Source organism: Puma concolor, chromosome A1 (assembly GCF_028749965.1).
Source record: "Puma concolor isolate L17-30 chromosome A1, mPumCon1.1.hap2, whole genome shotgun sequence".
NCBI classification, from domain to species: domain Eukaryota; kingdom Metazoa; phylum Chordata; class Mammalia; order Carnivora; family Felidae; genus Puma; species Puma concolor.
In genome coordinates this window covers 183,615,583-183,759,761 of record NC_141667.1, presented here as the reverse complement: position 1 = coordinate 183,759,761, position 144,179 = coordinate 183,615,583, and the positions used below count along the sequence as shown (strand labels likewise).

The 144,179-nt window shown below is 33.0% G+C and overlaps 1 long non-coding RNA gene across 1 annotated transcript; it reads left to right on the top strand.

Annotated features, from left to right (window-relative positions):
- Positions 1 to 56,217: 56,217 nt before the first annotated feature.
- On the top strand, positions 56,218 to 137,305 carry LOC147584673 (uncharacterized). Its single transcript, XR_015255747.1, has 3 exons — positions 56,218 to 56,292; positions 59,159 to 59,353; positions 137,261 to 137,305. It is a non-coding gene; the product is annotated as an uncharacterized LOC147584673 (long non-coding RNA).
- The last annotated feature ends 6,874 nt before the right edge of the window (positions 137,306 to 144,179 follow it).

Below are 144,179 nucleotides of genomic sequence, written 5' to 3'. Positions count from 1 at the left end.
GTCTGCACTGTGTCTTGCATTCAAAAGAATCGTTGAATAATAAAACAAATCTCTTGAGAACTTTTGCTATGAGGGAAAGAATTGGGGTGATAATATTTGAGGGCAGGGGAAGTTTCCGTTTTTCTCTCTCTCTCTTTATTAAATTTGGCTGGGACTGTAGGATATTTGGATGTTGATGAGAATAATTTAATAAAGAAGGAAGCATTGTTGAATCAGAGAAAAGCTGAGACCATTTCAGGACCAGAGATTTTTTAAATGGGCTATCCATACTGGTTGATAGATGTGATGGTGATAGCAAGGAAAATTCACAATTAAATTGTTAATTCTAAAGTAGAAACAAACAAAAATAGGATTATTTGGTGATGGTAATATTAAGCTTATGCTACAATATCAATGCATACTGGCTCCCAAGAGAATACATTTCAACAGAACACAGTTAAAACTTCAAAACACTAATGTGTTGTGCTATGGATCAAGGAGTTTCCTCTAGGGTATGAAAACTTGGCTTCTTTTCATTACATTAAAAAAAAATCATGCTGCAAGAACTGCTGAGTTCTGCATTTCTCCATGGAAATTAACCAATTTAAACAAAAAGCAGTGACATGTGATTCACTCACTTACAATTAAGATTAGCTCAGTATATTCAACATCAAGGTACAATTTTTCTTTGGACTACCATTGTCTCCAGAGTATTCAGCAGCAGTATAAAGGGTCAGGCTTAATAAATTATTAAATATCGTACTGGGAACCCGCTGCCTAACCTATAACTTTTCTGAGTAGTACTGCAACAATGAGAAATGTGTGGGTGTTTGACTTTATGCATATGTTTGCAGCTTATCGAATTTTAAAGAACTTGGGTTAAAAAACTGTGCCTGATATTTATTCATAGTAAATTTTTCTTTAGTTCAGTAAAGTACAGATTTGGATTTTGCATATTTTCCATGACTTTAATAATTTCTTTTGGTGTGAAGCCTATAAACATGTTTTTGAATTCTTTCTAACCAAACACATTTTATTTTCTTGTTAGGTAATTTCTTTTTTTTTTTTTTAAATATTTTTTTTTTAATTTTTTTTTTAACGTTTATTTATTTTTGAGACAGAGAGAGACAGAGCATGAACGGGGGAGGGGCAGAGAGAGAGGGAGACACAGAATCGGAAACAGGCTCCAGGCTCTGAGCCATCAGCCCAGAGCCCGACGCGGGGCTCGAACTCACGGACCGCGAGATCGTGACCTGGCTGAAGTCGGACGCTTAACCGACTGAGCCACCCAGGCGCCCCTTGTTAGGTAATTTCAATACAAAAGTATTCTATAATGATTCTCTCTGATGAATATAGCTGACAGAGATTTGCAATAGAGTTCTGACATACAAAATTATCATTTTGTTTTAGTTTATTAAAAGATGTTTTTGAATGACACAAACAGAAGCAAACATAAGAAGCAAACATGAAATATTTTGTGGATTTCAAATATTTTGATATATTTTTTTATGTTTATTTATTTTTGACAGAGAGAGGGAGAAGAGAGCATGAGTGGGGAGGGGCAAAGAGAAGAGACATAGAATCTGAAGCAGGCTCCAGGCTCTGAGCTGTTAGCACAGAGCCTGATGCGGGGCTTGAACTCATAGACTGTGAGATCATGACCCGAGCTAAAGTCGGACCCTCAACCGACTGAGCCAGCCAGGCACCCCAAATATTTTGATATTTTAATTTTACTTTTATTATTATTTGTATTTTTAAAATATCATATAGTTCTTGGTAAAATGAATAATTATTCCGTCTTTCCAAGTGTGTGTTATAAGCAAAATTAAACAGAAACATCAGAATTCCTGAAAAATGAGTTTATTTGAAGTATTTTGTTGATAAAAATATATCCAGGAAATGGTGAAAAATGATGTTAATTGACCGAGTTAAAATACCTTATATTCTGGTAATGTCAGTGACTTGATTATAATAACAAATAGAAAATAAAGTATAATTTTGGAAAACCTTGTTTGTGATAATGGTTTCCATTTTAGGTATTACTGCAATGATGATTTTCCCTATAAAGACTACAACATTCACTAAATAATATATGTTAATGTAGCTTTTTATAGAAGAGTTGAAATCCATATAAACAGAATTTTACATATTTCTCTTTTAGAATATAAACTTCAAAGATCTCAAACTTTCAATATAGACATTTATTGTAGAGTCTGGGAAATGAGAAATTAAAAAAAATAAAGTATTTCATCAATTGGAACAATTCTATTTGTTTTTCAGTTTTATATGAAGAGAGACTTTTAATTTAATGCTTACTTCCTAAAATATCTAAATAATCTGTAGAATAAATCATAACAAACATATCAAGAATGATTTCTGAGGTAAAGATCTTTAGTTTAAAAAAAAAGAATGAAGTGTTGCATTGCAAAAGCTTTTTTTTAAACTATCTCTTAAGAGTTTAGATTAGATTAAATAATCATGTTGGAAGGGGGCTAACAAGTCATTTATATGAGGTATGTGTTAAGATTGTTAAATACTACTAATTATTTTCTTTAAAACAATTCAGTTCCATTAATAGAACACTGAGGATGCTATTGTGTTTAAGTTGCAATCAGTTGAATGACAGATTACCATAAACTTTGTGAAAAAATGATGACCACAGAAGACTATTTTTTAAATGTTATTTATTTGTTTTGAGGAGAGAAGAGGGTGCAGAGAGAGAGGGAGAGAGAATCCCAAGCAGGCTCCACATTCCTGAGACAAAACCAAGAGTCAGTCACTTAGCCAACTGAGCCACCCGGGCACCCCCAGAAGACTGTTTAAATATAAGATTCAAATTGACTTTTGCCAATGAGAACCGAAAATTTTGTCCACTACAGTGGAACAAGCTACATGTTATAGACTCTAATTATTTGCCCTAAGAGCACTTAGCATAAAGGAGCATATGCTTTCTTAAATGTACTTTCCTTAATAAAAGATTTCTTTACTAGTAAACCAGGTATACTCAACAATGACATTGACAGTGAGAATTTAGAATAATATAGCACAGGATATTTTTATGGTTTCCTTTATTTTTTAGGAGGGAAGGGAGATACTGAATTTATGTATATTATCCAAGTGGTTCTTATAATAATTTTTATCCTTTTTTATGTAGAGGATACATGGCCTTAGTAGCAATGTTACTGTAATTTTAACCCATCTGACCAATCCCAAAGTTGCCTTCCTGACATAGTGTGTTGTTCAGGATACTTATTAGGTGTAAATTTATTTGGATGTAACTTGCTGAGTTCCCCAAATTCTAAAGTCTTATTTAGAAATTTGGAGTAAGCATATGAAATTCTCACTTAATATCTCTTATGAAAAGCAGCCTTAATAATATAAAAGTATAAATAACTTGATATATACTTTGGAAAAAATAACTAAACGAATGAACTGAGGAGTTTGCTTTCATTATTTCCTGTTTATCAGAGTTCAAAATACATTTAACCTTGTGTCACAGATATTTCCTATGTGCTTATTTCATTTCTCTTTTTTGTTATATTAGTCATTGTGTTGATCCCATGTCATATTACTAATAAGATGACACTCCTTAACTCTATTGTTTCTGTATGTCTATTCCTAAAAGATACAGAAGACAACAGAAAACAAATTGGTAAAAATTTGCACAGAGAAATACTACTTAAATTGATAAAAAAAAATAACTTTAATTCTATGGATGAATGATAAATTTTCAAGAAAATAACTTTGTATGATAGAGTATAATCAATTTATAGCAAGTATAATCAATTATATCACAAACCTGTTGTTTTGTGCATGAATAGGGAGAGTGTGGTTGAAATTATCTTTGAGCCATATGAAAACCTTATTTTGAAAACATACACCTATTAGTGGAATATCGTCTGAGATTTGGCTTATGAACATCAAGATTTTTAAAATGCCAAACTCTTACATACAAAATTGATAAATGCATATGCCAATGGTTCAGGATTTTCTGCCTAAGTTCATGAAGACAGGACCAGAAAAAGCCCCGAAGTTCAGCTCCATTGTTACATTATTCTAATTTATGTTTCTTTGGCATATTTGTTATTATTGATTTATCAGTTTCCACTTTTCTCTAACCAGATTAAAATGCATTCTGCTTTACAATCTAATTAATGAACACAGCAAGGTGTAGAGATAGAAAAGAGATCAGATTTATATTTTCTCCAGGTGGCTGCTGAAAATTATTCCTCCTGAAAATGCTTTTGATATCCTAATTCCTGACATATAACTTTGATTAATTATTTGAGTGTAACGCTACTTTTTTTCTCCCAGTGTTCCTATAAAAACATGGTTGTATCCAATGCAGTAATAATTCACAAAGTTTCAAATCAAAGAGTCATCATGCCAAGGAATAAATGGGAATAAGAGAAAGCTTTCCAGGCAAATGCCATAGATTATTGAGGGGAAGGTTTGTTTCCAGGAAGAGATGACAGGTCTTCTCAACTGTAAGCTTTGGGTCAGGCTCTACAGTGATTTAGTTCTAGAGCAGTGAGCTAAAGCAGAAAAGGTCAAGCAAGTCCTATAAATCTTGACAGGCAGAATGACAAATGTTATAGCAGTCAGGTAATGCACATTTCAGGACATGTAAACTAAGTTTGAAGTAGTAGGTAGCAGTATCCCTAAGAAGAAATCCTGATTCTGAACTGTGATCACAGAAAGGAAATTTTTGTTTCATATTGCTTGCTGGGAGTGAAGAGCTGAGATAGGTCAGATCACAAAGAGGAGGGTGGAATAAAAATTCAATGAGAATGACGACTCTGTTTAAGGTTTTGCAAACAAGCAATCCAATGACTATCTATGAGGATTTAAACATGGAACACAAGAAGACAGATGTAGATCTGAATTCCTTGCACTGGACCACATAAAGGTGCACCAGAAATTTAATGTTTCAGTCCAACCCACGGGAAATGAGAAATTTATACAATTGTTAGAGCTTTGTGCTGAGTGCTGAGCTTAGACCATTAATTTTGATATGTGGTTGTGCTGGGGCACTTCGGCATCAGCAGTGTAACCATTCCAATGAAGAACTTCCTTGCTTTGCTATACTTATACATTATGTCATATTCTCATTATATATGCATACATATCTATCTATCTATCTATCTATCTATCTATCTATCTATCATCTATCTATCTACCTATCTATCTATCTCTGGGCTTATAGCATGCATGGTGTTTGCTTGCCTTGTGACTTTGATTCCAACCATGCTAAAAGGAACTGATTCAGAAGTCTAGAACCACTAAGAAGTCCGTAAAAATAAGAATTCCCACTTTAAAATACTAAAGCTCAAAAAATTCAAAATTATACAGATTTATATGTATATGTACTTACGTATAGACCAGTATAATCTATGGAAAACATTTTTTAATCTGTTGCTTTCCCATTAAACTTGATGGCAAAATTTTAAGAACATTGACTTTGGATCTAGATTAGGCATGTGTCCCAGCTCCACTACTCACTAACCTTATAATTCTATACAAGTTACTAAAACTTTGTGCTTTTTCTCCCATGTAAAATGGAAATGAAAATTGTTCCTATTACATTGGATCACTATGAAGATTAAATAAATAGATGTAAAACATAATATATGATTACATGACGTTATGGATATCTATACATACATACACAAATACATGCATACATATGTATATCTTAATTAATATGTGTAACATATACAAATGTATATGATGTGATTTAAGTATAAGAAAGCACAGTTCAGAATAGTATGCATGGTTGCCAACTATTGTGTTAGAAATGTGGAGAACATAAATGACTTCTCCTGTTTTCAAAAAATCGAACAAAGTGGGTGCCTGTAATTAGAAGAAATGAGCATGGAAAAAGGATAGGGACAGAATTTAAAGTTCTATAACAAATTGTATTTTATCATTTTAACTACTAAATATGTACTTTTCACATAGTTTAAAAACTAGATTTCATTTAAACACTTTACTAGTTTATAGGGACATACTAAGGGTTGATTATGCTGCCCTGATGACAATGGTACCAAAGTTGACTACATATGCTAAATATTTTAATAAGCCTGAGAATGTCATTAAGAAAAAAACCAAATGTTTCCACTCTCAAAAAGCGCGAGACACTGAGAATAGAGATGATACAAATGTCAAAAATCTGGGACTGGGATAGTATTATTTTAATTGTGATGATACCTTCATATGACTTCTGGTCAAACTTAGCATTTTAAACATAAGCATTTAGTACACTCCTCCCTTAGGATAAAAGACTATATATATATATATATATATATATATATATATATATATACACACACTACTATAAATATATATATATATACACACACATACATATATACATTAGTATATAACTATTAGTATAAATGGAAAGGGACAGAAGACAGCAGCATTAGAGAGTTTTTAATATTTTTAGGAAACACAGATATTTATGGAAGTGTTTTAAATGATATAACAGGGTAATAAGCTGAGTCTTATGTGCATACAGTAAGAAGTGCTTATTTCTGTCATAACATCACCATAAAGACTAAGATATTTGAGACAATAAAAAAGGAGGAAAAGTAATGAAAAATGCTATAAACAGGGTGCAAGTTTTCACTGCAATGTTTTAAGGATTTACTAAAAAAAGGTATAGAGGAGAGAATATAATAGATCATATACAAAAGACCAAGAATAAAATGGGACTGTAATTCTTTTTAGAAAAATTAGAAGATAACAATGCAAAACAATCCTTATTCTTAGACAAAATGTTTTTCAACCTGTGTTTTAATCTGGAGAAACACGTATTCAATGGTGAAAATACATTTTCCTATGTGTAAAATCTCCAAAATGTATCTGTGGTCCTCCCTTTTTCAGAAAGTTATTAGAAGATGCATTCCAGGGGTGCCTGGGTGGCTCAGTTGGTTAAGCGTCACCTTCAGCTCAGGTCATGATCTCATAGTTCATGGGTTCAAGCCCTACATCTGGCTCTGTGTTGACAGCTCAGAGCCTAGAACCTGTTTCAGATTCTGTATCTCCGTCACTCTCTGCCCCTTCCCTGGTCATACTCTGTCTCTCTCTGTCTCTCTCTTAAAAATAAATAAAAACATTAAAAAAATTAAAAAATAAAAAAGATGCATTCCAATAGAACATGAGAGTCAAAAATACTGAGATCACAAGAGGGAGCAAACATGAGTCAGAACACCGATGCAGTCGAATGAAGTTTCCAGGATGGTTGGGGAAAGGCCATTGAAAGTCATTTGTGTCTTTACAGGGAGAGTAAAGTGAACCTGGGGTGAACCCAGTCCAAATAATAACAAATTAGAGAAAAATTATTGAGAGATCATTGAATAGTTTTGAAAAAAATGGATAAATGGAATGTAGGTCTAAGTAAAAATAAGTCAATTAGTGTTTTTTTAAAAGAAAACAAGAAGATGAACAAGAAAAAAATATAATTTGGTTTATAGCTTCATTCACTAGTGATTCATATTTACATAATTGCATGCTGATGTATTTAACACAAAATAGATGATGATTTAACCTAAAAAGTATTTTTACTTCATTTGAGAAAGAAATGCTAAAGAATTTATGTGTGTGGAAGAGAATATTCTCTGCAAGGTTAATACTCATTCCATTTATTAGAAAACCTTAAGTCATATCTGGAATTGTGAATCAAGAGATAGCAGTATAAATATAGTATTTGTAAAATATAAAGGTAAATGAAAGAAAAAATGTCAGAAATTGTTGACTCTAGGACAAGGAAATGAAATTTTGAGTTCTTAATCTTTTATTCTGAGTCAGTTCAAGTGAGATAAGATTTAAATCTCCTCCCCCAACCCCCACACCATATAGTTGTATTATTTTGGTGAAAAATATATAAACTTGATTAAAAATGATTGAAGTTAAGTGAAAGTTAAAAGGTAAACATTTTTAACACTTTCTAAATTTTTCTAAAATACAAATATAAGACAACTTGAAGTACCACGTATATATTGTAACAAATAAAAAATATACAAATGTAAAATAAAAAAAATCAACATGAAGCAGTTATTCTGTGGATTGCATCCCAGAGAGCCATTTTTATAAGTCATGTATCTTACTCAGGTTGCAGAAAATTGAAGAAAAGAGAAAACATTTTAACTGGTTAAAGCAACAAACGAATTTTAAGAAGGTTTAAAAAAATAAAACTGGGCTTCTAAAAGGGATTTCTAAAATCACAACACAGATGATGGCCACTAATTTTGCCTCTGAGAATAGCCATCTGGAAGCTCCAGTCTCAGGAAGCTGCTACCACAGCTGCCGATTCCAGAACCAGCAACATACACCCTGATCAGGAAAGGAGAAGCCTGATCCTCAAACCACATCTGGAGCAGATAGTTGCAGAATTGCGCTGCCTCTTCCACAAACAGTGCCATCAAAATGGTCACCTTGGACCATGTCAGCTCGTCATATTACCACAATCCAGTCCTGAATCAAACTGACACCAGAGTATATTTGATTGGAAGAATCTTAATTACCCCCAGAAGCCTAACTGTAAAGGAGTTTGAGAAAATAGTTTTTGGTTTCCAGCCAGTACAATAGAGCAAGAATAGAAGAAGGTTAAAATGGGTATTAAGCTAGTCAATGTCACAAGTACAAATGCCCCATTTGGTGAGAACGAGCATATACTAGTTTTCAACTGGACTTCTTCACTCCAAATAAAAAGTCCCACCATTGTAGTCTATGATATATCTCATATATATAAATTTAAAAGTTTATGAAGTGATTGTTGTATATAGAAACAATTATTTTTATGTTTTTTTTGTTGTTATTTCAGATGATACTGCAGTCAACACCCTGTATTTGTCATATACAATCACACACTTATATTCTTCTAGGGTACCTCCTCAGAATAGCATTGCTGTTTAGAAATTCACATCTTTACCTCAAATCAATAAAGTCAATTTTACTCTCAAAAGAGTTGTACAAAATAAACTTAACTCCAAAAAACTTGGGTGTTTTGAGATCATCCAAAAATAAAGTATCAGTCTCACATATGTGACTTTAATTTACCTAGCTATGATTATATGTAATGATTGAACATCTTTTAATATGTTTATCGGTAAAGTGGCCAATATTATTATTTCCCAGAAATAACTGGGAAATAACTGTTGTGTTATCCTAATTATTAGCATACTCATTTCAACATATGTATACCTGGTCTATTTTCCCAGTGAACACCCTACCTAATTCTTATTTTTAGGTATGCTTTTATTTAGAGTCCATCAAGCGATTGCTTCTTGCATGTATTACAAATATTTTCCCCCAAACTGTAATTTTTACATTAAACCTTGATATAAAGTATTTCTGTGTAGCTCCTATTCAAGCTTTTATTTTGTGTTTAACCCATGCTGTAGTTTTTTTTTTTTTCTTTTAGAGTTTTTAGGATATGTATTATGTTTTTAAAGTCTTTGCTTATATCTTAAAGCTAAGATTTGGATGCATACATAACAGGTAAATCTAACTATGTGTCTTAACATATACATCTCTCTCAGGAAACACATTCTCTTATAAGACAGTATATCTTACAATCATTTGAAAGTACAAACACTAGCTGGAGAGTCTTAGCATGTTTTTGGATTAAGAAGAAGAGAGGGAGATGGCCTAGGAGGAGGAGAATGAGGAAGAGCTATTGTCAAAGTGAGGAGGGGGAGAAAGAGAAGAGAAAAAGGAGGAAGAGAGGAAGAAGAAAGAGAAAAGAAGAAGAAAAATGAGAAGAAAAAGAAGAAAACAAACTGGAAAAAAAGAGTTTCATTTCCTGGTGGATTACAAATTCCTTATCCTTTCAAAGGTCCTGCCAGGTATAGGAGTCTGCCTGAAACCTAGTGTTCTGGGGTGTCCTGGATGCTATGAGTATTAAAATTCAAATATTTTAGAGTACACTGAATTTCTTTTGGACTGGTGATTATTGTATGTACTCTCCCTAAGGACAGAGGAACAGTGATGGGCTTTCTAAATTTCTAACTTCCAACTATATAAGTTCTTTCTTTCTCCAACACATGGAGTCTCATCCTAGACCTGATCATTATCTCTATCTCAGCATTGGACCAACATCAAGGATGGGGAATGCTCTGACTGAAGAAAGAAGAAAGATAATTAGAGAGACATACAGTAGCCTCTCCTCTGGTGTCTTTAAGGGAGAGACTGTTAAAAACACATGTGAATTCAAGAATGGTAAGGCCTCACTGTTCCTCTCTGAAGATATTTTTCTGCTTTTATTCCAACTATCCTTGCCAAAATGCTACATAATTTACACCTTATTTTGAGTGTTTTCACTCTCTCTCCACAGGCTTTCCCTCTTAAACATAATTATGTTCATTTTTTTTTTGCATCTTAAATTATATAGCTATCATTCAGACTTTGATTTCTATCACACTGTTTTCTATACATTTGAGCTAAACAAGAGGTTGAATTTAAATAGCCATAATGTAAAGATACATGTAAATATATCTTCTTAAAGTATTAAAGATCTGACAAGACAGAACGGACACAGTGGGCCAAATATGTGTGCAGATATAAAGCAGCGAAGAAGTAAAAGTTACTTACCCTGACAGCAATCCTGTTACCAGGCAAACTTCAACTTTGTGTTTCTCATGGAATGTAGGGGATAGAAGACCAAGTTCAGAGTCCAAACAAGATTAAGACTCAACGGAGTCAGCAAAGAATGATAAAGTACCTCTGAAAATTTTCTCCTCCATTAAAGCAACAACAAAAATGGCAACAATTTTCAGAATTAACACTTTTCAGAACTCTGGAAATCAACCAATGGTTTTCAGCAATCCAAGAGAAGTTTTTTCAAGAAAAAAAAATCAGTAAATCTCTGTAATAACAAATAGCTTTATGGTGTTGTAATATCTTATTTCCACTGCCCCTCTCTGCATCTGTGGTTACCTTAAATTCAACAGCTGCAACTATAGCAAAAAACCAGCACCATGGCAAACAAGGTGGCAAAATTAGGCTGGGACTCCATCTTTACTCATTATCAGAGAAATGTCAGTATTTGATCAGTCTGTTGGTTCCCTGAAAGACTCCACTTTCATCTAGAAAAGACTGCCTTTATTTGATCTGACACCCAGTGTGAAGAGTCTTTTCCCTAGGGACATTGATCAAAATTAAAGATGATTGTTTTACATTGCAGCTGCCTGAGGTAGTGGATAACAGTTGGAGCTATAAATAAAAATACAGAAAATAACAAGTTTTGGCAAGAATGTAGAAAAATTGGAACTTTAATCCATTTTTGGTAGGAATTTAAAATGCAGCCACTGTGGAAACCACTTTGTCAGTTCTTCAAAAAATAAAACATACCAAAAACTTACAGGAATATAAATTAGTAAAGTAACTAAAAAAATGAATTTATATTATCTAACATGCTGAAGATGTTGGTCTCTAAATCCATAATTTGTAATAGTGGTCTACAATATTTGTTCACATATCTACTGAGTTTTGCACATTTTATACATCTACACAATTGTTTTTACACTAACATCTTAAATTTTCACAGTAAGTATACCTAGTTTTAAAAGATAAAATTATTCTCCTTTATGCACACTGACATTTTATACTAAAACTATTGATGGCTTTTAAGTAGAGAGATTTGATTTTGTTTTGTTTGTCTTTGAGTTACGCCTTCATTAAATGACTGGCTGCTGCATGGAATAACGGAACCATTTGAGGCAGGATGAAGAATATTTCATTATGTCACCATCATTTAACAATAAGACACTTGACAGTTGTTTACAAGAATCGTATTTTCAGCATATTGAGGACAACATTTTTTACATGTCCTCATACCTTTAAAAGTACATATATCAATTTGATAAATTAATTAAATAAACAGAAAAAAACTTTACTCATCATATTTGGAAATAAACTATTTCAAACTTAAGTGCCTGTCAAGTATGAGGAATTGGTGGACATTGACATAGGTATAAATTTGCTTATATTCGTCAATATCATACATTTTATTTCCTCTTTGATTTTCATTCAATTAAAATTCTTTGGCAGTGTTATTCAAAGAGAAAAATTATACTTTCTGCGATTCTGAAAATTATTTATAGATGATTATCTCAATATATTTTATTGGAAAATATTTGGGGGTAATTTATGTTTAACTGTTGGAATGTATTAATAATAAGCTCATGGTGTGTCTCAACCAAATAGCCACATAGGGGAGCTCTAACCTAGCAAAAGAATAAATTACCTGCTAAACAGGACACCACAATATTTTTCTTCCTTCACAACAGAATTGAAGGAGAGTTTTAACAATTTGTACGTTATTCCAATTACATTTTTTTTGCCTCTCAGAAATAGGTTTGCCTGAAGATTATATAAGTCACATTCAAAATAAATTACAGCAAAGAGCAGCTTTTTTCCCCCTTTTCCAACTAACCAATGTCACATTCTGCATTAGCATGGAATTATTTGCAATGGCTTAAGATTTAACTTCAAAGCAATTGTGCTTAATGAAAATGACTGTGAATTCAAGCAACTGCACTGATAGGCTGCAGTAGCTGAGGAAAGGGAGGGCCTGTAAATTGTGTAAAGATGAAAGTAACAGAGCGTATCTTTAATAATGCATATTTAATTGCCTTGGTAAAATTGACTATTTTTTAACTCTGTCCTATATGGGGTATATATTTTAACAATCCCTGCCAGTATGGTAATTTTAAATAAACTAGAACATTTGTTTCTTGCATTTTACAATGAAATCTAAAGTGAGAGATTTAACATCCTTATATACATTTATTTTAAATGATTGAAAATCATCTTTTAATGTACAGAACTTTTAAGAATTTAATATTTGTTAGTTTTAATTCATTTTATTCCATAAACATTTCTAGATGATTTCAGCAAAAAGAAGATAAAAATATGCTATGGAGGATTACTTTCTGAATGGAAATGTTAGATATTCCACAGACCCTCTCAAGAAAATCAACTATAACTGGTGGAAATTATTTTTAAAAAAACTGTCAAAAGTTTTTGAAATTGTCTTAGAGCATACAGCAAATGAAGAAATATTTATTCAAAACAAATGTAATAAAACTTGATTTAAGAACAGTGAGCGTCTGTGGCATTTAGGCTATAGCCCACCGCTTACTCCTGAATCATCATGACTGAAACTTCACTCTGGCTGGATGTGGCTATGAAAAATGTGGCTTCTCCTTGCTTCAGTCTTTATTCAAGGGTTACAGTACCCAATGGGTAGGGAAATTACCACCATGATTTTTTGTAACCCCCAACTCTGTGTTTCAGAGGTGAATTCCAGGTGAGCCAAAGGGCTAGGAGCTCCCTTCTTCTACCCAGCTCCAACTCGTATGGCTGAGGCTTTACATAAGTATAGCAGCCAAAAAATATTGGGGTTAGATCCAATTTCCATTGCTCACCCAAGGGTGGGGATACCATGTAAAGACACAGGCCATAAACATCAGAGACTACAAATAAGCAAAAAAAAAAAAAAAAAAAAAATCAATCCCCAAAGAGACAGAAGATCATTGTCTAGTTTGATATATTACTTAACTTGTCCAGTTTTTGACATCAACAACAAAATTCTAGAACACACAAAGAGAGGAAAGTAGTAACCTTACACAGGAAAAAGCAGGCAAAGAAAAGAAAGAAAAGAGGAAGAAAAAATGGAAACTACCTACCTTACAAGATATATATTTGAAAGCAAATACATTTAAGGAACTAAAGGAAACCATGCATAAAAAATAGGGGAATTCATGATGACAATGTATCACCAAATACTGAATATCAATAAGGCAAAATTTTTTAAAAAATGGAAGTTGTAGAGTTTATTAGAATAACAAAAAATACAGTACTAGAGAGATACTAAAAGTGGATTTCATGAACAGAAGAGTACTCGAACTTGATGATAGATTGTTAGTGATTATGTAAGGTGGACAACAAAGAGACAAAATACAGAAAGTGAATAAAAATGAAAGACGTTAATCACACCAACATATGAATAAAGTGAGTACCAGGAGGAGAGACAGAAAGGTACACAGAAATATTTGAAGAACTGCTGAGAATTTCTGAAATTGGATGAATAAAACTAATTTTCCAAGAAGCTCAGTGATCTAATAATCAGGTAAATGCAAACAGATTCACACCCAGACACATTATATTAAAAATTATCAAGGGCATTGACAAAGTAGAAAATCCTGAAGAAGCAAAAGAAAAGTGAGTCATCACACACAATGGAACCCTCTAGTAAGATAAAGAGCTGACCTAGGAGAAGCAAGTCAGGCCTGAAGGCAGTGGGATGACATATTTAAAGTGATAACAGGAAGAAAAAAAAATACACAAAAAAAACTGTCAACCAAGAATCTTAAGCATAAAGTATCTTTCACAAAAGAAGATGAAAAGATAAAGACATTCACAACTAATCAAAAAACCAAGATTATTTATTACTAGAAGACCTACATTACAAGATTGAAAATAAGTGACCCAAGATAGTAATTTGAACACATGCAAACAGAATAGCAAAATAGCAGTAAAGAAAAATCCATAATTATAGAAGACAACAAAATGCATGTTTTTGTTCTCATGTTACTCAAGTGAAAAGCAATAATATAAACAATATAATTGTATTTTGAGTCCTATAACATATAGAAATGTAACATCTTGATAATAACAAATAATGCACAAAGAAGGCAAGCGAGAGCACAGCTGATGTGGAGTAAAAAAAAGAAAAATACAGATACTAACTCAAATTCATAGAAACAAATGTGAAGTAGAAATGGTAAACAAGAAAGTTAATATAAAACATTCTATAAAACATATATGCTCTCACTTCCTCATTTTCTTTTAGCTAAAATACATGAAATTATATAAACTAATAATTATAACAATATATTGGTGGGTTTATAATATATTTAGATATATTTTTAAATGCTCAAAAAGGGGAAGGGGGAATATAGCAACGTAAGTAATATTTATCTATCTACTGGAATATAGTCACTATACCTCTGAAGTAGTCTGTGGTAAAATTAAAAAGCATATAGTAAGACCTAGAACAACCATTTAAGAAAATAACTCAGGAATACAGTGAAAATTCTTAAGGGAATTAAAATGTTAAACCAGAAAATATTCATTTAATGTAAAAGAAAGCAGTAGAACTGGCTAGAGAACCACAAGACTCGAAGCATACAGAAAGTAAAAAGTAAATTGGCAGGCATAAATCAAATTACTCCAGTGATAACACTCAAACTGAATGGATTAAAAAAATTCAGATGAATGGATGAGAGGGACTGTCAGTCAGAATTTTATTTTTGTTTTTAAGGTACTGTATGCTCTCTACTGAAGATATGCTTTAAATCAAAAGAAATAAATAATTTGGAAGTAAAAGGATGGAAAATATGTATAATGCAAACAGCAAACATAATAAAGCTGGAGTAGCTATACTAATATTAGGCAAAACAGATTTTAAAACAAAAATAATTACTAGGGACAAATATATAATGATGAAAAAGAGCTAATCCATAAGAAAGATATAATAACTATGTATATATATATATATATATATATATATATATATATACATATATATATATATATATATATACACACACCTAGGGAGAGATTACACAAATATAGGGAAAAAAGGAAAGAATTGAAGGGGGAAATTGGCAATTCAAAAATAATAGTTTAATAATAGTTAATCTCACATTAAGTTATAAGTAGAACAAATTGGCACAAGATCAAAAATGAAATTGAAGATCAAAACAAAAACTAATTTAAAACTATGAGACCTGGGGCACCTGGGTGGCGCAGTCGGTTAAGCGTCCGACTTCAGCCAGGTCACGATCTCGCGGTCCGTGAGTTCGAGCCCCGCGTCAGGCTCTGGGCTGATGGCTCGGAGCCTGGAGCCTGTTTCCGATTCTGTGTCTCCCTCTCTCTTTGCCCCTCCCCGTTCATGCTCTGTCTCTCTCTGTCCCAAAAATAAATAAACGTTGAAAAAAAAAATTTAAAACTATGAGTCCTTACAGACATCTATAGAACATTCCACTCAACAAAAATAGAATACCAATTCTCCAGTATACATTTAATATTCTCTAAAATAGACCACATGCTAGGCCATGAAATAAGCTTCAGTGAATTTATTTATTTTTTATTTATTTTTTAAAGTTTATTTATTTTGAGAAAGAGAGAGCAAGGGTGGGTCAGAGATGGAGGGAGAGAAAGAATCAAAAGCAGGCTCTGTGATGTCAGCAAAGAGTCTGACAGGGGGCTTGACCCCATGAACTGTGAAATCATGATCTGACCCGAAATCAGGAGTTGCATGCTTAACCGCAGAGACACCAAGGCACCCTAAGCTTCTGTAAATTTAAAAGGATTTAAATTCTTCAAGAATTTCCTCTAATCATAATGAAATTAAATTAGAATTCAATGACAGAAGAAAGCTGAAAAATTCACAAATAAGTAGAAATTAACACAAACTGCTAAATAACCAATAGATGAAAGAAGAAATCATAAGGAATCTAAAAAATACTTTGAGATGAAAAAAAAATGAAAGGAAAACATACCAAAACTTAAGGGATACAACTAAATTAGTGTCCAGAGAGAAATTTATAAATTTAATATAAATTTTTAAAATGCCCATATTAAAAAAAAAGAAAGATGGTTACTATGGTTAATAATACTGTATTGTGTACTAGAAATTTGTTAACAGACTACATTTTTTAAATTTATTTCAGTATGACTGATACATAAGGTTACATTAGTTTCAGGTATACAACATAGTGATTCAACATCTCTATATGTTATGCAATGCTCACCACAAGCGTAGCTACCATCCATCACCATACAAGGCTGTTACAATATCATTTACTACATTTCCTATGCTGTGCCTTTTATTCCCATGACTTCTTCATTCTGTATCTGGAAGCCTATATCTCCCACTCTCCTTTACACATTTTGCACATCCTCCTGCCCCCCTTCCCTCTGGCAAACATCAATTTTTGCTAAGAGAGTAAATCTTATGTATTCTCATAACACACACATATTTTTAAAAAGACATTTATTATATATTTTTGTATATCTTAAATATGTACAAATTTTATTTGTCAATTATAATTCAATAAATCTGGAAAAAAGACAAGATTTCAAATTAATAACCAACCTTCCATCATAAGAAACTAGAAAAAGAGAGCAAAATAAACTCAAGGTAAGCAGAGGAACAAAATAATGATTATAGAATAATGTACAGAAACAACACAAAAAAAGATAAGTCAATGAAACCAAAAATTTTACTTTGAAAAAGTAGCAGAAAAAAATTGCAAACCTTTAGCTCTCTAGACCAAGAAAAAAAGGTTCAAATTACTGCATTTATATGATGCCATTATATATGAAACGTTCAAATTAGGCAGTTATAAACTTGATTATATTACCTAGAACCAGGCAGAAGAAGGGTTATCAGGAAATGGGGAACAACTGCTATTGGGTACGTGTTTTGGTTTGGAGGACGATGAAGATGATGTTCTAAAATTTACTGTGGTGATAGTTGTGCAACTGTATGACTATACTAAAATTGCATACTTTTAATGGGTGAATCATATCTCAGAGTTGGATATAAAAATATCAACATGTAACTATCCACCCCAGGCATAATTATTGAGTGTTATATTATTTCAGAGAAGATATGGCTATACTTTATCTGAAATAGAATAAATGAATTCCAATCCAGCAAGGCAAAAAATGTATATATTTTATCAAGAATAGCTAGGGGGTGGGGCAGCTGGGTAGCTCAGTTGGTTAAGCGTCCAACTTCGGCTCAGGTCATGATCTCAAGGTTCATGAATTCAAACTCCGCTTCAGGCTGTGTGCTGACAGCTTGGAGCCTGGGGCCTGCATCAGATTCTGTGTCTCCCTCTCTCTCTGTTTTTCCCCCACTCATGCTCTGTCTCTCTCAAAAATAAACTAAAAAAAAAAAAAGAATATTCAGGGGGCGCCTGTGGGTCTCAGTTGATTGAGCACTGGACTTCAGCTCAGGTCATTATTTCGTGGGTCATGAGTTCAAGCCCTGCATCAGGCTCTGTGCTGGCTGGCAGCTCAAAGTCTGGAGTCTGCTTTAGATTCTGTGTGTCTCTCTCTCTGCCCCTCAACCACTCGCACTCTGTCTCTCTCTCTCTCCTTCAAAAATAAACAAACTTTAAAAAAATTTAAAAAGACTATATATATTATCAAACTAATTGCTTGGTGATGGCAATGCAATTGAAGCAACAATCACTGATCTTTCAATTCTGAGAGTCCAAAATGAAAATGGTGTGCTGTATAATAAATGCACATTATAGCTCGTTTTACCTCATGCAAAAATTATAAATAATTTTTTGTAGGTAAGTATGCAATAAAAATTTCAAAATATTTGAACTTCAAACTAAACTGATATATAACTGAATGCCTTGAGTTCTAATGCATTAAATCATGAAATTGAAGGCCCAATTGTGTTCAAATCCAAGATGAAAATATTCTAACTGCTAACATATTTTATAATCTGTATATATATATATGTATATATATATATGACATAATAAATTATAGATAAATGGGTGTATTTAAAACTTAAAACCCACAGTAATTAATGCAGGAAGTAACTACTTTTTAAATGGTATCTGGAAATGCCCAAATAAATTATAAATATCTAAATATGCTTTCGATAATATAATCAGTCTTACATGAAAAGTACCACTTGTTTACTGCACTATAAATGGAAAAAGAAATATAATCACATTACACTGATGTTTCAAACTATCACAATGAGTTGTTTACAGCATTTTAATATTAAGTTATATCGTTTAGAAATGAAACAATTTTATGAAGAAAACAATATCATTATTTGAAAAAAATGTTTTCATATGAATTGCTTGCATGAAGATTACTACATACTAGACATTGGTAGTTTATAAAAATGGACCAGGTCTGAATGTCAGGCAGAAAATATAATTCAAGGGAACTGCCTCCCCTGTAGTTCTAACTTTTCATTGGCTCATTTCCAGCACTGAGGAGTAAATCAAAGCAAAATATTGTTTTTGTTTGTTTGTTTTGTTTTGTTTAATGAAATCATTATCTTAGCTGATTGTAGGCACCAGGAGAAAAAGCAAAGAGCAGAAGTTCATCAACACATAAATGATACAAGCAAAGACAGATACAAATCCGGTCAAGGCCTACCTAGGCATTCTATTATACATAACAACTATAAACTTGTACTGAGATTGGCTGATGTTATTCCTCACCATGCCTATCTCCTAATGACTATTCTAATCTGAAAGATTAATTTTTGTGCCTTATTTATAGCTGATATATTGGGATTTCCCTTTCCTGTCAAACAGAGGATTCCCTTTGCTCCCCCTGTGATTTTTGGCTTGGGTATTTGTCATTTTGGTAAGATTCTCCTTTGTTCTTATGTTGCTGTACAGAAATTTGACATTTTGTTTTTATTCCCACGGATGAATTATCACCCGAAATTCCTATACCTACCCAGGTTCCCAGAACGTGGTCACAGTATCCAGACTCTGAGTTCAAACTGGTGTTCTCCATATAACTATCTTGGCTTTCTCTCCAGATAATAAAAGGTCTAGATGTCTGTAAAGAGAGGAGCAACAGCAGCTGTAGGGCAGGATGGGATCATCTCAGGTTACCAAGTCCTCCTGTGATTCTCTTCACCACTAGTTCCAAAGTATAAATGTTTCCAGTTCCTATGCATTTTGAAAGTTTCTTTATTGAAATCCTGTTCTCATCTTTTTCCACTCATAGCTTGCGTGTTTGAATTTTTTTTTCATCCAAAGTGTTTGAACATTATTTATTTACTTTGCATATGAGAAAATTTGTGGCTCTTTCTTCCTTCCTTACTTTTGCCATCTTTGAGGTTTTTTGGTCTTTTAAAAAAGCCTTTACTTTAGTTTTGTGGAGTTTTGAGAAGGAGCACATTGTTATATATTTTTAGTCTGCTTCCTTAACCCAGAAATCACCAAATCCTATTTCTCTCCCCTCTGGCTTATTTTTAAATTATACTTCCTACATAAATAACCCAGTAACTCATGATTTTTTCTTTACTTGATCATTATATTCTTCGTTCATCTGCAGATATTATGTCGTACCTGATTATATATATTTATTTTTCTACATGTCTTCCTAGTTGTTGCTATTATCACCTCCACCAACTGGAAATTTCATGAATGTAGGGTGTATACAAACTTCTTTATTTTTTAAACTTAAACACGTGTAGCAGTGTTTTCATAAATAAATGACACTCATGGATATTTATTATTTATATGAATATTAACAATAAAAGGAGCTAAGTTTTATACTGTCAGGTTATAAATATTAAAAATCAGTTAAGGCAATTTAGCAAGTAAGTATATTATAATGGTTAGATTATTCATTTTAATTAATGTAATTTAGAACACTATATTAAGGTTCTTGATATTTTACAAAGATAATCTTTTCCCATGATATTACAGAGCAAAAATACTATACCCAATTTCTTAAAGTGTCCTCTAATAAATTGGCTGATTTAGTTTTGCTATCTCATTACAACCTTCAATAATCTGTGACAAATTCAAAATAGAGAAAAATAATTATATATCATTAACAAATTTGCTCAACAACAGTTAAATTTGCTTTGGTAGGGCCACTTGAATGGCTCAGTTGGTAAAACTTTCAACTCTTGGTTTTGACTCAGGTCATGATCCCAGGGTTTTAGGATCAAGCCCTGCATTGGGCTCCTTGTTGAGCATGAATCCTGCTTGGGATTCTCTCTCTCCCCTCTGTCTGTCCCTCCCCCACTCATGCTCTCTCTCCCCCCAAAAAAAATTAAAAAAGGATTTTTCTAAGTATGATGTTATTTAAAAATTTTAAAAAGAAATTAAAATTAATGTATTGAGATTTTAATATGTACAAAGCTCACACATATTATATTCAAGAATCTTTTAGAGGTAAAAGCACTTGTATATTAGGATATATGTACAATCATATGCATATTCATTGCAAAATATTTTTAACTGAAAATTAAAAACACATAATATCTATCAGCAATAGTGTCAATGTGGTGATGATTTAAAATGTATGGTACACTATTTAGCATCTCTAATAATATGTAACTAATAGTTTTCAGAATTTATCTATTATCTATCTGCCTATGTAAAGTGATGATTTAGAGTGATGATTTTAAAAAGGAAGGTATATCATTAGTATTCATATTTGTATAGTCCAATTGTTTGTTGAGAAAAAACAATTTTACCATGGAAATTTGGAAAACAAAGTTAAAATATTTTATTTTCTCAAAAAAACCCAGAGATCTTTTTTTTAATGTTTATTTATTTTTGAGAGACAGAGACAGAGCGTGAGCAGGGGAGGGGCAGATAGAGAAGGAGAGACAGAATCCAAAGCAGACTCCAAGCTCTGAGCTGTCAGCACAGAGCCTGACCCTGGGGATGGGGGGAGGGAGGGAGGGCTCAGTGCAGGGCTAGAACTCACAAACCACAAGACTGACCTGAGCCAAAGTCGAATGCTCAACTGACTGAGCCACCCAGGCACCCAGAAAGATCTTAGAAGTAGCTTAATGATGGTTTTCAGTGGGAAACCATGTTACCCAGATGGTGAAATTACACTTTTGAAAAGGATTAAATAAATTGGATCTCATTTCTCTAGAATACTTTTACTTTGTATTCATTAAAATATAAATCATTATTTACTCTCTTTCATATATAGAACTGAAACAAACATCTTTGGTCAGGAGAAAGATACTTCTGTGCTACCATTCTTCATGAAATCAGATCACATTTGATGAAGATCTGTGTTCCATAGGTATCACTAAACCATATTCTCATGTGAAGACACTGAACATTGGGTTTGCTAGGGTACTTAATGTATCAAGAAAACCCTTTATCTACACTGTTTTATGAGACACAGACTCCATCACTCTCACATAATGACAGAAAATCACTGAAACAAAAATGCTTACTATCCTGCAATAGCAATAAAAAGCACATTTACCTTGAACCAATTCATCCTTTATCTTGTAACCTTAAGGATGTAAAGGGGAGATAAATTGAGACTACAAGACTTTTAAGCCTAAGTTATTGGTTCAGTATTATCCACTGGTATAATTTCAAATCAGCAAGAAGACATAAAGGGGATTTTAACTCTATTATTCATCATTTCAGCATTGTTTTTTTAGAATTTCCATTGTTATACCAAATAAAAAAAATATGTGGTATGCTATATGCCACATTCATTGGCATTTATTGTAATCTGAACACAAAGCATAAATTAATTATTTTCTTCAATCTAAAGAGGAAATGCAAGTGTTAATTCAAAACAAATCAAAACATGAAGATAATAGTTGCATAAGAATTAATGTAATTTTTATAGTAAGTTTACTGTTTTCTGACCACATTGTTAAATTTTAACTCAGAACATCGTCACAGTATTTCCATAGACTAATAATGGATTGAAATTGGCTTACATCACAGTGGCCAAATTATTTTGACTCAGTTCTAGCTGTAATATGGAAACCAAAGCTCCTTTACATGTAATATTTTGAAGTGTTATCAGTCAGTTGACATATAAATGTATATCTTTTTACTCCAGGTAAAATTGTAAAAATTACTTACCGAGATAACTATTAACTGTATGATTAAAATGTTAAGAACTTTCAAATAGCTAAATAAATAAGAAAATGAATAGACAGTTACTATGAATAGTTAGTGTAGTTAGCTAAACACCACTAAGAAGAAAGTACCCTCTTGTAATTTATGTTTCCCTGAAGGAAGCGAAAGATGCCAGGATTGGCTGCAGATACTTTGTATGGGTCATGATCGTACGAACCAGGACTGAGGATGAAGGCAGAAGGAAGTAGGTAAAGGAAAATGCAATTCAAAAGTTGTTATTGGAATTGCTGCTACATTAATGGCAGCTCACTAGTACCAGGTCTTTTACCACTCCAAATCATGCAATGAAAGGTGAACAGCTGAAGCATTAATCCATAACTCTGTTGGGTATTTTCTCCCATTCATTAATGTTAAATACCTTTTAGTTCCGATAAGCATTTGTGGCTGGACATATTCCTGTGATTTCAATGAAGTCCCTGAGACAGAAATTAGAATTTCATTCTTTTAAGCTAAGAGATATATATATCATTTACAGAATAGTGCGTTTTTATATTGTTTGTATGATGTATCTTTTCCCATCCTTTTACTTTCAAACTATTATATTTAAAATGAATTTCTTGGAGCTTCTGGGTGGCTCAGTCAGTTGAGTGTCCAACTCTTGGTTTTGACTCAGGTCATGGTCTCGTGGTTTCGTGGGTTCGAGCCCCACATCAGGTTCTGTGCTGACAGTCTGGAGCCTGCTTGGGACATTCTCTCTCTCTCTCTCTCTCTCTCTCTCTCTCTCTCTGTCTGCCCCACCTCACTCACACTGTCTCTGTCTTTGACTCTCTCATATAAAACTTTATTTTTTTTTAAATAAAATGAATTTCTTATAAGTTGTATATAGTTGGATCACGTTTTTCAATCTACCAATCTGTCTTTCAATAGTTGTTTAAAACCATATATATTTATTGATACATACAATTATTGACAGGTTATATCTAAATCTGCCATTTTATTTTATTGTTTTGTTTTGTATTCTCTCTGACTTTTTAGTTCTTTGCTTTCTTTATTCTAAATTAAAGAGGGTTGCTTGAACATTTTTAAACTTTCATTTTAATATACCTATAGGGATTATGTATGTATTGTTTTATAACTTTCATTAGTTACTTCTATGTATTCTACTATACATACATAACTTATCACAGTCCACTGGTATTCACATTTTATCAGTTTGAGAAAAGTATAGAAACCTTATCTCATTTATGTCCCTTTAATTTCCCACATTTATGGTATGATTGTCTTAAAAAATTTCCTCTCCATATATTTAAACCCATATCAGACAATGTTATAATTTTGGCTTCAACTATCAAACATAATTGGGAAAACCCAATAGGAGAAAGAAAATGTGTTGCATTTAGTGACATTTTTACTTTTTATATTGTTCTTTCTTCTATCCTGATGCTCTAAGCTTTTTCTTTTATTATTTACTTTAGTTTCATAGAAATTTGGGACCGTTATATTTGAATAGGTCTATTGTTGACTAATTCTCTTAGTTTTCCTCATCTAATAATGCATTGAGTTTCTTTTCATTCTGGAAGAATATTTTTATTCTTGAAAGGTATAAAGTGTATAAAGTTCTTGGTTAAGGGCCACCTTCTCCCCCCCCCCCCCGGGGTTTTGTTTGTCTGTTTGTTTGTTTGTTTTGATTTGTTTCGTTTTCCAACAGTGAAAACATTTTGTGGCACTTTTGGCCTCTTTTGTGTCTGATGAGAAATCCACTGTTATGCAAATTTTTTCCCCACAGAGTTAAAATTTGATTTCTTTATGCTTTCAAGATGTTTTATCTTTAGTTTTCAGAAGTTTGATTATGCTGTGTATGGGTGTCAATTTCTTTACGTTTATCCTACATGGAGTTTCCTCAGCTATTTATATCTGTAGATTTATAGCTTTTGTCAAAATTAGGTAGGTGATTCAGTCATTATTTTTTCCAATACTTTTTCAGCACCATCCTTTTCCCTCTCTCTTCAGAATTCCAATTAACACTGATACTAGATCTTTGCTTATAGTCCAATAGGTCCCAGGGATCTGTTCATATTTTTCAATATATTTTCTCTATGTTGTTCACATTTTATTATTTCTATTTTTCTACTTCAAGTGCATGGATTCTTTCCTCTGCCCTCACTATCCTGTTGGTAAGTCTGCTTATTGAGATTTTAATTTTAGTTATTGAATTTTTAATTTTAAAATTCACATTTGTTTTTCAAAAGGGTATACTGAAAATATAACATTAGAAATCTATATGGTGTTTGGAATGTTCTTTCCCTTGATTGTATCAATGCCTCAATGCCATATAGTGGTTGTAAAATTGTAATATACAGTTTTAAGATGTAATTACTGAAAATATAACATTAGAAATCCATATGGTGTTTGGAATGTTCTTTCCCTTGATTGTATCAATGCCTCAATGCCATATTCTGGTTGTAAAATTGTAATATATAGTTTTAAGATGTAATTACAGGGTGGAACTGAGTAAAGAGTTCGAAAGATCCCTCTGGGTTAGTAGCTCAAGAAGGGCCAAGCCATGTAATTCTTGCTTGTGGTCTAATAGATTTGCAGATAGATGCACAGTCATTTGAGGCTTGAAGAAGGACTGGAAGATTCACTCACATAGCTGGCAAACTGGTATTGATTTTGTCTAGTGTCTAGTTTCTCTCTATTTGCACCTCTCAGGATATCTGTGTGTTTGTTTGTTTGTTTTAACTGAATGGTGGTTGACATTCTCCAGGACAAGTAATCCAAGAGACCAAGATGGAAATGATAATGTCTTTTATGATGTAGTCTGAGGTCGTTTTTCATTACTGCTTCATTAACCGATTCATTATACAGGGACAGCCCTGTATTTTGCAGAAGACTATGTAAGTACATGAACATATCATTAGCCCAGGACCATTCAGGCCTGTGTAGAAACCGGCTAATGAAAATACGGTAATTTCACTAAAAATACCATATAATTCTATATCTATAATAAAATATGTTTTAAAGCTTAATTGCAATGAGTCTTTACCTTCAAAATTTAGATTTCAAAAAAAACAAAACTAGTATAGATCAGAGGATGCAGTTTGTGAAATCATATTTCTGGTAACAAAAATAATTAATACATATATAATAACATGTGACTGCAGGTTTCTTAATTTATAGTAGGAAATTCACTAACAATAATGAATATGCATAAATTCCACATTCCAAAAACATATTATTGAATGTCTAATTTGTTCTACACTCTGAATTACATCACTTTCAGGAGAAAAAAGGAAAAAGTTTTATTTCTTTGTTAAAATGACTGGTTATGAACAAGCATACAAAATTATAACATGCAAAATAGAATCCCACCTCCATATCATTGTTGACCCCATCTAGATTTTATGTTGCTGATTACAGAATAGATATTATTTCCATGAAATTATCATATATCCATACACAAATAAAAAACAAAAATAACATATGCAATGCTAAATACCCAAGAAAATTTATTACATGAGGATTATTCTTTTAAAATGATGACTTTTAGACAGATATCATGTGGTTTCACTCTTATGTGGATCCTGAGAAACTTAACAGAAACCCATGGGGGGGGGGAAAGGAAAAGAAAAAAAAAAGAGGTTAGAGTGGAAGAGAGCCAAAGCATAAGAGACTCTTAAAAACAGAACAAACTGAGGGTTGATGGGGGATGGAAGGGAGGGGAGGGTGCGTGATGGGTATTGAGGAGGGCACCTTTTGGGATGAGCACTGGGTGTTGTATGGAAACCAATTTGACAATAAACATATATTGGAAAAAAATAAAAATAAAAACTCATCCACACACACAAAAAAATGATGACTTTTATATCATGGCTTTAAACATAATAGAGATTATGTTTTCCATAACATCTGGTCCCAGATGTCTCAAAAATCCACGAGGATATGGTTATGAAAATATCATTCAGATTTTTATTCTGTGTTCTCTTGTTTATCAAAAATGTTTATTTAAAAATATGTGTGGCCAAATATTATAAGAGTACCTAGTTTGCAAATTTAAAAAATAATCACAAGATAATGTTGTTGATAAAATCCACATTATTATTCAGTACTGAATGACAGAGAAATTTATCTTCAAAGTTTCAGGTGACAATAGCACACTTAAATAGTAATGGCTGTGGCAAAGACTCATAATTATGTAACTGGTGTATAAAGAATATTTTATTAAGTTCTTCCTTTAGCAGTAATCTATGCAGAGCCTCCTCTAGGGAGGACCAGCTTCTATTCTGAAAGTTTAAGTTTAATTGTTAATTATCATTTACAATCTTCTGTAATAATGCTAATTAGTTTCTCAGTGGCTGTACAACTATCCTCAGAATTGTCACCTTGCCAGTCGACAAGAAAGACTATGATATTTTTAATGTTCTATGAGTGCATTACTGCAGAAGACATAGTGAAGACAGAGTGTTGAATGGCAATTGGTAATTTGGAACCAGACGATCTTTTCACTTCTGCTCCATTAAAATCCTCAATACTGTTTAATTAAAATTAAATTTAATAAAAATTTTGGAAATGCCTCTGTAAAAAAGCATTCAGTAGTCTATTATAATTTTGTATTATATTACATTTTATTATTTAACTGCTTACTTTTCACATTTGTTTTATTTTTGTAAATTTTTATTTTAATCACCCAGTGAGCATCACAAGTACACTTCTTAATCCCCATCACTTATCACCCATTCCCCTATTCACCTGGTAGCCATTATTTTTTTCTCTATAGTTAAGAGTCTGTTTCTTGGTTCATCTCTCTCTCTCTCTCTCTCTCTCTCTATTTTTCTTTTGCTCATTTGTTTAGTTTCTTATATTTCACATTTCGAGTGAAATCATGATATTTGTCTCTGACTGACTTATTTTGTTTAGCTTTATACTCTCCAGATCAATCCATGTCAATTGCAAATGGCGAGATATCATTCTTTTTTATGGTTGAATAATATTCATATATATGTATGTATACACACATTATATATTAATTTATATATATATATTAATTATATATATATATTATATATACATTATATATATTAATTTATATATATATATTTATGTATACACACATTATATATATATATATATATATATATTATATATATATATAACCTTCTTTATCCATTCATCTATTGATGGACGCTTGGGTTGTTTCCATAATTTGGCTATTATAGATAATGCTGTAATAAACATGGGATGTATGGATCTCTTTGAATTAGTTATTTTGTATTTTGGGGGTAAATACTCAGTAGTGCAATTCCTGGATCGTAGGGTGATTCTATTTTTAACTTGTTTTGATAAATCTTCATACTGTTTTCCACAGTGGCTAAGTCAGTTTGCATTGCATGCAAGAGTGTTACTTTTTCTCCACATCCTCACCAACACTCTTTTCTTGTGTTTTTGTTTTTAGCCATTCTGACAGGGGTGAAATGATATCCCATTGGAATTTTGATTTGCATTTCCCTAATGATGAGTGATGCTGAGCATCTTTTCATGTGTCTGTTTGCCATCTGTATGTCTTTTTTAGAGAAATGTCTATTCATGTCTTCTGCTTATTTTTAATTGGATTATCTGTTTTTTGGATGTTGAGTTTTATAAGTTATGTATTTTGGATACTAACTCTTTATCAAGTATGCCATTTGCAAATATCTTCTCCCATTCTGTAGGTTGCTTTTTAGTTTTGTTGATTGTTTCTTTCACTGTGCAGAAGCTTTTATTTTGATGTAGTACAGATAGCTTATTTTTGCTTAGTTTCCCTTGTCTCAGGGGACTTATCTAGAAAAAAAAATTGCTCTAGCTGATACCAGAGAAATTACTGCCTGTGTTCACTCTTAGGACTTTTATGGTTATAGGGCTCATATTTAGGTCTTTTATTCTTCGAGCTTATTTTTGTGTATGGTTTAAGAAGGTGATCCAGTTTCATTCTTTTGTGTGTTGCTGTCCAGTTTTCCTAACCATTTGTTGAAGAAACTGTCTTTTTCACATTGGATATTCTTTCTGCTTTGTCAAAGATTAATTGACCATACAACTGTAGGTTTATTTCTGGATTTTCTATTATTTTCTATTGATCTATATTCCTATTTTTGTGCCAGTCATACTGTTTTTATCACTACAGCTTTGTGATATAAATTGAAATCCAGAATTGTGATGCCTCCAGTTTTGCCTTTTTTCTTTTCAAGATTGCTTTGGCTATTCAGAGTACTCTGTGGTTCTACACAAATTTTAGGATTGTTTATTGTAGTTCTGGCATTCTGTGAAAAATGCCAGTGGTATTTTGATAGGGATTCCATTAAATGTGTAGATTTCTTTGGGTAGTATAAACATTTTAACAATATCTGTTCCTCCAATCTATGAGCATGGAATGTCTTTCCATTTCTTTTGTCACCTTCAAATTCTTTTACCAGTGTTTTATAGTTTTCAGAGTACAGGTCTTTCAGCTCTTGTTTAGGTTTATTCCAAGGTACCTTATTATTTTGAGTGCAGTTGTAAATGGGACTATTTTCTTAATTTTTCTTTCTGCTGCTTCACTATTGGTATATAGAAATGCAACAGATTTCTTTACATTGATTTTGTATCCTTTAACTTTACTAAATTGTTCATAAGTTCTAGCAGCTTTTTTTCTCTTTTCTTTTTCTTTTTTTGGCAGTCTTTCAAGTTTTCTATATATATAGTATTATGTTATCTATGAATAATGAAAATTTTAATTCTTTCTTACCAGTGTGGATGACTTCTATTTCTTTTTTTTGTCTGATTTCTTAGGGTAGAACTTCCAGTACTATTTTTAATAAAAGTGGTGAAAGTGGACTTCCTTGTCTTGTTCCTGACCTTAGGGAAAGGGCTCTCAGTTTTTCACCATTGAGGATGAAGTTAGCACTGGGTTTTTCACATATGGCCTTTATCATGTGGAAGTATGTTCCCTCTAAAATGACTTTGTTGTAGGTTTTGATTATGATAGATGTTACTTTGTCAAATGTTTGTCCTGCATCTATTGAAATGGTCATATGGTTCTTATCTTTTCTCTTACTGATGTGATATATCATGCTGATTAATTTGAGAATATTGTACCACCCTAGCAACCCAGGAATAAATCCCACTTGATCGTGGTGAATGATTTTTTAAATGTATTGTTGGATTTGTTTTTGTTTTTTTTTTTTTTGGTATTTTGTTGACAGTTTTTGCATTTATGTTCATCAGAGATATTGGTGTGTAGTTCTCCCTGTCTTTATCTGGTTTTGGTTTCAGGGTAATGCTGGCTTCATAGAATGAATTTGGAAGTTTTTCTTCCTTTTCTATTATTTGGAATAGTTTGAAAATAATAGGTCTTCACTCTTTTTTTTTTTTAATATTGGATAGAATTCACCTGCGAAACCATCTGATCCTGGATTTTTGTTGGTTGGGAGTTGTGTGATTACTGGTTAAATCTCCTTGCTGGTTATCAGTATGTTCAAATATTCTATTTCTTCCTGTTTAATTTTTGGTAGTTTTTATGTTTCTGGGAATTTATCCCTTTCTTCCAGGGATAGGGAATGTCCAATGTGCTAGCATATGGTTTTTCATAATATTCTCTTATAATTTTTTATATTTCTGTAGTGTTGGTTATTTCTCCTCTCTCATTTGTGATTCTATTTCTTTGAGTCCTTTCTCTTCTTGATAAGACTGGCTAGATGTTTATCAGTTTTATTGATTTTTTTTAAACAAGCAATTCCTTGTATGATTTATCTGTTCTTTTGTATATTAGTTTCTGTATCATTTACTTCTGCTCTAATTCTTATTTCTTTCCTTCTGCTGGTTTTAGGGGTTTTGTTGTTGTTGTTCTTTTTCTAGTTCCTTTAGGTATAGTGTTAGATTTTTTACTTGAGAATTTTCTTGCTTCTTGCAGTTGGCCTGTATTGCTATAAACTTCCATTTACAACTGTTTTTGCTGCATCCCCAAACCATTGTTTTCATTTTCACTTATTTCCAAGTACTTTTTTATTTCTTCTTTTATTTTGTACTTGACCTATCCATTGTTTAGTAGCATGCTATTTAACCTCCAAGCATTTGTGATCTTTCCAGAATTTTTCTGTTGGTTGACTTCTAGTTTCATAATGTTGTGTTCAGAAAAGATGCATACTAGGGGCGCCTGGGTAGCTCAGTCGGCTAAGCATCTGACTTCGGCTCAGGTCACGATAGATCACCACTCATGAGTTGGAGCTCTACATCAGGTTCTGTGCTGACAGCTTGGAGCCTGGAACCTGCTTCGGATTCTGTATCTCCCTCTCTCTCTGCCCTTCCCCTACTTGCATTCTCTCTCTCTCTCTCTCTCTCTCTCTCTCTCTCTCTCTCTCTCTCAAATAAACATTAAAAAAATTAACGAAATAAAATAAAATAAAATAAAATAAAATATGCATAGTATGACTTCAATCTTTTTTAATTTGTTGAGGTTTGTTTTGTGGCCTAATATGTGATCTATTCTAGATAATGTTCCCTATGCACTTGAAAAGAACATGTATTCTGATACTTTAGGATGGAATTTTCTAAATATACATGTGAAATCCATTTGGTCAAGTGCATTATTCAAAGCCATTGTTTTTTTATTGGTTTTCTGTTTATATGATCTGTCCATTGATGTAGTAGGGTGATATAATCCCCTACTATTATTTGTATTATTATCAATTAGTTCCTTAATGTTCCGTATTAATTGTTTTACATGTTTTGGTATTCTCAGGTTGGGCGCATAAATATTTACAATTGTTATATCTTATTTTTCGATTGCCCTTTTGTTATTGTTCACCACGTGAACAAAGGCCTTGCAAAACTCTTGGGCCAGGAGACACAGTGTCAGCAAGTGTCAGCAAGGGTTTGGGCAGGTCTTCTGGGAGGTGGAGCCCACTAAGTTGGGACTGAGTCAAACATTACTGGGAAGGGCAAATCCACCAGAGCATAGGGGGTGAGGTGTGGTGGGACTTGATGTAAGCAATTTAGGTGGCAAGTGTCCATGCCATGCTGGCTTTAACAGGTGGCTCTGCATTTATGCTGAAGTTAGACAGGGAAAATGGTGCCTGCCAGTTCCTTTCTTCCTGGAGGGGTCTCTCTGTGATTGACGCCTCTCTGGGACATGCTCTTAGATGAGCAGCTAACCTCCCCATCACCAGATTGCTGTTTCAATGCTATGTCTTCAGTATGTTTGCCCTGCCTTTTCTCCAAGAGCAGCCTCAATACCTTCTGAGCTTTTTCACAGCCAAGCACTCTGATCTTTATGACTCCAGACTTGGGGCACCTGGGTGTCTCAGTTGGTTAAGCATCTCTTGATTTTGGCTCAGTTCATGATCTCTGGGTTTCTGAGACTAAGCCCTGCATCAGGCTCCACACTGACAGTGCAGAGCCTGCTGGGGATCCTATCTCCCTCTCTCTATGGCCCTACTCTGTTTGCACGTGCACTCTCTCTCTCAAAATAAACAAATATACTTAAAAAAAAAAAAAAAAAAAAAAAAAAAAAAAAAACACTATAAAACTCCAGACCTTAAGCCCTGCTGGTTTCAAGAATTTGAAATCAGACTGCTCCCAAGCCAATTGCTATGGGGATTCCTCTTCACTATGTGGGCTCCTCTGTGTGTTAGTCTGTCTCTTGTCCTTCTCTGTGACTGTAGCTCCCTCCCCACAGCTGCCGTGATAGGTTCTATCCCAAACCATATCTCTGCATTTCTTACCTTCTTCAATGTGGTCTCTTCCCTACTTTTAGTTGTGGAGTTTGTTCTGCCAGTCTTCAGGTGAATTTCTGGGATATTTAGGATGATTTCAAAGCTATCTAGTTGTATTCATGTGACAAGATGAGCCTATGGTCCTCCTACTCTGCTGCCACCTTCCCTCCAAACTCCTTACTTTTCACATTTTAAACATGGCTTGCATTTATTTTTCAAGAAATTTACCTTAGAAGAAAAGTCTAAGCCTAATACTTTTATATACTTTTATATACTTTTATATAATGTGAATATAAAATGCTTATTGTTTATTAGAAACAAAATATATTGAAAAATTATGATAAATTATTTTATAATTATACATTAAATCACAAGAAAGTTAAGGGCAAGTTACATAGACATCTAAACTGATGTAACTTTCAGAATTTATGTTTTTAATAATTTTATGCTTAGCCTAGAACTATTATTCAAACAAAATATAATATTGATTAGGATGATAATGAATAATTGAATTAAATGATGATAAAGAACCGAATAAATGTCCAGATGCTAGATACTGCACTATTAAACTGAAATCTAATTCACTTGGACTTTGTTGGGACACAAATAATGGGCTAGATATGTAGTAATCCTGTACATTCTAGGCCAAAGAGGTGAGCCTGAAGTTAAATGACAATGTGTTTCAATTAAAAAATTGCTCCGCTTTCAATTCTACCAACCATATGTCCTGGAATCAATTAGGAATAGAGAGAGACACTCCAGCTATGGTAATTTAATTTATAGTTCAGCTACCACTGGACACCTAATGTTTGCTAACTATGGACACTATCTGTTTCTTTTCATATAAGCATACGAACATCTATTTAAGTGGTAAATTGAGGATAGTCCAAAAAATTTAGAAGTATTAAAGCTGGGAAATAATATAGTCAGATTGTTTTAATTTACAATAGACAAAATTGGAAACTCCATTTGTGTCAAAATTTCATGAGATATGGCCCATTGTTGATACATATACAGCTGGAAATCTCCTAAATTATCTTATCCTATATTTCATAAATCCAAATCCTTTCCTAAAAATGATCTTCATTAGGGCACCATTTAAATTTATTAAAATTCACCAACTTCTTTAGGATTGACAAATATATACTTCATACTATATGACAAATATAATATTTCTATAACCTTAGAAAGTTCTCTAATGTACCCTGACAGTTAATTTGCCATCTACCAACCAGGGGCATCCATTGATCTGCTTATCATAATAATATTTTTACATTACGTATATTCTATAGTATATAATCTTTTTGTTTAACTTCTCTTGCTTGTCATAATTAGAGATTTATCCACACTGATATTATTGTATGTACAGATTTATATTTTTGTTATTTTTGGAAAGCATTTAGCCATTATTTATTTTAATTTTTTGCCTCCTCAGTTTACAATACGAGAGCCTGTATGATATTGTCACATAAGTCACTGAAACTCTTGTGTTTTCAAACTTACTTCTGTGCTCTCTTTTCAAGTTTACTGTTATTTTCATTTGGCATGTTCTAATATGTTACTCATTTCATCTATTATGTTTTTTGCAAATATTTTATTTTTCTTCTCCAGAATTTCAATTTGCTTTAAAAAAAATTTTTTAATGCTTATTTATTTTTGAGAGAGAGAGACAGAGAGACACAGAGCACGAGCAAGGAAGAGCCAGAGAGAGAGAGAGACACAGAATCCAAAGCAGGCTCTAGGCTCTGAGCTGTCAGCACAGACCCGACGCAGGGCTCAAACCCATGAACCACGAGATCATGACCTGAGCGGGAAGTCGGACACTCAACTGACTGAGCCACCTAGGAGTCCCCCAATTTGATTTTTAATAAATTTTCTTTATCAAAGCCAGTTTTTCTAACATATTAAACATATAAGGAATATTTATAATATCTGCTTTAATATCCTTGTCTTTTATTTATATCATTGCTTCATTTTTAGGTTTCTAATGATTTTTCTTTTTTATTTTTTTCTTGATCATGGGTCATATTATCCTGTTGCTTTGTGTGCCTGATAGTTCTATATTGGATGCCAGGAATTGTCAATTTTATATTGTTCAGATGCTAAATTTTGTTTCATTCCTTCAAATAACATCAGACATACAATACAAAGTTATTTGAATGCTTTTTTGCATGATTGGCTTTTAGGTTTTATTACAGTGAAGTCTTAGAATTCTTAGCTTAAAGTTTTAGCTTAAAGGTATTTCAGTCCCACTACTAAGCTTAGACACATTTGACGGTATATACCTAACGCCCTTTGTATTACAAACTCTCTCTGTTTGAACTGTGAAAGCACAGCCTCTTAAAAGCCCTGTGAAAATCTAGGAATTATTTGGCTTACTACTTTCCTTTGGTTTTATCCCTGGTCTCAGGTAGTTTCCCCTTACACGTGCCCAGATGCATGCATCCACCTTGGCATTTCTGATGCTAATCTTTTTCCTCTTTCATTTATTGTCACTGTCCCTGTGTGTTGCATGGAATCTACAGCTAGATGCTAAGCTTGAGCAGAGAGATCACATATGTTTTCTTTTTTTCATAGATTATTGCCATGTACTGTGTGTTGTCTAATATGTGACAACATTGATTCATATTTTTCCCTGCTTAAGAAAAAAAATTAAGGCAAGAGTTTAAATCTTATCTCATTTATTCCATTATGGCTGGAAGTAGAAGTCAAGTTAATATTAGGAATCTATTTATTTTCCAATTGCATAGTTCAACAATTCAAAAACGATATGTATAATTGTTATACATCTAGTATCCTATCAATTTATGAAATGTGATATTTTGGGTTATAGCATTCTTAGTGAACTTCATCTGACTTCTAAAAATCAGCATGTTCTTTAAAAAAGGATTTAAATGAGGCTATTTTAAACTTTTCTCAGATCTTGCTGGATAGTAAATATTATCTTTACTAATTTTTAATTTGATAAATTCACATGGTTTTCTCTTTTAAAAGATAGAATTGCAGTTGCTTACTATTGTTTGTATCACTATTATTTTCAGCAAATATCTAAAAATTAATTGGATAGTGTGCCAATTTTATTTATATTTCCATTCATTATCTAGTAGGAATATTTTCTGCAGGGAACTATATTAAATTCATATTCAATATGAATATTTAATTGATATGTATGAATATTCAATTCATATGCATTAGTCATATGTTCTATTTAATCTTGTTATCTGATTTGTACTTAACATATTTCATAGTATTACTTGTTTTACCATATATAGGTCAATAATTATTTTTCTAATGTTTATTTATATTTGAGAGAGAGACAGAGAAAGTATGAGCAAGGGAGGGGCAGAGACAAAGGGGAACAGAGGATCCAAAATGGGCTCTATGCTAACAGCAGCAGGTCAGATGCAGAGCTCGAACTCAAGAACCTGTGAGATCATGACCTGAGCCAACCTTTAACCAACTGAGCCACCCAGGTGCCCCATAGGCCAATAAATACTCTTGAGAGCAAACACAGAATCAACACAAACAATGCATAATTCCCTATTCTCAATGTTGTATGCTGCTATAATACCTTTTCCTAAAAGAGGTAATTTCTTTTTTAAAAAAATTATTTTTCTATGAACATATACTTTTTAAAATATTAATTAAATTTTTTTTTAAATTTACATCCAAGTTAGTTAGCACATAGTGCAACAATGATTTCAGGGGTAGATTCCTTAATGCCCCTTACCCATTTAGCCCATCCCCCCTCCCACAACCCCTCCAGTAACCCTCTGTTTGTTCTCCATATTTAAGAGTCTCTTATGTTTTGTCCCCCTCACTGTTTTTATATTATTTTGATTCCCTTCCCTTGTGTTCATCTGTTCTGTGTCTTAAAGTCCTCATATGAGTGAAGTCATATGATATTTGTCTTTCTCTGACTGATTTCACTTAACATAATATCCTCTAGTTCCATCCACGTAGTTGCAAATGGCAAGATTCCATTCTGATTGTTGAGTAACACTCCACTATATATATATATATATATATATATATAACATCTTCTTTATCATTCATCCAATTTTAGACTACAGATGCAGAGGCTTATTTATCTTACTATTAAGCTCACAATATATCACATTCACAGATTCAGGTAAAACCCTTTATGATTTTAATTTTTTTTTTTCTATTTCATTGTTTCCCTTTTTCTTTTAAATGTTTATTTTTTTATTTTTGAGAGAGGGACAGAGCACAAGCAGGGGAAGGGTGGAGAGAGAGACACAGACTCTGAAGCAAGTACCAGGTCCTGAGCTGTCAGAGCAGACCCCAATGCAGGGCTCAAACCCACGAACCATGAAATCATGACCTGAGCCAAAGTTGGACGTTCAACCAACTGAGCCACCGAGGCACTTCGTTCTGATTTCCTTTTATTTTCACTCTACCCCTCCAGGGCTTCCATAGACACTTACTCTGACATCTCTGACAAAGGTCCTTAAGTATGCATTTGTCTATGCTAAATACATTAATGGTGTTTTTGTTTCATAATTTTACTTTTGCATATTTGGTATTGTGTATTACATTTAAAGATATTTCTATGTTTCTCTATGGACATATATGATATTTTACTAGATGCTGATTATTCCTTAGTGATAGTCACTATGTTACCACTTTGCTAACATAAATAACATGGGATACTGCATACGTATACCTTTTTGGAGCAGGATTGGCTCATCAGGTCAAAGGGCACATCATAATTAGCTTAATTAAATATTTCAAAATTGTTTTCCAGATTGATTGTTCCAATTACTAACTTTCTAAGAGTTTACTGTCTTCCTAAATTCTCTATTTCTTAACTGTTCATATCCAAAGCAACATTTTGATAATGTTTACAACTGCCTATATTTTGATTGATGGAATTATATATACCGATTTAATTTGCCTTCTGTATTACAGTGATTTGGACTATCTCTTTAAGTTGCTGCAGTTATTTCAGAGTTCATATTCTGTGATGTGCATATACTATTGGATTTCCTGAACTATCCAATTAGAATTCTATTCAATTTATTCACTCAGTTTTCATTTCTATGGTCAATATTTTTATTTAGTACTTCTTCAATCCTATTGTTACTACTTCGTTTCCAATATTATAGCATCATTCTGGGTTTTAAAATATGATTATGCATTTCTGTTCAATTGGTTTCCTCCATTTTTGTTTCATTGGTATATGTTGTTTTATTTATTTTACCACTTTCATTTTATGTCCTCCCAAATTGTCTTCTAAGTTTTCCCATGTGAACTCATCTTGATTTGCTTAATATCCTCCTTCGTGTAGCTATAGGTAGAGATAAAAATCTTAGTAAGACCCTAAAATGTGTTCTTCACATTAGTGGAGGAGGGGTGTAAATTTAAGATTTTAATGAGTCCCACCATTCCAAGTGAACCCTTCCTTGGATTACTTCCAAATCACTGCCTCAAAGACCTTGTTCTTAATTTTAAGTGCTGCTATCCTTTTAATAATTCCCCATATCCTGGGTAGGGTAAGTGAATTTAGAGACCTACAGTACAGCCATCCTCAAACTTGTTTTTTCAGCCTAGTAATAGTCCAGCATCCCCTTAATATTACCTTACCTATTCACTTTATGGGGTTGCTGCCTTCTTGATATGAATGGATCTGGCAAGATTCTAGGATTATGAGATCTGGGCCAGTGGTGCATATTAATGAAATCATTTTTTATTTATATATTGTGCTATCTCTTAGAGGGTTTAGGGTAGCATGAACATCCCCAGTGGCTTGAAAGTGTGAGTACAATCTGGGACAGATGTTCAGCTCTAACCTCATAATGACTCTGTCATACCTTTAGCTTTGGGTTATCAGAGTCACAACATTAGACAGAAGGGAAACAATCCAGACTTTTCTTCCCCCGAATATTCCTAACAATCTGATCTCCTAGTCCTCTGCAGTTGTAAGGTTCCATTTCTTCCAACAACTGTTATTCTGTTTCCCATTATTTGGATCTGAATTTCATCAGAGTTCAAATAGTTGTTTTGTTTTTGTTTTTGTTTTTTTTTTTTTCATTTCTAGGTTTTTAGTCAGCAATTGGAATGACTAGCTAGTTCCTATTTGCTATTTCTCTTATTGCACTAAACATTTCCATTCTAAATTAACCAATAAATAACTCAAAACTTTGGCCTTTACCAGCCAATGCTAAGAATTAAGTAATAGTCTTAAAAATCTAAATCAGTTATACCTGATGGGCCACTACATTGGTCGTTAATTTTATTTTCTTCCACTCAAACTCAGGAACTGATGGGCCTTGGAGTTATTATATACTGTCAGGTCATGCTTAAATTTTCTCAGAGATAAATTTCTCACATAGTTCTTGTCTTTTGATTAAATGTGTAGGGCTAAACTTTTATCCTTTTCCTTAAGTTCTCTTTTATTTCCCTTGAAAATTGTATTTTACTCAGCACAGTATTTTTATCTCAAGTCAACTAGAATGATTTTTTATGGAATATGTTTACATTCTCTCTCTGTTTAAAAAAATGCCTCATATCTGTTATACAATTTACATGGTTAAGAAATCATTTTTTTATTTTTTTAATTTCTTTTATTTTTACCTTTTTTTATTTATTTTAGAGAGAGAGAGAGAGTAAGAGCATGTGTAGGAGGGGGTAGAGGGAGAGGGAGAGAATCTTATTTTTTTTTAAGTTTTACTTATTTTTGAGAGAGAGTGGGCACATAAGCAGGAGAGGAGAAGAGAGACAGAGAGGGAGAATCCCAAGTTGGTTCCAGTCTGTCAGAGTAGAGCCTGATGTAGGGCTCAAAGTCACAAACTGTGAGATCATGACCTGACTAAGATCAAGAGTTGGATGCCTAACTGACAGAGCCACCCAGGCACCCCAAGAGAGGGAATCTTAAGCAGGTTCCATGGTCAGCATGGAGCTTGTCATTGGGCTCAATCCCACAACCCTGGGATCATGACCTGAGATGAAATCAAGAGTCTGACGCTCAACCCACTGAGCCACCCCGGCACCCTGGTTAAAAAGTCTTTTTAATTTCCTTCAATATCTTTGTCTTATTTTTAGTCTAAGTTTGCATTCCCTTCTGGCTTGAAAAAATTGTTTATTTTTTAAAATACATTTATATTCCATTCAGTAGATTCCATTCAATTGATTCAGTAGGTTAAAGTTACACTTGAGGAACTGACCTATTTCATGGATTTCAAGGAGCAAGGACAATGGAGCATAAATTATATGTTTGATTCATGGTTGTAAAGGAATATGAGCATCTAGAGTAATCAGTTGGATATAATTTGGCTGGAACAAGGAATAGTTATGATTATACTTCAGTCAGTAAAACAACTAAAATATTGTTACAATAAGTATCATGTGATTTAACATTAGCATGTAAAAAATAAACCTTCTGGCTGATAGAAGGTCCATCAGTGCATTGTAATTCCCAAAAATATATGCAATTATTACTCTTCACTAAATGTGGAGAATAAGGAAGATTATGGTACAGCTTTAGTTTGTTTCTTTCTGTGAAGAGTTGTCTGCCAAGGATAATGTGCCAAAGGTAGTGAAGATCAAAATATATGTCTAAAAGCAGAAAATTCAAAGAAATGAGATTTAGCACAGGAAAGGAAAAAGTCATGTAAATATAATGCCTGTTTTCAAATATATGAAACATTATTTGGTAACAATAACTTTTATTTCCTCAGCAAAAACAGTCTAAAATACATTTAAAAAATATAAGAAAATTAGACAGGATCCTGGAAAAGAAGCAACCAAATCAGGAATTCAATAATATAAAATGGGATAACAAGGGATGACATGTTTAGAAATTAGGCACAGAAACTTCAATATGGAATGGATAATGGGTCTGTTGCCCAAATGCTACTTCTGACTAGGGAAAACAACAACAACAACAACAACAACAACAACACAGGTATAAATCTAGAGGTCAGTCATGTGGCATTGTTTTCAACAAGTCAAAATTTGAAAGGTTTAGATCAATTTGTGTCATCACAAAGGAAAAAATAATCTATGACATGTTGGTCACGATTATATGAAAAGAGACATAAGATCAATGTAAAAGAATGCTTTTTTTTTTTCCTCTCCATTGGAACAGTCAGAAAATTATATGGATGTCTTTGGAGTCTGTGAATTCTTCCTGCCTAACTGGAGGAGGAGAAAAGGAGAACTAGAGTTTCAATAATACTTTGCTTTGTGTCTACACTGCCTTAAGAACTAGAGGGGAGAGAGCCTGCAGTAGGAACTTCTGTGAATACACTTCTTTGAAAAAGAGGTAAGGAAAATGACAGGAATTTGAAAACATGTGTTGGTTTTAAGTAAAATTTAGTAAAAATACATTGTATTTGGTAAATGTATTAGTATTTAGTAAATGTATTTTTTTTTAATTTTTTAATGTTTATTTATTTTTGAGACAGAGAGAGACAGAGCATGAATGGGGGAGGGTCAGAGAGATAGGGAGACACAGAATCTGAAGCATGCTCCAGGCTCCAAGCTGTCAGCACAGAGCCCAACATGAGGCTCGAACTCACAGACCACGAGATCATGACCTGAGCCCAAGTTGGAAGCTCAACCGACTGAGCCACCCAGGCGCCCTGGTATTTAGTAAATGTATTAGTACATATACTAAATACAACGTATTTAGTAAAAAATACATTGATTTAGTAAAAATACATTGCAGAATTTCAGTATCTTTGTAGCTGTAGTAACCTGATGACTCTACCACACTCAAGGCTACTTTTCCTAATTAGTTTGGGCTCCTGTGTGACACTTTTATTCCAATTGACTAACCTGCAATCATCCTTACTGATGTCAAGAGCTGTAGGCAGCCTATTAAACCTGGCCTCACAAATCCTTAAATTTATTCACTGAAGCAATTTTCATTGCAGTCCACTTTAACTTCATATCCCATTGCCATACCAATACATTATCATAATCAGAAATATACAATCTTTGAACTCTTAAACTGCAATATTCTAAGTAATTTAATATTAATCCATTCTCATCTAAGCCCCTTAACTTATTTCCCTTTCTATGCTTACTTCTTCAATGCTTTTAGTGGACTACACCATATATAAAAATATGTATAATGTAAATTAACAATTTAAAGAGTAATAATATGAAAACTCAAGCACACAAGAACAAGTGTGTATGTATGTGAGTAATCAGTATTTTATGCATACATGTATAGCATTTTGTATTTACAAAGTGTATTTTGTAAATACACTTTGTATATGTATGTGTGTTTGTATATGTATGTTTATGTATATGTATATGTACATGTACATACACACATATGTGTATCTCCAACATTCTGGAAAAAACTTATACTTTACCTAATCACATAACTTTCTCCACTGATAATTACTAATTTACACAGTACTTACTATATTCCAAGCTCTATTCTAGACCTAAAAGGAAAGAAAAAATAATCAGTAGAAAAACTGAAGAAGTACTTTGCCTTTGTTGATCTTACATTCAAATGTGTACCTTTCAGAGCATGGGAAGCATACAACAGTTACACAAGAACACTGTTTCCTAAATGTCAATAAATACTATGCAGAAAATAAAGCTAACAGTGTCATAAAAGATTGCTGACTGGGAAGGACTTGTAATTTTAAATGTATTATTCAGAGACATTTCACTGAATGTGAAATGTACACTTCCACTTTTCATTCATTAGTCAGAGAGAAAAACTTGCCCACTCAGTTAACAAAAAGACTAGGAAGAAAAGTATTTGTAATATTAAATGCTAAACACTAAATTAAATACAATAGATTATTTGCCTATAGGATATAAAAATTGAAATTGAAAGAGAGACAACACAAAATCATTTGCTGTAAATTGGTATTTGACCCAACCAAACATTCCGATGTGCTCGGTTTATACTTATCCTATTTAATTATCTGGTTTTTAGTTTTGCTTAATGGGATGTTACAAATGATTTTTAGGGACAGAACCTAGTATCATTTCTGAAATGTAGCAAAGAATAAAAAGAAGTTATTAAATCGATAGACAAACAGATAAACAAATTTATATTAGTGATATATGAAACTAGGGTTTTGAGGAATCTTCCTCACATTTCATTTTGAAATCGTGAAATAATGAAAAGTTGTTCCTTTTGAATTCTGTGTATATGTGAAAGAGAAAACATCAAAACTATTTTTTTTTATTTTCTCTAGACTTCAATTCTGGAAAAAAAAAGTCTACCCCTTACATATGTGTCATGTAAATTCTTAAGTGGATTATTAAAGTAGGTTAATAATTTCTATTCAGAATTCAAACTTTCTTTAGCTACAGTCAAACACCTTTGAGTCTTCAGGAGTTTTAGATGAAGATATTTGCCACAATTCACCACCAAAAAAAAAAAAAAAGGTAAAGAAAAAGAGGATAACTGCCTAGCTTTGACTTGTGAGTGGAAATTGCTCTGACCACTCAGTGACACAGAATGCAATTGCTGAAATATTAACAATAAGAAAGGCAGCTGGGAAAATTACTAGAGTGGACAGTCACAAAATGCTTTTCCAGTCCATTAGACCACAGCATATTCAGCTAGATTTTAACAGATGTTCTGAGATTCCTGTAAAATATTAAAATGTTCTTTAATTCAATCATAGCATTCCAACTGAGGAAACAGCCGGATTTATTGCACCTTTTTAAGCTAATACCAAAGATCCATTGAAGAAGTAGTGAAAGCACAAGGAAGCTCAGGGCAGCTCAGCCCGTTTGGCTCCAGGCCAGAGCCTACTAGCTTGCCACTTGGAGTTATTGCGATGCAAATGCCTGGAAGCCAGGCACTCACTGAATCTGAATTAATACTGAAGGAGAGAGGGGAAGAAACAACAACAACAACAGCAAACAAAAACATAAGCAGAATCACTGTGTGGAAAAAAAAAAATCTTCACATGTGCAATGGCATTTTGAGCCTATAGTAAGAATCTAAATTGATTCATCCGGCAGGACTAAAGAAAAACAGGGCATATCAAATCTACCTGGAGGGATTCTTGAGGTGATGCTGACTTGAAAAATGTTTGAAAGACTAAAAGGAATATTTATTTCTCCTTTACTTCAAATAATCACATAACAGACTTTTTAAAACATTAAGAGTGCTAAAAAGTCTATTGGTGGGATATATCTCAAAATACAAGAACTATGCAAATGAAAATGGAAACATATCAATGATTTCAAAGGAAACTTGATTACTGTATTCCAAGTAAATCAAAATATAATTTTTTAAAAATTGTATTGACCTGGTTTAACTTTATATCCCAGGAGAAAATATTTAATTATTTGTGTTTTTAAAATTTGTAAGGATATGTGTTCTAACCTTTATGGATGTGATAAAAGAAAACTCCTGCAAATTTACAGATCTTATTCCTCACTTTTTGACTAAATACTCAAAATAATATCACAAAATTAAAATATTTGAAAAGTTTTATTAAAAACACTCAGTGAAAGAGAATATCTATTGTCAAAAAATGATGCTGAATAAATTCTAGACATTATTTTTTATGTATAGATCTTCATACTTTCCTTTGTGCTATTTGTATATAAACAATGTGTTAGACATTAGTGCCGTTCACCAAAATTTCTGGATCATCACTTCATCGAAACATATGATAGTGTTTCTCTGTCCTTTTAAAGTTAGGAATCGACCTGTGACTTGTTTTGGCCAATGGTATAGTAGTTTAGATGGGAGACAATTCTGGACAGAAGCATCAATAGCCTTAGCAAAGCACTATTTATCTTGTCCCTTTCTCCTGCCTTGGTGATCTTTGAAGCATCGTCAAGATGAAAATGGGAATTGGTTTATGTCCCCTCATAAGGCTAATATTGAATAAAGCAACTCGTTTTGGAAAAATGGGTGTGAATATGTAATAACTTGTTTTACTAAGTCACTGAAATGTGGAAGCAGTTTGCTAACTCAGTGAAAGTAACCCCATCCTGATATGGAACAGAAATAGGTGGTAACAGAAGGAGATGCTAGTATGATAGATAAGTACAATGTGGGACATATTCTAAAAGTCCTACAGTGAGCAAAATGGGAGAAATTGTTATTGCAGCATGAAAAAATAGTGATTCAAGCAATACAGTGACAAAGAAACATATAGCTATTATCTTGGGTGCTATCTATCATCAAAAAATAAACATAAATCCAATTAAGTTTTAAGGAAAGTTATACTGATCCGTCTGTATTAATGAAGAGGTTAAGAATTTTTGAGATTTGAAGCTGCCTAGGGCCCCCCATAATCTAGTGGCAGGAAACAGGATCAATATGGCTTTTTCCTTATCAAGATACTAAGGCCAAAACTATAAGTGAAGGATATCAAAGTAAGTGGAAACAGTGATTCTGGAGAATAATAGACATGTGAGCTTCTTTCAGAAAGCAGAACTAAGTTTTTATCAAGCGTCCCTCTTCTCTCATGAAGACACAAAGCATCATTCAGAGATTCTGGACTCTGAGTTCAGTCTCAAAACTGAATAGGAAATTTGTCTTACTTGGGAAATTTGTGGGTAAATTGTTTACAGGGAAAGCAGATTAATGAGTGTTCACCAGCCTAGATCTTGGACTGACTACTATGAACACAGGCTCTTGCTAATATATACACAGCAGTAGTGTGAATAATATGCCCTTAGTTATGTTACATTACTGTAATTTTGGAGTTTCTTTATTTAATCCTAGCAAATTTACAAATCTAGCCTTTAGTATGTGATACAGAACAAATATTTTTTAGTTTTCTATTTAAGAAATAAAATAATAATAAAGAATTGTGTTCTATACAAATGGTTATTGTATAAATGGGCTAATGACCAAAGCTAAAGCATAAAATATAATATTGGGCACTTTAAATTGACCCTTTAGTTCTACTCATTAATTCTTGTAACAAATTGCATTATCCAGTTTTCTCTCTTTCACTATAGATCGGGACAAAACGAGTGCACAATATAGTTAATAATAGAATACATCATAAAAAAATGCAAAGTGCTATTGAGAGTATGAGGGGCTCTGGTTCTAACACCATAACAAAGTAGCTAATCTGAAATTCCTCTTTCAAGAACCTAAAATCTGGGGGTTAAATAACCAAGCAGTCTTTAAATATCCAAGTTAGTTTGCAAGAAAATAAGTACAAGCTTCAAATGCATAATTTTATGATGTGGCACTTAGGGGAGTTTGCCCATCTTATTAACAAAAAAAGCTTGTATTGAATACCTATGTGTGCCGGGGTGGGGATGCAAGGCAAGACATAAAGCCTTGGGACAATCTATTATAGGGAATTGTGTAACAAGGGTGGGAATTATAAGAAATAATAACAAAATATATATCCCTCAATTAAGTAGTCGTCTAGGGAAAGGAAACTTGCCTGTCTGCCTTGATTCCATGGGAGAAAACAAGAAATCATGACTAAGCAGGCATGCCTATTCAGAATCTTGTAATGGAGCAATTAACATACAAAGTAGTTGTATCCTAGTGATGCACTAGATGTTGCAAGTGATGCACTTGACAGCAGAAGCTGTCACAAATGCACTTAAGTAAAATGTTAAGCATCTCATGATACAACAATCCATCTGTCAGCCTGACAAATACATACATACATAGGTGTTGGGTATTAAGGAGGGCACTTGTGATGAGAACCAGATGTTATATGTTAGGGATGAATCACTAAATTCTATACTTAAAACTAATATCACACTATATGTTAACTAACTTAAATTTAAATAAAAACTTGGGAAAAAGCTTTACATATATATGTAAAAATAAACAAAATAAAGGAAACAAAGTACACAGGTTTAGACATCCAAGAAATAAAGTATGTATTTCTAAAATATTTAAATTAATTTAAAAACCAGAATATAAACAAAAAAAGTGCCTCAGTAAATAAATAAGTAAATAAATAAATAAGTAAATAAATAAAAATAAATAAATAATATGGATTTGAAAAAGACCAAATCAAAATTAAATGTGCAATAGTGCACTAAATAGCAAATCAGGTATAATTCAATAGAGAATTGGTCAAATGCAGAAACCTCACAGAAACATTGTGAAATAGTATAAGAAAAGATTATGAGAAATGTAGTATGTAATAGAAGTTCCATCAAAAGAATGAGTAAAACCATCTTTAAACTGAGCTAAGCATATTCTAGATATAATGAAAGCATGTAATTTCAGATTCAGGAAGCACAGTTAAGTATGAGCATCTTAAAAATAAACTAGCACCTAGACATCCTCATAATTAAATTACAGAAACAGAAATGGAATAAAAGACCAAATGGTGTGCAAGTAAAAAAAATAATAATAATAATACATATTATCTCCAAAGAATGACAGCTTGGCTGACAACTTTCTTGAACAAGCAAAATAAGCAGCTAAAATACAATAAAAAAATCTCTTAAAATTCCTGGAAGATAATCAATGCTATCTCACATTTCTATATAAGTATCAACTCTAATTAAGAGGAAATTAATACCAAAATAGAAGGTTTAGCACTGACAGAATCTCATTTTAAGAACTAGCAAAAAGTGTGCAGGCAGAGAAAGAAAAGATACCATATAGAACTACTAAGTAATAAATGCTCCCTTTACAAGTAACAGTTGAGGGGTGTATGAATAAAAGATCAGATTAGTCAGGTGGAAAGACAATGAGGAATAGAGAAGGCATGAAAAAAAATCATATTTCAGATATACGAAAGGTTTATCCTGAGGTTGAGAAATGGGATCATAGGGCAGACCTAGAGGATATATGTAGATTCAGGATCAAGAGCAACATAGCAGCCATATTACAATGTCTCACATGTTGTTCAGGAAGGTGTACTATTATTAACCAGGTGATGGACAGGTAGGAAAAGGTCTTAAATAGAATTCTGACATCCAGGTTGTTACCGAAATATAATATTACAGCAGGTACTGTAGCAATTTTATGGATAGATTGTAAGGGGAAGCAAATACCCATGCAAAGGAAACTTTAAAAAAAAATCCTGATCAAGAATAATGGAAGTGGGCATGAAAACTTTATAAAGTTGAAAAAGTAAAGTTTTGTGAATCAATTTGTAAAAAAAAAAAAAAAAAAAAGAAGAGGAGGAAAATATAATGTCATTCATTTGGCTTGAGTGTCTGAGAGGATATTAATCAAATTTATTGTGGTAGGAATTAACCAAAAGAAAAAACAATGTGGGATGGTTGAATAGGAATGGGGAAAATGCTTTACTGTTTTAAGGCGTGAGCATATAAAAACTAATGATATGATCCCTGTGTTTTGCAGTAAAAATGACAAGCACCAAATTTATATATCATAGAGCATAAAAGGCTAATTGTTTTATGCAAAAAGCGCAATGACAGCAAGAGTCTGAATAACAGAAATTTGACAAAGTAAAGCCTCATTAGGTTTGTATTCTTATTAAAACCACTGAGAGCTCAAAGTTTTCTTTTCTGCTATACATACATACAATCTTGGCAAAATCTAAACATAGTAATGATATTTTTTTATGTTTTTATTTTTAACATTTTAATGATGGCATGATATAAGATAGAATATTTCATATAAAGAAAACAATCAAATAATTAAAAATTATTTTCTTCTCTACAGATGTCCTGTGACAAATATAGCTTTAAAATTTTTTATTTAGCATCATTTCAAATAATTCACTCACACAGAAACCACCAAGGAAAATGATTTAGGGTTTTGGAGGCTGTGTATACACCTTGGTTACCACTTCTTTGCAAAGTTTAGCAGTACTAATTCCATGTCCTAGGCAGTGACAACAGAAATGAAACTCTTTGAGTCTCTTATCTTTCTAAAATGTAATCTCTATCTTACATGCACTGAGGGATGCTCAAGTGTAACGGAGGTCTCTCGGGACCTGTTGGGACTTAATTTGGCTGAGCTCACCTTTACTGAGGTATACTGACTGCTAAGCAACAAACAAACAAAATGGTGGGCCATGTCCAAAATAAAAAAAAAAAAAAAAAAAAACAAAACTGGGAGAAAAGCATCTCTTTGTAGGGAAATTGACACATATATAAGCTAGTAAGTATCAGCTCTAAAAGAAGATGCTAGTGTGATTTCCCTCCTCCCACTGTTAATGTTGCCTAATACATACTTAGGTTTCCTACTTAAGAATGGAGCATGGTTCAATGGGAGCTACCTTACCCAGACCTTCCCTAATGCCTGATTGACAGAGGGATCCCAAAGGGCAGTCCCTTGCCTCAAGGTGGGAAAAATGTTACAATTTGTGTTCCAGAATTTGTATGTTTCTATAGCTAAAAACACATTCTTGTTCAACTTTCTTCTTGTATTCTTTCTTGCTTTTCAATTCCCCTTCTCCTGAAAGCATTCCCCAAATAATATTTGAACTAGAACCCCTGCCTCAGGATCTACTTCTAGAAAATGACTGACTTAACAAAGTTTTTTTCCCCCTATAAAGTGAGCAGTCTTATTTAACATTATCACATTTAAATAAAATCCTTCTAGTCAAATAGGACAGCTTCCTGGGTTAAAGCTCTTTGGGTTTTCTCATTCACTTCCTTACATAAGCAACTATATTTCTCCAGACTGCTGTCATTTCCTTTAGGACTGAATAGACATTGGTGCACATGCTTCAGAGCTATGGCAATGTCTGAATACCTCTGAGAGAGCAAATATTTCAGGGAAGTAACATCTATGCACCAACTCAAGTAACCCCAAATTTATATATACAATTATTCATCTGAAGCTAAGGAAGTCTTTTGGTATATCCCGTGAAGTGAAAGATTGAGTGTTAACCATCGCATTTATTTGTGTGTTTAGAAGAAACATCTCTTGAGTTAATTTTATGACTGTAATAAAATCCATTATGTTTTAGAAACCTAAGTATTAGTCAATAATGTAAAAATAGCATTTGACAATATCCAACACCTATCCATAATAAAAAACTGTCAGTAAACTCTTTTCTCAACTTGATAAATAATATTTCTACAAACTTTCAGCTAATACCAAATGTAACTGTGACAAACTTGAAGCTTTCCCACTAAAATCAGGAAGAAGGCAAAAATGTTCCCTCTTACCCCTGCTTTTCAACATCATATTAGAAGTCCTAGCTAATATAGTAAGAAAGATTTGGGAAGGAAGAAATACAACAGTATTTCTAGGTAACAGAATGCTCAGTGTGTAAAATCCAAAAGAATCTACAAAAAATCTCCTGGAACTAATTGATTATAACAAGGTTGCAGGATACAAGGCTAATCCAAAAAGTTAATTGCTTTCCTATATATCAGCAGTAAGCTGGTGGAATTTGAAATGAAAAACACAATACCATTTACATTAATAGCCTAAAAAACCAAAGCACTTAGGTATAAATCTAACAACATTTGGGCATAATTTATATGAGAAAAAAGATATAACTTTAATAAAAGAGAATAAAGAAGAACTATATAAATGAAGAGGTATTGCACATTCATGTATAGAAAGATTTAATGCTGTCAATATGTCAGTCCTTTCAGCTTGATGTATTAATTCAATGCAATTCCAATAAAAATCTCAGCAAGTTATTTTGAGGATATAAAAAAAAAAATGATTCTAAAGTTTACATGGAGAGGCAAAAAAACAGAGTATCCAAAACAATACTAAAGAACAAAGTTGGAGGGCTGACAATGCCCAACTTCAAGTTATACTATAAATACACAGTAATCAAGACCAAGTGGTACTGGCAAGAGAATAGACAAAAAGATCAATAGAACATAATAGAGAGCCCATAAATAGGTCCACATCAATAGGGTCAACTGATTTTGACAAAGCAACATACAGTGGATCAAATATCATCTTTTCAAAAAAAGTCACTGAAACAACTCGACATCTACATGAAAAGAAAAAAAAAAAGAAAGGAAAGGAAAGGAAAGAAAGGAAAGGAAAGGAAGAAAGCAAGAAAGAAAGAAACAAACAAACAAACAAACTAGACACAGACTTAACATCCTTCATAAAATTAACTCCAAATCAATCAACAGACCTAAATGAAAAATATCAAACTATAAAAGTCCTAGAAGATAACAAAGGAGAAAACCTAGATGACATTGGGTATATAACATTAAAGACATAATCCATGAAAGAAACAATTGATAAGCTGGAGTTTATTAAAATTAAAACCTCTAGTCTACAAAAGAAAATATCAAGAGATTTAGGAGACAAGCTAAAGACTGGAAGAAAATATTTGTAAGAGACAAATCTTATAAAGGACTGTTATTCAAAATATATAGTGAACCCATAAAACACAACAAAAAGAAAACAACCTGATTAAAAATGGACCAAGACTTAACAGACACTTACCAAAGAAGATATAGAGATGGTAAATAAGTATATGAAAAGATATTCCACATCATACACCACCAAGAAATATAAATTAAAATAACTATGAAATAACCTATTATAAATGGCCAAAATCCAAAATAATGACAATATCAAATGCTGGCAAGGATGTAGAACAACAGGAACTCTCATTCATTAGTAATACGAAAACAAAATGGTATAGCCACTTTGGAAAACTGTTTGGAGGTTTCTTACCAAACTAAACATACTCTTACCATAAGATCCATCTATTGATCTCTTGATATTTACCCAAAGAATTAAAAACTTATGCTCACACAAGAACATCAAGATGTCCTTCAGTAGGTGAGTAGATAAGCTGTGGTATATCCAGACAATGGAATATTATCCAGAATTAAAAAGAAATGAGCTATCAAGCCTTGAAATGATATGTAGAAAACTTAAATGCACATTAGTGATTGGGAGAAGCTTATGTAGAAAGGCTACATACTGTATGATTCCAACTATGTAACACATAGAGACAATAAAAAGATTCAGTGATTGCTAGGGACTGGGTGGGGTTTAAGAGGTAAATAGCTGTGGTGCAGAAAAATTTTACAGCAATGAAATTACTCTGTATGATATTGTAATAAAGAATGTTGAAAAAAAATATATAGCTCCATATCTATATCCATAGCCTGTACCAAACCCAGAGGTAGTCTGAAGTGATAATGATGTATCAATGTAGATTCGTTAATTGTAACAAATGTACTACACTGGTGGGGGGATGTTGATAATGGAGAAGACTATGCGTGTAAGGGCAGGGGATATGTGGGAAAACTCTATAACTTCCTTTTAATTTTATAATGAACCTAAAACTACTTTAAAAATAAAGTTTATTAAAATAAATAGGAAGAGAATATATATAAACAGGAGGCTAATCTTCTTGGTTTATTATAAAATTTAGATTTGCGGAAGGCATAAAAAATATATTAAACTATTTAAAATGATCAGTGTACTAATATGGCAGCAAAGAGAAAGTGGTTATCACAGAAAACCAATATGTGTTAAATGCAGATAATATATTGAATGAACTGTAGAGTGAAACTTGTTATTAAATTAGCATAGTGGAGATCACTGGGCTTCTTTCTACTGTATGATAAACTCAAGGATCTGGCCTGGATTCAATACATTTCAATAGAAGAAAAAGAAAGACTACATGAGTAGAGCATTCTTTTTGATGATGTACTACAACATAGAAGCACAGAAAAGGATACAGTGGTAACTGGAGGAAGATGTTGAGTTAAAAGTGACATTTGTTCATTTGTTTTGTGTGATATATAATACAGTGTTTCCTAATGTTGATATGAATTGCTGTTCAGGAAGAAAGGGAAACTTGAAAATGGGAATTTTTTGTATAGATGCACCAGTGGGATTCAATGCACATGTGGAGAGCCTAACCTTGGATGGAAACATTTATGATTCATCCACTGTAATAGGGAAAAAGAAAAAAGAAGTTTAATGAATTTGGTACTGGGTAGATGTGGGAAAGTTCTTGATTGCTTGAATTAGCTCACTGGTAAAAAAAACAAAATTGTCAACTGATTTATGACTGGGAAGTAGATTTGGAGAATTAGTTTCACAGAAAAGTAGAAAAATGAATTCATAGGACAAGTATAGGAGTGCCCACTTGAGAGTTACATCGGTTAAAAAAAGGTGTGTGTGTGTGTGTGTGTGTGTGTGTGTGTGTCCCCAGTTATATCTACATGCTGCTTTACAGAGGAGAATGTTTAATTCAAGTGTAGTTGTAGTCCACATACCCCAGTTTGAAGAGTTTAATCAAGAGAGATAGAGCAAACTGGAGGATATATGCAAGGGTATAATTAAACACGTGGACAATTGGTTCTAGGACCTCTCTGCAGAGAAGTGAGGATGTGAGAGGTTGATGAAAAGTGAAAAAGTCAGTAGTTTGTAGGTCATGGGAAAGTCTATAAAGATTTTAGAGTCAAGGTATTTGAATGATTAAACTATAAAAAGAGAAGGTGACAGGGAGATAACTGAAATCGAGATTCAGCAGGTGGTTCTATTGTTGTTAATTAAAAATCTAGGTATGACAATTAGAATGTCTGAGGAGGAAGTCAAGGGTTGCCTGTGTGGCTCAGTCAGTTGAGCATCTGACTTTGGCTCAGGTCATGATCTCATAGCTTATGAGTTTGAGCCCTGCATCAGGCTCTGTGCTGACAGCTCAGCCTGGAGTCTACTTTGGATTCTGTGCCCCCCTATTATTTATCTATTAATATATTTACCTATTTAACATTGAATGACCATAAATGATAAAATATACAATTGGTGAAATACAATGAAATGCACTAAAATCCTCACTGAATGAAGAGAAATATGAAGGAAGTAGATGACTGCAGATAGGGATAGATCACGTTATATTATGTGAAGGCATAGAGATCAACGTGTTGGTCATTTTAAGTGCCCAGATATTAAGGAATTTGGGGAGGTTGAGGTGTTTGTGGGAACTCAGATAACCTAGAATGTAGGGCATAATGAGTCTAACTCTCTTGCTAAATTAGAGACTTAGTCATGTTGATCATGTTCATATGGGTAACACTGCCCTTTATAGTTTCCTTTATGCCAGTGGCTCTTAGGCAGAACATTTAAGAGGAAATAAAGTAGAAGTCTCAGCACGAACATAAGGAGTTCTCTGGGTCTTAGTTCAACAACGCTATCTTACTATATGAAGGAAGGCAAGAAATGAAGAGGCTTAGAGTAAATGCTAGAACTTGAATGAAAGCAATGACAACTCATGCCACCCCATCAATTATTTAACAGAACAAAGCGTAATGACAAGTCTTTCTTAAGCTAGTATTATATATGACATGGTGTTATGTCATGGCTGCATGTTAATTTATCAATATTTTTGAATGTAAAAATAACCCTGAATACTCACTGATGCATTATTTCAGAGATATCCCGATGGTATAGACATGTCCTCCTTTGGGGGAACCAAACAACTAAAAATGCAAAACAAAAATTTCAAAATTATTGAACATTCATAAGTGAAGGATTGAACTTATCAAATATCTTTCATTGCCTAAGAAAGTATTTTTTTGCACTAACTTTTTACTCTTCTCAATCACCTGGACAATTTTTAAAACAAGTACGTATTGCTTTTACTTCTTTTTTTTTCAGAAACTCAAAATTTTATGATTATTACTTTAGTATAAATAAATCAAAGAAGTTTGTGTTTAGTAAGAATTCAGATTTTTTTTTAAAAAGTGGTTGAAAAGTTTCAATATTTAGGAAAAGAGAAATGTGTGGAAGGATATCAAATGGAAAAGCAATAGAAGTTGGACCAAATTTAAAATTTATCTGAAAGTCATTCAAATGAAATGTTGTACAAATAATTGATTTGGAAATACAACAGCAAACTGTTCTTGGTAGAATAAAAACAGTTACTAGCTCGGCCAAGCTAGGAATGTGACAGGTTAATTTATTTTCAAATAGTATAGCTTTTCTGTTCCCAGTTCCTCTTGTAAACAAGAGTAGGGATGCGTGAAAATTTTATAGAGTATGAAATAGAAGATAAAGGAGATTTTTGAGGATATGAGTCTAAATAAAATTTCAATTTAAGTGAAATAGTATTAAAATAATTATTTATTAAATTAGCAACATAGCTTTTGCTACATAAATAACTTATAAAAGAGAAGGATTTAATATGACTGGTGAAAGTGCAACAAGGGTCAAGTAAGTATGAAACAATATTATAAGAAAAATGAATAGAACCATGTGTTCCTGTTTAAAATATTTTTGATTCTATACCTTTTCATAAACATTGCAGTACTGGGGTATAGGAACCAAGCATACTCACTGTATCTTAATTCAATTTAGGGGGTTCACTTCAGTTATTTTTTTAAATGTTTATTTATTTATTTTGAGAGAGAGAGAGAGAGCGCGTAAGCCCTGGAGGAGCAGAGAGAGAGATGGTGAAAGAGTATCCCAAGCAGGCTCCACACTGTCATCATAGAGCCTGACACGGGGCTTGAACACATGAACCATGAGATCAGGGCCTGAGCTGAAATCAAGAGTCGCACCCATAACTGACTGAGCCACCTAAGCACCCTATCAGCTATTCTGAATATAGGAAAGTTGATTGGCCAAGAAAATAAGTTTGTTACCAAACAGTTATTTTTACTCTTTTTTAAATATTACATCATAAAAAGTATGTAAAATACTTTACAGTACATACATAAAGTACATAAAAATGCTTTACTGTTACTAGAATAAAAAAAAAAAAAAATTCCAGAAACTGAAAAATAAAACCTTTGGTTACTGTGTAGATTAGTTTCATAAAATATAGGGGTAATTTAGTTTCAAAAAAACATTTGAGAGGCTGGCCTTATAGTTTTAAAACTCCATGTACTGGGGAGTTTAGGGGCTTTAGAAACAACACACACGTGCATACAGGCACATACTTCTTGGGTAGATTTTTATACTGTACGGCATGTATCACTAATGCATTTATTATTACATGGGCTTTATTAATACAAACATACCAAATTATAACTTGGGAGACTTGGGTCCTATTTCCTACTCTTGCTAGTTCAATTATAACCTTGAACTGACCATTACCCTTTGAATATTCTTTTCTATAGCAGAGATAATAACGATGCCCTCATCACATGCATATTGTGATAACTTGAGCTTGGGAATTGTCTACAGTATAAAAATACAAGACAATATTTTAGTAATTATGAAAGGCAATAGAAGTTCCAAAAGAAGGCCTTTGCCTTCTCCTGAATCGCCAGCATTCCTCTGGAAGGCTTTATTAAATGCCAAGACTTTAGGCATTTAAGTTTTATGTAAGCTTTGTGGTAACCACAAAGCAATAACCTATCATCGATACGCACAAGGTCTGTATGGAGTTGTTCTGGATTCCCGTCCTAACTTAAAGAGAAACATTTACGATATCTGGAGTCCTTAATATCCTGCAAATGGAGGAGGATGTCCTCAAATTCCTTGCAGCAGACACCCACTTACGTAGCACCAACCTTGACTCCGAAAGAGAACAATAATCCACAAAAGTAAACGTAAAGGCGTCTGTATTTTAAGTCTGAAGAGAACCTGAGAGCAGCTCACGGTGGCAACTGGTGCCATTGCTGTCGCTGAAAACTAGGCTGATGTTAGTGTCACCTTCTCAAGAAATACTTGCCAGCGAGGTGAGCTGGAGTTTGCTGAGACCACTGGAGCCAGTCGTATCATTTGGCCGCTTCACTTCTGGAAACTTCAGTAACCAGTTCCAGGGAGCCTCCTGTGCTGCGACTTCTGATGGTTACATATCTAAGGGCTGACCGCTATCCTCTCAGAGAGGCTTCTTACGTTAACCTGCCTATCGCTGTTCTGGGTAACAGGGACTCTCCTCTGCATTATTTGAACAGAGCTCTCCCGCGCAACAAGGGAGCTCCCCAGGCGGGTCTGTTGTGATGGATGCCACCTTGGAAGTTGTGCACATGCGCAACACCGTCTCCCGTGAGCGCCCACGGGAGGTCACGCCTTCTCTTTCGTTCGTCAGAAATTCTGAGAGGATTGCAAAAGGAAAAGCAGGACCCAGGTGATGGGGCTGTGACAAAGGAGGAATTTCAGGGTAAGTGGACTGCTTCAGCTCCCGAGTTTACTGCAACTAAATCTGTTACACAGAGTTTTTAAAACAGATATTTGTCTGTTTGTTTTTGTTTATTTTTAAAGTTGGCTTCATGCCCAGCTCCCGGCTTAAACTCACGACCCTGAGATCAAGACCTGAGCTGAGGTAAAGAGCCAGTTAGAGGCTTAAATGACTAAGCCTCCTTTCGCCCCCACAGACTTTAAAGACTTTTTTCCTGGGGGTTGTGGGGGGTAATTTTTTATTTTGAGAGAGAGAGAGAGGTGGGGAGGGCCAGAGAGAGAGAGAGGGAGAGAGAGAAACCTAAGCAGACTCTACTGGTAGCACGGAGCTCAACATGGGGCTCCAGCTCAGGAACCGTGAGACCATGACCTGACCCAAGCCAAGAGTCAGACGCCTAAGGGACTGAGTCACCCAGGTGCCACCCCTCACCCGCAGCCAGACATTTAAACAGAAAGGAGAAAAAAGGTTGCTAGAAAATACTTTCTAAAAAAAAAAAAAAAAAAAAAAACCCACAAACAAAACCTGTTTCCTTGATAGGTATAGTGCTGTGCAAGTCGTCAAATGCCAGCCATGTTGGCTTTCACAGCGTGGCATTTTGGGGTCTCATCCCTCAAATAAGTCTTACAAATTGGGGCACTAGCTGTGTGGTTCAAACATTTTGCTTCCCAGGAAGAAGCTGGGAGTTGGGACTTCCCTACCGGTTTTATGACACTGTGTCCAGGTGGAGTTTATGGTAAACCTTTCCTACCTGTTCCAAGTGGGTATGTTCGCACTTGCCTGATGTGAAGGGCTCATTCATCTAGTTCCTGGATTTCAGATTGCACCCTGTGTAGCTGTACATTCAGTTTATTCTTGGAGTAGAGGGGAAGTTCAAGAGTCTTTGATGTCACCCTCTTGGTCCCTCCCTCTTACTCTTTTATTAAAAATAGATAATTCATCAATCCTGGATTTTATGTCCAAGATTTTATTTTATTTTTAAAACTATTTTTAAGTGATCTCTAAATCCAACATGGAGCTCAAATTTACAACCCCAAGATACAAGTTGCATGCTCTATCAACTGAGCCAGCTAGGCGCCCCTCCAAGATTTGAGATGTTGGCTTATTTGTGAAAATATTTTGCTGGCCAAGGGCACCTGGGTGGCTCAGTCAATTGAGCTTCATCTTTGGCTCAGCTCATGATCTCCCTGTTCATGAGTTAAAGCCCCTGACAGCTCAGAGCCTGGAGCCTGCTTTGCATTCTGTGTCTCCCTCTTTCTCTCTGCCCTTCCCCTGCTCGTGTTCTGTCTCTCTCAGAAATACATAAAAACATTAAAAAAATATTATGCTGGCCAATAAACAGACATCTGGCAAACCTGTCATTCTTGGATCCCCTTAGATCTCTTAGAATAAAATCTGCTTGGAAAAGTAATAGTATCTCTAAAGGTTGCAGGAATAATAAACATTTTGTTCAGGGTGTGATCTTCTGTCGTAGGACTACAATTACTTTTTGGTGTTATATTTTGTCCTTGATAATTAAGATTCTCTAAAAGTTCATAACTTCCTTGCTTAGCAAGCTCTTATCTACAAATCAAATTATTTTAGACCATTCTCCTTTTTCATAATTTCCAAGGATAAAAGATCAAAGATTTGAGCTAAGTCAGCATTTGATGCATAAAAGTAGTTAACTTCTTAGATATAAAGTAGAAACATATTACTTATAAACTAATCAGTGAAGTAGCAAGTTACCTGAAAAGTGATGCTTGAACTCAAATACCTCACTGACCCCAAGAAATTCAAGTTTTTCATACTTCTTACAGTTTTTAAAAATAATGTCAATCATACTTTATATTAGAAATTGCTGTTTTAAGCTTCCACATGGGTGCAAGGTGATGAAGAAATAAGACTGCTAATTTGAAATTTTCTCCAAAAAACCTTATATATACTTAAGTGCACTTAAGAGAAAATCCAAGCATCCATCAAATTCTTTATTATCCTGAAAAAGGAAATATAGAACTAGAACTCCTTGAGGAATTAAGTAACCTTCCAAGACTTGGCAAGAGTACCAAAATGTTAAAAAAAAAAAAAAAATAGAACTGGGATGGTCTACTGGAAATCAAAACAAAATATACACATACTGACTTTAAAGTTAAGAAAACCTGTGGTAAATATCTACTTAGAAATTAAAAAAAATTTTTTTAACGTTTTTTATTTATTTTTGAGACAGAGAGAGACAGAGCATGAACGGGGGAGGGGCAGAGAGAGAGGGAGACACAGAACGGGAAGCAGGCGCCAGGCTCTGAGCCATCAGCCCAGAGCCCGATGCGGGGCTCGAACTCACGGACTGCAAGATCGTGGCCTGAGCTGAAGTCTGACGCTTAACCGGCTGAGCCACCCAGGGGCCCCTCTACTTTGAAATTAAATAGCTGTATACTTATCTTCATTTTTTTGAAACTTTATTTTTTATTAGTGAATTGAGTAAAATAGCAAACAAATCAAATAATTATTCTATTAATTTATATTACATTATTGAAACAATCATCATCCTTTAGGATAACTCATTTGTAAAACTTTATTGTTGAAGAAATCTTGACTGAGATAAATATGCTATTTCAGGTCATTCTATTGATTTTTAAAGCCTGAAGGAAAGCATATTGTAAGAATTTGTGTGTGTGTGTGTGTGTGTGTGTGTGTGTGCGTGCGCACGTGTATGAAGTTGCTTACTAATATTTCACTTAACTGCAAGTTCTGGAACTTAACATCATTCAGTTAGTATATAAATAGATTGGATTGTTTCATTACATATATTATTCATGTTCAAAACAATTACATATGTTTTGATACCAAGCTGAGTATCATCTTCATTTTACAGAGGAGAAAACAGTGGCTCAGAGGTTCAAGCTTAATATCCTGCTTTTCATAAAGTCAAAATAGCACCAAAACAGAACTCAAAGAACACTGGACTGAACTCCAAAAAAAACCATACAACTCTTCCCAGACCATTACCTATTCACACAGCAGACTTGATAAGAAGAAAAAAATGACACACTATCAAATTTCCATTTATGTAAGTATGAGATTTAACTGCTTCAGACGTAAAGAAATTTGAGTAAGAAAATATAGTTCTTTTTTCTTATAAAGCATTTAAAAAAACTTCATTGTTCACAGTGCTTGAATTTAAATTTGATGTGGACTCTTGACTTTTGTTCACTGAAGCATTTCCTATTAGCATTCTAATTACATCAAACACACATACTGGAACTGTTATTCTGTGCTTATTATTTCCATATAGACTTCATTGAAAATTAAGCTCTAACTTACGTTATCTCAGTGGAGTTCCAGAACATGACATTTAGTACTTGAGAAATCAAAGTTGCATTATTTTTTTTATGTTGTAACCATAGCAGTTATATGTGTGCTTCTTGTTTTTCAAGCCTGAAATTAACTACTTGAAATGTGCATTTTAACTATATGATAAGCATTGAGTTCCAAAAAAAGAGTTTGCTTTGGTGAAGAATAACTAAGCTATGGGCATTGATTTCAATCTTTAATAAAATGCAGATTACCCATTAAAAAGCAAAGCCTTCATTTCATAAATTGAATAGAAAGATGATTGAAATAATTATAACTGGTTAAAGTAGGTCACTTTGAAAAGTCAAATATAAGTATCTCTCTAGAGGGCTTGTAGTGTTTTTATTTAATTTTGAATAGAAAATATTTTCACTTATTTTAAACATTGAGTGTTTTGTTTTCTTCCCTTAAAACTAGAATTGACTGGTATGAATATTTCAACATAAAGTCTTTATTTAAAAATAAATCCTGAAATTTTTATTAATTTTAGATAAACACATCTTCAGTATTCATTGAGATTAAAATTCTTACAGAAGATATTTATTCTTCTACTTTGCTAGCAACTCAACCTTATGATAAGTAGTATGGTCTAATAGTCACTCTTGAAATAAGATAAAAGTCTAGTGAAATATGTTGAATGTTAAAAGGAAAAGAAACAAAGGCCAACCTAAAAGTCTGTATCTAGTGAAATTATCATTTAAATAATGAGTATATATTAAGACAAATAAAAATTGAGGGCATTTTTTCCCAGTAGACCTGTCTTAAAGGAAATTTTAAAAGAAGTTCTTTATAGAAAAGGAAAATGATACAGTTCAGAAATATGGGTCTATGTAAAGAAAACAGTAGTGTTATAAAGGGACTATTATAGGTAAAATAAAATATTTTATTTTCTCCTTTTTAATTTATCAGCTAAAATTTTATTTAAAATAATGTATTAGGTGGTTATAGTGTGTAGATAAAGTAAATGACAGATATGTTAGACAGGTGGGAAAATTTGGGAATATTCTGTTATAAGGTGTGTGCACTACACATCAAGGGGTACAGGGCAATATGAAGGAAGATTTACATGAATTGTAAATTATTTTCCAACTCTCAGGCAAACACTAACAACAAAAAAGGAAGTATAATTAACATGCTGAGAGAATAGAAAATGAAGTCATGAAAAACTATACTTCCAGCTGTTCAGAATTTGTTGTCTGTTGTTTGTTTTGTTTTGTATTATTGCCAGCTTTTTTTTGTGGTGTTCAACAAATGAGGACAGTTTTATTCATTATTTTATATCTTTGTGCACTTTTAAAAATTTTTATTTGACTAGCTAGACCCTTCTAGTACTATGTTGAATAGAGGTTGTTAAGAAGAGGTATCATGGTCTTTTTCCCAATGTGGGGAGGAGAGACACTCACTTATTATTAACTATGACGTTAGCTATAGGTGTTCTGTAACTATTACTAGTTTGAGAAAATTCAATTCTGTTGGTAGTTTCCTAAACGCTTATAACAGGAATGGATGTTACATTTTATCAAATGCTTTTCCTGCATTTATTGATATTATCATGTGTAAATTTTAGATTTGTTTGCTTGTTTTGTCTTTCCTATCCTATTATATGTAGAAGTAGGTAATGTTACTTATGTTCATTGATTTATGGTTTTTAAACTATCAAATTTTCCTTAGATAAACCCCACTTGGTCATGGTGTATAAAGGTTTCTATGTTTATAGATTCAGTTTGTTGTGTGTATATTCATGAAAGATATTTTTCTGTGGTTTTCTTTTTCTTTCTTTCTTTCTTTCTTTTTTTCTTTCTTTCTTTCTTTCTTTCTTTCTTTCTTTCTTTCTTTCTTTCTTTCTTTCTTTCTTTCTTTCTTTCTTTCTTATGTCTTCATCCTATATCCATGTTGGGGTAATATAAAGAGTTGGAAAGTTAGGGTAGGATTAGTATATCTTTACCTTAGGTGTTTGATAAAGTTAACTCAGTTTCATTTATGGGAAGATTTTTTAATTAGTTCACCTTTACTACATGATCTATTTACAAATTTGATTGATTCTTCAATTTTGGTGATTTTTGTCTTTCTAGGAATTTGTTGATTTCATCTCATTTGTCTTATTCTGTAGCATACAGCTATTCATAATATTTCTTTATAATTATTTTAACATCTTAGGATCTATAGAGGTGCTCTCTTTAATTTCTATAAATTGAATTGTAATGACCATCTACACTGAATATATGTTTCCCTTACACTGCTATTAGAAAAATTCATAATGAGTGCATTATATGAAAATGAGATGCTTAATACCATACAGAGAAGTTCTTTATCTTCATGTAATTCAAGGAAGATTTCTATTTTTAAAATTTTATCTCACTGTTTATATTTCTGAAGGTATACTAATAACCTATTTACTCATTCAGTTACACTTAACCTTTCATTCTGCTTTAAAATAAATTAGGTAAATGATAAAGAAAAAATTAGAAAAAACTACTCTGATCTTTAAGAGTATCTCACTACAGGGTACCTGGGGGGCTCAGTCATTAAGCATCTGACTTCAGCTCAGGTCATGATCTCACAGTTCTTGAGTTCAAGTCTCACATCAGGTGTGCTTGAGCCCTGCTTCAGGTGAACATGCTCATCACTTCAGATGAGCCCCAGTTCTCTCTTCCTCTCCCTCTCTTTCTCCTGGGATTCTCTTCCTCTCCCTCTGCCAATCCTGGGATTCTGTCTCTCTTTCTCTGCCCCTCACTCAATTGCACACACTCTCTCTCAAAAAAAAAAAAAAAAAAATTTCTTACTACATAAAGGATTCTTAGAATTTTAGCAGCCATCTTAATTTTAATGGCAATTCACACTTCAACCCTAACATTGTCCTACTAACCCGTATGTTATATGTAATGTATAGCATATGACATATTCTCATATGTGGCATAAGATAATGTTTCTTGGGGTGCCTGGGTGGCTCAGTAGGTTAAGTGTCCAACTCTTGGTTTCGGCTCAGGGCATGTTATACAGTTCTTGAGTTCAAGCCCCACATCGGGCTCTGTGCTGATAGGATGGAGCCTGCTTGGGATTCTCTCTCTCTCTGACCCTCCATGCCTTCTCTCTCATAAATAAAAATAAATAAATAAATAAAATAAATGAATAAAACTAAAAAAAAAAAAAAGAGAATGTTTCTCAAACTGCAGATTTTTAAGAACCATGGGGTCTGCACAAATTCTGACTCAGCTCCTGTCAGTAATTTCAGGTGATTCTGATGTAGTGGTCTTAAATACTCTTAGTGAACACTGTTCTAAGAGGACTGTATAACACTGATATCTATGCAGATCAGTATAGTTTCTTTTTATTATTGTCCCAAGTAAAAACTATGTGTTAACCCATACTTTGTACAGTCAAGCAAATGTTTGATAAATACCATTTGGCATAACATCAAAATCTGGTTGAATTTAATTTTTATCTTCCTATTTGTTATGCAGCTTATTGTTTTATAATTCTTGAAAAAATACTGAATTTTATAGAAAAATAGAGAAGTTTCCAATGTAATCTGATCTTTAAAAGTCTGTAGTGGTATAGCAGAATTTTCAAGATAAAAAGGCATACCTGGCTTGTTGTATGCATTTTTCTTCATGTGTAAACTTTATTGACTGACATACCCCCCCTCACAGACCTCAAAGCAGACTTTGTTTCATTCCATCTTTGAACTGTGTTATTACACAAATATGTGTTTCAAACTTAAATTGTCATTTGTGTAAGTTAATATTCAAAATGCTGTTTTTGTTTGGTGTATTTGCAGCTTGATTGTTGATCAAGAAATATAAATAAATTTCTAATAACATTTTTCACAAAAAATTAATTTCAGAAGTAATGATTAAGACTGTAATGTGATTTCTATAAAAATGATGACTCAACATTTCAAAATTGTGAAATACATGTCAAAACAAAATATTGTTTTAAAAAACAAAACTGCCAAACCACTTGATGCCACTGATAGATATGATAGAATCATGTCTCCAAATAAATGTATGTCCTAATTCCTAGGATTTATGAATTTTACCTTACATAGTAGAAAAGACTTTGCAGATTTGATTAATTTAAGGGGATTATGTGGGTGTGTCCTGTGACATCATTAGGATTCATAGAAGTGGAAGAAGAGATAGGCAAGTGAGAGAGACAGGGAAATGTGACCACAAAAGAATGGTCAGAGAGATGCAATGGTGTTGATTTTGAAGATAGAGAGGCTGCAAGTGAGGGATCAAGCTGCCTATGGAAGCTAGCAAAAAAAAAAAAGAAAGAAAAAAAGGATTTTATTTTAAAGCCTCCAGGGATAAAGGCAGTCCTGCAAACAGCCTGCTTTTACTGATTTTAAGCCAGGGAGACTTACATCAGATTTCTAGCCTATACAACTACAAGATAATTAATGTGTGTGTATTAAGCAACTACGTTTATGGTAATTTATTATACCAGCAGTGGAGGACTAAATAACATGAGGAAATATTGTAAACATGAACCACTAGTGAGTGACCTATAGACCAAACTTTGCAGAACACTGGAAAGGTCTTAAATTTTGACAGCAATCAGAACCATTAGAGACGGTCATTTTAGCAAGGTCTAATGAAATAGAAGTAGGACAATCATTAAAATTAAAAAATACTTGAGTTCATCCACTCAAGTCGACAAAAACATCATGCTTTATTTACCGTCATCATTACTGCAGTGTAAGCAAAAGTAAGCCTTACTTACAAGCAGGGTTAATGTATCTACTAAACCTGATTTTAAGTGATTTTTATTAGTGATGCATTCTAATCAGAATATTAAAAGCTTATATGACTTCAGATATAAATATGTGTCAACCAAGAAGTCCACAGCTGATTGTGGGGTTAATATTTTTAAAGCATTATAAAACTTGTGAAATGTTTTTACTGTACAGAAAATCTTATTGCTAGATATTATTTTTTGACGACTAATGTATGCAAGTACTATTCAGATATTACTTAATTTAATCCTTGCAAAAGTCCTGTGATATAAATTATATTATTCCCATTTTAAATAGAATCTGAGATAAAATGCTTTACTTACGTTTCAAAATTCACCTTTGCTAAGCTTCAGAGTTGTAATAAAATCTAGATGAAGCCTACACCTCTGTCCTAAATTAATATACTATATGCAAACCCCAACCCCATTTTCCATGTTGAATCACTTTATTATTTTCTTCCTCCTGCACACTCATTTTTGACTGTACTTATATACCCATGTGTGGTTAAATATTGTATTTTGTTTTAATGAATTTAAATATTTAATAACTTTATGTATTGATTTTTAACTAACATCAAATTTTCATTTCCTGAATGGGTATGCTTCTACAAAATAAAACTAGAGTTGGGCCATAGTGAGGATAAGAAGACATAAAACAAGTTTAATTACAACTAAATAAATTAACATATATTAACGCACACCTTTGTACATTGTGGATATTCTTTTAATAGAAAAATACTCTAAATGTCATGGGAGTGTTCTTAATGTGGTATAAACATCACTGAAGTACGTTTGAAACAGATAATTTCCCATATCTTCCATTGGGTGGCAGCATAGGGTCACTATTTGAATCTCCATTTGCACTTTTAAGTAGCCAACTTAAATGGTAAAAACACAAGAACATAGAATATTTTGGAAACATTTTGTGGGGGTTGTAAAATATCTTTCTTCATGAGGAGTATTATAACAAAAGCTCATTGTTATTTATGACTGTAAATTATATTTAAGTTTAGGAAAGATAAAATTCAAAATTGTGGTTAGTTACCCTTCAAATTATAACTTTTCCCATAACATCTTCAGCATATAATAATTTTCTTTGAGAGAATATTATTACTGTTTAATAAATTATTACTATTTAATAAATTTTTTAATGTTAATTTATTTATTTTTGAGAGAGACTGAGTGCAAGCGGGGGAGGGGCAGAGAGAGGGAGACACAAATCCTGATATGGGGCTCAAACTCACGAACTGTGAGCTCAGAACCTTACAAGGGGCTCATGTTCGGTGAGGTCATGACCTGAGCTGAAGTCAGACGCTTAACCGACTGAGCCACCCAGATGTCCCTACTGTTTAATAAAAAATAAAATATGCTCTAAAAATCTGTCTTAATTAATTAGTGAGACATAGATTATTTATTGTATATAATTCTAAAAACTATATGAACATTTAAAGAATTTAAAGAATGAAACATGGCATTAGAACTCTCTCTAGAATGTCTATTTCTGTGCAGCATAAGGGCAAAGAAAATATTCCTATCATCCAAACTGACTGTTCTCTGTTTTCTAACTTAATGTCATCACTGTCCAACTGAGTTTATCAATCCATTAAAGTCAGTTTTTTCAAGCTGGCCATCTCATTTTACCTTATTCCATGCATCAACTCTTATTCTGTCTTACCAATTTACCACTTAACTATTTATGGGATCTGTCCAATCCTCTCAACTCCCATCATTTCCCTGGTCTGAGCCACCATTCACCTAGATAACCCCACAAGCCTTATAAAACACCTACCAGACTCAAGATCCACGGTTACTAGGTATCAGCGTGAGAGAAATCTCTAAGACACAAATTGCAATATACCATAACTTTTTAATATTCATTTAAAGGTTTCTCCTTCCTCCGATATGTATAATACAACAAATGAAGAGAAACCCGTTAGGTGGTTGAGATTAAGTATTAAATAAAAGAGAAATTATCTTTCAAATATGGAGTTTGAATATTTCAGAGAAAATAAATAGAAAATAAATAACATTAAAATCATGACTTGAGGGGTGTCTGGGTGGCTCAGTCAGTTAAGCATCCTACTTTCACTCAGGTCATGACCTCACCACTCATGAGCCCCGTGTAAGGCTCTGTGCTGACAGCTCAGAGCCTGGAGCCTGCTTCCGATTCTGTGTCTCCTTCTCTCTCTGTTCCTCCCGTTTGTGCGCTCTCTCTCTCTCTCTTTCAAAAGTAAATAAACATTAAAAAAATTAAAAAAATAAAATCGTGATTTGAAAAAATTGTGTTTTGGGGCGCCTGGGTGGCGCAGTCGGTTAAGCGTCCGACTTCAGCCAGGTCACGATCTCACGGTCCGTGAGTTCGAGCCCCGCGTCAGGCTCTGGGCTGATGGCTCGAAGCCTGGAGCCTGTTTCCAATTCTGTGTCTCCCTCTCTCTCTGCCCCTCCCCCGCTCATGCTCTGTCTCTCTCTGTCCCAAAAATAAATAAAAAATGTTGAAAAAAAAAAAAGAAAGAAAAAATTGTGTTTTGATAGTGTTAGAAAAATACAGGATATTATGGGAACATAAAATAAAAGGATATGACCACAGAAATTTTCCCTCAGAAATGACATTTGTTTTTAGGTAGATGATAAGATCAAGGTGGAAGAGAAGAAACAATGAGAAAGTAGAGTGTTTGGAGACCATGGAACTGTCTGGGGGTTCTCTGTTCTCCCGTATACACTGAGGAGATTCTAGACTGTATTTGAACAGAGATAGGAGAATAAAAGATAAACATGGAGGTAAGTGAATAGTGATTTTTAAGTCCTGATTCAATCTCCTTAATCATTACTGGTTGAACCAATTTTCTGTTTCTTCATGATTCAGTCTTAGTAGGTTGTATGTTTCCAGGAATTTGTCTATTTCATCAGGGTTACCAATTTGTTGGCATATAGTTGTTCATAGTAGTCTCCTATGAGCCTTTGTATTTCTGTGACATCAGTTGTAATATCTCCTCTTGCATTTATGCTTTTTATTTGAGTTCTTTCTAGCATCATATAAAAATATGAAAATTCCTGTTATTTTCTATTTTAATCTCCTTTCCATATACAGCAAGGTCCATGATCTAGACTTCACTGGTCAAGCACACCTACCATAGACTTGAGTTAGTGTCTAATAATATGAGGAATCAAGGACTGCAATAGGACATCAATAGTTATATCTAGGTCCTGTAACTGCAGTTATTAGAGTTGTAGCTGTTTGTAGTGACAGCATCAACGCTCATTGTGGATTCAGTGATGCAATCTGTATTGTCTGTTTCAGTAGAAATGAGAAGGAAAATAATTTAAACACAAGAGAACACCAAAGTGTAGCATGCAGTGGCAATACCTAACCCATACCTCTTGGACCTTTTATATGCTCCAGGTGATTTCCACCAGGTAGTATCTATATCCCTGATACTGAAGGTCCTTTTATCTTGGGTTTTGGAAAGGCTAGCTTCCTACACAGTACTGGCAGCAGGCTGGACATGCCAAGTGATTATAGCACCCTGGAGCAGCACTCAACCAATGATGCTTATCCCATGAGTAGAATAAATAAGATGGAAATGTGCATTTGCACTCTTTCCCAGAATTTTCCCAGAAGATTAAGCCTGAATAGCATTTTATGGTAGCTGGCTTAATACCACACTCATTATTGATAATTATTCCTTGTCTTATCAATCTCCTACTTCTTGAATAATTTAATTTTACAACTAAAGAATTTCACTTGAAAGACTCTGAGTCTTGTTCTCAGTTAATGCAAATGGAGACACTTGTGATGTTATATCAAAGGGTATACCTTAAGGAAAACGAGGCCATTTTATACAGGTAGGACCAACAAAGACTCAGATCCCCTAAAAATGAAGATATGGGTTACCTTACAGGGCAGGAACTCTTAACACTTAAGTTGCTTGCTGAAATTACCGGACGCATGATATGATTAATGAAGTAGAGGATTTGTCAAAACCAACTGTGATTTGTTGACATGTTAAAAAATGGGTACTCTAGCATCTACCCATGTTCCCTTACTTGCTCTGGCATATGCATATGTGTACAATGTAAATAATTTCCTTTCATTATATATTTCTTTTTTTCTTTTATTGATAAAGGGTGTGTGTAATTGGCAATATCAAAATGAGAATTTTGACAGAATAAAATTTTAATGCATATGATTGTGGTCTTAAATTTGTATGCCATAGTTCATGATAATTTGGTTTAAGCTTTTTGATGGGAATGTTTAAATGTATTTGATTGTATAAAATATAATTATATTATGTTGGGAAAATGGATAATTTGGGGGGGTTATTTTAGAAATGAAGATAAGGGAAGAGATAATTATACTGATATTGGACAACTGAAGGTGGTGTTGTTGAAGGTTTTTATAATTACTTTTTGTTCCTCAGTAAATTAATGCCATATATATGTTTGAAGAATCTTTTATGCTACAAAGAAGTCCCTGCTTTAAACAGCAGAATTTGATATTTTCAGATACTTGCTTTCCAAATCTGTCTTGTAGGTAGTATGTGCACTTACTTGGAAACCAGACCGATCAATCCCATGCACCTATTCCGGACACTGAGGCAAAACCAAATAAAGTAAAGAGCAGTGTCACGTGGGATTTATGGTGAGGTTCATGGAATCAGTAGAATCTATATCCAGTTTACGGGATTAGCAGTGGCAACAGGTTCATATGGGGGCATCTTCGGTCAAGAGAATGATGAGGTCAGCATAGTCTACAGTGTCTGTGCCTGGTAGCAGTGGCAGTGACGTTTTCACTAACCAATCCTTTACTTGACTGAGATTACTCTTCTGGACTATCAGGTATTCAAGCCAACTTCTCTTGTCTTCCTGGAGGTCCTGTGAGCTGTCCAATAAACCCTTAGGTAACACCATTACTCACTTATATTTAGCAGGCAGAATTATGTTTCATTTAACAAGTAATTCTCAATTAGGACAATTTTTCATTATCATGAGCTTAATCTGCTACTTCACTCAAAGGATAGTTATGTTTTACAGGAAACCCATTGAAAATGTGGTCAAATATAATAACATATCCTGATTTCTAATGAAACTCTAACATTTACTTACGTGACAGAATTCAGAAATATTTTCACCACAGTTCAATTCCCAGTTTCTTCAAACCACATTACGCAGACAGTAGTCTTCCATGGCTGCATATAAATGTTTTTATAGGTACTGAAAAAATATATATATTATAACTGGTATATATATATATATATATATATATATATATATATATATATATAATAACATAATAATATAGGTAATATATAGATATTAACAGATACAGATAACCAATTTTTTTCTAATGGTAAAGTTCTATCAAAAGTATTTGCATTTATTAGTTTTTCAGATGAAAATATAAATTAACAATCCTCCATGTTTATATTCTATTATTTTATATATTACACAAGCCTAAAATAGCTGAAATAATAATAATAATAATCTAGGTTTTCAAAAGTAATTCAACAACTGGAATTTTCAATTGCTACGCTATGTGAAAAACTACAGTTCTAGATGTTGCCATTTTTTTTGTTTTTAGAATGAGTTGACAAGGCCAACTTGTCATCTGTCAAATAGCAATAGAAATTTAGGAGGAAGTGAGTAAGGTTTTCATTATAATAATAATAATTTATTGTTTTAGGACAACTCTGTTTTTGCCTGACTGTTCACCCCACCAGTCCCCTGTCAGAATTATCTATCTGAAGCCAAAACAAGGGGGTTGGGGGAAATGTGAAACTAACATATAATATACATAACATATAGTTTTTATTAGATAATTTTGAAACAGTTCAAATTATATCTCTCTTAGTAAGCGTGGTTTACCCATATTGAAAATTGATATTGTAGCCATCAGTCTTCCTGCTTCTATCTTTACCTCAAATATTGATATTGATGAAATTAGTCTCTACTGAATCTTAAAGAGAACTTCCACTACTTTCTCTGATTTGAAAGTATGTGAAAATGGGCTCAGGATAACCTAGGTGAGAACAGACATTTTTACACAATCCACATATCCTGGAGCACTTTAGATTCAGGCCGTTCTAGACAAAAATCTATCGGTATTTTGTATCTTTATCTATACCCTTCATAATGGGAAGAATAAAAATGTTTCTATTATAACTTTTTAAGTCAGTTCCCATAGATCTATCCCATTTACTGATACTTTACAAAAATTATTTTAGTTTTGACTGGAGTACTTATCTTTCCTCAGCAGAGAAGGATCTCTGTACTACTATTCATATTTATGTTTTGCTGTGTTTCATGAATATCTTTTTTCAAAAACCATAACTTAGAGAAGCAGTTTGTTTATTAGAAATTCATCTTTAGGGGCGCCTGGGTGGCTCAGTCAGTTAAGCATCCAACTCTTGATTTTGGCTCAGGTAATGATCTCATGGTTCATGAGATCGAGCCCCGTGAAGGGCTCTTGGCTGACATTGTGGAGCCTGCTTGGGATTCTCTGTCTCCCTCTCTCCCTGCCCCTCCATCGCTCACATTCTCTCTCTCTTTCTCTCTAATAAATAAATTTTAAAAAAATGCATCTTTAAAAATCATATCCACGTCTTAACAATGTATCACATGAAATTTTCAAGCTATTGAAAATGAAACATTTAAATATATAATCAAGTATACTAATTGATGACAGATCCATGGGGTTATGCTTTTAAAAATCATAAATATAAAATAAACAAATATAAACATGTTAAATAAGATGCTTATTTTCAAAGCATATTACATTATGCTATTCTGTTCTTTCATCAAACCACCTAATGTTTATATGGTATGTTCCTCATTTCATGCCATGCATGGTAATTGAAAAGAGGTTAAATAACTTGTCCTAAATCACAGGAGTAATGAAAGGAGTGAGAGCCTAATTACTGAATTTTTTTATTCATATTTGCATTTCTTGGCCATTTTGTCAGTGAGTCCAACATAGTGCATTAAACCTGAGTTTAGATATCAAGTTTCATGTTATTAAAAGGTTAGTGAATCTATTAGAGCTCTAAATAATAAAAACTATTGGGGTTATGTACATGTATATACACATATGATTCATTTCTAAGTAAAATTCCAAACAAAATTAAAAATAATACAGTGGTAAATCTCAAAACCAGAGAAGAAAAAATAGAGAAAAGGTAAGAAAAAGGAAAGAAAAATTCTTACTTAGGGAAAAATTGCCACAGATATACTTAATTAATCAACAAATAGCCAATCATTGGATTAAAAGTCAGTAGAAAACAGTTATTTGTATTTCACTCGTGGATATGTATTTTATAACCATTAGCTTCTGAAATCATTTATAGCATTCTGTGTTTTAAATCTGGTAGGCAAAAAGTGACACGAAACAAAGTACTCTTGCTGCCTCCTAACCAAAGGATTTGCCACCTTTTATGGATGCTGCTGTATAATTAAAGGCTCCTAATATTTTGGTTACTAATATGTACTCACACCAAATGCTGGTGAGGATGTGGAGCTGCGGGAACTCTCGTTCATTGCTGGTGGAATGTAAAATGGCATAGACACTTTGCAAGACAGTGGCAGTTTCTTACAAAGCTAAATATATTCTTCACGTTCAATCCAGCAGTTGTGCTCCATGGCAATTACTAAAATGAGTTGAAAACATGTGTATGCTAAAATGTGCACACAAATATTTATGTCAATTTTATTCATAATTACCAAAATTTGTAACCAATCAAGATGTCTTTCAGGAAGTGAGTGAATAAACAAACTACAGCACACCTATACAAAGGAATGTTCTTCAGTGATAAAAAGAAATGAGCTCCAAAAGCACAGAAACACCTGTAGGAACCTTAAATGCATATCTCTTAGTATAAAAAGCCAGTATGAAAATGCTGTATGTTGTATAATTCTATCTATATGGCATTCTGGAATAGGCAACACTTTGGAGACAGTAAAAACATCGGTGGTTGGGAGGTTCTGTGAGGAAGATATGATGAATAGATGGGGCAAAGGGGGATTTTAGGACAATGAAACTTTTTCGTATAATACTGTAATGGTGAATATATGTCATTAGTCATTTGCCAAAACACATAGAATGTACAAAACAAAGAGTAAACCAAAGGTAACCTATGGATTTTATTTAATGATAATCAAGTCAGTCATTAAAAAAAATGAAATCTTGTTATTTGTGACAAGGATGGACTTTGAGGGCATAATGCTAAAGTGAAGTGAGTCAGGGAAAGGTAAATACTATATGATCTCACTTATACGTGGAATCTGTAAACAAAACAAACAGCAAACAAAAATAGAAGTTCATGGATGCAGAGAACAGAGTTGCTAGTTGCCAGCAGTGGGGACTGGATGGCAGGGTAGGAAAAATGGATGAAGGGGAGCAAAAGGTTCAAATTTCCAATTATAAAATAAATAATTCATGGGGATGGAATGTACAGCATGGTAACTATAGTTAATGATGCTAAGAGAGTTGATTTTAAAAGTTTTTAATCACAATAATTTGTTTTGTTACTATTTAAGGTGATGGATGTTAACCATACTTATTGTGGTGATTATTTTGCAGTGTGTACAGATATCAAATCATTATGCTGTACACCTGGACCTAATATAGTATTGTATGTCAATTATACTTGAATTTTTTAAAAATGCTAAAATTTAAAAAAATAATGTATCAAAATTGTTCTATTAATCAAACCAAATGTACTACATGAAGGAAAGTTATGATAACAGGGGAAATTCTGAATGGGGAGGAGCATGTATATGGGAACTCGTGGCACTCCTCATTGATTTTTTTCTGTAAATTTGTAAGTGACCTAAAACATAACCTCTGTGAAGTAAAAAAACAACATAATATAGTACTCTGTTGAATATAGTACCAAATACATATAATTGAAATTGTAGGCTGGATGCAGTGTCAGTTTCTGGCTGTCTCTAATCTCTGCATAAAGCTAAAAGGCAAGGTTTAATTAAATATTTAAGTTAGTGTGAAATTTTATCAAATTAGTACTTAAACATATTTTAAGACCTCAAAAGGCACTAACAGGTATTAGGAGGGGAAAAAAGCATTTGTCTGTCCCACATCTAGTTGTTCCTGAGATTAATACACCAGAAACAGCAACTCTCCAGTCACTTAGTATTTAACTGTATAATTGTAAATACAATTTTATTTTGCTATTTAAAAAAAATAATGTTTATTTATTTTTGAGAGAGAGAGAGACAGAGTGTGAGGGAGGGAGGGACAGAGAAAGAGAGAGAGAAAGAGAGAGAGAGAGAGAGAGAGAGAGAGAGAGAGAGTGAGTCTGAAGCAGGCTCCAGGCTCTGAGCTGTCAGCACAGAGCCCAACACGGGGCTCAAACTCACTAACTGCGAGATCATGACCTCAACCAAAGTCAGATGCTTAACTGACTGAGCCACCCGGGCACCGCAATCTTGCTATTTTTTTTTTTAATTTAAAAAGTAAGCACTACTTATTTTTATATCATAGAAAATAATGGTTTATCTTTTTAACACTTTTTAGCATTTCAAACAAATAGACACATATGTGCACCTGCACAGATATACACAATGCTCTTTCCCAATCATTTCATGAAATTGTTATTTATTTTCACATTTACAAATACATAATAGTTGGCAGAATTAATTCTTTATAGTTACATCTCCTTTTTTCTTTTTTTTAAGTTAATTTTAATTTCCAAACTTACTTATGTATTTCTCCACTTGCTTAATTTATTAGGTAACAGATTGTTTTCTTCTAAAATTTCTAAAATAATGTCAATACATATAAATATGTTTAAATATAAAATCATCTAGATGTTTTATTTCTTGGAGTTATCTTTCATAGATAAGGTAACTTAGATTTAGCAAATAAAAATAAAAGATACTCAGTTGAACTTGTATGTCAAATGAGTAGCTATTTTTTAGTATAAATATGTCCAATGAATTATTTGGGACATTTTATACTAAAAAAGTAGTTTATCTGAAATTGAAATCTCACTGGAATCCTCTGTTATTTATCAACTGTACCCCCTGGGTGTTTTTGTTTACCTGCTTTGATATGAACTTTTTGTTACTGGTACTGCTCACTTAAGTGGTATCTTTCAATTTTGTTTTGCTGTCTTCTTGATGATTATCTTTATGTGTCTTTTGTCATGAACTCTCTAACTTCTGCATTCAATATTTTCATTTTTCATGATTTCATTGAAAACATCCTCTGGTAGTTCCATGGCATGGCAAATGGGAGTCATTTCTGAGAGTGCATATTTAATCTGTATTTGATTAATAGTTTGGCCATATACAAAGTTCTAACTGTATATGTTCACACACACACACACACACACACACACACACACACACCACACACACACACACACACACATCCCCTATAGAATTTTAATGTTTTCAATATAGCTTCCAGTTCTGCTGTTGAAAATTTCTTTACCATTCTGATATTTGATCATTTATTGAACTTTTCCCGAGTTTTTTTCCTTTTAAATGTTTTAGAAATGTCTCTTAATACCTAATAAATTTTGTATCAATGTTTCTTGATGAGAGTATGCTTTATTCATTGTGTCTGGCCCTCAGTCTGAAAACTACAGGGAAATAAAATCCACATTAGTGAATGACCACAATCAAGAGAGAAATTGTATAGTATAAAATCTGATTACATGAAATTAAAAATTGGGATAATTATGGAGAAATAATGGAATTTATTTTAAAATATAGAATGAGGGGGGCGCCTGGGTGGCGCAGTCGGTTAAGGTCCGACTTCAGCCAGGTCACGATCTCGCGGTCCGTGAGTTCGAGCCCCGCATCGGGCTCTGGGCTGATGGCTCAGAGCCTGGAGCCTGTTTCCGATTCTGTGTCTCCCTCTCTCTCTGCCCCTCCCCCGTTCATGCTCTGTCTCTCTCTGTCCCAAAAATAAATAAAAACGTTGAAAAAAAAAAAAATTAAAATATAGAATGAGGGGCCAAAAAGTGTGTGCAGAATAATTCTGGGCCTATTTGTATAAGGGCTGGGAGAAAAAAAAAGAAGGAAACTCTGCCACATAATAAAAATTTAGAGGTATCATTCACTGTCTTTGGGGGAGACTTGGGAATGTTCAGAAATGAGGTTAATGATTTAGGAATTTTTTTGATAATGAATGTTGAATTCTAGATTGTATATTGGAAGAATTTTCAAAGTTAGGGAGCATAATACATGAGGAAATAAAATCTATGCAGAGTAGTAAAAGTGGAGATAATGATGAGGAATAATTGCAAATGGGAGATGTGTTGAGACCTGGAATTCTGGGACCTGTAGCGGTGATTTACATAAACAGGGATAATGAATATAATGATATTAGGCATGATATCCTTAAGAATTTTAATAGTGACAACACTATTATTTTCTGTATTTTCTTTTGTCTTATATTTTGTTTATGTCAATAAAAATGTACTATTATAATGGAGAAAAAAAGCAACTTTTACTAAATTATTGTCCGTAATACATAAAAATATATACATGTTTATTTTTATTTTTAATTTTTTTTTTTACATTTTTCTTACGTATTTTCCCTCAAGATAAAAATTGTATCAGGCACTGTACCCCTGGGTGCCCTTTAGGGAGGCATTGAAATTTTAAAAAGTTAGTAAAATAATCTCAGCCTACTTTCAATGGTCTTAGAATTGTGTAAGGGAGAACTTTAAATAAAATGCAAAACTTGTCAGTAATGAATAATATGTCTTGTTTTATATCGCAGACTGCATGAATTTACTAGAGTCAAAAGTAAAAAAATAAAGCTCAAGGGTATGTTAATATAGAAAGGCTATGTCTCCAAATATGTATTGAAGATATTTTTCTGCATGCCTTTCCTAGAAATAGACTCATAATTCAAAACACTAGTGGTATGGATATCCCAGGTTCCTTCTTTTGTGTTGCAATAAGAGATCACACAAATGAAATTTCTAGGAAAGTATATCTGGATCTACATTCCTAGGTGTGGTGATAAGCTAATGGAAAGGCTATTTTAATATGAGAAACACAACTTTCTCCTTCTTTAGGTCACCTATAAAAACAGAACAAAATATACATTCATAATCCCCAACTGTCTAAATTACCATACAGATAAAAGGATTTTAGTGGCTGGTTTTTGGCACCCTCTCTCATGATGAAAGTGGCAGACAATAGATACCAAAGTCATGATTTCTCTTGACTGTGACAAGACTTCTTTAGTGCCCAATTTTAAAGCTTATGTTTGTCTGCCAAAGGTTAGTAAAAATTAGAATCAGATATGTAGTTATAAGCCAAATAAAAAGATTGAATATCTCAGCTTGTGAATGGAGACTGTCTAGATATATGGTTTTATTCACATCAATTTTTAGTACAAGGAGGTTGTTTATTTCTACTTCATTATCCCCAAAATAAAATCCCTGACATCACCAGAGGGGACATATTCTGGCAGTACCAGTACATTTCTCTATATTGCATAAATATCTCCCAAGATCTGTTTGTCATGTAAATCATTCCTTGTTCTGCATCATTGCTACCCTTCTTTATTACTTCCTGAGGTCTTGTACCTGACTTCATGTTTCTAACCATGACAAATAGAGGCACATGATCCTCTCAAGTTCCTGAAACATTACAACTATTAGTGTTCCACAGATCAGCGCAAGGACACTCATTCTGCTCTTTCCTCTCTTCGAGGGTCAATCACCACATTGCAGAAAGCAACTAGCCTAACTTCTATTGTGCATGTACTTAAAACCACATACCCCTTGTGCAGTCCAGCTTCCATCACACCTAAGGAGATCCTCCTATGCAGCACCCCTGTGCAGTATAAACTGAATGTATTTTAACTTACTGTTTTAGATTTTGCCAAGAACAATAATTAGAAACTTCCCCTATTTATCTATGTTTAAACTATGCACAAAAATGTACCATACCAAAGAGAATGCCCTAAGCAGAAATTGTGATTTCTACCTTAAAATAACAGTTTGATTGCTTCAAAATTTAGTATCCAGAGCTTTTATAGGAATACACTTACTCACAAATATTTTGCAAAGAAATGAGGACAGGCTGTGTTACAAAACTCTGTCCGGATGATATTTTAAATTTTTTTTTTCAAAGTTTATTTTATTTTTGGGACAGAGAGAGACAGAGCATGAACGGGGGAGGGGCAGAGGGAGAGGGAGACACAGAATCGGAAACAGGCTCCAGGCTCCGAGCCATCAGCCCAGAGCCCGAAGCGCGGCTCGAACTCACGGACCGCGAGATCGTGACCTGGCTGAAGTCGGGCGCTTAACCGACTGCGCCACCCAGGCGCCCCTGTCCGGATGATATTTTAAATGGTGGCCAGTATATAATTTTCTCTTATTCACAAGGATTTAAACATAAATAATGCAATTTATTTATGTGGTCACTGGCCCTTTCTGAGCAGAATCAACTAATATGAACTTCTTTTAGCTTCTTTCCATGTTTCTTTGAGCTGTGATTTGGGAAACAGACTTTCTATTCTATTTTGCCTGTCCTATGTCCTATAACAGAATTGTTTGTTTTCTTTTTTCTTTTTACCTCATTTTTACCTTCTATTTTTATTTTAGCCTTTCTAAATGCAGGGAGAATTTTAATTCAAAGATGGGAAGAATTTTTTTTTCCTACTAAGTTACTGGCTGTGGATCAGCAAAAGCGTCAATTTAGTATATTTAGTAATTCCTAACCTGGAGCATAACTTAGTGTTGAGCTGCTTGACTTTGCACTGTCAGAATTAAACATTCATGAATTTTATTAGAGAAAAATCCTGAAATGTCCCATGAGAGAAAATGGTCAGGAGGCTGGTATAGCTGGAAGATCCACTATGCTGCCATGCAAATTTGATTCCAGCTGATGGAGAGAGACTAGGAATGTGTGTGAAAGACTCCTAGAATGTTTTTCAGTCTTAGAAATGTTGGGCATAGTGACTGGAGAGTTCTGGATCCAAATTGGGCAATCCAATGAGTCCTATCTTCCAGGAATAGGCCAGCTTTAGGATCCTTGCCATTGTCAGTCATTAGTTGGGAGCAGATATTGAAAACCTTGGCTTCGATGCAAACACAGTTGATGAATTTCAGTGCACAGAAGCTAGGGCTCTTGGTCAGCTGTGCTCCCATTCTCATGCCCACCAGAGTATACCTCTTGTGCTAAACAGATAAGCTTCTCCACATAGGATCAGGGTAGCTCTTTGGTGGTTTTCTGTAGCCTGTTTTTTTTTTTTAAAGGAAAATTTAGAAAAGTGTTACTGCTATGAATTTTAGCACCCATTGATGCAGTTGATCTTGAAATTACAACTGATATCCTCCCCAAACACCATCATCCATTCTAAATCCCTCCCACTCTCAGTTATCTCTTCAGAGTCATGCTGGCTTACTTAGTAGTATGACCCAAAACTTCATTCCAGATGGGCCTGATCCCTTGATAATCTTAACTTCCTTCTCAGCTCAAGGTTTCTGCATTTGTCTATTCACAGTTAAAATGGGGCATGGGAATACAGATGGAACAGAGGTTATCCAAGTAGATCAACTGGGTTCTATACATCTTCCTCCCTACCCTATTGTCTAAGAACAGAATTCTTTCTCCTACTCATCAAGGTCAATTACATCTGACATTATAGTTCTTTGTGCTTGACTTGCAATCCCCAAGTACATGGATTCTGAAGTGACCTGCTGGTAGGCATAACTGATAGTTAAATTTTATCCTTCTGTCCCCTACCCAGTGCTACTCTGTGTGGGATTCCAAGCCTCTGGATTAAGTATTGTTAGTTTCTGTGTTGTTGTCCTGGCCAAAGCTGTGTGTGTAACAAAAGCAAACCAGTATCTGGAGTAAATATCTATCACTCTGAGGAAAAAAAAAAAAAATCTGGTCCTTCCAGGATCCCACTTTGGAATTCTAGAAGTAAAGGCAAATGAAATTAAATGTAATTAAGTGTGCAAGAATTTTATTAGGGGAAATACTCATAAGAAAAGTATGGGGTAAGATCTGGGAGCTGGAACAATCAAGGAGAACCATTGAATTGCAGTGCAGGTCTGATCCCAGTAAAAGAGAGGGGGAAAGAAGGTTGGTGGAAGCTTTACAGACAGTAACAATTTACAGGAAGCTCATCCAGGCTGTGGAGTTCCTAATTCAAAGATGGCTGTCATTAGAGTCCCATGTCGCCCAGAACGGGTCTGCCTTTTTATCTATATCTTACTTAGTCACTGGTTGGGAGGAGACTGTGGAAAGCATAGCCTTTAAGCACACATGGAAACGCATTTCAGAGCATAGCACCTAGGGCTTCTGGTCAATTATCCTCTCATAGTTGGAAAATCAGACAGTATGTTCTCATCACTTACGTACTTCTTATTCATTAAGTTGATAGTTCATGATAGTTGGTCAATACTTAATAGCTAAATAATACAATTGATTTAGTTAAAATTGTTACAAAGGTCATTTGAATTTATCTCTTTAGAATTGCCTTTAAAGTCCAGTTATGAAATGCAAAAGAAATCTACACTTGATTGCATTATAACTTATCCTTTTTAGTTAAAAAGTATTATTAAGTCCTGATACAACTTTTATTGCCAGAGTGTTTTTAAAATATTGTTGTTATTTCAAAACAATGTATTCACCTGCAAAAAAAGTAAATTAGTCCTACTGTTTTCATAAAATATCTCTTATTTTGAAAAATGTTTTTCATAACATAAGTAACATAAAAAATGTTACTTAACATGTAATGGGTTTGTTATTGTAATTTTTAAATGAATCATTAAACACTTAAAATTTTAAGAATAATTTATTCACAAAGGATGGTACATTCTTACCATTGAAGATCAAATTTATGTGTAAACTATGTGTATAGAAATATACATATAAACTATGTGTATAGAAATATACATATGTGTATAGAAATATAAATGCTACGCATAGATGAACTCTATGTTAAAATGGCAAGAAATCAACACAAGGAGTAAGATATGATGTTCATGTAATTCTATACATATTATTTTAATAAACTGATATTTCAGTATTTAATATGTAAAACAAGCCAGAGTTTATTTTGTGAACAAGCACATTAAATTTATTATGACAACTAGGGCACCTGGGTATCTTAGTTGGTTAAGCGTCCGACTCTTGATCGCAGCTCAGTCTTGTTATTAGGATCATGAGTTCAAGCCCCACATTTTTTTAATTTAAAAAATAATAAAAAATGAATTACAATGTAAAAAAATTACAATTTAGTATAAAAATAAATAAATTTATTACAACAACTTTCATAAACTTTCAGCCTGCATTTTATAAAAAAAAAAAAAATACCATCAAATAGTATCATGAAAAGTTATTAGGGACATTCTTTGAAGAAAAGAAAATTGAAGTTGGGATGCCTGGGTGGCTCAGCTGGTTGACTGTCCAACTGTTTTGTTTTTAATGTTTGTTTATTTATTTTGAGAGAGAGAGACAGAAGGCAAGCAGAGGAGAGACAGAGAGAGAGGGAGACAGAATATCAAGCAAGTTCTGCACTGCCGGCATGGACCCCCACACGGGGCACCAACTGTAAGATCATGACTAGAGTCAATATCAAGAGTCAGATGTTTAACTGACTGAGCTATACAGGTGCCCCCAGCATCCAACTCTTGATCTCAGCTCAGGTCATGATCTCAGGATTGTGGGGTCAAGCCTTGTGTCAGGCTCTGTGCTGACAGCCTGACAGCTAGACCTGCTTGAGGTTCTCTCTCTCCCTCTCTCTCTTTGCCCCTCTCCTGTGTGGGAGGACTTTCTCTCTCCCTTTCTCTCAAAATAAATAAATTAAAAAATTGAAGTACATTTGTGGATACCCTGATTACTCTCCTCTTACAGAGAGAAGTTACAGACTTTTGAATAGTTTTGAGAGACAACACATACTACATGTATCATTTTACTTTCATATATTCTAGTTGACTTATTTTAGGTTGTATTTTCTTAATTTTGAAGGAATACCCACTTAACTAATAAATGCTTGCATAAGATTGCTTGTGTGTTTGAGTAGAAGATCATTTTCCTGGTTGTATAAACATTAATATAAAAAACATACATTTACAAATGTGATATATATAAATGTGTGTGATATAACATTTTATTTATTCTTTAGGAAATTTCTTGGAGAAACTTAAATGCATAACTAGTGCACAAGGACTAATCTCTAATATTTGCAAAGTTGTTTTGCATCATATTCAATATATTACACATTCCCCTCAAATTTCACTAGATGGTGCTATGTATTAAATATAATAAATTTTATGTTCAGTAAAGGATAGTTCATTTTAATGAACTATCTTTTATTATCATTTTATTGTATTTATGACTATTAAACAGGAAACTGGCATTAGATGACTCTGTTTTTAATGGCATTTATGGACCTCATTTATGGAGAGACATAATTGGAACAGGTGATGAGAAGGCAAAATGAAAAAGTGCAAAAGTCTTCCCCCTAACATGACTATTGAGGCTGTTTAATGGTGTGTGAGAGCTTATCCAATTTGTCATGGTTCACACTCACCTTCTGTGTTTTCATATCTCTATTTTTGATGGATAATTGAGTTATAATTTATAAATTCCATATAAATCTTCTTTTCTAGAATGTGCAGTAATTATTGATGTACACTAATTGACCATTCAGAGTGGATCTGATGAGCCATAAAAAAATGCAGGCAATTCCTTTTAAATTACATATCACAGGTGTTATCAGGCAAAACTTATTGAGATCTCTGTCAAAGAGGTCAAACGGAACTCTGAAAATGACAGAAACATAATAGTTACCTTGTAAAAATAAGTAAGTACATTTTAAGCCTGTGTCAGTAAACCATTCTTTTCTGATATATCCAAATTAGAAAACTTCTAGGATGCTGGCTAATATGACATTGCATAGCAAAAAATTTAATTACTGTACTCAGTATTTAAACACCATTATTAAATGAGATGCAATATCCCCTAAAAAGAAAAAAAGGCAAATGTTTATAATTGGTATGGAAGAAAATCAGGCCTTTTAGATCAAAGAGGATCTTGTTTTTGTTGTTGTTCTTGTTTTGTTTTGTTTTAATTTTCCTTAGGATTTAGCTATAGAAGTTATTTTGAAAATAATGTATGAAGGAAAGTGGCTTTGTCCTTTATTTTACACTTTTTATGATTCACTGACCATAAACTTTTCCCTCTTTCCTAAGATGGCTGTGTTCTTCCTGGACCTGCCAACCGCCCTGAACTAATGTGCTATCATCTTTCTGTGTTCACACTGAGTCCACTGCACACTGGCCCAATTTTGGAGAGTTCTAGAATCATATCAGTGTCATATGTGCTTTTCTTCATTTGTACCAGTTGTTCTTTCTGCCCAGGAAACTTTTACTTCAAGTAACTCCATAACTTTGCTATTTATCATCTGTCATATCCTACTAGAATTTAAGCTTCAGAAGAGGAAGAGCCTTTTGTGTCTTGTCCAAAGACATGTTTCCTGAACCCAGGATATACAGAGAACTGAATAGTAATTTGTGTTTGAAAGAATCAATATATTAGCTGAAACCAAAGGATGTTGGTCCATATGTATTTTAATTGTAGCAAGTGAGTTCGAATGAAGAAACACTGTTGAAAGTGCATTTGTGTCTGCATATAGAGTGTCGTTTTTGTTTTTGTTTTTCCAAGCAGGTTTTGAGAAGAATTTTTTTCTCTTTGGAACCAGGATATTGAATTACTCTTTCATACACATCTGGATGTCAATAGAAGCCTTACTTTAATAACCCTTTTTTTAGAGATGTGTGTGTGTGTGTGTGTGTGTGTGTGTGCATGTGTGTATGTGTGTGAGAGACATTACAAGTTTTATTTTCATATTTTTAAAAAATTATATAACTTCACAATCTTCTGTGGGTTTTTTAGAGTATGTTTTATTCTTATTACGACTAACTTTTTTTAAGCACATCTAGTTTAAACTATGGTATCTACAGACAGATAATTTTTTTTAATTTAGATTAAGTTGTTTTCGTATGAGTACTGCTATTGATGATAGGGCATAAGATGTCTTTTTAAAAGTATAAATAGACAAAGGATTATGAGAATGCCAGTATCTGAATGGGAAATACCACATTTCTTGGGTCTACCGATTTAGGTGCGATTATAATCATGAATATAAATGCACTCTAATTCACATCTAACCTGATTAGAGCTGAATAAACTTTCAGAAGCTAATCAATCAAGTGAAGTGTAAAACAACTGTATGTGTAGGTCATTACCCTTAGCAGGTTTTGGATATAATACGTGATTGCACTTCTTTTTTTTTTCCTAAAATGAAATTGTTAATGCATGAGCTGTTGTCAGTCCACTTATCAGTAGTTAGTTCTACTTGAAGTGTCTGCTACATGTCCTTTTGCAAATGACATTGATAAATTTGACCTCTGATTAGAGTAGTTATAATCCTGTTGTATATATACATAACTTGCCAAATAACATTCTGACCTTGGGAAGGTTCTCATTCTTCTCAGTGTTCACCAGTGATAACATATTTTGAAATCACCCTTTGGAATTGTTAAGTAATTACAATTTCTGCCTTGAGTCTTCACTGCTACAATTTATTCTGGCCCTATTGATAGTATGGAGAATGTTGTTGACATTACTGTTACTAACATAGAGAAAGTATTGACATTACAGTTTTTTTTTTATAGTCTATCTCTATATGAACAGCTATAACATCTCCACCCATACATCTCCAGCTATAGCTATCTCTACATGAACATCTCCAGCTATAGGTATCTCTACATGAACAGCTATAACATCTCCACCTACTATCATTGATATCAAAATAATCATTGAAACCTCCTTACTTATCAGAATCAGGTCCCCAGAGAAGGAAGGAAATTCTTCCTTGCCACTAATATTTCCTTACCGACCTTTTTTTTTGGATGTAGGAAAGTACATTTTTACCATGCGATAATCAGTAACAAAATGATATACACTGTATGTAGGTATACATATATATGTGTATATGTGAGTATATTATGTATATGTATATATATATATATATATATATATATATTTCTCAAATATTTAGAAATTAAACAAAATATTTCTAAATAACTCATAGGTCAAAGAGAAAGTCTCAAGAGAAATAGAAGATATTTTTAGATAAATGAAAATGCAATATATAAAAAATTTCTTCAATGCTTAAACAGAAACTTATAACATTAAATGTGTTTATTAGACTGTAAGGCAAATCTGAAATCGATCTAAGGTAAATCTTAGGAAAATAAAAAAGAATAAGTTGAGCTCATACCTCACAGAATAAAAGAAAGCAAGAGAAAAGTGGTGAAACAAAATTTGGTTCTTTGAAAAAAGTATTAAACCTTTAGCAAAATTCACCACAGAATAACCCCCAAACACAAATTACTCATATCAGGAATGAAAGAGAGAATATCCCTGCATACTACATAGAAACTAGAGGATAATAAGTAAATGCTCTGAAAAACTCTATGATTGTAAAGTTGGTAATTTAAATGAAAAAGAGAAAACCCTTGAAATTCTCATACTACCAAAATATACTCAGGAAGAAATATATAACATGATAATATAATATCGACTTGAATTCTCAGCCAAAATCTTCCAATAAAGAAAGATGCCCAGAAAGTTTCACTGTTAAATTTTATAAATATTTAAGGATTAAATAATATCATTTATTAATCTTTAAAAAACGAGGAGAGGAGGAAATATTTTCCAACTCATTTTATTCAATCAGCATTTCTTGATACCTAAACCCAACAAATTGTATGTAAACCACAAAACAATGTTCTTTATGAGTAGAGTTGCACAAGTTCTTTGTAACAATAAAATAACACACACACACGCGCGCGCGCGCAAGGCATCTTAGATAGGTAGAGTATATGTAAGTTATGAAAGAGCAATTCAATATATAAAATTCATTGTGATTCACTGTATTTACAAAAGACAGAATAGTCATGTGATCACTTTAACAGATTTAGAAAAGCCTTTGCCCAACATCTGATCATAAGAAACTCTTAGCACATTAAGAATAGAGGGTAAATTCTTTAACCCGGTAATGCAAATTTGCAAAAACCCTACAGATAACATCATTATAAATAGTGAAAGGCTGAACAGTTTCCCTGAGAAATCAGGAGCAAGGCAAGCATGTCTAGTCTCACCCATCATAGACCATTATACTGGAAGTCACAGTCATTGTAGTAAGTAAAGAAAAAAAAAAAAAAAACACAGATTAGAAAGTGAAAATTTTTCTAATATTTGTTTATGTTAAAATTCCAATGAGAGCAACACAAAATATTCTAGACATAAAGTGATTTCAGCAAGATTTCTGTATACAAGGTCAATATATAGCTATCAATTGTATTTCTAATTACTGGCAATGAACAATTCTAAAATTTATATGAAAAGGCAAAAGAACTAGAATAGCGAAAGTAATTTTAAAAAGAATAAAACCCTCATGATTGATTTCTTATACACATTTTATCTCAAAAGTTAATAGAGGATACCAGTTAGCTCATGCTTAATAAAAGCTTTTCCGGACCTTTGGTAAATAATTACAAAAATAGTTTAAAATGATTAAATAGTGTGCCTTCATATTTTGTTATTGTTATGATTTATTTTGAGAATCAGTCTGAACTTAAAACATAACAAGTAACAGAGCACACATGGATATATTTATCTATCATGGGAAAATAATCATGAGAAGATTAAAAAATATATACTATTTTAAGATTCTGAAGTTCTCATTTCAGTGAAGATCAAGTAATCCAGGAATAGAAGAGATCTAGTTATCAATGTTGTCCAACAGATTTATTTACCTTAGCTAAGGATGATAATTATTGATTATATGATGCAAAATGGCAGGTTGTTATAAAAGATTTATAAATCATCCCTAGAAACAAAGAATTTGCAGGGATCTTAATAATTTCTTACAATACCCTTGCATATTTATTCCAAAGATAAAGCAGTCAAGCCTGAGCCATTCCGTCATGAACCCCACTTTTGCTCATCAACACATACCACAAAATTACATATCACGGAGCCCCAGTGGCTAATGCTATATCTTAGTCTCCAACCCAGAAGCCATGAATTAAATTGCAACTTTCAAAAGGGCAAGCAAATAGTCAATGTATATATTGCAAATACCATGGATTTAGTACTTCCTGTTTTTTTTTTTTTCATACACTGCTGATCTAATATATTGTTTATAAACATCTCTGAAAACATCTTGTTCTGTTTTGGAAAAACTGGACAAAACTGAAATTTTCCTAAAATGCTAGATATAAAATTAATAGATTTATAACAGAAGTGCTTTCAGAACTTTCATAAAAGTCCAGGGATATGGTGCAAAATAAAAATTTCTTCATTTAAATATGAATAATAATTGCTTGGGAAGAGAATATATTAATGACATTATTTGTTAATATGGATGTTAATGCAAAATTCTCAATCTCAAATTCAAATGACATTGTGGTATAATGATATGCCAGGTGGTGTTCCATAATAAATACCTAGATTTATCATCATTTTTGATCACAAAACAACAAATGTCAATTTATTTTTTTGTTTCCCTTTTGATTATCAGTTTCTTGAAACAGGGACTGTGTCTTTACATATTTGGTGCCTAGATGTTATTATATATCTCGCATAAAATGGATAATTAATAAATAATATGAGAAGAGCCATCATAGGTAGACATTCACAACTTCCGTTGGAAAGTGAATAATTTCAAGAAAACGTAACGGGCACAATGTGCGTAATTTAACTGAGTTTAGTAACTTAGACTTATTGGATTGAAGTTCTTCTAGTTGCTCTGATCTGAGTATCTGATATTTTTGATACTTATTTCCTCATTTGAATTCAAATATTACTGAGCACCAATATGTTAACTATGTAATACTGGACTTACATTATCAGAGTAGAAATGACTGCTCTTAAAAAAGTAAAACTGAACTTGGTAATGCAAGAGGGTTAAGGAGAGCTGTCTATTACTCACAAAAATGTACTTGGCTCACTTTTTTTTTTCCCTGAAGTGTTGATTAAATTATAAATTTATGAAGATTGGCATAAAGCCATTTCTGACTTTTTATAAATGGCTGAACTCATATTTTTCTTTCTAGTTCTATCATTGGTATAAAGCAAGATAATTTCCATTACTTTTATTAACTCCTAGTGTCCTGACTCACAGTGACATCCATTCAGCATATATGATGAAGGTTTAAAAATAGTTTAAGGGGCCCCTGGGTGGCTTAGTTGGTTGAGGTTCCGACTCTGGATTTCTGCTTAGGTCATGATCTCCATGATCATGAGATCAAACACTGTGGCCAGCTCCACATTTAAGATTCTATCCCTCTTCTCCCTCTACTCCCTCTCCCCCACTTGCACTCTGTCTCTCTTTCAAAAAATAATATATATATATATATTTATATTATATATTTTAAAGTAGTTTAATATTCTAGATTATAATCTTAAAATTATAGAAGGCAAGACCATCAAATTTAGTCAGTTGATACTTGCTGTGCCCTCTTGACATTAATTTGTCTTAATGGGTAAAACAATTCTATGTTTATGTTAACTTATAAAATCTACAATGAATGCGTTTGAAACAGTTTTAGTGATTTGTATGTTATTTCGCAGTCTTTTTCTCTGTTTTAAAAGTCAGTCACTATTACCAGTTAGGAAGATCATTAAAAAAAGCCATTTGTCATTAGAGAAATTAACACACACACACACACACACACACACACACACACACGCACACGCACACACAGAGTTTTATTCTATGGTAGCCATCTTTATTAGGAAGTGACATTTCTAACAAAATTAAAACTTTGTACATATGTAAGCAAAAATCATTGATGCTGCATCTGAGTTATTTAATGGATTTAATGGCATGTTGTTAAGGTACATCTACATGAAAGAATTGTTTCTAATTTCAAATGGATTGTAAAAACTAGAGTTTTCTGCGTGAATTGCTTATTCCTCTTTAGATTTTGTTAATTTGGGTCTGAGCAAGTGTTGAGAGACTTGACCCATAGGACTAAAATTTTATTCTTCAAATCTTCTCAACTCTAAAAATGGTTGAGATTCATCGATTATTATTATTTTTCAATCAATGGAGTTACACTGAGATTTATTGTTCACTACCACAGAAAATTGGAATTACAGTGGTCTCTGATAACCTTTATTGTGGTAACAAAAGTATAGAAATAAATTCTAAGAAGAACAAACTGAGAAGTTGAATAATAGTATTAATCAACTACTTGATCCCACCCATTTAGAAGTGAGGGCACACAAATGTCTGATAAACAGCTGAAGAGACACTCAGAAAAGTGCTTTCCCTTGTCAGTGTCGGTTACAAAGCAAACATAAGACCCACTTGTAATTGGTGAATTACAATTTTAAAAAGTTTGATTTTAAAAGCTTCTTGAATATATGGTATGTGAGTCACCACTTGCATGACTTTATGGTTGAAGGTTCTGTATGCAGCAGCCTGAAAACATACTTACTCAATGAATCATCAGTGGATGGTAGGGATGGCTTATAAATCTATCCATTCACATTACAGAAAGATAAATCACACTGAAGTTTATAGGCTTATAAACTATTGTATCACATACTTCTTATTCTAAAAGCTTTTTGTTGACATCACTCCTACAAAATATGCCATGCCAGCTATTCTCTTTTATCAGGTGGAGTGAGCACCATTGCTTTTCTGTGGAATTTACTTTTAATAGAATACCTTACCTCTGATTGCAATAACAGTTATTATTTTTTTTGGTTAAAGAAACAATTGATTTGTTCTTAAAATCTTGACAAAATAATATACTGCTGCTGATGAGCTGGCAGGTTGCTTTTTAATTATTTACCATTTAAACTACAACTTTCACCTAAATTTGGGTTAGTTTTGTAATACAAGGTAAATAAAAGAAAGACAAAAAGGTTAGTTGATGGGCAGTAATGCCAGGGTCTAAAATGAGTAACAAAGCTTTTTAGAGATCACCCTGACAGACTTCAAAGATATTGTATTCTTAAGTACTTATTATGTAGATGACTGTAATTTGTGTGGAATTAAGTTTAAAGAAATTGAAAGTTACTGACATTATGTTTATAGAATTTTCTAGGATTTTAGAAAATGTTAAGAAATTAAAAATTTCTCTTCTTAATGCTTGCTTAGGTTTGTTTATCAAAAAAAAAAAAAAAAAAAAAAAAAAACAGAAAGAAGCAAAGAAAGCCATGAGGTCCCTTTATCCGAATATATTCATGCCTTTATTTCATCTGTGTATATTGCATAATTGCCCAACTGAAATTCAAAGTGTCACCCATGTATCCAGTAATTAAAGTAATCTAACCTGAAAGGAATTACAAGTTTATGTCTTTTTGATATAGATAGTAAAGGAAAAGGAGCAGAGTCCTTGCTCATCCTCCAAAAGTGATTCCAGTTTGTTAAGACACTATTTTAAGATCTCCACAGCCTGGAATGAAAGAGATCCCTGGGAAATTATATTGAAAATAAATAAGTAAATTGTGGTTGAAAGACTTATGTCAAGATATTTTATAATTAATATTATTAAAGTCATGTTTAACTGAGCAATGTAACTGAAAATATTTATTATAAATAAAATTTTTAAAAATTAAAAAATAAGTTCTTGATGAAAATCTATATAATCGTTACCAATTTAATGAAAAATAAAGACAATCTCTTAAGGTCTTTAGAATGATAGAAGTACTAAATATATGTATGTTTTTATTTGTTTTCTTGGTCTTTATTAAAACCATCTCTTTAAAAAATAGCTTCATTAAGATTATTCACATATCATAAAATTCACCCTTTAAAAGTGAACAATTACATGTTTCTTAGTATATTCGTAGAGTAGGTATCACCACTACTTAGTTGTAGAAAATTTCATCACACCTAAATGAAACTCTATACACATTAGCAGTCACAACCCTTCCTTCCCAGCACTGGCAACCACCAATCTACTTTCTCTCTTTATGAATTTGACAACCGGTGCATATCATATAAATGGGATCATAAAATATGTGGTCTTGTATCTGGCTTCTGCCACTGAGCATAAAGTTTTCAATTTTCATACATGTTGTGGTATGTATCAGTACTTTGTTATTTTTATTACCAAACCATATCTCATTGTACGAATGAACAACATTTCATTTACCCATTCATTTAATGAAAGATATTTGAATTATTTCCACCTTTTGGCTATTAGGAATAAAGCTGCCATGATCATTTATATACATTTTCTCCTGGATATATATGTTCTTTTTTTAAACTTTTAAAAAAGTTTATTTAGCTATTTAGAGAGAGAGAGAGAACAAGAGCAAGGGAGAGGCAAAGAGAGGGAGAGAGAGAATCCCAAGCAGGCTCCACACTGGCAGTGCAGAGCCCAATGTTTGAGAACATGACCTGAGCTGAAACCAAGAGTCAGACGCTCAATTGACTGAGCCACCAAGGCACCCCTGGAGATACATATTCTTATTACTCTTGGTTATATAACAAGGAATAGGATTACTGGATCATATGATAATTCTGTTTAGCATTTTGAAGAACTACCTAACACTATTCCAAAGTAGTTACAGCTATGTAGTAAGCTTTGAAATAGGGCAATGTGATTTTTTTTTCAAGATTTTTTTTGGGGGTGGGCTAATCTGGATCCCTTGCATTTCCATTTAGTTTTAGGAATGTGATTTTCAACTTCTACAAAAGAAAATTGTACAGCTAAGTTTTTCATAAAGATCATATTGAATCTGTAGATCAATTTGTGTAACGTTGCCATCTTAACAATGTTAGTCTTCTGTTCCATGAATACAGGTAGTCTTTGTATTTATTTTTAAATTTTTTTTCCAGCAGTGTTTTACAGCTTTCTGTGTAAAAGTCTTGCACTATTGTTAATTTTTTTAACAAGTTTATTATTTTTAGTTACTGTAAATTGAATTATTACCTAATTTCTTTGCTTAGTATATAGAAATAAAATTTATTTTTATATTGATTTTTTCTCCTGTAACTTGCTGAACAAGTTTGTTAGTTCTTATAGTTTTAGTGGATTCCTAAGATTTTCTGTATACAAGATAACATCATCTTTGAATAGAGCTAGTTTTACTTTTACCTTTCCAGTCTGTGTGCTTTATGTTTATATATATTTATTCTCAAATTGACCCCAGATACAACCTCTAGTGTAATGTTACATAAAAATGATGATAGGGGAATTCTTGTTTTCTTTCTAATTGCAGAGTATTTCCTTCATCTTAAGTGACCAATGATTAGCCAAAATAATATGCAATTTCAGAATCAAGTGTTGTAACTATTTACCTTTATCAAAAAATAGATTGTTGGGCAAATGATTTGCACGCATATACTTTATTAATTTTACTTGTCTACACATTACTTGAGGAGATTAGAAGTATATATTATGTTTAAACTAGTTATTTCTGTGAACAGAACACTCAAAATGTAATAAAATTTGTATGCTATTATTAATAGTGAATGGCAATGTTTGCCACTAATCCCATTGATTGTTTTGTAAATCAATTTTAATTATCTAGAAAGATACTGGAAAGGTAGAGTACAGCTCTACATTTTCATAACATTTATATTTTAAGAAAAAAACTGAAAGTATTAAAACTTATATGAGTACACAAAGTTATGAGTTCACAAAATTTACGAAGGTAAAAAATTTGCATAAATAGATAACTCAACAAAGATTAAACAAATATTTACTTCCAAACCTTTACACATATATTCTTTTATTTAGTAGCTGATATCCAATGAAAACAGAATCATTTATTACAGGAAAATTTTTATCATTAACATCTGTTGTTATTTATTTCATTTGGTGAAAATATATTTTATTTTACTTTTTAGATGTCTATTTATTATTGAGAGACAGAGGGAGACAGAGCATGAGCATGGGAGGGACACAGAGAGGGGAGACACAGAATCTGAAGCAGGCTCCAGGCTCTGAGCGGTTAGCACAGAGCCCGACGTGGGGCTCGAACTCACAAACTGCGAGATCATGACCTGAGCCGAAGTCAGATGCTTAACTGACTGAGCTACCCAGGCGCCCCTGGTAAAAATATATTTTAGAATCCATTTACATTTAACTACTTTTACAATCTGTCTTCGTACTATAGATTATACATTTTGTTCTTGGTTGAAATGAAGAGCAATTGATACAATTCTGTAATGTATTTATTATAAGTGAGACATGTTCTCAATGCAAGATCTTTGGAAAAATACAAAGTATTCATTCTAACTCCACAGATACTTCATTAGAAGTTCAAGAATATGAGTGAGATCATAGGAGTATTACAATAAATATCATGTACACTGATTTAAACCTATATACTCTCTGCCTCATGTTGAGGTTTCCTTGCTTCTTTAGTATCATTTAGAATCATCAGGGGCATACTTTGAATGTATTCAAAACTTCCTTAGGAATAATGTTGTTTGTTCAACCCAGACTGCTCACAGTTCCTTAAATTCTTGCTCTCACCATTGCTCTAAAATTATTTTGTTCATTTTAACTTGCTGACAAGATCTGGTCTTGTTTGTTTGTTTTCCCCGTTTGTTTAAAAACCACTGTCTATGTGATCCCTTATGATATAGCTATTATAGGCATTCACAATTCTTTCCACATCAAGTGGTCTCCAACTTTCTTGGTAGTTGTTCCTGGACTCATTCTAAGTACCATACTTTCCATTTGGAACCAGGGTTCCCTCCAGAGTTTAACTCTTCATAATTGTTGGCTCCTAACGAATTACGGATTTACTATCAGAGGCATATTTTTCATTCTACATATAAATTCTGGTCCATATGTTACCCAAAAGTATACAAGGCATGTTAATACTTCAGAACAATTGTGATGTTATAAACATTCTTCTTAGGCCATAGTTGATACTATGGCTATCTGGATAAAGGAGAGATGGAAGTTGCTAATTCCATATAATAGGCGTATGTGCATGGTAGCTGTAGGTCTGGCTGGCATACAAATATCTCAATTTGACTATATTAAATTGTGTTTTTAATCATATTGTGACTAATCAGAAGAGGGCTCCTGGGTGGCTCAGTCAGTTAAGCGTCTGACTTCGGCTCAGGTCATGATCTCATAGCTAGGGAGTTTGAGCCCCACCATGGGCTCTGTGCTGATAGCTCGGAGCCTGGAGCCTGCTTCCAATACTTGCCTCCCTCTCTACCTCTCCCCCGTTCTCACTGTCTCTCTCAAAAATAAGTAAACATTAAATAATTTATAAAAAAAACTAATCAGAAGATATTAAAAAGGAAAAAATCATTAACCTTAATGTTCATCTATATTTACTCTGAGAATATACCAGTATTTATTTAATAACTAACCTTTTGAAATTTTCATTGCCTTGAATATTGCTAAAGGAAATAATAAGTTATTCTTGTATAAAAAAATTAGAACATAAATGTACCTAGGATTGATTTCTATTAGTGAAATTATTGGGTCCCAATGTATGAGGGACAAATAGATTGTCAGAAAGTTTTAAATAATGGTGTACTTCCAGAAATCCCTCATCACATTCTTGCTAACATTTGATGAGTGAAAATCATATGTGATATTATTATATCATTTTATGGTTACCGTTTACATATGGATATTTTATTTTTTTTTTAATTTTTTTTTCAACGTTTATTTATTTTTGGGACAGAGAGAGACAGAGCATGAACAGGGGAGGGGCAGAGAGAGAGGGAGACACAGAATCGGAAACAGGCTCCAGGCTCTGAGCCATCAGCCCAGAGCCTGATGCGGGGCTCGAACTCACAGACCGCGAGATCGTGACCTGGCTGAAGTCGGACGCTTAACCGACTGCGCCACCCAGGCGCCCCTGGATATTTTATTTTTTAATGTATTGACTATTAGTGTTTCTTCTGTGATCCAGCTTTTCTTCTCGTTGCATGTTGTACTAAATCTCTCTATTCTACATTCTACTAGAGTTTCTCAAACCTACAATCACAGATTTTGTTTTCTATATTATATGAATAAAATTATGTTCTGCTGCTCTTCCAGTATAAATTTTAATTTTGGTATTATGTCTAGGGCTTCACAGCAGTTCTTCAAAATTTCATCCCTCTGCTGCTTCTTGTCAGCCTCTTTCCTTAATGTTCTCTGTCCCAATTTCTCAGGAGGCACTGGCCTTTGTGTCCTGCTGAAGATGCCAAATCATTTCATGTCATTTATAAAATGAAATATTGAGAGTGAAGCTTTTGCTGTAATTATTCAATATATTTCTACATTTGCTTTTTTGTAAAGATTTTTTTTTTGTGATCAATTCAGTTTCTTCAGCTTATCGATTCTATAGCACTTTGGCATATTTGATCATATGAGCATCTTGGTGCATTATCATCACTTTATTATTCTTTTTTTTCTCATAAGACATTCTAAGTTACTTTTGTTGACTGTTCTTCCCATATGCACCTCTGAATACTGAAGCTTCCCAGGACCGAGGCTTTACACCCACTGTTTACCTATATCTACATTAATTAGCTTCATAATTATATGCAAGGCTCTGTGTTAAATGTCATTTATACTGATATTTTCTACATTTGTATTTCTAAACCAAATTTTTCTATTTGACTTGTATATTAGGTCTATTAGGATTCCCTAAAAAGAGTTTGAGAATAGAATTTACATGCAAGAAAGTAAGTAAAACATTAGTTTGTGAACATAATTCATTCTGGAAACATGCCTGTAAACCAAAGCACTTGCATATCAAAGAGAATTTCCTCATGAGAAATAGTGCACTCAGATGAGTCATTACACAAACCAGAATATTCAAATAAAATGATTACAATGCTGTAATATAATACAAAATAATAAAGAAAATATAAAAATATAAAGAAAAATAAATCAACCTGCACTTACCTTTCAAAACTTTCATGGCTAGTGTGAGGGAGACAAGAGAGAGGAGGATGTAGGATGACTTTCACTATTACTAATGGAATGATTGCTATCTGTTGGCTCAATGGAATCTTTTTCTGCATGGGGGCCATTGTGTACACTTGCACAGATATTGACTACAGTACAGTGTTGATAAACTCTTGTCATATACTGTATTGAATGTAACTGGAAATAAGGAGCAGAGGAAAGGGTCTATATCTGCAGGCAGCCTGACCTAGAATGAAGCAAAGCATTCCTAAGCTTACTCTTGTATGGAAAAGCAAAGGACTGTCCATAGGTGCTTTGAAGTGACAAAAATACACTAATGGCTGTTGTGGGCACCTTCCAACCTTCTGAAAAATCACTGATTTCTGCCAAACACTGTGGTCTGAGACTGAGCATCCGAGCATGGGAGACAATCACTCATAATCCTGCAAAGAGACAGACAGACAGAGAGAGAGAGAGAGAGGGGAGAAGAATCATTGGCTCATTTGTGATCATGTGACATTCGGCATTACATACTACTTGTATTGCAAGACATTACTCATTTATCAAGTGAAAATTTATTAAAAATGTTTTCTCGTATTGCAGAACAATTGCAGAACAAGTTACTCACAATCCAAGATTTTACTGTATTGTCATGGGTAATGTAAAAGAGCCTAAGGAAACAGAATAGGAAACAGAAGAAGCCCAATGAAGACTTGCTTTCAGATATAAGTCTAGCCCCATGGTGATGATGTACATTGAACCATGAGGACAAGAGTATTGCCTTTTGTTCTTTACTTGCTATTGCCCTGGAAGAAACTGTTTAATGTGAGGTGTTGACAATGGCCCAAATGCAATGTATGCGCAGGTATAGGCAGAAGCACAGGCAGTGTATGCGGCAGTTGGGTGAGTGATAGCACTAAAGCAGTCAATGGGAACCTAAGACATTTGGGAGGTGCACCAACAGTGTTTGCCCCAATATCAAACTGCCTACTTTGTATCTTTGCTTTAGTATCCAGGAGCCATCTAACTAAACCAATTTTAAAATAAAGGTTTGTTTCTCCTCATACACACTTCTAGACTCATGATTGACCACTTCTCTAACTTTTAAGCGAAACAGTCTTTTATTTGGTTACCTAAACCAAAAACCTAGGAGACTTCTTTTATTAGTTTGTTTTGCTCATATCCTGTATTCAGGCTTATTGTAAGACCTGTCAGTGCATATTCAAAATTTTCCTAATTGTCATAATATTTTATGACCTGATGGAGGTGAGGCGAGGCATTCTAAAAATACATAATTTTTCTGTCATTCATGCAACTATATTGTCATCTGCCTGTTATATATTACAGAGCAATTAGACAAGGAGCAAAAGAGTGGAATAAATTCAAAGCAGACTACTAAAATGAGAATAAATGTTTGTTAGGTGGGCTAACTTGATGACTATATCTAAGTATTTTCATGTTCTTGCTTAGAGACACGAAATCTCTTTTGTATATCAAAGAAAATACTAACTTAGGTACTTAAGGGAATGTATTTCTTTTTTTTTTTAATTTTTTTTAACGTTTATTTATTTTTGAGACAGAGAGAGACAGAGCATGAACAGGGGAGGGGCAGAGAGAGAGAGGGAGACACAGAATCTGAAACAGGCTCCAGTCTCTGAGCTGTCAGCACAGAGCCCGACGCAGGGCTTGAACTCACGGACCGCGAGATCATGACCTGAGCCGAAGTCGGACGCCTAACCGACTGAGCCACCCAGGCACCCCAATTTCTTACCAATTATGATAAATAAGCTCTGTCCAAATTTAAGGTCTCTGTTGCATCTTTCTCCTAGTTGAGTCATCTTACAGAGTGATCTGACAAAGAGTTCTGAGGGGAAAGGTTTCCAATCCAAGTCTGTAGTTTTTGTTGATTTAGTGCTATGTCTGCATCATATTTAATGTTTTCAATTGCTACAAGTCAAAGGTTACTTGTCAGACTTTAAAATACTTGAATGTATTTTTACAGTTCTGTCTGTATTTAAGTGAAATTGTGCAGGTCCTCCTGACTTGTTTTAATTCTTTATGTGACTCTCATTGCTGGAACACCAAAGGAAGCTGAGACTTATTATGAAGTGAACCAAAATACTACACAATAAAATAAAGGGGTGTGTGCTTACACATGTGTATAGATATTTGAAAGAATCATAATCACAGCACAAATTAAAGCAATCATAAATTCAGATATATCATTCATAAACTTATTTAATATGGTAATATAATATATTAGCTCTTAAACACATATATTCATTTAGGTCACAAAAAGACATTCAGCTGATCTTATCCTTGGCTGTAAGTCTTACTTTCTTTGGAAGTAGGACATCATAACAATTTTTACTTCCCTAGGACTTTTTCTCAGTTGGATGTTTCAAAGTAGCCTATTTATTTTTAATGATTTGATACTCTGTCTTCACTGCCTTTTACAAGGTTAAGTTACTTTTACTTTTATATTACTAAAAATACTGTTCAACCTAAAGTACTAAAGTCTCAAAAGCTACACATATAAGCAGAATTAATGACTGGAAGACTGTGTTCTTCATTTAGTCTATCCAAAATGCAGAGTGCTGCTTAGCTTTTAACTGTTGTAACTACTGTGGCTATCATGGGGTCTCTGTGCATATTTGCTGCTTGGTAGATCTCAGCAGGATAATAGAATGTATGCTCTTTGTTAGAAACTAAGATTTTTAAAGCCTTTAACATAAAGACCTAATGATGAATACTTTTTCCAGTCTCTGCGGTTGGTGAAATTCTGTTTTACAGGGAAAATATTAAAAAAAAGGCCAATATTGCACAAGTAAAAAATCTACTTCCAAGCCACACTTTGTCAAATAAACATACTGAACAATTAGTTATATAAGTTATTATTTCTACTTGAAATAGCGTGAAAGTAATATCTTGGCTTGCCTCATTTTACACAGAGACCCAGTATGGAAATTTAGCTAAAAAAATAAACTGTCATTACAATCTACTTTTCTCTGTTTTCAGAAATGTAAATGTTAAGGTGTCATAAATTATTAAAAGAAACAGATTTCTAAAAAAAAAGACAATATATTTTATTTTTGTTACTTTTAGAAACAAAATATTGTAAGTATGACTAAACTTTATTCAAGATCAAAAGGCATTCAGTGTCTTGTGCCTGAGCTTATTCCTTTAATCTAATTTCTTATATTTTTACTTACATACAGGACAAACATCTACCTACCATATAGAACATTGCATATATGACACATCATGTGAATTATGAAAAAATATATATATTATCTGCTTATTCATTTTATTTTATTTCGCTTATAAATACATTTTATGGTCTAATTTAACTTTAATATAAGTTTTAACTCTAAAGTACTCAAATCTGTGAATAGATACCTATTAGCTAGTGACAAATTGCTCTGAAGATCATAATATCAATTTACCCTCTCAGAATCAGTTAAGGGAAATAAATTTATCCTTATTCTTGCCAACATTTGAATCTATCATTCTACTTTATTTTTCCCAACATTGTGGTTTGAAATAATGGCTTTAATTGCTTTAGTTTATAGTTATCTGGTAGCTTGTAAGATTGAGCTCCTTTTCAGTATCTTTAATTGCTATAAATATTTTGGGTTCTGTGACTGCCTAATTTCTGTTCGTGGACTTTGTTCTAAAACTTACAGGTTGTGTTTTCTTTATATATGTTGGATACTATATGTCTTCTATTATGTTGAGTTGTTCTCTCCATCTATTGTTTGAATCTGTTGCTTGGGTAAGAACATTTTCAGAACCCTGTGTTCTGGGGCACGAGGGTGGCTCAGGTGGTTAAGCGTCTGACTCTTGATATCAGCTTTGGTCATGATCTCGTCGATCGTGAGTTTGAGCCCCATGTTGGGCTCTCTTGTGACAGTGCAGAGCCTGCTTGAGATTCTCTCTTTCTCCTTTTCTCTGCCCCTCCCCTGCTCTTGTACTCTCTCTCTCTCCCCCTCCCTCAAATTAAATAAATAAACCTTAAAAAAAAAGAACCCAGTGTTCTAAAATCAATCATGAGAAATGCTTTAATTTTAAATAAATTAATTATAAAGACAAAGGGGATGGTAGATTGCACCAGTATAGAGAAAGTATGTGACTTCGGTAGATTACTTCTGTATCTATTACTTCTTAAGGGTCAAATACCTTCTTAGAAAGGATAATGATTTGCATTGATCAGTTTTACACATACCAGGCAAGATTATGTATTGTTTTGGTAAAACAAATAGTAGCAAACTTCCTATAAGATTTTAGATTTTATTTTCACTATTTATTAAAATCCTGTTTTCATCTAAGGTAGAAATGAAAAGAAAGAAAACATTGGTAGAAAACAATTATAGAAAAAAGACTTCTTATTCTGAGATAGAATTTTCCAGGTTATAATTTTCAAGCAAGGTTAACTTTATTCTGCTGCCGTCCTGTTTTATTTTCAAAGAGATACATAACCTCTCTCATCAAACAGTAACATTTCCTCCTGTATTTTTGTTATAATTTGATTAGGTCTAAATTGCCTACAGTAAAAGTCACCCTTTTTAATGTGCAATTATGTGAGATTCGAACAACACAGAGTTGTGTAACTACAACCACAGTCAAGATATACCATCACTATCCCAAATTCCCTCATACCCACTTGTAAACAAGCATTGTCCTCACTAGATCTCCTGGAAACACATGGTCTGACCTGTCAGTACAACTTTCACCTAATCCACGATGGTCATTAAAATAGGTCAGACAGTATGTAGACTTTTGGGTCTGTCTTCATTCCCTTAGTATTATGAATGTGAAATTAATCTATGCTGATGCTGTGTAGGTAGTTTGCTGACTTTTAAATGTGGAGTAGTATTTCCTTGTATGGATCTGCCCTTCATTGTTTACCAGTTCACGAAGGAAAGTTTGGGTGGGTTTCAGTTTCTGGCAGGTCTGAATAAAGTTGTTATAAATATTCACACGGTATATTTGATTGAATACAATATTCACATCTTTGGGTAAATACCAAAAGTGTTTTCTGGCAATTGCTGTGTCTTATGGTAAGTGCACATTAGCTTTATTAGAAACAGTGGAATTGTGTTCCATACTAGCCGTTGCCTCTGCAACAGAAATATATGAGAAATATATGAGAGTTCTGCTTTCTGTACTCCCTGATCAACACCTAATAATGGCAAGAGTGGGATCTTAGCCATTCTAGGAAGTGTTTAGAGGTATTTCACTGTGGTTTTAAATTTGTTTCACTAGGGACTAATGATATTAAGCATCTTTCCATGGTCTAATTTGCCTTTGTTTTCATAATGAAGTTTAAAATCGTGGGGCGCCTGGGTGGCTCCGTCGGTTAAGCGTCCGACTTCGGCTCAGGTCATGATCTCACGGTCCGTGAGTTCGAGCCCCGCGTAGGGCTCTGTGCTGACAGCTCAGAGCCTGGAGCCTGTTTCAGATTCTGTGTCTCCCTCTCTCTCTGCCCCTCCCCTGTTCATGCTCTGTCTCTCTCTGTCTCAAAAATAAAGAAACGTTAAAAAATAAATAAATAAATAAATAAATAAATAAATAAATAAATAAATAAAATCTTCTTAAAATCTGCTGATTTTTTGAGTTGCTTGTATATTTAGTGAGTTTTGAGAGTTCTTCATACATTCTGGATGTAAGTCTTTTATTAGTTATCTATTTTGAAAATATGTTATAATTGCCTTTTGTTTACTGTTTTATTCTTCTTACAGTGTCATTTGGCAAGCAGAAGTTTTCAATTTGATAAGGTCCAATTTATCATATTTATCTGTTGTAAATTGTGTTTTTGGAAAATTTTGCATATCCTGAAGAAATAATTTTCCTATTTAAAAAAATATTTTTGTAAAAATTATAGGTAAATAGTCACATATACTTGTTTGTTTTTATGGTAGAACAATCATATTGAGCTCTAGCTTTTTTCCACCACATGAATGTTCGGTTGTTCCAGCCCATGCTATCTCAGAAGGGATAAAAGTCTCAAATCAGAGATCTGAACACCAGATTTTTACACAACTAATAACTTAATATCAGAGAGATACTTTATATATGTATGTGTGTGTGTGTGTATATATATATATATATATATACATATATATGTGTGTATATATATATATATACATATATATATATACATATATATATGTATATATATATATGTATATATATATATATATATATAAAATTGGCAGAGTTTGTGCTCATGAGCGTATAGGATGTGTCTTTGTGTCCGTGTGTTGTGTGTGTGTGTGTGTGTGTGTGTGTGTGTGTGTGTGTGTGTTGAAGGTGATGTCAATGATTAATAAACACATATTGAGCTCACTCTAATTAAACTTTCTTGAAAATATTTGAATTTTGGTGAATTTTTCTTTTAGGTGAAACATTTACTTACAACTATATTTTTAAATGTTTTTAGATTTGCTCTTTCCAATGAGAAAAGAATGGAAAGTATAACATGTACACTATAGAAATTATGTAATCACATTTAATATGTTGACTAAACATATTTCCGAATCCTTAAGTATGACTTCATACTCTTTATGTATGCTCTCATCTATACTTTTTTCTAATGTCATTATTTTTGACAAATATATCTATATATTACAGTTTATCTATTTTGAGAGAAGAAAAGAGCATGTGAATGGGGAGGTGCAGAGAAAGAAGGAGAGAGAAAAAATTCCAAACAGGCTCTGCCCCATCAGCGCAGAACCTGATGTGGAGCTTGAACCCTCTAACTGTGAGATCACAACCGAGCAGAAATCAAGAGTTAGAGGCTGAATTAACTAAGCCACGCAGGCGCCACTTGACAAGTATTATTTGTCATTCTTTAGAAGTAATAAGAATTATGGATATAGTACATTATTGATACAGTTCACTTTAATTTTGTTGAAAAACAGTCATAATAGGAATCCATTTATAAAGCAGGTGTAGAGTGAATCCAAAGTAGAATTCTAGTGATCGTCTATTTATTTACTGCCTACATTTTCTTCATAGGTTCATTAAAAATGAGAATTGTAAGTAATATAAAACTATGAGAAGTTGTGGATACATGCTCTTAGAAGTAAGAGAAAAATTGGCAAGCTTGAATACATAAATTTTTTAAAGTAGGTTCATTATTCAATAGAATGTGAGATAAAAGGAAAAACAAATATTCTTGTGGTAGTATGTTCCAATGTGCCTTCCTAAATACCTATGCTATTAAAAAGTTAAAAGTGTTCTATTTTCTGTTAAATTGAAAGGAAAGTCTCAGTGCTTTTGTCTGTAAGGGCGATAATATTTGGATGTTAAAAATTTTACTTCTGTTTCTAACATGACAACAAATATAAAATATTAAGAAATAAAAATGTCCCAATGTTCCATAGCATGATAAAAATAGATTCTGCCTTAGAATATGCCCATAGTGCTGCCCATGTATATGCCCATAGTGCTGCCTATGAATAGCCTAGGTCTTATTTATGTGACATATGGTGACCTAACTCTCTCTTTAATTTTTTTTTCTAATTTACTGCTAATGAAGAATATTATAGTAAATAGTCATTTTATTAGTTATCTTATATTCAGCAATCTACACCTGTGCCAGTCATTATAAACATGATTAATGTGATAGAAGTAGCTCATTTCATCACAGAATGGCATTTTCACTTGCCTTGACACTTCATTGTGGCAGTCATCTCCAAACATAAGGTCACAGCTGTTCTGTGACATTTTTACACAATGGAAAACCAGCCTGTTCCATTGAGAAATAAAAAAGAAATTTAATAACCTGACATTTGAAAGTAGAAAAAAAGCATTTCAAATACAGGTAATTTTACATGGATCTTATGTGAAAACAACATCAGCATTAAAGAAATAAAGAATATTTTCTTAGGCCAATTACAATACACAGACCTAACAAGGGCATCATTGTGAGTCATTTTTCCAGTGGGCAAGACTGACAAGCTTATGAAACCTTTTCAGCAACTTGTATCCATGCAAACCTCTTCAGTTTTTATTGCATATGGAAAATTTCTGTTTATTTATAGTTTAATATAACTTTTTATAACTTTTTGTGTATATATTTCTTTTGATGTAGAACTGCCATACATAAGTACATCTCTATCTTAAAATTACACAGTTTAATTGCAATATAATGTAATGAATATTATTACATTATTGGAAGTGCTTCTGTCCTCTCTTTTCAGCCCATGAATTTATCTATTCTAACACCACTGTCAGAGTCTTTTAATAATTTGAACTATTAATCTCAATTTCTATCTTACCTATGGTATACTTGCTAAATTTATGTTTATTATTATTGAGATTTTGAGAATTGGCTTAATAAAGACTAAGCTGTAAGTCTGTATAATTGGACTTCTCATATTGAATATTGATATTATTTCATCCTTTGTGAAAATATCTCTACCTTAGAAACTGTAGTTCTCATTATCAGGCTATTACTTTTGATCTAACTTGAACATCCATTCAACTGTCAAGTATGGCTTACAATAAAGGAATATTAATGACCATAATTAATCAATATTTTGAGCTTTGGTTTTTAAAATTTTCAGTTTTATGCATATTTTACTCCTGGTTCTATAAAACAGTTGAAAGCACTGAGTCTTCTTTGTCTTATTATTTGAACATGCCCCAAATTCTATAAATACAATTTATTGCATTATTTCATCTGTCTCAATGTCTTTGAAAGCCTTATCTATGCTGGTGACTTGCATTTTTAGCTCTTCCTCCCATCACAATAACCTGAGATATCTATATCTATATCTATATCTATATCTATATCTATCTATATCTATATCTATATCTATATCTATCTATATAGATATCTATATCTATATATCTATATCTATATCTATATCTATCTATATAGATATCTATCTATATCTATCTATATAGATATCTATCTATATCTGTGTATCTATCTATATATATAATGTGGATCTCATGTTTAACAATAAACTATCTGGGGCCCCTGGGTGGCGCAGTCGGTTAAGCGTCCGACTTCAGCCAGGTCACGATCTCGCGGTGCGTGAGTTCGAGCCCCGCGTCAGGCTCTGGGCTGATGGCTCGGAGCCTGGAGCCTGTTTCCGCTTCTGTGTCTCCCTCTCTCTCTGCCCCTCCCCCGTTCATGCTCTGTCTCTCTCTGTCCCAAAAATAAATAAACGTTGAAAAAAAAATAAAAATAAAAAAATAAAAATAAACTATCAAAATTGAAGCACATATATGTGTGTGTGTGTGTGTGTGTGTGTGTGTGTGTGTGTGTGTGTATCAGGTCATTATATATATAATGGGGTGGGATATATATATATATATATATATATATATATATATATATATATCTGTGTGAGAACTGCTGATGTGAATATATATATCCCACTAAACCCATGCCCTACCATCAAGTTATTTCCCTCTGTGCATCACATCAGCAGTTCTCACACAGAGATAGAGGAGTTTTCTTGATTCTTCTCATTACCTTCCATGTTCCCACAACCAATCAGCAGCAAATTGTTTACTTATAACTATAATAGTTTGTCTAAGTCCATATTTCTTACTACCTTAGTCTTAACTATTTGCTCAGACTACTATAAGAGTGTCTTAACTAGTTGGTCTGTCTTCATTTTGGTCTGTATTATAGCTCTACTTTTAGACAGCAGTGTGGGAGCAGGGGGTGGGGAAGCCATCCAGACAAGAAAAAAGATAAATGCCTTTACATTTGGATGATGTGATTATTGGCAGGAAATCCCTAAGGGATTTAATAACAACAACAAACAACAAAAATTATTTAAACTGATAAGCAGGTTTAACATGGATGAAGGTAAAAAATTAATATAATCTATTCTACTTTTACATACTGATGATGAACATTTGGATATTGAAAGACATGAAATAATTAGGATAAATGTGACCAAAGATATTCAAGGTCTACAGATATGTGCTATGGAGGGTTAATTCAGCAAGCATGGAATTGGTCTGGAATATTTTGCTAAATAACCTGCAACACATTGAACTACATTGAGTCATGAAATAATATGAAAAATAGTGTTGCTTTGTAACCATGGGTTTGGGTTATATGGAACGGTTTACACAAAGTTGTCACATTACTTATTGATAACAGGGAAATTTAAAATCTGTATTCTGTCCTGGTGACACTTCCAGGTGGCCTGCTTATATAGGAAAAATATCTGTATATGTGCAACAGGGTATGAGAATCCTCAACTGAAATTACACTTTGGGTTCTCTGATTCTCATGTATTCTGTACACATATCAGTAGTTTTCTGACCCAAGAGATAAGTATATCTTGATATGGCATTTGTAAAAGGAAGATAATGGGAGCTTAAGATTCACCTTACTGGGTCTTATGCTCTGAGGGAGTCTTTGCCCTTAATGCTTATGTTTATTTCAGTCTTTTACTAGCATATTATTCTTTTTCTTAAAAAAAAAAAAAAAAAAAAAAACTGTAGGGGCACCTGCGTAGTTAAGTTTCCAACTTCGGCTCAGGTTATGATCTCACGGTTCATGAGTTTGAGCCCAGCATTGAGCTCTGCTCTGACAACGTGGAGCTTGCTTTCAGATCCTCTGTCTCCCTCTCCCCTGCTCACACACTCTCTTTCTAAAAAATAAAGAAATATTTAAAAGAAAAAAAGCTATAGATTTGTAAACATCATTATGGCTGTCGTGTTTCTCTTTTGGCAATCAAACCCTGAATTCATGTTTAGTGCAAGACCATAAACTACTAAACATCGCTGAAGGAATTTAAATAAGATGTGTATAAGAGATACACTGTGTATATGGGTTTGAAGATTCAGTACATTAAGATGTATATGTTTCCCAAATTGATCTATAGGCTTAATGAAATCATGTTAAAATCTTATCAGGCTCTTTTATAGAAGCAGAAAACATATTTGAAATGTAATATTGAAATGCAAAAGACAGTATGGCTAAAACACACTAAAACAAAAAAAGATTTATAAGACTTACACTGTCTGTTGTCAATCTTATTATAAAGCTGCAATATTCAAGGGAGTAGCATAATATGTTGAGGTAGACAAATAGATCAATGCAAAATAATAAATTTGAGAAATAGACCCATGTATTCATGGTCAAGTGATATTTTTACAAAAGTGCTAAGGTAATTTAATAAAGGATAATCTTTACAAAAAGTGATCTTGATAAATTGGATACATAAAAAATGAACTTCAACAGATATTCTGTACCACATACAAAAGTTAACTCAAAATGGTCACTGATTTAAATGTATAGTTATTTTAAATTATAAAATATCTCTAAGTGAACATAATAAAGATCTTTGTGACCTTGTTCCCTCTCAGTGAATGTCCTCTCTTGCTACTGATTTATGTAGTATTATTCTTTCCTTCCAGGTCAGACTTAATACACACTTTATGAGGGAAAGGCATAAAAGGGACCATTCTTCCCCTTTTCCACCCTCCATGCTACTGGTGTGATGTAGAAAGAATGGGTATGATTAATATTGGAAGAAATCATAAGCCAGAAGTGTAATGATTATAGTCTAAAGAATTCAAGAGAATCCATGGCTGGAAACATGTTCTATGATTACACAATAAAATTCTGAACGCAAATTTACTACAACCATGAAATTAAAGGTTGTAGCCACTTGCCTACATATTCTGAGTGAGACTTGCCTTTGTGGCCATCATCTATGGAACATGATAACAACAGTTGGCATGTCACTGAGAACAAGTATGTATGAGGGTGTGTTGTATGATGCAGCATCATGAGCAACAATGTCGCTGGCAATGAATAAGTGGTGTTACGAAGCAGCAAAGGAAGATGATCTCTATTGGTTCATGTATATTGATCCTCAAGGACCATGCATGTGAGTAATAACAGTGTTACTATTGTGTTTTTCATGTTGGGAGATATTAAATCAGCCAGCAATGCAACTTTTGACAAATCAAAAGTTTAAGAGATAGTTCTTAGACCTGACCAAGCGGAGATGATGCTCATATACTATGAAGAATTTTCATATGCAGTTTGAGCAAAAAAACCCAAATACTCTTTTTCCATTATTCTAAATCATCATAATATTACTATATGCACCCATAAATTTTCTAATACATTTTAAAGTAAATTATGTATATAGGAAAGGGAAAAATAAAACTATTTTCCTTGAGTCCTACACAACTTAAGAACAGCTCTGATATCAGTATTGAGTTTACTGATTTCAAAATTGTACTGTTGTTATATAAGAAAATTTCTTGTGTGGGGAAAAATATACATAGAAATATTTAGAGAAAAGGACTCAGTGCACAAAATTTACTCCCAAGTTATTCAGAAAACTATTACACACAGATAAACAGACACACACACACTCACTCACTTGGAAATGTTTTATATTCTTAATATTTCACCTTTTTATTTATTTGAATTTTCAGAAACATAAAATAAACTAAATAACTGCTTTTTGACAATGTTAAAGTAGTTTTGAATATCAGATATGTGCAGTGTCCTACCTCATGTTTTTCCATTTTATTTTAATATACCTGATTGTAAATTAGTTTTCTTTTCCAAAATATGGTGCTAATTAGTAGGATGTAGCAAACTCTGGCAGTGTGAAACCATAAATATCTCTTACATTAATTAGGAGTATAACATATCATGTAAATGCTCAGGGATCAAAAGATTCAAAAGATGGGGCACTTGGGTGGCTCAGTTGGTTAAGCGTCTGACTTCGGCTCAGGTCATGATCTCGCGGTTTGTGAGTTCAAGCCCCGCATCAGGCTCTGTGCTGACAGCTCGCAGCCTGAGGCTGCTTCAGATTCTGTGTCTCTCCATCTCTCAGCCCCTCGCCTGCTCATGCTCTGTGTCTCTCTGTCTCTCAATAAAAAGTAAACTTTAAAAAATTTAAAAAAAAGATTCAAAAGATAATTTACAATTTAAAAAATATATTTTGTCATTTTATGTTCTATTTTTTCCATTTCATCTTTAAAGAAATTTAGTTACCTCAGATAGAAATTGATTTCCAAGTATACTGCTAAAAATTGTATATTGGTGTAAAAGGCCAGACAGAACAAATGTATATACATTAAATGGAGGTCTATACATAAGTTATTCTAACACTAATTTGATTTGCAAAAAGCATTAATACAATGTACATGTGTTAATTTCATTTATAGCTGCAGACTGATGATTATTCATTCACTACGAGGCAATTTGGTACCTGGAATGAGATGACACTAGAAATTACTTGTGAGACAGAGATATTTGAATGAGGTGAATCTGAGACATGCACAGGCTAAGAGACTGAGAAGTAACCTCACTTCTGACCTCACTTCTGTGTTAATGTCATATTGTTATGGACATGAACAAGATAAGTATTGAAATGCTCAGAACTAAATAATTCAAATCCAAAAGGATTTCCACCTCTAAGTCAATAAAATATCATGTTTCTAATGATCTCAGCAAATGCCAGTTAATCATACTGGCAACCAGTGATAGCCACAGTGGATATTATTCTTCAGAATGTCAAGACTTAATAGACCTAACAATAATGAAAGTGATCAATTTGGCTTTCTCATGTATCTCTTTAATTTTATGTCAGTAACTGTAATAGTAAAAAATTGGGAAATTAAAATGAACACGCGATTTGCATTTGGATTTCCTCCTTTTACTTTTTTTCTCTTTTTAGACATAAGAAAATATTCTTTCAGGTGAAAAGGGACAGTGTAGTCACAGTGATGCTTTTTCCTTTTAGATAAGAAAAAAGTCAGAATTTTAACTGGGCCTAGTATTTTAGATTCTCTTTGGTCTTTGACGCTTTTCTGCAATGGTCAGTTTTGGGGCAAAAAGTACTATGTATTTGCCAATTCTTCAATTTGTAAATATAGAGAAGAGGTGAATTCCATTTATCTGTAACTCTATTATATTGTTCTTAAATACTTGAAGATTTGTATTTGAATTTATTATCCATTTGCCATTTAAAAGCCATGAAGACGTTAGGAGTCCGTATCATTACCTGCGTTTCAGTTCCTCAGTCATTCTGATGTAATCAGGGATTTTGAGAGAATTTCAGATCATGATCTTCTAACTCTAGAGCTCTTACCCACTCTTCTCTAATGGCCCTGCTGCCCAGGTTTAGTGTTCAATTCCTACTGGTTAGATGAAAACTCAATAGATGCATGATATTTCTTCAGTTTTAACGATGAGACACATATTATGTCTGTCAAATGACAAAATAGACAAGGTAACAACAATTGTAATGTGCTTCATTCACGGGGAAACAACGCATGGAACTATAGTGCCTCGTGAGCAGTGGAGCACTCTTCATGAGGGATGTGGGGATTATAGAGTGTTACAAGAGTGAATGCAGAAACAGGGCATGAATGGCTAGGAGGGCAGGGATTTCCTTAAAAGGTTAGCAGGTCTTATTTTCTAGGGAAGGATAAGCTAGCTAACAGTGGTGTTTGTTAGGCTTCCCATAAGTACAGGCTGACTTAGGTTTAGGTTTGGGATAGCCTCCCTTTTTGAGTCTCGATATATGAATTTTGTCATATCTTAGAAATGATAACTCTCGAAAAGTCTTTTTTTCAAGTATAGTTAGCATACAGTGTGATATTAGTGTCAGGTGTGATATATAATGATCCTACAATTCTGTACATTATTCAGTGCTCATCACAGTAAGTGTACTTTTATGCCCTTTTCATATTTCACCCACTCCCCACCACTCTCTGGCAATCAGCGGTTTGTTCTCTGATTCAAGGGTCTGTTTTTGTTTGTCTCTTTTATCAAGAGTGTTCTTTTGTGCGGATGTTCTATACTCCTAAAGTTAATACAGCTTTTGTAATCTTTATTTTACTCTTTTTCTATTGATTTAATAGATCCAAACTATATAAAAATGGTGCCAGAACAACACTACTTCATATTCATAAAATGCCATATTTTTCCTGTTGACCTTCTTACCATGCCCTTCTCTTAGGGTTTTGTCCTGTTTCTGGTCTTTTCAGAATCTGCAACTTCTATAAAACTGTTATTGTTTAGTTATAAGTTCCAATTATTTTGCTCTGGCTTAACTGCCCAATTTACACAGGTAGAATTTTTCTGAAAGTAAAAATGTATTCTTTATTTAATATCTTTACCTGTGTACTCTCTTTAATTTTGAATAATTCATTTAAAATAAAACTATCAGTTATAAAAAGTGACTAATCTTTATTTTTTTTATTTTTTTAATTTTTTTTTAACGTTTATTTATTTTTGAGACAGAGAGAGACAGAGCATGAATGGGGGAGGGTCAGAGAGAGAGGGAGACACAGAATCTGAAACAGGCTCTAGGCTCCGAACGGTCAGCACAGAGCCCGACGCGGGGCTCGAACCCACAGACCGTGAGATCGTGACCTGAGCCGAAGTCGGCCACTCAACCGACTGAGCCACCCAGGAGCCCCAAAAGTGACTAATCTTTAAATGAGCATTCATGTTCAAAAAGCCCTCACAGAGGGCTTACAGTATCTCCCCAGGGAAACCTGCTGATCATATAACTGAGTGATACACCTATTCCTTGCCAGGCTAGCAATGATGATATTGTTTTCTCTGAAACCTATTTACTGGTTTTATTTTCAATCATCTCTATTAGTTTTATACATTGCATAACACATTATGAAAATCTTAGTAGCTTAAAATAAATCATATTTGTTATCTCACAGTTATTATAAGTCAGAAATCCAAGCCTGAATTAGATGGATTATTTCTAAAAGTCTCACAAGGCTGAAATCAAAGGTCTTCAAGGCTGGTTTACAATCCAGAGGCTCAAACTGGGAAAGATCTACTTCCCAGAGATGTTAGGTCGTTGGTAGAATTCATTTCCTTACAGTAGTAAGAATCCTGGCAATTTGCTTCTTAAGCCAAACACACACAGATAAAAACTAGGGTGATTCTGCTAGCAAAATTGAATCTTATTTAATGTAGTCACAGGAGTGGCATACCTTTGCCATAGTCTATCATTTAGAAGCAAGTCTTGAATCTTTCTCATTGGAAAGGAAAGGAATTACACAAAAAAGCCCAAAGCATGAACAACAAAATGCTGGTATCACAAGGGCCCACCTTCAATTTCATTTACTGTAGTAGAGCATCTATTTGTTGATTCCCAGAATCTTGTTAATTTTCCCCTCTGAATATTAAATGTTAAAGTTTAAGGTAGGATGATGAATTTACACTTCACAGAATAGTTGCAGCTGAGATATATTACTACTACCACTGCTGCTACCTATTATTATCATAATAAATATTTTCTCTTTTTTATTGTGTTTATTGTATGTTAATTACTATTATAATGATCTATCTACTCTTGGAAAGGAATATACCTAATAACTGTTTTTATTCTATGCCACAATTTCTTGAAATTCTTAACATGGCCACATTTGATTATATCATAAACATAACAAAATTAAATAGTTCATGGTGGCAACTTCAGAACAGGTATCATGTCATTTATTATTCTAAAATAGGAATATAGAATTCTTTTTGTGTACTTAGTTCCATTATTGGCATTGTTCCAAACAAAATTTTTCGTTAATATTCTAAAACATACATTCATTTTGGAATACTATACCACACATTCTATTAAATATGAGATGTTTCTCATGTTCTGATGTTTTTTTAATCTCTAAGATTCCACATTATGTGCTAATTTCAGTATTTAGAGTAGGCTTTGAAAAAAAGGACTACGTAAATTTGAAAGGGTTGTCAAAAGATCTTCACAGCCATTTTGTTTATAAAATGTAACCATTCCTTGGTCTTCCATATATCTGTTAAATTTTTCTGTAAACTTATTTCCTATACACTCAAATATCATTAAACATATAATAGCAGAGAATTTAAATTTCTCATTCTGATCATAATTCTGGGAAGGGATTTAAATAGTTTTACCCTCTGCAAAGCTCATAAATGCTAATGCACTCATTGGAACTCTTTTATGTATTTAATTTTAGCAAATATTTGAAAGTCAAAAAGCTTCCAGTATTTTAACTATCAAATAGGTTAAGACATACACATGTCTATGCATATTAGGAGATAGGGAATCAATCAGTCATTATCATGCAATAATAACTTTTCCCATGTTTATCTAACACAGTACTCCCATTTATTTGGTTAATTTGGGTTTTGTGAATTTTGTTTTTATTGCTCTTGAATAGTGTTTCACAGAGAAACTTTTCCATTTTGTTTGTTTGACAGGGTCAAAATTTAGACTTCCAATGTACACCTAATTGCATGTGGATCTTGCTTTAATATTGTCTTGCAAATAAATTAAAGTGACTTTTATTTCATTATAAGAAGTTCATTAAGGTGACCAAATAATATATCATATATATTACTTCAGTAGTCTCAAAGACAGTTAAATTTAATATTCTTAACTAGATTGTAGTCATTGCTCACTAGAATTATGAGGCAGAATATTTAATACTTGGCTTCTCTTTTTCCATGAAGATCTGGAAATGGGTTTTAACTATAAAAGAAAAAATGATACAATTCTAATAGTCTAAAAAGTACAAATGAGCCCCAGCACTCCATCACCTATATTTTAGATTATGTATGTAAATTATGATAATTTTCTTAATAATTTGCTTAACATTTACTCTATATATTTCCAGATAAATTGAAGAAAATAATGTTCAGTAATAAGCAATGCAATGGAACATTTTTAAAAATGATTACAGACAGTGTGATTTTTCTATTTATGAATTAGAATAAGTCAAAGCAATTGCTATTTGAGTGAAACAAAATAAAGAGAGAAGTATCTTAATAAACAAAAATGTTGGACTTACAATGGATTAAAATGAAAACAGACACAAAAATAGAAATTAAAAAGAGAGATGTGAATGATGATTGTCCTAAGCCAAAGAGTTATATCTGACTGAGCATCCTGAAATTTGATACAATACCCTTCCAAACAGCCACCTTCTTCTCTTCCCCAAAGACAGTGCAGCTGGTAGTGGAACCAAGTTCAATTGACATTTTCGATTGCTTTTATGTCAGCTAAATCCACAACTTAATAGATTCTCTAAATTGTGAACTTTTACTTTTGATTTAATTAACATATTCTTTAACTTTAAAATACAAATAAATGCATTTATAACTTCTGGGAAAAGAGAGGCAATGCAAAATGCATTTATCATTGATTGGGTTCTTATTAGTGGTATAGAAATATTTATGTTTCGGGGCGCCTGGGTGGCGCAGTCGGTTAAGCGTCCGACTTCAGCCAGGTCACGATCTCGCGGTCTGTGAGTTCGAGCCCCGCGTCGGGCTCTGGGCTGATGGCTCAGAGCCTGGAGCCTGTTTCCGATTCTGTGTCTCCCTCTCTCTCTGCCCCTCCCCCGTTCATGCTCTGTCTCTCTCTGTCCCAAAAATAAATAAAAAAGTTGAAAAAAAAATTAAAAAAAAAAAAAGAAATATTTATGTTTCTAGATTTTTTATATATATTATGGCATATCTCAAATATATATGAAATAGAATGGCATGATGAATCTTCATATGTCAATCTTTCAGCCTCAGTAATTATCAAGATACAATTTTGTTTCATCTATGTCTCTGCCTATTCACTCCCCATCCCAGATAATTTTCAAACAAATTTTAACACTATGTAATTGTACTTCAGAAGGCATTTAAAAAAAAAAAATTAACATTTATTTATTACTGAGAGACAGAGAGACACAGAACATCAGGGCATGAGCAGGGCAGAGAGAGGGGGAGACACAGAATCCTCAGCAGGCTCCAGGCTCTGAGCTGTCAGCACAGAGCCCAGTGTGGGGCTCAAACTCACGAACCGCGAGATCATGACCTGAGTCCAAGTCGGACGCTTAACCAACTCTGCCACCCAGGCGCCCCCAGAAGGCATTTTTAATGAAGGTTTTTTTCAGCTATTGCCACAATAACATTAACAAACCTAAAAATTTTAACATAGAGACTTTCTTATCACTCCATATATAGTCATTGGCAAACAGACAAAGGTTATAAATTTTAATTGGTTATTATGGCTTCTCACGTATCCTTTATTTTGTATAATTTTCCTCACCCACATATTTTTCTAAATGTATGTTTATGGAAGAAATAATTTTCTTTTAATAACATAAGCAGTCTAGCTTTTGATATTTACATACCAGTGGTCATTTTGCATATTCTTTTCCTGAATTGCATGTAAATTAATAGTTTAATCCAGTGTCTAGATAAATTCAGGCTTAATATTTTGGCAATAATTTTGTTCAAAAATTATTTTGACCATTAAAGTGATCATAATGTCTGGTTGTCTCTCTTTTAGTGATATTCAAAACCACTGACAATTATTTCTTTATTCCATTAATTCATGAGGGCTTGCAAAATGTTAGCATTCTTATTTTCTGTAATACTTTAATACTTTTATAAAGAGATTGTGTCCTAATCACATGGGTTTACACTGAGGTACAATCTATAAAGCAGGGACAGGATAATCACTTGAATTTTTTCTAATTACCTCTTTTTATAATAATGAATTGTTTCCATATATTTCTTACAGTAACTAACAGTTTTACTTCCACAAATATTCCTATGAACTTATGAATTGAAATTTTAACATATTAAAAACCTTAATCGTATTAATTAAAATATATTAAGTTCATTAAGTGCACATAGTCTACATAATACACTAAAAATTCAATATATGCTCATTGGTGACAATAAATATAAACAATATATTAACACTATATATAATATAAACTATTTATATATATATTGTTTATATTGTTTATATATATACATATAAACATTGTATATATATACATATATATACATATATATACATATAAACATTGTTTATATATATAAACACTATATATAATATAAATGTATTCTTTTTCCTCTGATATGATGATCTGAGAGTTTTGCTTTACTCCAGTTTTCAAGAGAGTGGCAAATTATTTAGGAAACTTGGACTATTGTACATTCTAGATCTTTCAGATCTAGAGTGATCTGAAAGAGTGATGCACACTATGATATCATCATGAAGAGTTTTTTTATTTCTACTACATAACCTAATACTCTTGACTTCTAACTATTGCTACAATAAAGCATACTATACTATTGTGCAGGTTGCAGGATAAAGCAAATAAGTAATTTTGTTGGTGGTTTTTGAGAACTCGATTTTTGACTTGGTTTAAAGATGTGCAGTTAAAAGGTCAATACAAATGAAAATTATGTATTTTAAAAATAAGATGTATTATTGAATGTGATTGATAAATATAAAGTCATAATATATTTTATCTTAAAAAAAATAGCCATGTTAACTAAAAAGCCCAGAATACAATAACAAGCCAGCTTGGGGACAAGATTATAGACTCTATATGTGATTTTTTATTAAAAGAAATCTTGAGCAAATGTACATTTCCAGACATGGAGGAGGAAATATAAATGATTATTATTCTGTAGTATCTTAATAGCAGAAAGCAAGAATGAGATCAATGATTTTTTGAATCTTGTTAGAAGAATAGGAGTCAACTTGAGGATTCCTCCAAAGTTCCAAAAACAAAACAAAAATCTAGTCTCAAAATTGATATACATAAAATTTTTTTCAATTCATTTTCTTTATTTTATATTTAACCAATTTAGAGCAATAAAATCAAGTAAATGCCACATGAATACAGAAATTATTTTTGTTATACAGAAATGGAAGCAAAAAATAAGTGCTGGAAAACAGTAATTTAATTAAGCAGACACTTAAGCAGAAAAATAATTTTCCATGACCCATGCCATTTACATGAATAAATCATAATAGTTCCAATAAATGTTTTGGCCATGTAATAGCAAATAAGCTCAAAACCTTTAGTGAATGATATTCTAATACACATAAACATACAGGTGGATCAAAATGTAATGTTTAAGGATAAATCTATCTATCTTTAATAAATCTTCAATCCAATATCCAAAATAAGCTTCAAGCTCTAGTTAGAACATAGTACATTGTTAAGGCACACCCATGAAATTAAGGATTTCCATGAAAGTAAATGCATAGGAGCTATTTCTGTCCATTTAAAATTATATCTTAAATTCAAAATATACCAGGCCATAAAGCTAACTATATAACTGGCTTCATATTCAAACCACCATCCTGTTTGTATTGTTCCTTGGCTCTCTTCAAACCAGTCCAGTTCATATTGCCTCAGAATACAAAACAAATCAATCTAACAGGATTGGATGTCAGCATTTTACCAAAATTTATTTTTAAACAAATGACTTTTAGGTATATTGTACCATAATCTAGATGTCACAGTAGTAACCAATAAAGCAAATATTTTTTCTTTTTTAATTTTATCAAATCATTTAAACATTGATACTATTTCCAGTAACATGATCACTGTACTTAAGTTTTTTGTTTTGTTTTCTACACTTTTACCACAAAATATAGTATCTTTAAACATGCATAGTTAATTTTTTATCTTTTAAAATGACTGAAATAACTCTTTCCAGTTATATGTGTATACTCACACATGTACACACATACACACAGATAAGAGAAAGCCTACACAATTAATTTTATTTCATAAACTGAATGGGGAGCAGTTTGTCCTTATATTTTTAGGAAAACAATAAGTACAGTCTACTCTGCAAGAACATTGTTTCAATAAGTGAAGATATCTTTAAATAGATTTGAGTTTCTGGTGTTAAATTTATATACTAGAAAAAAGCCAATAAATACTACTTTTATAATAATATGTTTTTTTTTTATAAACTTTTTTTTTTTCAACGTTTTTTTTTATTTATTTATGGGACAGACAGAGACAGAGCATGAACGGGGGAGGGGCAGAGAGAGAGGGAGACACAGAATCGGAAACAGGCTCCAGGCTCCGAGCCATCAGCCCAGAGCCTGATGCGGGGCTCGAACTCACAGACCGTGAGATCGTGACCTGGCTGAAGTCGGACGCTTAACCGACTGCGCCACCCAGGCGCCCCTATAATAATATGTTTTGATAAAATTTTCTTATAAAAAAAAAAAAACACCAAATCAGTTTGTATGTCTTGCCATTGATTGAGATATTCTTTGATTTTTTTCAACATTTTAAATACATTCCATGAAAAGCAACAAATATAATACTCTGATATCCCTTCCTTGTTTCTTTAATGGGCTGAGAAGTTCATTTATCAACTTCAATAATAGATACATTTATGATGACTTCTGTAAACATTCTAAATTTGTTATCCTTGGCTAGTTTGATACATGCAGTAGAAAACTAAAAAAAAAAAAAAAAAAAAAAAATCCAAGCCTGATTTTGTTTTTGAATTCCACTATGGATGAATGTCAATGTGATCAAATGCATAAATAAATTGTTTCATTTAATGCAGATTATGAAATGTAAAAAGCTAAACACAGTAAGCTGTTTTTATGAAGTTCCTCTGAGTTTTTGAAGCCATGCTTTTCTATTTCTGTATTCCTAGTATAAAGAATACAGAAGAAAATCTTTATTATGCCCCCTCTCTGTTTTGCCTTATGAGTATATTCAGTATTCATATGTTAATTGTTTAAAAATTAAAATTGAATAAAATGACATCGCTATATAAAATAGATTTGCCTATTCAAAAATATGTAAAGAAAAAAAAAGTATATCCATGCAGAAACTTCTTCCTATATTTCATTATTCTAAGAAGTTAGATAAGCTACTCAGGACTTATTTTTACATGAGAATTATTGAAACTTCCTTTTTCTGGAATAAAAATGGATAGCATCTGGGGAACATTTATGTAGTCAGAAAGGAGGTGAAATATCTTTAACATGGATAATTGAAACTCTAAAAAGAATAATATAGTTCATATTTCTCTAGAGTAAGTGATAAAGGAAAGGACATATTAGCATTCTTTGTAGAAAAGATTTAAAGAAATAGTCCATTTATTACACTGTAATTATTTCTCCCTTGAAACAAAATTGCATCTCTTTTGACATTTTATCATCATATTTTCATTATTGTGTTATTTCTTACTTATCACTTATCTTATTATGTTGCCAGTGACTTTCCATGACTGTTCTGAACTCCTTAAACTTTAAACTTTCATACTCTCTGGCTATAGGATCTTGGAATATTTTGCCCACTTCAGCTGAGAAATCTTAACTTCAGGAAAATTTTTTCTAGACTCCAACCACTCCCTATCCTTTTAGAGGTTGAACATCTTTAGTTCCTTCTATTGATTTCAGCTTAGAACTACTCACAGTGCATTATAGTCTTCTGCTTACTTTGCAGGCCTCCAGAAGTGGACTGTGAGCATGGTCTTACTCATCTCTAGATCCTTAGAATTTACATCCTTAGCTTTCATTAAATTATTGCACATGTAGCTTCTATATGTAAAATTATTTTTACAAAGATTCATAGATAATACACTACAGAATCCAAATGAGAAGCTTACTCCAATATAAAATATTAGTAAAAATACTGCAAACATAATAAGTTGTCAAACTTACAGGGCTACTAGCAATGTGGAAGGAAAACTAACAATTTTGATCTTCAGTTTCCTTCTCTCTGTAACAGTTGGCAGCACGGCAATAATAACACTCCTAAAATAAAGTAAATCAACTTCTACATATTTAGTAATTTCAAGTTATTAAGACTGTGAGTGTGACTACTTTAGATTCCTCATATAAGTGAGATTGTGCAGTATTTGTCTTTATGTATCTGGCCTAATTTATTCAGTATAAGATCCTTCAGGTTTATTCATGTGGTCACAAATGCAGAATTTCTTCTTTTTAAAGGTTGAGTAATATTCCTTTGTGTGTGAGTGAGTGTGTGTGTGTGTGTGTGTGTGTGTGTGTTGCCTTTAAACAACAAAAAAAAAGCATATATCAGTTGACAGACACTTAGATTGCTTCCATATCTTGGCTACTGTAAATAGTGCTGTAATAGACGTGAGAGTGCAGATATCTTTTGATATACTGATATCAAGTCCTTTGGATATACCCAGAAGTGCGATTGCTAGATCATAGACTAATTTATCTTGTTTTCTAGAGGTGAGCAGGGTAGAGAAATACAAGTGTTTAAGTGAGCTACAGTGAATATTTATTTCTCTATGTTTTATGTATATATGTGTGTGTTTCGGGAGATTTATTCATTTTCTAGCTATTGAATAACCACATGTAAAAAATATTAAAATATTTTGAGAAGTACAAAACATGGAGGTATGTGAAGTATACGAGTTTAGAAGTGCATCATTTTTATATTTTCGTTACCTTGTCTGAAGATGGATGTTGGTTCATTGTGATTTGAATGGATCTGAATAATTGGATCACCCAATTAAATTTTGAACAGATTTGAATAATCGGATCACCTAATTAACGTTAATCATCTAAGATAAAAAGAAATGCTATTTTATGGAGAATACTGATTCCAATTCTATTTAGTATTATTTGTTTTAGTCAGAATTCCTAATTTTTCAGATTAAGGGTTAAAAAAAAAAACTTACTTGATATTACCCTTAAATTGAAAGTAAGATTTAGCTTATCAAGCAAAACTTACGATATGGAAAAAATTGCACTTTTTTGGAGTAAGAAGTTAACAGATGCCTATGGCTATGCCAGTTAGGTATTGTAAAGATCTGGTTACAGAGCATCACGGAATATTATTCTATTTTTATTTAATTTGGAAAGGAATTCTGTACTACAATTAAAATGTCAATTTGCATGTAAAAATCTTTTTTATACTTTAAAGTTTGTAGCAATTCAGGCTACAATTTTAATTCACTGTGAAGCATATCTGGACCTGAGTGTACTTTTTAAAATTAATATCCTTCACACACACACACACACACACACACACACACACACACACACGGGATAGATTATTTGTTAATAAAATTATGTTATTTGAAATGGTTAATGTTATTATATTTTCTTAAATTTGTCTGGGAAATATATACTCATAAAAATAAACAATTAGTTATTTGACAGAATTTTTTTTAAAAACCATATTAACAGAGGTTTTTATTTATCAGAAATCTGTAGGACAAAAGTAGAAAAAGAAATGAATTAATTCCCATGGGCATGTTCGTGGAAAACTGCAGAACATTGAAAGTATGGATTTTCTGAGAAGGCAGCTTGTAACCAGAACAGGAGAAAGAAAATAAGAGAAGAGTGATGTATAAAGTGCTCTGTGGAATGAAAGAGGGAAACATGTTTGTATCAATTCTCATTGACAATTCTCATTGCATCAGTTGTCAGTGGCTCTAACACTCTTAAGAAGAGGAGGCTAGAGAGATATTTTATGTAAGGAAACTAGATGATGACCTATTTTCACTGTCCTTTCAACCATACTAATGAGCTCCAATAGCTGTCTAGGTTGAAGAAAGTCCACCTCAAAGGTATAACATTTAGGGTCACATTATCTTGAATATTAGGATTAACACGTTGCAATTAAATAGAACTTTATCATTAATCAGGACTGGTAGTGTCCAATATGTCAAGCACTAGTCACCTGGTTATCAGACATTTGAAATGTAACTAGTCTGAATTGAAATGTATTCACCTGTCCAGTACATAAATGATTTTAAAGACAGTACAAAAACAAAAAAGAATAAAAACTCTCAATAATGTTATAAACTTACATGATAAATTATAACATTTTGAGTAATAAGGTTAAATTAAATATATTTCTAAAATCAATTTCACATTTCTTTTTAGCTTTTTAATATTTTTAATATTGTTACAAATTTGATTGTATATTTGGTTTATTTATAATTCTGATGGATTATACTGATCAAGATTTTAGCCAGAAATAACTTCCCCAATGTGCTGTATATACAAATGAAAGTTTATGATGACACAAGATATTACTATTAATTCAATAACTTGTCAAACCAAAGAGATGATGAGTAGAAAAGCAATATAATTTTAAAAATTAAGTTATTAAACAAATTATTTGCATGCTTTCTCTGGATAAAACATTTTAAGTGAATGTGCAAATATATAAAATATTTTAAAATTGCAATGAAAAATTCTGAAATTTTAATTAAGCATATTTATACATTTTTGAAAAATCTTACAGTAATTCATGATACACGATACAAAAAATGTATATATGTTCATTTATTTCTCCATTAACTTATATATTTGTAATTATAACAACATAATTGGCATTAAACATTCAGACTTATGTATAAAATAGTGATGGGTAAGGGCACCTGGGTGGCTCAGTCAGTTAAGCATCAAACTCTTGCTTTCACAGTACCTGACAGTGCAAAGCCTGCTTAGGATTCTCTCTCTTCCTCTCTCTGCTCCTTCCCCACTGTCTCTTTCTCTCTCTCTCTCTCTCTCTCTCTCTCTCTCTCTCTCTCAACAAACAAACAAACACACATTAAAAAATATTAGAATACTTATGGTAATGTCTGAAAGAGTTGTTAGAAAGATTTAAAAAATATAATGTCTAGTAAATAGTATGCATTCAATTATAATAACAATAACAAAAATAATATATATTAAACATTAAAGAAAATAATTAAAATAATGATGCAGAAAAAGTCAACAGTCTTAAGCTATTAATAAAACATTTTTTAAGTTTATTTATTTATTTTGAGAAAGACAGAGACAGCACAGGTGGGGGAGGGGAAGAGAGAGAGGGAGAGAGAGAATTCCAAGCAGTCTCCGTGCTGCCAGTATAAAGCCCAACTATGGGGCTTGAACTCATGAAATCAAGATTCGGATGCTTAATTGATTGAGTCACCCAGGTTCCCCTTGATAAAATACTTTTAAACACAGTTCCCATAATGAAAGATGTGATATATCTGTCTTACTTCAGGGAAATTTCCATGTAGATTTTATTCAGGTGGGCAAATTAATTAATTCTATGTTAATCTATTAAACAAAAATATTTTAGTGCTTTTCTCCTGCTTTATGTGTGTCTCCATACATCTTCAAAGTTCTTTGTGTCTCCACGCATCTTCAAAGTTTGTTTAATATTAAAATGTGTCAATTGAGTAATTTAAAATTTACCAGTAGATTTTCTGATATTTTTAATAAAATTCTGGTTAAACTGTGTGCATACATACTAGCATTTTTAATTTCAAATCACGATTTTCAAGAAGAGAAAGAAGGAGACATCAATTGTGACAGTCCCCAAAAACCTTTCTTTTTATAATGCTGTGCTTCATCAGAAAGACAAAATCTTCCCAATAACTTTTCCTAACATTCAGAGAGAAGAAAAAAATTCTTATCTATTTTTAGATATACTGGTATACCTAAAGTATCAAGGTTATAAAGTCAAATTCGAAAAAACAGTGGTAATGGAGATACAGCTCTTCACCTTTTAGCTAAAGATAGAAGGTGATATAAAAAGAATGAACCTATACACTACACATTAACAAATATACTTTTATGTATTGCTGCGGATTTTCAAAGGGCTATTTTAGACTTTTTTCATTTATGTTTTTAAACAGGAGAATTAGAGATTATGCAATAAGCATGTGTTCACATATAATGAAGTGAGTTCATCACATCAGGATTTTCAAGGCTAAATCCCATACTTAAGGAAGACTGTTCCACTTTAATCCATTTGAAATGTTGAATCAAAATATATAATTAAATTTGCTCATTGTGAGGGATGAATAATATATATTTTGAATGTCACTTCATAGCAGCATGAGAACAATATTTCACTTTCTACAGTCATAACGTACCTTTATGATATCTATGCCCTGTTCCCTGACATCGTGGGAATGCTCATTTAGAGGCATGTTGACTAAAAAAGCTAGCATGAATAAACACAGCCAAGCTAGACTTCAGAAAATATGTCAAAACATCTACCTGAAATTTTGGCATACAATTATTTAGTTGACATATCTAAAGGCCAAGTAAAATTTGATTAATGCATTAAAAAATAAATACAGCAAGAAAAAAACACTTAGGATTTTTTTAAAATTTAAATTATGAGAAGCAGATAATGTACCAAGCATTTAATGGATAAGATGTAAATTATAAAAGCTATTTAATTAACATTTTCTGTAATTAACACTTTCTAAGATTAGAAATAGAAATAGAGGGGCGCCTGGGTGGCTCAGTCGGTTAAGCGTCCGACTTCGGCTCAGGTCACGATCTCGCGGTTCGTGAGTTCAAGCCCCGTGTCGGGCTCTGTGCTGATGGCTCAGAGCCTGGAGCCTGTTTCGGATTCTGTGTCTCCCTCTCTCTCTGACCCTCCCCCGTTCATGCTCTGTCTCTCTCTGTCTCAAAAATAAATAAACGTTAAAAAAAAATTTAAAAAAAAAAAAGAAATAGAAATAGAAAAAGTTTACTTGTATATTTAGGAGACAAATGGCCTGAATTTCAGGAAAATGCTCATACCAATCAGTAATGTGAATATAATGGGAATAAAGTAATTGTTAACAGTGCTCATTTTATAGTTATTTGTACATCCTGCAATGTTCATTTTTATAGTCTTAATCATATTGGAGACACACATGTAGCAGATCATATCAGGTAGGCCTTTCTGAATGCAGTAAAGATATATTAAATAGAGCAAACAATGTTGTAACTTTAAAGGTCAAAATCTAAAAACATCGTATTTATATATATATGATATTTTTTTTGTTATCAAATCCCTACTTCCTCTCTAGCTCATTTATATATTAAAGTAGAGTCATGCTTACATGCTAATAATTACATAACTGAATCTGAGTTTTAGGCCAAATTTGCTGATATAATTTACAATTTCATTATATATTCAGACTATTTTAATCAGCTCAAAATAGCATATCTGTCATACAGTTTAGCTAAATTTTGTTTTAGCAAAATAATAAAGATAATCAGTGGATCTACCTTGTCTCATATTAGAGTATGATACATATGTTTCAAAAATGTTTGACCATAAGGAATATAATGTAATTAATACATATACATGTATATCTGAATAAAATATACATTGATCTATAATAGAAAATATTTTCTTATATGTTATGTATTGCATTACCATCACTACTTGTTCATTAAGCTCCCCTTACTTTATGCATGATGATACTAAAGTACACTGATATCAGAAGGTAGTAAATGGCTAGCATTAATCTATAACTAATTGTATTTAGCACCTATTATGACTTAACCAGTAGTAGACTAAATAATGGGGATAGGAGAGGCAAACATGCTCCCAAATTATTAACTATCTAAAAAATACTCAATTCCCATTCAATGTAACAAAATGATTTGATATAGATGGTTATAAGGTTTATAATCTAAGAAAGAAAGAAAATTAAATGATAATATTTTAGATCTAATCAGTGATTTTCAATAAAATAATGAAGTGAAAATATTCCATTATATAATAATAATCTTTCTCTGTTCTACCTTTAAATATCTCTTCTAATTTTTAACCTAGTTTGGACATATGGGCATTCCTTTCAGTTACACACATATAAATTCCATTCTATATATGTATATATGACTATTACTCTTCTCTATAAAAATTTTATTTCTTATTTCAAGAAGCTGTCTCTTGTTGGCTGATGACATAGATTTTGTATATTATCATCATAATATTTTTTGCTTAATCATGCAGCATATTTAGATGATACCATTCTATTTAAAATTTTACAATACTGTTACTTTGCCACACTTCATTTAAAAACTTGATTAAATCTGAACATTTAAGTTTCAAAAATAATTATTTTCACTTTTATGGGAAAACAGATAGCCAAACCTCATCTAAAACAGATTTCTAAGCCATTAGGTTGCAGAAATAACTATTCAGATCCCTTGTGATTAAAGAGAGCCATTAAACTGTAACTCAAAGTGAACTAGCATTTTGATATATTCTTAGTGTTGTTTTGAAGATTTAATTAATGATATAAAATGCTATGTGAATGAAAAACAAAAGCAAATATATCCTGCTCATATATTTTAGCCTTTATGTTTTTTTTTTTACTTTAAGAATATTGTCTTATTTAAAATATTTCTGAGAAGTGAAACATTATTATAGATTCAATAGCTCATGTAAACTTATAATGAATAATCTTCCTATTCCAAAAAATATCTTTGTTACTACATTCTTTAAAAAAAAAAGCAAATGGGGCGCCTGGGTGGCGCAGTCGGTTAAGCGTCCGACTTCAGCCAGGTCACGATCTCGCGGTCTGTGAGTTCGAGCCCCGCGTCAGGCTCTGGGCTGATGGCTCGGAGCCTGGAGCCTGTTTCCGATTCTGTGTCTCCCTCTCTCTTTGCCCCTCCCCCGTTCATGCTCTGTCTCTCTCTGTCCCAAAAATAAATAAAAACGTTGAAAAAAAAAAAAAAGCAAACACTTTAGTTTGCCATAGTTTCATTGTTCATATAATTCCCTCTCATGGGCTTAAAGTCAAAACTGAACTGAAAGAACCATTTTGTTGAAAGTTCATCCTGTAATGTAGCAACTGGAGTTACAAAAGCAAGCAATTAAGACATAGAATAATGGTTATTTTTTTTATTTTTGTTTTTTAAGTTGAAGAAACTTCATGGTTATTTAGTCATTTTCTCTTTTTCTATTTCTGTAGTGGGAAATGAATGACTCTGTTACTCACTTCCTATCTCACAGGCAGTTTGTGTCACAACTATGGTTAGGATCCAGGTCTTCTGGTCTTATTCAATGCTTTGTTTCATTATAGTTGTTGAGAAAAATTGTTTCTTCATTGTTTACCAGGAAGACCACATTCTTCCATGTTTGTCAGTATCGAACTGCTGCTATGTGGCTGAACTAAGACTAAGTTTTAAAAAAGAAATAAAATAAAATAAAGCTCTGACAGTTTTCTAGAGTTTGTTTCTATTTGAGTAGAGGAACAACACTGAACATTGACCCATTTCTATCAAGCCAAAATTCCCCTTACAGCTCATTGCCAATCATCAGTCACTTTGTCAGAAATGTGCCAAAGATTCCAGTCATTCATGTAGCACTGAACCATAATACATACTGTTTAAGTCATGCATTAAATCTATCTCAGAGCTCTAACCTTAAATCCATTTTGTACTTAGCTGTCTGTGAGTGACAGGGCTAATTGGTCCACTTTCTTGTATAAGGTTACTTTGCAGTAGTCAGATGATGGATTTCTGAAATTGTTAAGCTGGGAAAGTTAGTTCTTTACTTTTGACCTTCCTTCGGGTCTTGAATGTATTCTTAAACATTCATATAAAGGGGCACAGCCTCTTTGTATGAACATCAGTATTGTAGGTGCCTCTAAAAATCTGTTATAGCCTACTTGAGAAATCCTGGATTAGAATACATCAGAATGACATAAAACTTTTGATTGTATATTGGGTGTCACCATAATCAGAGGGACACTGAAAATAACAGTAAAACTTATTTGACAATCTTCACAAGTGTACAAACCAGAATCTATTCTATTATGCACCTCATTCTTACTGAATTCATTCTATGTGAAGAGACGTATTATTAAAATCTGTTCCTCGGGGCGCCTGGGTGGCGCAGTCGGTTAAGCGTCCGACTTCAGCCAGGTCACGATCTCGCGGTCCGGGAGTTCGAGCCCTGCATCAGGCTCTGCGCTGATGGCTCAGAGCCTGGAGCCTGTTTCCGATTCTGTGTCTCCCTCTCTCTCTGCCCCTCCGCCGTTTATGCTCTGTCTCTCTCTGTCCCAAAAATAAATAAACGTTGAAAAAAAAAATTAAAAAAAAAAATCTGTTCCTTCCCTAGTTTTCAAATTTGTGTAGCCACTCCACTGAAAATTTAAAGACATATAAACATCTTCAACCAACAATAATAAGAATGTAAGATTAAAAAAAAAAACTGCCTTCGTTCATTCCGCTGCTATAACAACATTGCAGAAAACAGCATAGCGGTTCCTCAAAACATTAAAGACAAATACCATATGATCCAATAATTTCACAACTGAGTATTTACACAAATAAAATGAAAACGCTAACTTGAAAAATATATGTATCCCTATGTTTGTTTATTGCAGCATTATTTACAGTAGCCAAGATATGAAAGCAACCTAAGAGTCCATCAAGAGATGAATGGATAAGGAAAGTGTATACACACACACACACACACACACACACACACAGGAATATTATACAGCCATACAAAGGATGAGATCTTGCCATTTGCAACAACATGGATGGTCCTAGAAGGTATTATTTATGTGGGGAGAGGCACAAAATAGGTGGAGGGGAGTGGGAGATGTAGGCTTACAGTTATGGTGTGAATAAATCATGGGAATAAAAGGCACAGCATAGGAAATACAGTCAATGATTTTGTAATTATGTTGTATGGTGATTGATTATATCTATACTTGTGGTGAGAATAGCATAATATATAGAGACATTGGATCACTATATCATATACCTGATACTAATGTAAAATTATGTGTCACCTATACTCAAATTAAAAAATAAATTAAGGGGCGCCTGGGTGGCTCAGTCGGTTAAGCGTCCGACTTGAGCTCAGGTCATGATCTCGCGGTCCGTGAGTTTGAGCCCCGCATCGGGCTCTGGGCTGATGGCTCAGAGCCTGGAGCCTGCTTACGATTCTGTGTCTCCCTCTCTCTCTGCCCCTCCCCGTTCATGCTCTGTCTCTTTCTGTCCCAAAAATAAATAAACGTTAAAAAAATTAAAAAAAAAATAAAAAAAAGATGAATAACACTCCTTAAGTCCTACTAGCAAGTGTCACATGTTTTTGGTAAAAAATTGACATCAACAGTTGTTCCAAAATCATCAGGATTGTAAATTCCACAACAACAGCTACCAAATCTACCAAACCTAATTGAATGGGGCAAAATCTTCATTTAACCTTTTATGCATGCTACTGAAGATGCCTGTCCATCAATAAATAACTTCTTTTTTTTTTTAAGAATATGGTTATCTATGAAGGATTAGTTATTAATTACTTTCCCAGTAGTAACTTCATTTAGCCATTTCTTGGGCTTCCCCTTTTTAGTGAATGTTCACAAAATACATTGATAGGTTTCCCAGTTGGCCATATTTAGTATCTAAATGTTTATTCTTCCTAAATTATACTCTTAACCCCAGAGTAAACCAACTAATATTCTTATTATTGTGATTCTAAATTCTGGTTCAAACATCTTGCTTATATCTGTGTTGGTTAAGTCCCTGGCTGTCCTTTCTTCCTGTTCTTTCTTTTGGGGTGAATTCCTTCATTTTTTTCATTTTGAAGAAAGAAAAGGAATTAATAAGGTAAAAAATTTAAAATTAAAAAATTAAAAACAACACAAAAAATCAAATAAAGGATGCTAGATCCTAGGGGTTTTCTGGTCTGGTTGTTGAAAGGAGCTTGATAGAGTAGAGAAAAAAAGGAAAAATAAGAAAAGAAAAAAAGAAAGAAAATGTTTGAAAATTTGAAAAAATGAATATAATGAAATAGAATATAATGAAATTATGGGAGTAAAAAATAGAATTTGAAAAATTTACAAAAAAGTAAAAAATATAGAATCTCCATCCAATCTCCGTCCTCTCTCTGCAAGCAAAAACAGCTCCCTGCCCTCCGTGGCTTTCTCCCCCAGTTCACCTCTCAGCCACATAACTGCTGAGTTCTCTGGTTCAGGTTATACAGATTGTTGTGTTAATCCTCAAATCAGTTTTCTAGGTGTGCAGGATGATTTAGCGTTGATCTAGCTGTATTTCAGGGACTAGAGATGCAAAAAAAAAAAAAAAAACAAACAAAAAAACTTCCATGCTCCTTGCCATCTTGGCCCCTAAATTCTAAATTGTTATAATTCGAATGTAAATTTCATTTTGTGTGTGTATGCGTGTGTGTTCTGTGTTGTGGAGAACTCAATAAAATTACAGTATAGCAAAAAAAAAAAAAAAAAAAAAAACCAAGGGGAAATATTTTTAAATAAAAGTAAGAAAGAATTAACATTACTAAAGGTTATTTCAGGTTACAAAACTATAGTAGTTATAACACTTTGTACTCATACTTGACGTGGTCTTCTGTTTAAATGCTATTGTATCTAGGAGTATTACATTGATGATCTTGTATAAAAGGGAACTCCCTCCTACTCTCTACCTTACTTTGTTTTATTTTACCTCACAATTTTAATTACTGATTGTTGTTACATATCTTGTGTAGGTGTTTTATTCTCAGTATCTTTTGAAGAGAATATACACTTTATGATAACAGAATTTTTTTTTCACTCTTCCATCATATGGGTCTGCAAGAACACCTGGCCTGATAAATATGTGATGGTGGAATGTCTTATACATATGGTAAATAAATAAATAAATAAATAAATAAATAAATAAATAAAGGAATCCTGGAATAATAGGGAAGCAGAGATTATTTACACAGTAGTAATGATATGCTTTTTCAAAGGTATGAATAAATTCTTGCAAAACGGTTTTGGAAAATAAAGTCCAATTTAAGTATGTGATACAATGAAAATGACAAGAAAGCAATCAAATTGTTTCATAGTTTACCTATGCAAATTGGAGAAATTTCAAAACCTAAAATAAATAAAATGAAATAAATTATTAATGAAAAACCCATAAAATACAATTCATTGTCATTTATAATTCTTTAATCTAAAGGATAAATTTATTTGGATTACGTTCCCATCCTAATAGATGCTGAATATTGGATATCTGAATAATATGTGTTTATCTATCTAGAATTATACCTGCCAAATATAGTCTTCTTTTAGTAATAATCAAATGATAATAATAACACCAATAGTAATGATAATAGTTTTTTTTAAATACGGTTATTTATAAAGTATTTAACAACACTGGGATTTTCGTTTTGCTGTCAAGAAACTGATAATCAAAAAAGTTACTTGGTAACTTAGGACTCCATGGTTACTTGGAAGCAAATACGGACTGGTAATCCACTGGTCACAATGAAGAAGTAATCTTTTGAAGAACTAGAACATTTATCATATGTACTATTAACGGATATTACATCATCCCACACAGTCATCACCACATTTGGAAACATGCTCTTTTATTACTTATGTCCAATTAAGTGAATACAAATTAAGCACAGCCTATGAGTAATTGAAAAGATTTGAGTCCTTGAGAGAGTAAACACACACATGCAGGCACATACATTGTTAGTTTCTCTTATTCTTTTTAGTCATGTTCTGTCCAGATCTTTGCCTGGATCTTCAGCCTGGTAGTTTTTTCCTAGAGTCAGGTAATCCCTTGAGGAAAAAAGCCACTGCAGAATGTCAACTCATCCTCTGTAGTGCTAGTTTCTCCAGAATTTTATCCCATTAAATTCAGGTTGCTTCAGTGGTTCTCTGATGACATATAACAGTATATATATATATATATATATATATATATATATATACAAATTTAACAATATTTAATAAAATGGGTAAACTTGAAATTCCAATGTGAAAGTCTCATTGCAGGGGAATTACAGTGATGGACTTTGTCTTCATAAGGCAATGTAGTGAGGAGTTTAAGGTTTAAATATATTGAGGTTGGTGAAGTTTAAGGCAAATATAAACATTACCAATCAATTTGGTACATTGAAACTAAAGTTTTCTAAGCTCTTCAAGCATTTTCTTTTAATTTTTTAATTTTTTTTTTTCAACGTTTTTTATTTATTTTTGGGACAGAGAGAGACAGAGCATGAATGGGGGAGGGGCAGAGAGAGAGGGAGACACAGAATCGGAAACAGGCTCCAGGCTCCGAGCCATCAGCCCAGAGCCTGATGCGGGGCTCGAACTCACGGACCGCGAGATCGTGACCTGGCTGAAGTCGGACGCTTAACCGACTGCGCCACCCAGGCGCCCCAAGCATTTTCTTTTAAAAGGCACATTTATAAAACTGAGAGCATCCTATCTTTGTATGCTCCTGAATATGTGTTTCAACTTATTTTTATCAAAGACAACATGGCCATACAGTTTCTATAAATGAACAATTTAATATCAATTATACAAAATGTTGTGAAATAAATACTTTTCAAAAATTATTTATGGCATCTCTATCTAAATTTGAAGGCACTTCACATATCTTTTGCATGACCATACTAATACATCAACAGTATTAGAAACTAAATTACTTAATGGAAATCATAGTAAAGTTCCTATTTAATACCAACAATAAGAATTATGGGTTGCTTTGGTATGCATTTGAAAGTAAACTAAAGTTAAAAAATAGTATTTTCAGAAAAAAATGTCCTATTGTTTTGAAAGTCCAAGACATCTTCTGGTTGTCTTTTTATGTCTTGTTGAAATGACTTTTATGTTATGAAGAAAATACATTTGTGTTACCAACTATATTAATTAAAATTAAGAAACTATTGAAACATTATTCTTCATCCTTCCTTCTCTTTAATGACAAAATGGGACTAGAACATTAAACAAACATCTGACTCAAAATGTTTAGTGATATTCCTCATCTCTTTCTCTTTCTCTCTGCCACTCGACAGACAATGAAACAAAATTTTATAAGAAAGACAGATACTTAACGGTTGCTTTTACTAATGATATTCTATGAAAAATTCCCCTAAGAGTACTTTTAAAAACTTAATATAGATGATTTCTGAATATCACAATGCATTTTTATAAATAGCATTTAGAAGACAATGTTTTTGTTTAGTGTAAATTGAGTTACATCCTCATGTATAACTTTAAATGTGTGTATTGTAATTGAGAACAGTAGGACCAATACACTGTTCAATAGTATAGAACTTATGGAAACACATTTTTGGCTGACATATTCTGTGAAGTGGATACATGCATACTTATCTTAATCCCACTGGAGGTAAAAGAGTGCTACTTTTTTGGATAGAACTTTTATAATATATACATTAACTAGTAGGTACGAGACCCTAAAAGGTACACATGGGAGAAGATGTAGCAAAAACAAAACAAAAACCCAGGCATCACCTTGATGTGCTCAACCTCAAATTTCTGGGTTGTTTTAAATACTTGAACAATCCAGGGGCGCCTGGGTGGCGCAGTCGGTTAAGTGTCCGACTTCAGCCAGGTCACGATCTTGCGGTCCGTGAGTTCGAGCCCCGCGTCAGGCTCTGGGCTGATGGCTCAGAGCCTGGAGCCTGTTTCTGATTCTTTGTCTCCCTCTCTCTCTGCCCCTCCCCCGTTCATGCTCTCTCTCTGTCCCAAAAATAAATAAAAACGTTGAAAAAAAAATTAAATAAATAAATAAATAAATAAAAAATAAATATTTGAACAATCCTAAAATGTATAGAGAACAACTGAGGTCCTCATTTTCCAGATCTGTGACATAACAGTATTAGAAACTAAATTACTTAATGGAAACCATGGTAAAGTTCCTATTTAAAGCAACAATAAGAATTTATGGGTTGCTTCGCTATGCATTTGAAAGTAAACTAAAATTAAAAAATAACATCTTCAGAAAAAAATGTCCTATTGTTTTGAAAGTCCAAGACATTTTCTGGTTGTCTAAATATGTCTTGTTGAAATGATTTTTATGTTATGAAGAAAATATATAGACAGTGACTTACAGGGGAACAGTTCAAAATCCACACTTTTCTGGGAAAAGTATGAGTACTTTAATTTGATACAAAAAGAGATGTCTTTATGCCAAGGCTACTTAAAGAAGTCAAGTGGATATGCTTAGCACATTTCAAAAAGTATTTCATAGAATAAAGTTTATTTTTTACTGTGATCTAATTTGAATCAAAGTAAATGCATTTATATTTTGAGGCATGAAGTCCAATCTTTCATCGTTAAGGATGTTTCATTCCCTGTATTCTTTCAGCTACTGTTTATAAAATTTCTAAACTCATTAAAACATCGTTTAGCAGGAAGCACATGAATAAGAGCATGCAAAATAAAGTTTAATACTTATTATTATTTTCCATTTATGTTGATTTTGTGTTACCTTAAAATATTATATGAAATTTCTTAATTATGAAGAAATTAAAAATATAATCTAGCATATATTTCAAATATTAAGACAATAGAAAACCATTTCATTATAAAGAGCATGAAGTTGTTGTTCATTATTACCTGGGGTAATTAGGTATTCATATATATTTCCAGGAAAGCTGTATGTTAAATATCAATTCTTACTAGAAAAAAAGCAAAGATTCATAATAGTGTGAAAATTAGGGAAGTTAATTTAAGAATAAATTTCATAAAGATAAGACTACATTCAATTATTATAAGTTAGATCTGTTCAAAATATTTCCTTAAATGTAGATAAATACTATATACACACAACTTTAGAAAAAAACCCATATATATATATGGTTTTTTTTCTAAAGTTGTGTGTATATATATACACATGCCATCCAAGGGTCCTTTGCAGTCTGTGCAGGTCTTCGGCCGCAAGAAGAACACATATATATGTTGTGCTTCAGTGTGTAATTCACTAGTCTAGACATTAAAATGTAGCAGAGAAAGATGCAGAGAAAGAACAGACATCTTTGAGGAACAATAGTAAATAGCAAATAATCCATTTACTTCTGATTTCACTTTTGCATATATTGTATAGTAATCTTAATAAATGTTCATAAAAATGTAATGGGCTAGCTGATTTTTGTACCCATGAAACTATGTAACACTTATATATAATGATGTATCTTCATGGTAAATTATGCTTTTCATATCTGTAAGCTGTTATGTATCATAAGTCAAGATAGGTCACTCATTAAGATACTCTGTGAATCAATTTGTTTTTTGTTTTTTGTTTTTTGTTTGGTATTTAGGGTCAATGGGCTCATTTTAAGTTTAGGAAGGTTACATGACAGTGTCTTCTAGGATGAACAATAGTAGTCAATCCAAAATTTAAAAAGTGGATATACAAATTCTGTATCAATAATGTTTAGGGATTAAAGATTAAGAAAATGAAATAAATTCACACACACACACACACACACACACACACACACACACACACACACACACTAAATTACCTGAGACCAAAACAACCCTCAGACCGTTTCATAGATATAAGAAATCACTGAGAAGCGAAATTTTAGAAGAACTATTTTTTCTGATGTCTTCAGTACTAAATAGTTGTAAACAATGATAAAATATGTTAAAAATTATACTTGAAATGCTAACTTCTAATTGAATTAAGAAATAGAGATATTTCAAAGATTAAAGAGGTATAGTATATTATGGGATAAAATGAGAACACATTTTCATATAGACATCCATTAAGTGGTTATCACTGGTATCATTTTCTGAGTTGATTAAGTTTTTATAAGTGAGTTTTTAAAATTATGAATCATTAAGTAAATATTTGGTATGTGTAGACACTACAGAAAATGATGTTTAATTTTTAAAACTAAATTTCAAAGAAAATTATTTTCCATGCAATAATTTTTTGCCATGTAATACTTTTACCCATAGCTCTATAATCTGGCACTCTTCATAATTGACAGGAAATGATGAGGGATGCTTTAAAAATTATGAAAGCATTAGTGATTTTTAAAGTCCTCTATTGAATCTGATGTGCAATCAAGATTGCAAAATAGTGTCCCCAACGCTGTGAAACATTGGGAACATTCAGGTATTCATAATGCTATTATTCTGAGCAAAATACCCTTATTGAAAAAAAACCTAGCATACTTTTTCTCTATTCAAGAGGCATTCTCCCTCTACCTTAGAAAAAGGCATAAGCCTTCATCATCCGGATGAAACTATCACTGATCCAATCTCGTTTTATATTTCATATCTTCTACCTTTGATATAATCATAACAGAGAAATAGTTTAGCAATTCTTTTAAAATTATCTATTATCTATGCCAATGTCCACTAGTATAAACAAATGATCTTAGTATGTAGCCTCAGATTAACCTTACTGTATTGTTCTTATGTATTGTTAAAATCAATATATATTATTATTCAATGGGAAAAAATGGAGATATTTCCTTTGAAAATTATTAAAATAAGGACAGCAGACAGCTCTTTGACTGTGTATTTGTTTTAAATGAAACTCTTCATGTAGACTCAAATAACTCTAGATAATTTGAATAACTTTAATAAAGTTTTTTTCACTTGCAGAGTACTCTTAAAATTTCTATTAGATTTATTTAACATATATTTATTCAGGGATTTAAATGGTTTTTCTGTCCAAATATTTTCTCTCCAGCTATATGTATGTTATTTTTTTTCCTTGAAGATAGGAGGTTTCGTTAAAAATTGAGAAAAAAAACCTTTTTCCCCCCCACGAGCAAATTTTACTAACCTGTTAATAGCTTGTATTCATTGTATAGGGGTGTGTGTGTGTGTGCGTGTGTGTGTGTGTGTTTGCGTGTGTGTTAGGACATTCTAAAGATTTGTTTTTTGGAGCATAAATATAACCATTTAGAGAAGAAACTCATGGACTATGATAGATAGTAGAGATCGATAGAGCTGTACATGTAGATGTAGATGTAGCCATAGATGTCTGTATAGGTATTTAAAGTGGGAGGCACCAAAAAAGAGGAAAAGCCTCTAGGTGATTTTATTCTATAAATATTTTTGTTTCTTAGTTTCTTCATTCTTTAAAACCTAGCTTTTTTGCATGTGTAAGGGAAATATTCCACTGTTACAACTCCCGGGTAAGAAATAATTTCCCTTAACAATCTTTGGCATTAAAAATGTATATGTAGAATATTATATAGAAAAAATGTTCTCAAAACATGCAACTCAAAAAAATAACCATTAAGCCTAACATAAGACTTACAGTCTAAGCTACAAAATGCTGCCAAATATAAGGATTTCATAGTAGCACACTTTTATTTATTTATTTATTTTTTGCCATTGGGCATGACTTTAAATGGAATTAACATGCACCACCCCATATATTTAGTAACAGTTGGTTTAAACATATACAAAAGACTTTTAAATTAATTTGAAATATATCAAAGGAGGATAATTATCTCTACCACCCCAAAACATAATAAGAAAATACTAATTTTTTTCCTACATCTTCCAACTTCATATAAAATATGCTTCTCTGGAATGCGGGCAGTGATTGGTGAGCTGTTCTCACTCGGTAGAAGATTCAAATACCTTCTTTTACTTCAAGGAGGAAAAAATAAAGTTAATAGAATAGGAAGCTTGACACTGAAACTGAGAGACAGGGATCTCTAAAGTTGAGAAATTTGGGTGACATAATGTCTCTATGCATTAACTTCATAATAATCCAGCCAACATAATGGTAGTTATAGCAGAATGTATGTTTCCACAAAGGAAAAAGGTATGCTAGAAAATGAAACTTCTAAGAGGAATAATTTTATTTTCTATTTTAAATTATGAAGATAGATCATCAAACTAGTTCTAGGTATACATTTAAGCAACTATGAACTGCATTAATTAAAAATGATATTCTAATATAACCCATAATCTCAAGTGAATTTAATCCATCACAAAACTCTTTTCATATCCACACACAAACACATAAAGGTACATATACACAAACACACATCTCTGCTAAAATCCAATCCATCAGGTGACTATTCATATCTACATAGGAACATACACATAAGCACAAATAGAAACAAAATTCTAAGGAATATGGAATATTATTGGGAGATGGAAAAATCTCATATTTGGGAGTACAAACAATAATTTATTTATTAGCAAATAATGTGTGAATACTAGTTTCTAAAGTGTTTAAAAATATTATTTGAGCCCGCCTTGGCAGCACATATACTAAAAATATTTGGAAGTATGCCATCATATTCTAAGTTTAAGGTCCTAAAAATTGATAAAAGGTTAAATAATGATCTAATTTAGTAAAATATACCTTATAATCATTGACTTAAAAAAAAGTATAGAGTTAATTCTTTTTTCAAAAAACGTACTTATGCATGTAAAGCACAACTTTAGAAAGTAATAAATTAATATTACACCTATCTGCATAAATTTGTTTGGTGACTTTAATCTTAAGTTTGCTCATCAGAAGTTTGTATTACATAGAAAATACTATGTTACATTTTTTTGAGGGAACATCATGCCGGCTTTTAATTATAATTAATCAAATATGACTCAAATTATGAAAAATCTAAATATTGCCATAATTATTATTTAGGTGCAGTATTTGACAAACCTTTTCTTTTCCTTACAGCCTAAAGCACTGTTCAGATGACATCATAACTGTGTCTAACAAAGGGTAAGTTTATTATTATGAACATATTTATGTCAATACATACGCATGTTTGTTAGTGTGATATTTTTTCCTTTGTCAGCTATTACAGGAATGTTAATAGAACATGTGTGTGCACCACTAATAAGTATACAGATTTGTATACAAAATGCCAGCTTCAAGCACTTTTAGTTTTCTGTTAATTTTAGAATTGTCTGCAATATTAAGTTGAAATGCATTTAGTAAATCAGTTATCACTATATTGTCAATTTCATATCCTTTCAATTTCATCATTTGCTTAGAATAAATGACTCTTTATCTAAGAACCATAAGAAACAGATTTCTCTCTTAAATAGTATGACAATACTAATTTTTATATTATTTTATTTATCTAAATTTAGTTATTAATATTATAAAGTATCAGTATATGTTATAAATACCATCTACCTACACTTTTTAGGTTAACTCAATTTTATCTATAAATGGGATGGGGAAATGTATTGTTGCAATCACTCTTCTTGTAACCACCATATTTGATTCAAGGAAAAAAACATAACCCTCTTTCTTTCAGGAAAAAAAAAAGACCTATGAAGTAGTGCTTTTCTGCTTAACTATTGTCTTTACCATGGTTTATCAACTTCAGCATTATTGACATTTGTTGTGAGGGTTGTTCTGTTCATTGATGGACTGGCAGTATCCCTGGCCTCTATCCACTAGATAAAGTCAAACCCCCAGTCATGATAATCAGAAATGTTTTCAGACATTTTGTCTATTCCCTGGGGGGCACATTCACCCCTTTAGCTTGGTAACCTCCTTAATGTTTTAAAGTGAAGAAAAGAATCAGACAACTGTTCCCAGGCTATACTCCACCTTTAGTTATTTGTTAAAATGACACTATTTTATTTTACATTTGTGCAGAATCTGGAAATATATGGCAGTTGGATAATTGCATTACAGTATGCAATTATGCATACTAAAGTCTGTTGTTTTGAGTCTTCTACACTTTCATGTTATATCAGTTACACACAGATTTTTTTTTCTCCTGAATTGTGACTAAGTTTTGGTTAATTTTGCTTGGTAACTCACAGTAGTTGATGCTCCCAAATGCATGAGGCATTTTCTTGGTTAAAGTGTCAAATCCCTTTGGAGTTTTTAAGTCTATTTTGAGAGAGAGTGAGCATGTGCAAGTGGTGGAGAGGGGCAGAAGGAGGGAGAGAAAGAATCCTAGGCAGATTTAATGCTCAGAGGGGAGCCCAAAGCGGGGTTGAACTGGAATCATGACCTGAGTGGAAATTAGGAGTCAGATGCTCAACCAACTTAGCCACCCTGGAGTCCCAAGATGTTATTAAGCATTATCATAATGCATTATTCTCAAATTCTTTTTAAAAGTTATTAAGCAGATTTAAATGGTGACCATGATTATTATAATTTGACTGAGAGTAAGGATGCCTGGTAAATATATCACCTATACTTTTAAGAATCCTGTTCATCCGGGAGCGTCTGGGTGGCTCAGTCAGTTGAGCGTCCGACTTTGGCTCAGGTCATGATCTCGCGGTCTGTGAGTTAGAGCCCGCGTTGGGCTCTGTGCTGACAGCTCAAGAGCCTGGAGCTTGCTTCAGATTCTGTGTTTCCCTCTCTCTCTCTGCCCCTCCCCTGCTCATGCTCTGTCTCTCTGTCAAAAATAACATTAACATTAAAAAATTAAAAAAAAAAGAATCCTGTTATTCCAGATAATGGAATATCGAGGTAGTTGATAAATAGCACACAGGTTAGCCATTCCTGATGAAAGCCTTTGATTACTTCCAGATTCAGACTTCTAATTCTGAGGAACTGATACATTTTATCCACTATCGCTGACTCTTCTAGTCCAAGAAGTTTACATTTATAATAGTTTCTTGAACGAGTCAGTATAAAAATTCTCTCTCTCATATGTATATATGTACACACATATATATATGCATACACATATATATACGTTTACACACATACATTATATATACAAATATCAGTATGTGAATATAAGTATATATTTATATACATATATATGAACATATATAGGAAAATAGTAAATTGATAATTAGTGATACAGTAATTATAAAGTGTCCACTAGAAATGATCCAAGTGCCTAAACACAAACAACTTTGAGGTCCTAGATCTCAATACTGTAGAACTTCCTTTTGCATCTTAACTTAATGCCTAGAATTCTACCAAGAGATTTTAACCCGAGAAGAGGAATCTTACGAGAATTTTAGCCTTGGAATATAACATGTAAATATAATACTTAAATTTAATATTTATGAAGCATAGTCATGTTATCCCCATTTATTAAATTTCTCAGAAAATATTGTATTTGCAAGGGAGAATCAGATGATAAATCTTATCTATTTTATGTAATGAATATTCCTCAGACTACCTCACCAATGAAGGTGAAATATTACATTGAAAGTAATATCCCTAAATTAATAACTCTGATCAGTTCAGTGAAAGATTATGATTCATGCTGTTTAAAGTCATGTACAGAACATATGTTTAACATAGAAAATATATGCATGTATACATCCCTAAAGTTAAATCATATTACAGGTATAGAGCATTACAAGTTTTACCAAAATATCTTTATATGGTACTTGTGTGTATATATAAAGAAAGATTTCATGTGTTTTAGATTAAATTATATGATTTGAATAGTGAATTACCTCCTCACTGAAGTTACTTTTTTTCTTTCTTCTTAGCCTCTAGAAGCTATTAATCAAACTTTAGGATTTTGAATCAAAGAAATTCTTAAATATTGACATAGAGAGGCATAATTAAACTCTTAAACCTTATCATACGTTAGATTTTGTGTAATGAACTAGAACTAGAATATCAACCTAGGAATACCCGACAGCACAAGAATATAGAAGATTCCAATGTGGACAAAAGGGAGTGGTTATGAGGGCAGGAAGATCAAGACCACAGCCTGGGAGGGCACCACTGGCCACGATACAAGTGGGAAACTGGTGACTATATGTAGCATGAAAGTACCACATACCTTTGATTCTGGTAATTCAGCAGACATTCATGAATAGCATCTTAGAGGTTAGAAAATTTAATTCTTATTCAAGAATGCCATTCCAATTACCTCTGCCACAGAAGCAAATACCAAATGTAAAAACAGTACTAGCCAACTCATCAAAACTCATTCTTTCAATTGGAATTGGGGCACATTTTTTTTAATTATAAAAAACACATTCTGTGGTTCTGTGGTTCACATTCTACTCAGCAGATATTTGAAACTTAGTTGGAATATATTTTTCATGTAGCAAGAAACCAAACCAATAATAAACAACCAAAATTCAGTGCAGAAAATTTTTGTTTATGCAACATCAATAACATTGGCTTTATAGTTAGTGCTTTACAGAAACATTGCTGCTGACACAATACAACAATTAAATTTAGTGGTAAAACCTTTAGTTTCTAATTAAATTCTCATCAAGATGTATATTTCTGAAATACCCATTCCTTTTTATAGAAATAAAAATACTTGCAAACAGTGATCATGCTGTTAAAGAAATAGTGTCAGGAAGATTGCACATTTCTGTCTAGTGGGAAGAAGATAATATATATTGGAAAGCATTTAAGAAGTAGATTATTCTCAGGGTGCCTAGGTGGCTCAGTCAGTTGAATATCCAACTTTTGATTTTGGCTCAGGTCATGATCTCATGGTTGTGAGATCTAACCTCTTCCCTCCCCCCCACCACCCAGCGGGCTGCTTAGGATTCTCTCTCCCTTCCCTTCTGCTCTCAAGCATGCACTCTCTTTCTGTCTCTCTAAATAAATAAATAAATAAACAAATAATAAAAAATATATTTTTCAGAACTTAAATGTATTGTGTGCTCCAAGTACTGTACCTATTGGGCTAGTGGATGCATTGATCTTACCTCATTAAAAAGACATTTATGGAGGGAGGGGGAAGGTAAATGAACTAAACGATTATGGAGGTGTCAAGGGGAAAGCATTCAGTAGAAACACCTGTTCAAATGTCTGCATATGGGACTTTGTTTGGCATATGTAAGGGACAGCAGTGAGTTCAATATGACTGGAGTGGAGTGTGGAAAAGAAAATGTGAGGCCAAGTAGGAAATGTCCTGAAACAATTGATGGAGAATCTGTTTTGGCAGGGCCATGTAACTCATTCACTAAAGGCTTTGAGATTCATTCTGAGCAAGAAGTGAAACTATTGCAAGCAGGTGTTCAACAGAGACATGATGTGACTAAAATTTTTTTACCAGAATCACTTGGTCAGAAGGACACAAGGACATTTGTTTAGTCTCTTAAGACAGTACCCATAGAGAGGCTATTAAAATGTAAAGGAGGATGTGATCATATTCTACGGGGAGAGATGGTTGGGTCTGAGACAAGGGTGGTGACTGGGAGTGGTGATATGTGCTATCATGGCAAAGCTAATATCATTTGCTGAAAGACCATACATGGAGTTGAGAAAGGAGGGGAAAAAAAGAAAGAAAAAGGAGCACTGGAATCTATAAGGATTTATTGCTGAGTAAATGAAAAAATAAAATTGGCGTTTACTGAAATGAGAGAGACTTCAGGACAAATAGATATGGAGTTAAGAACTTCATTTTTCATGTGCAAAGTTTGCAATTACTATCAGATACACAAGTAGAAAAGTCAAATTTGTATAAGATATTTGGAACTCAAGGTCAGGAGAGAACTACATAAAATATAAATCCAGGAATTAGCATTTAGAAGGTGAGTAAATTGTCAGACTATGTGAGATGCCTTAGAGAGTGACAATAGATAATACAAAATAATCATGTGAAAAGATTGACACTCCCAAGTTCAGTGATGAGAGTTGTGTTCAACAGTATAGGTGAAGAAAGGATCTCAAGAAAAAAAATAGAGTAATATGCTCTATGAAATGCTCCAAAATAGCCAAAGTGATATTACTACAATTTGATTGTTGGAATTGACAACATGAAGGTCATTGGTGACTTTGAAAAGAGGAGTTTTAGTGGAGTTTGTGGACTAAAACTAGTGCAAGGGGTCATTATGAAGCTAACAATTATCTACACTTTCAAGAACCTTTCCTGTAAAGAGTAAATAAATGGAGCAGAAGTTAGGGGGGAAATGGGATCAAAGGGGAATTTTTAATATAAAAGAAATAATTTATTTATACACTGATTTGAATAACACAAAAGAGAGAATTGGTAGTGATGGAAAGAGAGAGAATCAATGCAACAATTTCCTTAGGTAGATGTGAGGGAATGAGATGTAAAAGCAAGGAGAGGGGGGATATTTAGCGAGTAGCATGACATTTATTATTATTGTGTATGCACAAAGAGTAAATTAGTAAGTAATAAATTATTTATTTGCTTTGCCCATAGGAATTAAATGTGTACAAAATAAAGGATTTGATTTTATATGCCTCATCCCACTGGTCTATAAATATGTCTGAGCACTGATATCATTATGGATAGACTTGTCCTAGTCTGCATCCCACTGGTTCTTTATGGAAATTCGGAGGAGAATAAACCAAATAATTTGAGATTCAGCTGCTGTTCTTAATTGTTTATGTTTCATGGTCCTTTTTAGATTCAAAAATTAGAACATAATATTTGTATATAGTTTCCTTACTCTCACTAATGTCACATTTCTCTTTTATAACAAGGATACAAATTTTCTTCCTCTTATTTTAAATTCAAAACTGTCTACTTGAAAATTTTTTATAAATTACAGTTTCAACATTTTCCTATCCTCCCCATATTGTATTATTTTCACAGTATCCAGAAGTTAATTCAGGAACTACTCATCCTTATCACATGCTGTTTAGTCTAAAGTAGAGAAAAGTTGAATTGTATCAAAGTTCTCCATGGCTTCTAAGCATATATTCATTATGACACGTAGTATTACTATGACCTGCTAAATGCCAGCGAAAACCATGAAAGTTCAAGTAAAAAACATGTATCATCTTACAAAATATTTCCCTTGTAATCTCTACCACCCACCTGGTGTTCTCTAGATAAACTATTTATTATTTGTGTATTTTTATTGAGCCCTACCTTAGATCATTTTCTAAGAATGTTCTACAAAACTATTCAAATCCTGATAAACACTCATAAATTAAGAGGTGGATACCAGTATTAACCTTTTTTAAAAAGTGTTTCAAGTTGTTTTTTGTTTGTTTTTTTTTAAATTTTTTTTTTCAACGTTTATCTATTTTTGGGACAGAGAGAGACAGAGCATGAACGGGGGAGGGGCAGAGAGAGAGCGAGACACAGAATCGGAAACAGGCTCCAGGCTCTGAGCCATCAGCCCAGAGCCTGACGCGGGGCTCGAACTCACTGACTGCGAGATCGTGACCTGGCTGAAGTCGGACGCTTAACCGACTGCGCCACCCAGGCGCCCCTTGTTTGTTTTTTTAATGAGAGAGAGAGAGAGGAGAGAGAGAGAGATCAGGGCAGGTGCAGAGAGAGAGGGAGACACAGAATCCAAAGCAGGCTCCAGGGTTTGAGGGGTCAGCACAGAGCCCGACGTGGGACTCAAACCCACAAAATGTGAGATCATGACCTGAGCCAAAGCCAGACACCTAACTGACTGAGCCACCCAGGTGCCCGTAAACGTTTCAAGTTTTATTTATTTGCTTTGAGAGAGAGGGAGAGAGAGACAGAGAGAGAGAGAGAGAGAGAGAATCCCAAGCAAGCTCCACACTGCCAACATGGAGCCTGATGCAGGGCTTGAACCCATGAACAAAGAGATCATCACCTGAGCTGAAATCTAGAGTCAGATGCTTAACTAGCTGAGCCACCCATGTGCCCTTAACCCTTTTAACAGATATAGAAACTGGGGAGTAGAGAGTATTAGAAAATTACTCAAGTTCACATGCATAATTAGATGATTGGTGA